The sequence below is a fragment of the Pimephales promelas genome, chromosome 19, assembly GCF_988280905.1.
Source record: "Pimephales promelas chromosome 19, fPimPro1.hap1.1, whole genome shotgun sequence".
Taxonomy (NCBI): Eukaryota; Metazoa; Chordata; class Actinopteri; order Cypriniformes; family Leuciscidae; genus Pimephales; species Pimephales promelas.
Genome location: NC_142787.1, coordinates 17,468,298 through 17,612,476, shown reverse-complemented (window position 1 = coordinate 17,612,476; position 144,179 = coordinate 17,468,298). Strand labels below are relative to the sequence as shown.

At 37.8% G+C, this 144,179-nt stretch overlaps 5 protein-coding genes and 2 long non-coding RNA genes across 31 annotated transcripts in view; 3 read left to right on the top strand and 4 right to left on the bottom strand.

Annotated features, from left to right (window-relative positions):
- rhobtb3 (Rho related BTB domain containing 3) overlaps nt 1-24,601 on the top strand; it is a 25,629-nt gene extending 1,028 nt beyond the window's left edge. Inside the window, exons 2-12 of the mRNA XM_039688197.2 lie at nt 153-393; nt 616-808; nt 4,700-4,857; nt 6,397-6,505; nt 12,633-13,022; nt 17,187-17,296; nt 18,868-18,970; nt 19,329-19,502; nt 21,046-21,212; nt 23,132-23,228; nt 23,814-24,601. Coding sequence (XP_039544131.2) covers nt 153-393; nt 616-808; nt 4,700-4,857; nt 6,397-6,505; nt 12,633-13,022; nt 17,187-17,296; nt 18,868-18,970; nt 19,329-19,502; nt 21,046-21,212; nt 23,132-23,228; nt 23,814-23,932 — 1,861 coding nt within the window. The 3' untranslated portion in view covers nt 23,933-24,601. The remainder of the gene's footprint in view (nt 1-152; nt 394-615; nt 809-4,699; nt 4,858-6,396; nt 6,506-12,632; nt 13,023-17,186; nt 17,297-18,867; nt 18,971-19,328; nt 19,503-21,045; nt 21,213-23,131; nt 23,229-23,813) is intronic.
- On the bottom strand, nt 23,560-25,598 carry glrx (glutaredoxin (thioltransferase)). The gene is made up of 3 exons (XM_039688196.2): nt 25,395-25,598; nt 25,012-25,127; nt 23,560-23,947 (listed from the first exon to the last, which is right to left on the bottom strand). The coding sequence occupies exons 1-2, from the start codon at nt 25,596-25,598 to the stop codon at nt 25,014-25,016; spliced, it is 318 nt and encodes a 105-aa protein (XP_039544130.2). The 3' UTR covers nt 23,560-23,947; nt 25,012-25,013.
- Nucleotides 25,599-26,331: 733 nt separating this feature from the next.
- Nucleotides 26,332-44,536, bottom strand: ell2 (elongation factor for RNA polymerase II 2). Its single transcript, XM_039688161.2, has 12 exons — nt 44,347-44,536; nt 40,052-40,099; nt 38,670-38,791; nt 38,423-38,586; nt 36,017-36,276; nt 32,615-32,739; nt 32,407-32,473; nt 31,110-31,770; nt 29,365-29,428; nt 28,951-29,122; nt 28,786-28,830; nt 26,332-28,684 (listed from the first exon to the last, which is right to left on the bottom strand). The coding sequence occupies exons 1-12, from the start codon at nt 44,476-44,478 to the stop codon at nt 28,568-28,570; spliced, it is 1,977 nt and encodes a 658-aa protein (XP_039544095.2). The 5' UTR covers nt 44,479-44,536; the 3' UTR covers nt 26,332-28,567.
- A 17,008-nt stretch (nt 44,537-61,544) lies between these two features.
- LOC148970790 (uncharacterized) lies at nt 61,545-62,459 on the top strand. The gene is made up of 2 exons (XR_016147605.1): nt 61,545-61,727; nt 61,776-62,459. It is a non-coding gene; the product is annotated as an uncharacterized LOC148970790 (long non-coding RNA).
- Nucleotides 62,460-63,113: 654 nt separating this feature from the next.
- pcsk1 (proprotein convertase subtilisin/kexin type 1) lies at nt 63,114-80,966 on the bottom strand. Of its 2 annotated transcripts, none has more exons than XM_039688236.2 (14): nt 80,524-80,966; nt 79,768-79,872; nt 79,404-79,529; nt 74,303-74,449; nt 72,696-72,772; nt 69,809-69,897; nt 69,358-69,530; nt 68,953-69,165; nt 68,527-68,627; nt 67,927-68,160; nt 66,611-66,768; nt 66,396-66,529; nt 66,137-66,298; nt 63,114-64,698 (listed from the first exon to the last, which is right to left on the bottom strand). In XM_039688236.2, the coding sequence occupies exons 1-14, from the start codon at nt 80,695-80,697 to the stop codon at nt 64,291-64,293; spliced, it is 2,301 nt and encodes a 766-aa protein (XP_039544170.2). In that variant the 5' UTR covers nt 80,698-80,966; the 3' UTR covers nt 63,114-64,290. The 2 variants fall into 2 exon arrangements, with proteins under 2 accessions (XP_039544170.2, XP_039544171.2); XM_039688237.2 differs by having other exon boundaries at nt 63,114-64,695; nt 80,524-80,962.
- A 7,233-nt stretch (nt 80,967-88,199) lies between these two features.
- On the bottom strand, nt 88,200-97,492 carry LOC120490616 (uncharacterized). Its single transcript, XR_005625098.2, has 3 exons — nt 97,384-97,492; nt 97,043-97,245; nt 88,200-88,379 (listed from the first exon to the last, which is right to left on the bottom strand). It is a non-coding gene; the product is annotated as an uncharacterized LOC120490616 (long non-coding RNA).
- A 1,758-nt stretch (nt 97,493-99,250) lies between these two features.
- On the top strand, nt 99,251-139,946 carry cast (calpastatin). Of its 24 annotated transcripts, none has more exons than XM_089123486.1 (33): nt 99,356-99,482; nt 103,169-103,225; nt 120,922-120,984; nt 122,571-122,720; nt 123,085-123,204; nt 123,582-123,686; nt 124,743-124,787; nt 124,894-124,989; nt 125,860-125,940; nt 127,571-127,621; nt 128,530-128,613; nt 129,237-129,314; nt 129,391-129,504; nt 129,635-129,742; nt 130,138-130,254; nt 130,430-130,528; nt 130,623-130,673; nt 131,122-131,172; nt 131,326-131,376; nt 131,772-131,843; nt 132,466-132,522; nt 132,686-132,772; nt 132,870-132,986; nt 133,118-133,231; nt 133,825-133,938; nt 134,029-134,133; nt 134,683-134,775; nt 134,860-134,913; nt 135,665-135,790; nt 135,886-135,969; nt 136,579-136,611; nt 136,985-137,090; nt 138,905-139,946. In XM_089123486.1, exons 1-32 carry the CDS (start codon nt 99,438-99,440, stop codon nt 137,081-137,083), a joined length of 2,721 nt encoding a protein of 906 aa, XP_088979612.1. In that variant the 5' UTR covers nt 99,356-99,437; the 3' UTR covers nt 137,084-137,090; nt 138,905-139,946. The 24 variants fall into 24 exon arrangements, with proteins under 24 accessions (XP_088979627.1, XP_088979612.1, XP_088979618.1 ...); XM_089123485.1 differs by having other exon boundaries at nt 99,357-99,482; nt 131,769-131,843; XM_089123488.1 differs by lacking the exon at nt 99,356-99,482 and adding an exon at nt 102,008-102,052 and having other exon boundaries at nt 131,769-131,843.
- Nucleotides 139,947-144,179: the final 4,233 nt, after the last annotated feature.

Genomic DNA, 144,179 nt, shown 5'->3' with positions numbered 1-144,179 from the left:
TAAAAACCTGTTAACTGTAAACAATGTAGCATTTTTAGTCTTTCTACTGTAAAAATCGCAAACATTTTTAGTTAGTGAATACCTGTGTGAATGCCACGCTTTGTCTGCTTATATAAAGACACACGTTTATATTGTGATTTAAACCACCGTAGGTCTATTCACATAGTGGCCCTTGGTAGTGAGTGTCCTGGGGGCGTCGGCCCTGGGGATGAGACTGCCGGCCCGGGACAGGTCCAAAGTGGTTTGTTGTGGAGTTACCTGGGCCACGGAGCTCGGGAATTGGATCCAAACTCCATGACGCCATCAAGACATCCCCTAAACCCTGCGTTTATAGAGTACCAGTCAAGAGTATTTGGTGATGTCAGAGTGATGGTGCGGGATTGTCCCAGCTGGGTGAGTAACAGAGTGAATGAGCGAGGGATGATGGGATTCAAAAGCAGGATTAGGGTTTCTGCAGACTCTGGAAAGGGAGTTGTTTTCACAATGATTGGAGGACTAAGAGGAATTTAGCTACAGCAGTGATATCCATAAGTTGATTGGTGGAACAGATGCTGAGCTACTGAGATATGCCCTTTAAAACATCCCAGGTCATTTTATCCTTCGCTTTAATCGCAGGACCTTTTGGACAGTGACTGGGCAAGCGTGCGGAGCGTTCTGGAGCAGGCCGACATCGTGGTCATTAAGTACTCGGTCAATGACAAACTGGCCTTTCAGCAGGTCAGAAACGGCTATGCTCCAAGACTTCGCCCTCTTCTTCGACACTGGGGTCTTCCTGTGATTCTGGTAGCCATTGGGGCAAGACTAAATGGTGAGACGTGATTTGCTGTTTCTATTTTGCATTTGTTTAGTGTCCATTTAATATTATGAAGTTCAAAGGAAACTAAAAGATAGTCAGCCTTTGCAGTGCAGATGTGGAAGATAATGGACTTAATGGAAACAATTTGTCTAAACTGGTTTAAAATTGGCATATGGTTTTGCTTATGGAATGTGAGCTTAAGCAGAGCAAATAATGTCGAGCAGTAATGATGGTATGCAGTTGAGCCTAATTACGTCATGTCAATCAAGGTATTAGACACTTAAATTGACTTAAACATTCCTAAAATGACAAAATGCAACATTCAATTCATTTAAATGGATAAAACGTAGAAACTCTATGGTACTGTGATGTTGAACTGGTTATGCCTGCAACAGACTGTCCGATTTTGGCAATCCTATAAGATCATTACAAATCACACTGTACGGCAGGATCTAAGAAACTTGGGTGCGACGTGCAAGTCAGTAGGCGTAGGTCACAGCAGCAAACACTGTGAAGTGAGCATGCTAGATTTATGACACTGTCAGATAATTATCACAGGCCATCTTTGATTGCAAGGCCATCTTTTAACCTTTCTCACTCTACGACCACCATTTAGGAGCCACCACGACCACAGAAATCAACACAAATCTTTCGTCTAGGACAGGCCAAAATTGTACAACTGAGCAAAACTTATCTTTAAAAGCAGCACAGCAGCAAATGAGAAGCTTCTGACTTCAAAGAACAGGAAAAAGTCTGATCGAGCTGAGATTTGGCACTCTTTTGATGTGCTGAGCATGGTTGCTCCATGAGCGTTTGTTGAATATGCTCATAGCATAGGTAAACATTTATAGACTCATAGACTCAAAGCACTTAGACACAGATTTGGCTCCAGTCACTGTAGAAGTGGCGGCTCTCTGCTCACTGCATGACCTTTGTATAATGTATAATTCAAGATGTGATTCCATCCCGCTACAACATTTATCCCGGAAGGATAATGGAGAAGGAACGAACACATTGAAAAAAGAGCCTGCAGCACAGGCTTTCTTAAACTGGGGTTCGCGAGTTGATGAAAAGCTAACAATAAAGTAATAAAAGATTTAAAATTAAAATAAATCATTTTAAAATACAGTGATGTGAATAAGTTTGGACACCCAGATAGAGATCGCCTAGAGATTGGCATGGTTTTACTTCAGTTAGCCTAATAGCTGGTTTGATATGCATTGAAAGATGATCTTATGGAAAGTACCCCATGCCAATCTCTAGGCATGGTGAATGGTGTGTGATGATGTGGGGATATTTTAATTCCAAAGGCCAAGGGAACTTTATCAGGATGCATATTATCCTGGATCCATGAAATAACTGGCTTTTAAAAATAAAAATCTGCCTGACTCTATGGGAATTTAACATAGGGGTGTCCTGACTTATGCACCCTGTATTTTAAGGAAAAACATTTATTTATTTATGATAAATTATTCATTCAAAAAGAAAATTTGTGTCCTTAAAGGTTGGAGTTTTCCTCATTTTTCTAATTAAGGCATTAAGATCAATATCCAAAAGATGATTTTTTATTCCTCTTTTTAGGCAACTTAGCATGGGTGTCCAAACTTATTCACATCACTGTAAATATGAAAACACTTACTAAAATAGATTGTATACATGTATATATATATATATATTTAGTTTACCTGCATGTCATGTGATTATTAACCAACATTCGAACTGAAATTTACAGTTCCGAACTGAGCTCAGCTGACAAAACTGCTGTAAAGTTTTGCTTGTCAACTATTTTTTTATACTGTGAAGATAATGTGTGTTGCTTGCCCACGCAAAGCTCAGTTTGATGCTAGGGTGTTGTCAGGTTGTTGATATGCAATTGCTAGGTTGTTTCTTACAGGTGGGGATCACAAGAAAAGCAACAAGCATGTACAAACAGTGCAAAAAGTTTAAAGGGATAGTTCACCCAAAAATGAAAGTTCTGTCATCATTTACTCACCACCATGTCATTCTAAACCTCTATGACTTTTCCCCCCCTGTAGCTACGTTTACAGGCACCCAAATAATCAGATATAGCTCAGATATAATCAGAATAAGCAAATAATAGCTCAATCGGAACTCAGTATGAAGGAAATTTCTATGAGTGGTGTAGACCTGAAATCATCTGATCAACAGGGAAACAATTAAGCATTTAAACGCATGAATTCACAGTAACTATTTTCTTGATCAAATTCAAAAATAACTTATATTTACATATGTTTTGTCAGACATATGTTCATATTTATTTATATCTAATGTCTTACGAATTGGGCAGTGGATAACTGTAAAAAAATATATATTTTTTCTTTTGTCAAATCAACTTAAATAATTTATTTAGTTGAGATAACTTATTATTTTGAGTTTCTGATGATTAAATTAAGTTCCTTCATTGTATTAACTTACTTTTCCACTTGAATCAACTTAAAATTTTAAGGCAAAAAGGTTACTTATTATTTTTAAGTTAAACCAACAATATATTTTTTTACAGTGTGTATAACTAAATATTTGTTAAAAAGACATTTTTCTTTTTAGATATGTCTTCAAGGCAAAAATCACAATTACTGTAGCTCACAGCAGCAATGGTGATATTCTCACGGTTCTGAACGTAGTGCCTGCACATGTGCTGAAGTTTTGTTCTAAATACATCTAATTGAATGCGAATTTGCACTGTTCACTGTAAAAAATGTTTTAAGTACAATCAACTTGGACGTTTAAGTCATTTCAACTTAAATTACATGAAATTGACTTAAAAGATTAGTTGAATCTTGTATAACTTATAAAACAAGTTTACTTCAAATAAACTTATTTTGATGAGATAAAGCTATGTAAAAACGTATGTTGTCTTGACTTATTGATCATATCATATATTTTTTTTTCAGTAAATAAGTGAATCAGATTGCAAAAATTGGGTTCATAACAGAACTTGGGTTGGATTTATTCTGATTTATGAAAATCAGTGCTGTAAACATACTAACCAAAAAGGAGATAACTGGAAAAAAATGACAACGAGACAGTTGGGTCCAATGTTATTCAGAACCCAATGACTTTCAAAATACCTCCTTTTGAGTTCCACAGAAGAAATAAAGCCATGCGGGTTTGGAACGACATGAGTTGAGTAAATAATGTCAGAATTTACATTTTTGGGTGAACTATACCTTTAGGACTTACACTTAGTGGTTTGTTTATTTCTAACATAAGTATGAGCAATAGTAATGTTGATGCTAATGAATTCATGTCATGATAATCGTGCTGTATTTCCTTTTGCTCGGTTCTGGAGAGACCCAGGGCAAAATGAAACTGTAAACATGGTCAAAACATGCTCACACATACTCGCATCTTTTTCCATTTCTCTGACGGGGGTTTATTAGCTACAGTGATTCATAACTCCTTCCTGTTCCCTGCTCACGTCTTTTTCTTCCACTCTTCCATTCTCACTCAATCTATCTCTCTCTCTCCATTTAGCTGTCTTTTCTTGCTATCATTTTACTGGCTCTTCTTTTCCCTGAGGCACTCACCCTACTGGCCGGCCAACTCCTCCTAACACACACACACATACACACACACACACTTAATCCAGCTATCCTGCTCTCTCATTCTATCACTGCCACTCTCTCTCTCCACCCGTCCCCACAAACACATGATGTTTAAATTTACGCTGGTATAAACTTGAGCTGGCATGCATTGTTACGTAATAAAGACTCTGATTCCATCGCTTCATATGTCTGCCAGTAGACATGGCTCTAAATGTTATGTAGTCTCTGTCAGTATGAGAGATTCGGCCCCTTGCTCTACAAATGTCATTTGTGCTGTGCCTCAGTAATGCGTTTGCATATGCATATATCACATTTTTATTGTGTATATGTTCCACAGATGAAGGCCCGCCGTGCACATGTCCTCTGTGTGCGTCCGACTGGAGCAGCTGTGTGCCCCACAGTGAAGGGCTCCAGCTGTCCAGGGACCTGGGGGCCACTTACCTGGAGCTGCCCTCTCTAAACAACTTTTTTGTGGGTCGTTATTTTGGCAGTGTGGTAAGTGTCTCTTTCTCTCTTAATCATTGTTAAAAAGTCTCATTAGTATGCAGAGGAACTACTTGAGGTTTAGTGGTTCCGGGCGAGTAACCATAAGGTTGGACGTTCAAACCAAGTAAGGAGTAATTTAAGTCCATAAGTCCATGCCTGGGGTGAAACATAAAACCCATCCATCTCCACAAAGACCTTGAGGCCCGGTTACTCCAGGGGGACTGTAATAAGTCATTTTGGATAAAAGCTTCTGCTAAATGGCTAATTAGAATTTATATTTAGAGAGCGTTTAAGGTTTCTTGTCAGTATCTATCACGTGCAATAAGGAGGCAATCGTTTTCTCATGTAAACCCAAGCAAAACATGTTGATAGAATTGTTCTTACAATGGAAGTCTAAAGGGCAAGACATTCTGGAAAGAACCCTTAAAGGCACAGTATGCACGATTTTTGGATTAAAATATCCAAAAACCACTTGAATAACATTACGTATTTTGTTAAATTGTTACTCGAACAATGTTTAAATCCAGAGAAATCGGCAATTTCAACCAGTGTAATGCCCGTGTCATTGTGTCGCTTGTCAATAACAAAACTGTAGTAACAGTAATACAGTATTTTTTTTCTGACATACGATATATTTTTAAATGAACTGTACGCCGTTTAGAAACACATCATCCAGCTTTTATTAATATGATATTCTAATATCAATCTAGCTTACTGCTATGTGCAACAAGTGTCTCACACTTGAATTTAAGTGATCAAACGAAGTGAATGGAAGGAGGCAGTTAAACGTAACTTTATTCGAAAACTGCAAATTGAAATTGAAACATTTTTTATTGAAAAATGCAACTCATGCAAATGCAAAACAATGCGACTGTAAAAGGTTTTTTTTTTTTTTTTTTAAAAACCATAGACTGTAAAAAGGGTCTTAACATAGCAAAAAGTTGGTTTTAGACTTCCTCTGTAAGTGCAAAATAGTAATTGTGATTTTTGTTCATTTTTATATATTGAGCGTTGAAAAATATTTTTTGTGTTGGTAATTAAGAGACAGTTGTTGTATTGAACATCATTTTTTTGAAAAAAAAATTGAAATCCACATTTTTTTATTGATCTTCTGTGCAATTAAAATATATATTATATTGCATTCATGTAAAATGAGCAATATCTATGTACACTGCAAACTCCATTGAACCATTTTTCAGATAATTTACCCACAATGCACATATCACTCCTATTTAACATCTATCTTTAGTGTAAAAAAATCTATTTGTTGCTATTTAAATTTGATGCAAACTGTATCTACCACTATTCATACTCAATCAATTCACAAAGCATCTAACAAAAAGTACTAATATTCACCTTTTATGGGTAGATAAGGTACAAAGTTGTGCTTTTAAGGGTACTGCCTCATCGACAAGCTGTTTATACCTCTAAAGTTAAAATTTTTGGACTTTTTTTGACAGTCCACTTAATCTAAATAGCCACAAATACAGTCTGTGTGATTGTGATATATTTAGATGTTATTTACCTGACCTTTGAATCTTCACACAGCTGGAATACTTCATGATTCAGTGTCTGAAGCAGAAAGCCAAAGAGCGGCCAGACAAACGGCGAGGTCACAGGTTCAACGAGCCCCGCCCCCCTCATTTGGACCAGCCAGGTTAGTGGCTGCTGAGATTTTTCCTCATTATTATGTACATTATGTGTCTAGTGTTTGTACTTAAAGTCGACCTCCCATTTTACTTAAGGATATTTAGGCATCCTGCATAACTTTGGCTAATCTCACTATTGACGACTTGCAATTTGCTGGGCATTTTTATCTTAATCTCTGCAAACCACTCAGCCAGCACAATATGCACAAAATGGCAATATTCATCAGTAGCTGAGTCAATGTACTCGTCTGCCATTTAGATATAGGTTTGTTTGCTAAAGGCTAGTAGCATTCTGCACAAAATGAGCATTGCTACCAGCACTGACACTTAGAAAGAGAAGCCAAGGCTTTCTGTAGTGTTCTGGTGTGGCTCCAGCACCACTTAGGCTCTTTTTATAGAGCACAGCACATAAAATATGAAGGGTATTGAATGCTGGGAGACCATTGGTGTGCTCTCAAATGAATGGTTATGGACAAGTGCATAAAAGTATAGAGGCAATATATCAAAAATGTGCCTATAATACAGACATGATGAATAAACAACATCTGATTGTTATACTTGTTCTGTTTCTTTTTAATGCCTGGTGTTAATGTGCCCTTCTTCATTTTGGGATTTGCTTTCACGTTACTTTTCCTGTCGCTCCCGTCTTATTACAGTTTCCCTTACTCATCCCGTCTTCTCCCCTTTGCTTGTCTCATCATTCTTTTTCTCCACCTTGTTTCCATCACACTAAAAAATTCCTTACCCATCGTCCTCCTCTGCTTAGCTCACCTTGTTTCTCCCTCTCTTTCAGCTATTCCTTTTATCTTAATCTAGCTCACATTCTTTTGTGCTTCCAACAGTTCCCTACAGGAAACAATTATCACAAATTAGATCTTTTTAATATCTGAGTTCATTCTCCTAGACGGAATTCAAATTAATTTGAGCAGCTGTGAGCAATGAACACATGCAAGGATGCATACTTTGAACATGTATTGGAAATAGAGGTTTAGCATACTTGTTTCAACATACTATGATTTGGAATTTAAAGGAGTAGTTCACTTTTAAAAAAAAAAACTTTGCTGATAATTTACTCACCCCCATGTCATCCAAGATGTCCATGACTTTCTTTCTTCAGTCGAAAAGAAATTAAGGTTTTTGATGAAAACATTACAGGATTTTTCTCCATATAATGGACTTCAATGGACTCCAACAGTTTCAAAGTACAAATGACAGTTTCATTGCAGCTCCAAAGGGCTTTAAACGGTACCAGACAATAAATAAGGCTCTTACCTAGCGAAACGATCGGTCATTTAAAAAATAAATGAAAAAGTTTAAGTTTTATAAGCACAAATGCTCACCTTGCACTGTGATGCACGTTCGTGACTCTCCTGTTCGAACTCGTTCATCAAAATGAAATAATGAAAAAAGATTTGTTCATTTTGATGAACAAGTTCGAACAGGAGAGTCACGAAAGCGAATTCTTGAGCAGCAAATCAGCATAGTAGAATGATTTCTGAAGAATCATGTGACACTGAAGACTGGAGTAATGCACACAGTGGTTTAAAGTGCATTTTAAAAGGTATTCAAATGAATCCAACTAACATTTAGGGCCCTATTATACCGTCAAGCGCGAAGCACAAGTAACTTGGTGGGTGGATCTTGGCGCTGATGCTATTGAACTGGCGGGATAAATTACTCTTGCGCTTGACGCAAATCGAAAAGAGATTGGACTGAAATAGCTTCATTATTCATAGGTGTGATTTGGCCGTAACGGGAAACAAACCAATAAGAGAGTCAAATCACATTCCCTTTAACGCCCTGTCCCAAATGGAGCACTTCATGCAGACTTTTGGTCTCGTGGACTTAAAGGAACACTCCGACTTTTTGGGACTTTAGCCTATTCACCTTACCCCCCAGAGTTAGACAAGTCCATACATACCTTTTTCATCTCCGTGCGTGCTATAAGTCTGTTTGACGCACCCACCGCTAGCCTAGCTTAGCACAAAGACTGGATGTGAATGGTTGCAGCTTTCATACTAATCCAAATGAGTGACAAAATAACGCAAACGTTTTCCTATTTACATGTTGTGGTTTGTATAGTCACAGAGTGTGCAAATATCAAGGCCATATGAGACACAGACATCTTTTAACCGTATATACTATATTTTCTGAAGGGGAAGCACTGCTACTTGGGCAGAGTGATAACAATCACCTGAGACGCACCGTGACGAGGAGCAGAGAGTTCGCTTCGCTCAGCGTTGGAATAAAGAGTCAGCAATTACTAACGTTAGATAGAAAAGCATAGTTTATCATGGGTGTTTGCTTTATTGTATGAGCTGTGACAATAAACAGGGGAGACCAGGTACCATGTTTCATTGATTTCCAACCAAAAACGCACCCAGATTTATAAATATCATGAATAAATAATTATTATTACAGGAATCAATATATTTTAAATGCAATTTATTAGCTGAACCAAATGTATTCAACAGTAGCCTATACAATATACAGTATTGCATTACTATAGGATAGAATAAGGGGAAAGTAATAGCACAAATTGTTTTTGCACAATGAACTCACAGCCTATCCTACCCTTTTGCACGCTCAAGTTCGTTATTTCCAAGGTTATTTCAAATTTAGGCTACTATAGGCGCGCCGCGCGCAGGGTGCAAGTTCAACGCGCTCGTTTTTTTTCCCCAAGCGCGTCTGCACCGCATCAAGATAAAAACATATTCATACCCTAATCATATAATAGTGTCACTAACGTTACATTAGATCTGGCTAAAGGCACTGTTACAGTAGGTCATCTAAAAACATAACGGAACACTTACCTCAGCCGCAGGTGATCCACTTGTCCTGTCTGTGCTATCGATGGGATGGCCGTATCCTTCAGCACATTATGGTCCGTGTGGCAAATTCCATTTTTTCAAAATAGTCGTCCTCAATGAAATGTACCGAGCAAACATAATGTCAGTTACTCCCCTCGAGTTTTAATAAAGGCTCAAGTCATTCCTGGATTTTCACGGGCATTTATTCCATGACGGACATGTCCTTTACATGTTCACTTGTTGCATTTCAAATTGCCGTCAGAACTGGTATATAAATAAAACACAGAAAACGTAAATTAACCTTAAATTCTTGACATATTTGCAGACAATACTAAACAGAAATCACAAACTACAAAATAAAGTATACATTTATGCAATGTAAAATAATTGGCTTTGTTACAAACACAGTCACGTAACACAAATACATGACAAAGAAAGAGAAAATATATAAGTTACCTCATTGGCCACATGAACTCGAGAGGGTAAACTTAGAAGGGTGTTCGTCTTCAATCCTCAACAACAAAACTTATGAATAATCTTTACAGTCTTCCATGGCCTTTTAGAAAACCGCAGCACATTTCTCTCATCTAGATCTCTACTCTTTAAAATCTCGAGTTTACCCATAAAGCGTCCCTATAGCAACAAATTATGATTTCCGCACGGAACAAAAAATAAGTTCCACCCTTTTCCTCACAGTTTTTAACAAAAGAAATAATCATGAAATTATTATTTATTGACCATGAAACATTTCAATCATATGATTTTTAACCTCATATATTTATATTTTAATTGTGAACCATATTTAACAGAAATGCATAAGTTGCCTTTGATTGCAGCTACAATGTCCCTTGATAATCTTAGGTGTGTTTGGATAAATATCCAGAGTAAGTTAGCCATTTCTTCATCCAGTCAGCGTTTTTAGTTGGAATTCTGTGAAACATGGTTACCTCCCCTGTTTACAGTCGCAGCTATATTTACAATAGAGCGAAAACCCATGACTCTAAACTACGCTTTTACTATTTATAAATTGCTGACTCTATTACCCAAACACCGAGCGAACTCTCCGCTCCTCACCACGGCGTGTCTCCGGTGATGCGGTTATTACGCCGTCAAAGTAGCAGTGCTTCGCCTTCAGAGAATAGTTCCCAGGTTTTATACGGTTAAAAGATGTCTGTGTCTCATTTGACTTTGTTATTTGTACATTATGTGACTATACAAATCACAACATGTAAATAGGAAAACGTTTGCGTTATTTTGCCACTCATTTGGATCAGTATGAAAGCTGCAACCAGTCACATCGAGTCTTTGTGCTAAGCTAGGCTAGCGGTGGGTGCGTCAAACAGACTTATAGCACGCACGGAGATGAAAAAGGTATACTGGACTTATCTAACTCTGGGGGGTAAGGTGAATAGGCTAAAGTCCCAAAAAGTCGGAGTGTTCCTTTAAATTGCACGTGCTCGCCGAGTCTACGAGTCCGTAGTAGGCCATCCCATTTAGCATTTTGACGCTCTGAAGTGTGCTCAACAGCGCCCCCTTTGTACCCTTGAAGCGGTCTTCCGCAAAGCCTGCATAGATGAAGGCTCCACACACTTTAACTACCCAGGAATTAGTGTGAAATGCCAATCAGAAAACGGATGGGCTCACGGACTGTAAACATGGTTGAGAAGAGAATATTTAAGTATCATTATGGTTTTTATGACATAGGCGTACATTTTACCAGTTGTTACTTACAGTTTATTCAAACATTATCGACCAGTGGTTGATATCTCAAACATAATAATAGCGTGTTAAATAATACGATCGCATTATGATTCATTACATAAATAGAACTGAATGTCATATAAACATATTATGAATATTGAAACCTATACATTTTTCTTAAACTCATTTTCATTTTGTGTTAAAATTGAACATTATGTATTATGTACAACTGTATTTATCATTTACGTAACCATGCCATCTATTCTAAATGCCCTGGTGGCATATACAATTATAGAACTGTAAAAGCAGCCTGTGTAGTTCACATGGACATAAGATTTGGGGAAATAAAATAAATCCCGTTTTCGATGCCAAAGACTGTAATTTTTTAAAATGATATTTGTGACATTTTTTTAATAAAGGGACTGATGAGATGACCTTTAAGTTTATTCAGCTCCATATGGAGAGGGATATGGTTTTCGTAGGCATGAGGAACGATTTCTCCACATGAAAAGACATCTTGCAAAAACAATAGTAAAAACAACAACAATCGGCAGCGTATCGACCCGATCTTCTTTCTGTTTCCGGCGTGACGATCGAGTCTGTCCCAAAAATACCTACGCTAAGGGCCCTATATGTTTGCACTACATGACGTCACCAAAGCTGTGGACTCTGAGGAAGGAGTGTGCCATTTGGGACAGGGCCTAAGAACATGATGAACGAGGTGCGCTTGTTCCATGGCGCAATCCTATCATAACGGCGCATTTACCAGGCGCGCTTCACGATCGGTTCACAGCCGAGGAGATCGATGTTCTCGTCAGGGCCAAAAAAGAAAGAGAAGGGACTTTGAGGATGGTGCAAACCCACCAAAAATAAGCTTCGGTGTAAGCTCTATGCCTATTTTTTCCATCGTCATGGACACAACAATGATTTCTCTGTGTTTCAACACACAGTCTCATCCCAAATCGTCATATAACTGATGTCTTGGGATGTCTTTTGACCATACGTCAATATCCGTCTTTTTAGGGCCTCCTTAAACGTCGGTAGATGGCGATCCCAGGCCGTCATACAACTGACGCTTTACCTTTAACGTCAGTTAGGTGACGGGGTAGGTTTAGGGTTAGGTTTAGGTCTGGGGTAGAGTTAGGATCCGATAACCTCATCTACCAACGTTTAAGGGGGCCCTAAAAAGGCGGATATTGACGTATGGTCAAAAGACGTCCCAAAACGTCAGTTATATGACGTCTTGGGATGAGACTGTGCTGGTTTTAATAGTTTTCCTTATAATAATGTGTCATTTGCAAAAAGTAAAATGCATCTGTGTAGATGGGAGAATCATCTACAGTGTATGTGTTGTTCACACTCTGTATTATAGCCAAGCATGAGTGCTTAAAATAGCCGCGCGAAACATCTCCTTTTTTGCACTGAACCGCCCAGGGAGTGCAAGTTCATTCCCTAGTTTGCCGGTGTGCGTCTGTAGAGGAAAAAGTCCGCTTTGCACAGGTGCAAAATATAAATGATACATGCGTCAGTGTACAAAGTCAATTGCGCCGGGTAGGGCCTATAATCCCCAGAGCTATGAAAGAGCAACATCTGTGCAATAAAGCTGTTTTATAATGTCTTCCAGCACGTCTTCCCCCAGTGAGAGTGGAGGAGTCCAGCTTCTCTCAGGACCTGCAGTGGCTGCTGGAACGCGGCGTTCAGTTCGCAGACGTGGCCTTCTACTCTGGGGATGCTGGGAAGGAGCTGGGCTGGGCGCACGCGTCTGTTCTGTGTGCCATCAGCCCATATTTCAGACAGCTGTTGGTGGGACGGCAAGCCTGGGAAAGGCCCATCTCGCGCTGCACATGTAGGGAAAGAGATGGACCCCCCCACTCGCTTTTGTCCACCTGGGATGGAGGCGTAGATGATCTACCCAGAGCTGACGGGCACCCTCCTGGACACCTCTCACGGCTGGTTGTGAAGGACCCGCTGCTGTGTTTATGCCTGTGGGAGACGTTAATGTTTCTTTACAGAGGTGAGAGAGAACATGCACTGCTTGCAATATTACGGCTGGTGTTGTTCAAGGCAACTGCTGTTAGATAAAGGTTGCAAATATTGACGTTTAGACACTCAAAAAAAGGTTTAACCCTTTTTTTTTGTTGCAAGATTTACATATTTTAATTAAGTATAAAATTCCATCAAATTGAATCAAATCATTATTACATATTCATATTATGAATGAACAATTTAAAAAATATATGTTTTTCTCCACTGACTTTCTAAGATGTTTAAAGCATTTCTAAGGATGCTGATTTCCTGAAGGCAATGAGATAACTCTGAGATGGCGAATCATGTAATATTAGTAACACATTATTAGCTGTTTGATAACATAATTACTGTTATGTGTCCGGCGCTGTAGAGAGCGATACATAAAACGCATTTCCATTCTGATACATCGACTTGTAGACAAGCTTTTATGGGTGAGTGGAGGCGGGGCTCATTTGCATATTCGTGAATTCACGTGTACAAAATGAAGCAAGGGTGTAGACTCACATTCACAGGAAAAATATGAGTTTTATGGGATAAAATTATTGAGGTCAGGGGGACTTTAATCTTAAAAAAACAAAAAAAAAAACAAGTTCTGCATAAATTTAATAAAATAAATGGTCCAATCCCTTGTTCCATTAAGATTTAAACAAAATGTTTTAAGCTTTAGTTTTTTTACTCGTTTAATTCTTAATTCATAATATGAATACTTATGGAAAGATTATTCAATTCAGTTTGATGTCATTTTACTTTTAGATGGAATGCCTAAATCTTGAAAAAAAAAATCATATTCATAAGAAAAAAACAGATTTTTTTCTCAGTTCTCAGTTTCTGTTAGACAAAAATTGAGAAAAAATGGAGAGCTTTGCACAAGTCTTCTGCTTCTCAGATTGACACTAGTAATAATCAATATGAATGTGAATATTTTAAATCAATTTTAAATATATATTTTTTTAGAGAACCTAGTTCTCTTGAACTATAAAAAAACACTAATAATCATATATATAAAGGTATATATATATATATATATATATATATATATATATATATATGTGTGTGTGTTTAGGTATACATATATGAACCTATTCTCCTGAACTATGAAAGGGCTCATTTCCTCTGGGAATAGCTTTTATTGCTGGTGTGCCGATGGCATTTCTTTTTCCATGTTCAATCCTGTCACAACTGTAAATATGAAGCGAGATTAGCATTATTGAAGGAAACAGTTTGAAAATGCTTCCTCGGTTCTGCTGGTTTAGGCGACATAATTGAGTTACGGTTGGAATTTTCTCTCCCTTTCTCTGGCTTATCTTTTCAGCTCTGCAATTGTGTTTTCTTTTGTGTTTGAAAAAGAATGATTTTTATAGGATTGTTTCAATATTAAAATGGCTTTAGTTTGGAGGCTGTCTGTTTGTGTCTAAAGCCTGTCTGATTTATAGTTCTCTACGCGTGCCTGTATGAAGGCAGTCCGCTCTATGAGACCCTGGAGCTGTGGGGCTGATTATTATGGTTGGGAGGACAGAGAGATCTGTGTTTGTGTGTGTGCGCTTGTTTTTCTGCCTATGTGTGTGTGTGTGTGTGTGTGACTGTACATGCAGATGAGGAAAATGAAAGAGAGAAACCATAAGATGATCATATGTACACTCAGTAAAAAAAGAAATGTCTTCTCACATTTAACTGCTTTTGTATGAACATAAAAAGATTCAACAGCTGAGACAGTTCTCATGCCTCCTGCAGGTGAGGTTCACACAGGTGACCAGGGATCCTGGGTTGCATCTTTCTCCTGGTGTTTTTCAGAGTCAGTGGAAAGGGATCTAGTGTCCTAAGTTATTGTTACTGCCTTTTATTGTCTTCCGCCTGTAAACTGTTGCATGTGCAATAAATGTTTAAGGTTCATTTAAAAAAAAAAAAAAAAACATTGTTTAAACCCTTTCCATTAAAGATATTTAAAGTTTATTTGGATTTTACATAATTATAATTATAATTAATTACATAATTAATTTCGCAATATTGCGAAAAAAGGGACCATAGTTTATGGTTATGGTAAAAAATATTGCTGAGAACAGGCGCGCTTAACTTCCAACCCGTTTATGGGTGCAAGTTATAAAGAAGTTATCAAATAAAGATGAAAAACCGCACTCTCTAGTTATATCTCATATATTTATTAATTCCATGTCCACACAGACATGGAATTAATAAATCGTTTGAGCCTAAGCCATCGTCAGTGTGTGTCAAAAATATGCCAAATTTTATTCCATAATTAAAAATTCGGACTGTTTTTGTTCCATTAAGTCGTGTTGCTTTGTGACATTATTTGCTTGACAATTAAGTATATTTTTCTCACAAATTCCCATTACATACAATAAATCAAAATAAACAAATTTCATATAACCCAACATTAAAATAAATAATAAAAATTAGTTTTGTTTAAATAAAATTTAGACTGTTTTTGGAACATTACGATTTTTACCATTGTGACAGTGTTTCAAGACAGTTGAGCACATTTTCATCCCAAATTCTCATTACCATAATGCAAAAAATAAATAAATAAATAAATAAATAAAATAACGCCTTTATTTCACTCCAAAATCAACAGAAAATGTTTAGCATTGACATTTTTTTATGATAATTAAGTAAATTTTACTACGAAATTCTCCTCGCCAATGCAATAAGTAATTCAATAACAAAATTTACAAAATTGTAAAAATGTATATTCCTGCCTTAATTTATTAAATTATATTTATGTAATTGTACAGTACAAAATCGAACGACTTATCACTCAGAATAGTGGAAATAACACAACAATTACAAAAATAAAGGTCATTAGTCGACCATTTTGCAAGATGTAAACAACACAGGAAGTGTTTCTATCTGGACCAGTGTTTACATCTTGCAAAATGGTCTATACGTCAATGTATGATGTAGCCTATACTGTATATTTATTACTGACACCTAGTGGTGTAATTACAGCATCACGCAAAAGCAAACGTTTTCACTTACTGTTGCTGTTGTAGAAATGTGCTTTTCAGAGTCAGCCATGTTTAATTTATTCTGTGAGCTGGACTGTCTGAAAATAAAAAGATTACCAAGATAAAGCAAGTAGAATCCAGCTGGTCATGTGATCTCAACATGGCTGCCTCCAAGAGGCGATGCACTCAGTGAAAACAGCTTTTTTTTTTTTGGCCTTCTCATGTAATTTTAAACTAACACTGTTTATTTTTCTACATTTAAAACTTTTGAATGAGGGGGAATCACTTTTAAATGTCATGAAAATATATTTTTTTTCTTTTGATTTTGAGCTGAAGTGAGTTCTGGAGTGGACATGTCTGAGGTGTGTTCTTGACATTCACCCAAATACACAATTATGATTCTATGCTCGTATAAGCCCGCCACAAAAATGCATTCCTCATAAGCCGGGAATATTACCTCCTGTTCACCGTTCTTTGGAACCTTTGATGCAAAATGGAGGCTGCATGATGGACATGCATCTCAATCAGGAGGCTTTAACAGTTCAGGAAACAGGAATGGATATTTTAAACTCATTTATCAGAGTGAGGCCATGCTTAGAAGGTGAGAAGGTGATGCCCATACTGATGAGACCATCTCACCCCGCTAATATATCGTGTGATTTTATAGAGGCCACTTTCATCCCTTGAGCCAAGGACGGCAATGATGCACAGAAATTCATTGTGCATGGTTTATTTCAGACCAAATCCCGCTCAGTCTGTCTAGACAGATTTACGAACCAGGCTGGGTTAATATTACCTGAGCTGTGATGGATGAATATTTGTATGTGATAGAACCGTGGTCTTCACTGTGAAATAACAGTTACTATAACAAGTTAAATATTGGTTTCATTTTCTTAGCTGTCACCAAGAAGAAGAAAAAAATATCTTTCACAATTTAATTATTATGCAAAACAGCCGAGAAGAGAATGCTGACTCTTAGAGAAGGCTCTTACAGCCTTGTTTTTAAAGTTGTGACTGAATTCACCAGCTCTGAGTGGTTGAACTATTAGTGAAAGTCCAGCAGATCTGAGCAGCCAGTGTAAAAGGTCGAGATTTACTCCACGGTCAGCCGGACAGCCAGTTAAATGCACGTGCGAGCAGGATGCGTTCATGGGTCAGTGCGTGTTGGTGATGTTTATTCTTCGCAGGGGCCTGGGAATGGGAATACCTGGAGGAAGCCATCGCTGAAAAACTGAAGAACCCTTTGGCCGTGGCCCAGCTGATGGACAGGATGCGCTCATTTGTTGGGAGAGAAAAGGTATCACTCTGACAGACAGGAGGCTGATTGGATCTATAGAGCTGAGGCTGCATCCGAAATCACATACTCTCTTGAGTAGGTAATTATTTTAAATAAGTACTTACTTTGCAAGCACTAAAAACATATGTTCTATGTAGTGTGAATGCGTTTAGTATGAATGAGATTCGGACCGACTACATGTTGTCATTATCATGTGACCTACAGTGTCAGTTATGTCGCTTCACTGCCATTTACAAATTCTCTCGCGAAAAAAAGTCGGGGTAGGTCATCCGCATACTTTTTATCCGGGTACTGTGAATTTGGACATTTGTGACATTGTTTTTCGCCTACTACATAGAAGGAAGTATATGATTTCGGATGCAGTCTGAGTTTTTGTTTCACTGGCTGACACAAGACTCAAGACTTTATACTGACATCTTTTGGTGTGGTTGCAGCACTGAGTTTCTACCAATGCATGTTCTGGCATTTAATTAATTAATTAATTAATTATTATTCACATATGAATTTATTCTGTAACCAAAAGTGTCCAAAAATAAGTGCTTTACTGAGATAAATTAGCATTTGTTAGTCTAAGTTAATACATTATAAATAATAATCATATTCAAATATAATGTATATTATTAGAGGTAGGTACACTGGATAGTTTTCATTGCATAAATTAATAAAATATACATTTATTATTTTTTTAAAGCTACTGAAGTTATTCAGTCAAGGTCAATGTGCAATTTTCTTTTTCTTTAGTTGTTTGATTAACATTACATTTCTAATTATTTTTGTTAATTTGTGTTTTATTTATGCATCCATAAAACGTTAAAGAACTGCATTTATTAAAAATAGAAATCTTTACTAACAATATATCAAACTTAACTATCAGTTTTTATCAATTGACACATCTTTGATGAATAAAAGTATTAATTTCTTTCAAAAAAGGACAAGAAAAAAATACTGACTCCAAACTTTTGAACGGTATAGTGTACAAAAGAAAGCAGCATAATTGTTTCCAAAAGTGATAACAAATCAGCATATTAAAATGATTTCTGAAGCATCATGTGACACTGAAGACTGGAATATGATGCTGAAAATTCAGCTTTGATCACAGGAATAAATTATATTTTAAAGTATTTTCAAATAGAAGAGCCTTATTTTAAATTGTAATAATATTACACAATATTACATTTTTTGTTGTTGTTCTATCAAATAAATGCAGGCTTGATGAGCAAAGAGACTTCTTTCAAAAACATTAAAAATAGTCATGTTTCCAAACTTTTGACCACTACTACTGCAGGTATGATTTATTAATTTGTTTAATCTTCATTGCTACTTGCTCATTTACAGCATTTGTATAAAATCTACAATTACAAATGCCCTAAATGTAATAGTAGGAAGATTATTTATTATTACGGTTTTCCATTTTTAAAATATCACACCTGCAGTTGGTGTTACTACAGTAAATCCATTGTGAATTTTTCCAAGGATTTGCATGGCTAACCTGGTCTCTCAATTATAAATGGTACTAACAGTATTCATCGCCTCAAACTGTGCACTGCAGTGTTGATTCGTTCTGTTTGCAGGCCCCCAGGGACACACCCACATCCCGCTCTCAACAAGGTCCTTTGACATTGGGAAGCCTCTTCAATTCCCCTCTGTACTCTGATGTCATCTTCATGGTCCAAGGCAAGAGTCAATGCTAACCCTGCATGTGCATGGACATGTACACACACCAGTATAATTGTTTTGCTATGTATATACTACAATAGTAGTTAGGAATATTTTTGAAATGGCTTTTATATTTTTATTTTAGTTTGAGTAATTTTAGTACTTGCTAAGACAACATTTCTAATGATTTTTTTTTTATAGTTTTAGTTAACAAAAACAACCCTGAAACACAAACACAGGCACACACAATGGCACATTGATTCTGAGTTAAAAGTGGTTCTGAAAGTACAAGAGAAGGGCTTGTGTGTGTGTGTGTGTGTGTGTGTGTGTCAGAGTGCCTCTGTAATGCTGTAAGTGTGCTTCTGTGTGTTTTTAGGAAGCGTACTGCCAGCGCACAGAGCCGTGCTTGTGGCCCGCTGCGATGTTATGGCTGCCATGTTTAGTGGGAAGTACGCAGAAGCACGAAGTCGCGTGGTGCCAATCCACGGAGTTTCATCTGATACCTTTCTAGCTTTCCTGGAGTACCTCTACACTGACACCTGCTGTCCAGGTAAGGATGTGCTTTTCAAGACTTCTAAAAGAGATAACAATGCAAATAGACCTTATTCAGAGCAGCGCCATGACGGGTATGAAAGCGAGGCTATGAGGAAAAGACTTGCCGTGTTTTCAAAAAGCTGTAGAAAGCTCCCGGATCACTTATTTTACACAGCTCATATTGTCGGGAGTTTTTTGTCTTCTGAAATGTCTTAGAAATATATTTTTAAAGTGTTTCGTAAGCAGAACAATCCAACAACCCACAGAAGACACGCATGTCCATCCCTCACAGCCTCGCTTTCATTAATGTTGAAAATCAAAGTTGACTGTTACGATCTCTTCTGAACCGCAACAAAATAAGGGAGTCACGGCACACACCATAGACTTCCATTATATGACTGACAGAAAACAACGATTTGACCTAAAAATATCAAAATTGAAAATACTGTGGAAACAAAGACACCTTCATCTTGGATGACCTTGAGGTAAGCTAAAACATACCAAAATTTTATTTCAAAGTGAACTATCCCTTTAAAGGAGCTGTATGCAATAAATGTATTTCAATTAATCATAAATTTTCCCTGATATGTCACTAGACATTAAGAAATCATGTTCATTTCAAATACTTATATCACTGACAACAGTAGTCCGGCCAGGATATTGTCATTTAAAAAGTGAAGTTGCAGCCCTCAACTGATGTTGATAACGTTGCGAAACCAATATGTGACCGAAATACTTCGTCCGAAATAAATAATTAACAGAAGCTTCTTGTAGCAGCCTATGTTCCTGCTGGATCCTGCAGTATATCTGGCAACCTCGAGTCAAAGGGGAAAGGGGGTGGAGATACACCGCTCTACAGTAATTTAAAAGTGATTGCAGTACCAGTTTTGGCCACAATCTTGCATACGGCTCCTTTAATGAGTTAATTTATCCGTAAAAGACAAAACAACATTAAAGATGGTAATCAGTGTGTCAGCAGATGTGTGCATAGGTGTACTTATAAAAGACAGCAGTCCATGAAACCTCCAGAGATGACAACCATCCCAAATGAGATGGATCAGGCAGTGGTGATCTCCCATATTTTGAACATCTCAACGAGTCCTCCCCATAGCCAAGGTACAGCGCAAACAAAGCAGCACAAGCTCAACCCCGGTCTCCTGATCTTGGTCCCAGTCTTTTATTGAGCAGCATGATTACATTCAGGTGTATGACCACTCCCTTCAGCCAATCACCTGCAACTCAGAAATGACTAATTACTCAATGAAACCGCCACAATGACGCTGCTGTGAATAAGGTCAGTTGCCATCAATTAGTCACCCTAATGTGCTTCTTCTAAACCTGTATGACTTACTTTTTCTGTTAAACACAAAATATCTTACGAAGAATGTTTCTGCTTTTGTACACAAAATGAAAGTCAGTGGAGTCCAGAACAATACTGGGCCCCATTGACTTACATTGTATGGACATTAAACAACACTTACAAACAAAGACTGAGTTTGATTGACATGGGCGAATATGAGCCGAGGTTGATGGATGGATGGTGGTGTGTGTGTGTTCAGCCAGTGTGTTGCAGGCTATGGCCGTGCTCGTGTGCGCAGAGATGTACCAGGTGAAACGACTGCAGCACTTGTGTGAGGTATGCGTCTGCGCGTATCTTCAGAACATGCCCAGTCGAGAGCTGGCGTCTACGGGCATCAGTGTGATTCGCTTACTGAAGAAAGCAAAGGTGGGTCAAGGGGGTGTGTTTGAGCACTTTGGATCCATAATATCATTATAAAAATACAAATATGTATGGAAGAAAAATGAACTGGGATGTTATAAAGGCCACGTTCACACAGTAGCAGAATACAATAGTATTTGAGTCCTCAGTTATTTACGGTAGGCCATAGTGACAACCGCATTCTATAACGAAACTCACACAAGTACATTTCCAGGACTCGCAACCGAATTCTTGGAAAATACCTGCGCTGTGTGAACTGAACTGAATACTGGACAACTGGTAGTCTGTCACATCATACAATGCGAGAGAGCTGCGCTGGGCTGCACAAATGGGTGTCAACCATGTGTTGTTGGTTTGGATCGACAATTTACAACACTCAAATTAATAAATAATAATAAATAAAAATATCGTTTTTTTTGTCTGGTTTTGAAAACTCTTCGCGATTGACTTAAAATGCTTCCAAGATCGTGATTGATGCGTTGGTGACTCCTGTAACGTTAACGTTACTATTTTACGGTCAATAGTCCTAATCAGATGACTGTCAAAGCCATAACGCAGCGAGGGAGAAAAACTAAGTTAGATGAAACAATCCAATATTTTACACCACTGACAAGGGAAAAGTCACTACTCACAGGGTCTATGGATAGCTTCTAGATTTCTGCCGCTTCTCTTTCAAGGTAGTGACGAAACACGCTGTTTGTTCGCTGTCGGCTACAGTAGAAACATGACGTCACAATATGTGGACCTTCATAGAAGGGGGTGTCCGCGGTTATGTAGATATAAATGTCTCATTCTAAGGTAATAAAAACATAACGGTTCATTGAGTAAGGTCATTAAACACCACTGAACACATAGTTATGGATGTCATATTGCAATTTTTGTCAATAGAAACTCAAAAATATTACACATTGCACCTTTAAGTACTGAAAATGACTACATATTTGCAGTTAAGTATGTAAACTATACATTTTATCACCTGTATTAGGTTGTTCATTTGGTTTTGCTTACAAATTTGCAAAAAATATCTATTTTTATGGTAGTTTGCCATTTGAAAAATACCTTCGGTGATACTTCCAGCTTGTTTGTTAGTTAAAGGAGTTGTTCACTTTAAAAAAAAAAAACAACTTTTGCTGATAATTTACTCACCCCCGTGTCATCCGAGATGTTTATGTCATTCTTTCTTCAGTCGAAAAGGAATTAAGGTTTTTGATGAAAATATTCCAGGATTTTTCTCCATATAATGCACTTTACTTACTTTATATAATGCACTTTAAGTCCAAAAGACAGTTTCAGTGCAAATTGCAAACTGTTCAAAGGGCTTTAAACGATTCCAGACAATGAACAAGGGTCTTATCAAGCGAAACGATCGCTCATTTAAAAAAAAAAAGTTTAAGTTTTATAAGCTCAAATGCTCGCATTGCTGTTCTGTTATGTGCGTTCGTGATTCTCCTGTTCGAAATCTTTTTCCGAGTCAATCCGTTCATTGAATGAACCAAATGACATGAAAAAAGATTTGCTCATTTTGATAAATGAGTTTGAACAGGAGAGTCACAAAGGTGCATCACAGAACAGAGCGCGGCGAGCATTTGAGCTTATAAAACTTAAACTTTATTTATTTATTAAATGAGCGATCGTTTCGCTTCATAAGACCCTTATTCATCGGAATCGTTTAAAGCCCTTTGAACAGTTTGCACTGAAACTGTCTTTTGGACCTTGAACCGTTTGGTGCCCTGTAAAGTGCATTATATGGAGAAAAATGCTAGAATGTTTTCATCAAAAACCTTAATTTCTTTTCGACTGAAGAAAGAAATGACATGGACATCTTGGATGACATGGGGTGAGTAAATTATCAGCAAAAGTTTATTTAAAAGTGAACTACTCCTTTAACATTCTATCTGATCTTTTGCCACTCTCTGTCATCACAGTGTCACAACGCTGACCAACTATATGTCTGGCTCCTCCATTTCATCGCTAATAACTACCTGATCTTCAGCCACAAGCCTGACTTCCTGGAGCTATCAGGTGAGCCGTCCGCTCGACCACCTGGAAAGGATGTTTCAGTGCATTAGAACACAAGCACACACAATTATCTCTGACAGCTACAAAAACCAGTTACCAACGCCCCGAACAGCTGGTGCTGCAGACAAGCCCATGCAAATCACGACCGGCTTATGTCAAAAGCTTTGTTAAGAAACACTAAGAGCAAATGTAAGGTCACTTTTAAAATGAATGAATCATTTTCACACCCTATTAGTACATCCTGCCCTTCCACATGCACTTGGCAAATAAATAAAACAAGTGTCACCTCATGAATGGTGTATAGATTTGTGAGTCAATGAATACAACAAGCAAGCAGTGACAGGAAAAGTTTTATTTTCGTCACGCTCCCTTTAGGTTTTTAAAGCAACCTTATAATTTCTTCATGCATTATCTAATGAGAAACACATATGGACATTTTAGAGACAATTACATTTTCAGTCTACATTACAATTGAAGTGAAAGATGAAGAGAAATCTGGTGGACGGATATAACGCAACGTTTAAATGCTTGCAGCCAGGAGATGTTGTCGCAATATTTTCTTAGTCCCGATGATGCTTTTTTTGCCAGATGAGGAGCGTGAGCAGGTGGAACGTCTGCGCTGGCCCTCCAGAGGTTACCTACAGGAGCTCAGCGAGTACCAGCAACGCAGGCGGCAGATCCGCAAGTCTCGCTGCAGCATCATGTGACCCTTTCTTGACGCCCTACGGACCGGAAGGGAGGGCGAAAAACAGAGGATGCAAGATTCATGTACGTGCAGGATAAAAGAGACCTATGTTTGACCTCTGGTGGATTCTGATATACTGTATTTACACCTGAACTTTGACCACTGAGCCTGTGATATAAAGTGGACAGCTGTGAACTCTCACGGGATTTGAGTGGATCCTGTGTGACGATGTCATATAGAGCCCTTCTATGTGGATACTGTATCTTCTGTACAAAGATTACACCTGATTGGTGCAATAAACTTCCTCTGCGATGGATTAAACCCCAACGTATTAAACAGGGTAGGGTCAACCTCACAGTCTCTCCAGAGATTGATATTTCACTCTCATGGTCAGCCATGTTTTGTCATGGTGAGATTTCTTTCTTTATGAATTCAGTGGTTACTCCGGCAATATAAATCATCCCCCCCCCCCCCCCCCCATGAGATTGATTTAAATTTGATGCAACTATTTTTGTAACATGTACATCTGAGATTTTTATTTCAACTAATAACATACGAAGTACGCATCCAGCATGTGGATCGCCTGTTAGTGCAGTTGGTGTGGTCAACGTAGAGCCGATTCTGGCTGTCTTTAGTCTAGTCCAGTTTTGTTGACCATCATCTCATGCTGAATAAAGACATTTTAGAAGGATGCGTGTTTGTTTTGACTGAGGGTCTGTGACTTAAACGGATGGGTTGCGACCCAAAAATGGGTCAGTCTGTTCTGATATGGTTGGTGATGATGGGAAAAACAATGCTACTGTAGATGAAAGCTATGTATGCATGGTAAAGACAATAATAACTATAATCTCAATGATATTACAATAACACTGGAGCCAAATTGCTTTTAAATTTGAGGACAAATATGTTTTGTATTGACTGTGATATGTTTTGTTAAATGAAATTACTTGACGCGCCGCTGAGAGAAAAAACAACAACATTTTTGTGTGTAGGCTACAATCCACAAATGCACTGTGGCCACTTAGCAAACCAGTTGAGAACCACTGGTGTAATTGTGCTGTATATTATTAATATTTCATAAAGAAGAACTGTGAAGTATACCCTCACTGCAGAGATCCGATTGCTTGCAACATGCCTTTCAGTTCTCCAGAACGGTCAAGACTTTCGACATCACTTCCTCCTCCAATGCACTTCTCCCCTATGAAGACTCGAGGAACCTACATATTGTACATAAATAAACGTAATAAATGACAATGGAAATTAATCAAACATATAAATACTCATAAAGCATATTAAATATCGACAATTATCATGATTCATGGCCACGTGTGCAGGTCATGCTCTTTGGTGACGCGGCAAAAAATTCGCTAATAAAAAAATTGTATTTAAAGTTACAAGATTACCCGTCGCACATTACACTTTTTAGTCAATATAATGTGGGGTGTTTCGGTCTTATCGAAAATGTTCCATAGTAGCCTACTCACCGTGCGCGCCCCCGTAATCTGTTGCAGATAGTCTTGTATGCTGCCCATGTCACTGCGTCCGCTGATATCGATCAACTCCAAATGTCCACTCTTGAATTTATACTTTGACAAAACATCCTTCGCGAGTACGCAGTAAGGACAGGACGGCTTCAAAAACACAACTACTTTGTCACCCTTAATTTGCGCTTTAACAAATTCTGCCATTGTTCTTGACGTAACTAGCTCAACTTTTCATCACGAGTAAAACAGAAACGAATCTTCCTTTGTTTACACCCTTAAAGGATAGGGCGGGGTTTAAGTTAACCACTCCTTGATAAAAATAAATATATACATAATACATAAATTTAAAAAAAAATGCCAATTTGTTGGAGGGAGCCACTATGGTGTTTGTTAACGAACCCTTTAGAAAACGAATAGTCTTATTTAACTTTTGTTCACGGATGTTTCTTTGAACTGTGTGACCGCATGGGGAGTCCTATTCCTCTTGGACTATTGCACTTTTTTGTGGAGAAATATATTTATTTCTTATTCAGACTGAAGAGATGAAAAGAAAAAATATTAATAGGAACATTTTAGCATGATTTCGCATGAACGAGTCATTGAATGAGAAAAGATTCATACGATTCAAGTCAGGAGGAATCAAAATGTCTACCAAAACATTTTTCAATTACATCACAAAATGTTCAATAGTTTGAACAAAATTGAATAAAAAGCTAAAAAAAATATGGATATATCTATACACTTGAATTATGCTGATCTGGTCCTGTTAATACCAGGTAGATGATCGCAAAACATACACATTTATCACCAAACAATTAGTTAGTTCGATCTTTGACGCACAGGTGTTTTAATAAGCAACTGTTCAAAACCATTGCAGTGGAAATACGCTGTCATATGCATTCGTGGGTGAAAAATAAAATAAAATCAAGGCAGCAGATATGTTGTCAAGTTCACATTTTATTGAACTGATTTAATATATTTTAGGTGGACAGGTCAGGAACTCTTACAGTCTGAAACAACCCCCATCCACTTTTAAAACTAGAGATGACAGTGTTATGAGATTCTTGGCTTATTATTCAACATTAACATCTCTCTTTAGTGGTGTCAGAGGCACAGTCTCTTCCAAAGGGAAAAAATACAAGTGTTGGTCACACACACACACCAAATAGTTCCCCATCCAACCCAAATTACAATGATACCAGGTTGTGTGTAAATGCACATTCTTCCTTCCAAGCAACACTTTTTAGTGTCATCCCGAAATCTTTAGGGTTCAGTGTGGAGGCTATTTGAAAGCTGAGGAAATAAGCATCTGTGAAGTAAAGTGCTGCTGAATTTCTGTTAAATAGCGACGACATGGATTTGTTTGTAATCAGACATTGCGATCGGTCTATAAATGGGGACTAAAATGAACAGAAGCTCACACAAAAACATCTTGGCGAGTCTGAGAACAAATGAAGTCCCTGAACAAATCAGATAAGATGCCATCTGCCAACCCAAATACTAAAAACCAACATTTGTCGATGGTTAATTTGAGAATGGCTCACCCGGGTTTTTAAATTTCAATTAACAACACTGGAAAACAAAGGGAACAACACCCCGCTTTTAACAATGGAATAATTATGATTCTAAGACGAGAGAGATCACTTGTTTTCAGATCTCAAAACGACATCCCAAAATGTGCAAATACAATGCAGCAAGCCTCAAGAATCAACGAGCCAATCAGAATCCACGCTGGAGTTATTTGATCCAGTGAGAATTTGCATAATTGCAAGCAATGGTATTTTCAAGGCTGATTCACACAGCTGCATTCAGGATATTTTCCCTAAACAAAGATCAAAGAAAATAAATATTACCAAGACACCACAAGTGTTCGACCACCATCTTCTTTTAAATACCAAAGTGTCGCTCAGAGAAACGCGTCTTATTCCAGACTATCAACATAAGACTATTACTTTTTTTTGGCAAAACTTCCTACCACACAGGTTTTGTAAACATAATGTTTCCCTTAATCTTTAAGAAGTTTATCACTCACGATACCGTCAAATAAAGACTTCTATTTTTACGTAAATTTGAGAAGTTTTTTTTTAATACTCAAAATTCCAGCAATTCCTTTTAATTCAAAAAAACATAATATATATATTGCTATTCATATTTCATAAATAACTCTGAGACTTGCAATAATTAATGAATACATTTGAAATGGATATACAGGTCTGCCTCTGCTCGATGCATTTCCTCATAAATCAGTAGCACCTTCGCCATTAAGATGGTTGGATCATTTTCTTAAACAGAGCAGGCCCAAATTAAGAACATGTAACATGAGCCAGGTTGATCCCGAATGCTCTGGCTGTTCAAAGAAAAAAAAAAAATAGCAGCTTTTTTTTTTTTGGATTTTCGTTTTCCGTTTTTTCCTCTTTTAGTATATATATATCAAACCCTTTTCCTAGAGCCTCTGTCTTCCTGTATTTTCTGACCCACAACAATCCTTCCCAAGAATGAACAAAAACACTGAATATTTTTCACTCTCTCTCACTCACTCTCTCTCTCTCTCTCACTATCTCACTCACTCTCCATGAATGTGCGGTGGACCTGCGACCAGGTCATAACTTCTCCCCACTGCCCCGGGTGCTTGTCTCACTGATGCCACATAGTTATGTGTCTGTATTAATACCTTAAGGCATCATTTGCACTGTGGGCGTGAATACTGATGCTGTAAAAAAAAAAAAAAAAAAAAAAAAATACAGGGCCACTGGGAGAAAGGAAGTCTCAAGGCTCTTGGAAACACCCTCTTCTATGGCCACTTTTTCACATGTACTGGCTCGATCACCCCTGTGCAAAAGGCTTCAAGAAATAAGCGTTGTAAGGCCCGCGGTTTTGCATTGCGTAACTTTTCTTTTTGCATTCAAGAATGTTTAATTTTTCTTTGTCTTTTTTCTTTCAAAAAAAGTCCTTCAAAAAGAAAGAGAATGAAGAATAAAAGAAAAAAAAAAGAATGAACAAAGAAAGAAAATCAGAAAAAGAGTGATAAAAGGCGGCCAGGTATGGGAAACAGGCGAGTGGGGGATCTGTAAATAGAATAAATAAGGAGCTGTTTGATCCCCACACTCCCCTAAACATGGTACTCCGGCTGAGGAGCGCTCTGATTGGCCGAGGTGTTTGCTTGGTCCCGTGCCCTACAGCCAGGACTGCGCCCTCCGCTGGTCGAAGTCAGCGATCAGCCTTTTGATGTGGGCCAGTTTGTTGTGCAGGTACTCACAGCGCTGTTTTTCTTCATAGTAGTTTGGGCTATGCTGTAAAACAAAGTGTCTCAATATATATATATATTTTCATTTAACAGTATATTTGTTTACTAAAGGACCCAGATGGGCAAGACATGCTCAGTTACACTTACTTGTTTAATTTTTTTGTATTCTTGCAGCACCTGTTCATGTACTTCCTGGAAGGAAAAGACAGACACTTATTGCCTGCATAAATGTATACATAAATTATAGTTCTTCATATAAAGAAAATGTCACACATTAAGAGCATTAAAGCAAAAAAAGTATTGTTCTTTTACCTGATACTCTTTAGTTCCTGGAGCTAGACGCCTACACCTGCTGTCCAGTTTTGTAAAACGACGTGTAACGCTCTCAACACGGGCATGAAGGATACGATACTCATCATATTCTGCATTGAAGTCATCCTTATAGTGCTGCCTCTGATCCATAGATATCACTGCAGTGTACTTACTGGAATAAAACAGCAAAAAACACAATGAGACTCAAGATTTTGTTCATTTCTTATATATAGTTTGTCCATTGAAAGAAAAAAATAATAAAATTAAATAAAAAGTGTACATATGTTAATATATACACACACATCCAATTAAAATTATATGCAGAGGGTTTATGCGGAAACACAATATACACAAGTCAAAGTTCACTTACACTATGCAGAAGCATGCACTACAAAGTAGTCAAAGTTCACTCACACTATGTAATCAGGCTTCGTTGGGATTGGCATTTCAGTGCTTTTGACAGGCTTGTCTTTACCAGCTGTAAAGAGACACACCAGTCACGTACAAACATGAATTACCATTTACCATACTGCCATTTCACAAGAACACGTAATACATGAGCTTTGGGTCTTTAGGAACTGAATAACCTATATGATGTTGTGAACTAAAGTTCATGTTTCTAAGCCAAATGTAGCATAAATCTATCAATCAGGCCTGACAATGTGCTTCATTCACAATTCCAGACATCCAGCTAATCAATTGAAATTTGGCCGTTATTTGCAAGAGGTCCTCGCTGCAGTCTGTAGCACGATGACGTAGCTGGACGGTCCAATACGTAGTGGATGGATGTGTGTTTTGGTGACGTCATTTACGCATGCGCAGTGCCGATCTCTGATTATAATTCGAATGCATTGGTTTTAAGTGATATGTAAGCTGAATATTGTACGGAGATGATGTTCAAACTGTGTAGTATAATACTGTTAAATAATAATAAGTAATTATTGATGAATAAGTAAGGAAAATGCTAAAATAATAACAGCATGGGGAAAATAAATCTTGTAATAATAAACTCGCATTTATGTTATACATTCAGAATTGCGAGAAAAAAGGTCAGAATTCTGACTTTATAGCACACAATTGCGACTTTATTTCACGCAATTCTGTCTTTATAACATGCGATTGAGGCTTTATTTCACCTAATTCTGTCCTTACATGCGATTGAGGCTTTATTTCACCTAATTCTTTCTCTATAACATGCGATTAAGGCTTTATTTTACCTAATTCTGTCTTTATAACATGCGATTGAGGCTTTATTTCACCTAATTCGGTCTTTATAACATGCGATTGAGGCTTTAGTTTATTTCACGCAATTATTATAACATGCGATTGAGGCTTTATTTCAAGCAATTATGTCTTTATGACATGCGATTGAGGCTTTATTTCAAGCAATTATGTCTTTATAACACGATTGAGGCTTTATTTCACGCAATTCTGACTTTATATCTCACAATTCTGAGAAATAAAGTCAGTATGTGAAAAGTATACTCGCAATTGTAAGGAAAAAGTCGCAATTATTAAAAAAAAAGTTTTATTCTGAAAGCTCTGAAAATAAGAGCGTCGCTCGTGATGTATTCTTGGAAGATCAACGATTGTTCACCAACTCTCTACACTAACTAGGCCTATGAATTATTAATGTGTATGTGCCATCAGCGTTTATCACAGGATCGCGTTTAAAGTCTGTTTAGAGAGAACAGTGTCATCCCCTAATTTAATAACAAATTATCATTTCGACAGAATCAAAACTAACTAGCTGTAAAATAACATTATTCATGAACAATCTGTTACATTAAATTAAAGCTGCTTTGAAACAATCTAAATTGTTAAAAGCGATATATAAATCAAGATGACTTGACTTGACTAGTGCGCATGCGCGCGTTACAGGGTCCAACACGTATTGGACCATCCAGCTACGTCATCGTGCTAGAGGCTGCAGCGAGGGGTGTCTCGTTATTTGACTTACTGGTACGGTTTACAATTCCTTAGTTAACAGACATTGGTGGCATTCGGTAAATCGCATGTTTTCTGTCAAATCATTTGATTCAATGATTTATTAATTCAGTGACTTGTTGTCATTAAAATGAACGATCAATTAATCATTGATGCAAATGCCACAAAATGCATGTGGAGGACGCAAATACAACATGAAGTGCAAAACAAACCTTCTTTGTCCGATTCGTGGCTGATGTTGGCAGGAATGTGTTTATGTTCTGCCTCACTCCGGTGTTTCTTTCTGGGCTGTGCTTCCTTGTCACAGTGATCCTCCTTGCGATGCGCTCTATCCCTCTTCCGATCCTTTTCTTTGTCCATCTCTCGTTCTCCATCTCGCTTCTCTTTATCTTTGTGCTTCTTGGACTTCTTGGGCTTTTTGCTGCCATTGCCGTCACGGCTGGCTGTAGGAGACGCGGCAGAGGAAACGTGGGGGCCACTGCTGGTGGTAGTGGTGGAGGTGATGGTGGTTGTCGAGACAGTACAGGTAGAGAAGGATGAGGGGGAGGTCGTGGAAACCGGCTGGCTGGGAGGGCTAGGCGTGTGGTTGCGGGGCGCGTAGCTCTCCGAGGAGTTCCCACATATAGAGCTCTGGTCCAGGGGCAGATCCTGAGACCCCCGGCCCTCCGGCGTGCTGGGGGAATTTGAACTAGAGCCTGTGACAGGTGGAGGGTGAAAAGCAGGTCCGGGGCAGGCTGCCGTGGGTGCAGGTTTTTTGTCCCCAGTTTCCGAAGGATGACGACCAGACGAGGGAGGTCCTCGGTTACTGAGATGGGAGATTCGAGGCTTCTTAGACATCAGAGGATCGATGAAGTCGGCCTCAGGTTGCTGTTTCTGAATAGAACAAAAACATTATTCTTGTTTCTGGAAATTTCATGGAAATGCAAAGAGTGACTATTTTTGTATGAAGCTAAACATATAGAAAAATAGTTTATATTATGTAAAAAAAAGTAATTTTATATTAATATAAAATAAAGTATATGTTGTTTATGCTGCCTTCAGAGGGCGCAGACTGTTAGGTCCTTTACATCCAATCTGCAAGAAATGACATCACTGCTGCATGGTACAAACTCTGCTGATCCTGCAGCCAATGTGGCCACTTGCTTAATATTTAAATAGTCTGGTTCAGTGTTTGCTGAAGGGTAGTACTCTGAAACCCTCCACCTCCCCCAGTTCCACCTACGGGATTTATGTACATCTATTCATGCAGCAGCAGCAGCATATCTTACATGCTCAAGAGGCGTGTCACTGTCTCTATTAGCAGTCGCAAAAATCAGCAGCAGCATAGCAGATTTAGTCATCTAAGACCAAATACATTAACATTGCCATATTCCAAACACAAGCTAAAACTATTTTGACAGTTGCCATGATTGAATATACAAATATGTGTGTGTGTGTGTGTGAATATGCATATATGAATAATTAACATATAATAAGATATATAGAAATATGTTTATGTATGTGGCATACCAGTGGGGATGTTGGCTCTTTGGTTGGGCTGCTGGATGAGACAGACTCTAAATTCAAGCCCAATTTACTGTTGGAGGGAGACAAAATTAAACTAATTCAAGCTTTGCAAAAAAAACTATTTAGATCTCTTGTACTGGATCTCAAAAACGATTCATGTTCAATTACAAAGTCATTCTTCTTTTAATTGCAAGTGACCCGCAAATCTTACCGTGCCAGGATCCTGTCAACCTGAACCCGTTCATCCTCCGTATAGCCCGGCCAATCCCTCTGGACCTCACGGAAAATAAAGTCTTTCAGCGAATATGAGTTATCCTTAGGGTTTAGATTGGCCACCTATTGGAATGGAAAATATTGCGTTAATTGCTTTTCCTTTGATTAATATACAAGACATAGAAAGTTTTTTTAAAAGGACCAGTTTTATTTTTTTTTAAATGAAAAAAAAAAATCATTTAATTTGTGCCATATTTCATTTAATTAGTGGTGCTTTCTAAAGCAAGCTTGATTTTTAAACAAGCACTGAATAAAATATGAACCTAGCTCGTCTTAAACTGTAAAAATGTAGTAAATTCTCATTTAATGTAAAAATATAAAATGACCAATACTGTTTTAACTACTTGTACACATTTGATAGACAGGAGAATTAACACTTTGCATCCTTGTTTAAGTCGGCATACTTAAGAGCGACAGATACACACACACACACACACACACACACACACACACACACGCACTATAAATAGTAATGCAAATGGACAGTAAGGCAAAGGGATATAGTGTTACTTCTTACATTACAACCCAACAAGGGGGACCGTTTCAGATTCTCAGTCTTTCCTTCATTTCTAAAGAAGGAGAGAAGCTGTTTTCATACTTCCTTATTCAAAGACTGAATAAATTCCTTCTATACGTGATAGAAAGTGATGAGAACCGTGATATTTCTCTTTAGAAACTAGTGGGGAGAACCAAAATTTCTCTTTTTACCCTTTTTGATGACAAAAGCCATTCAAATATGACTTCTGTCAACAGCAAGACCTTGTATCAACTGAAATGAACTATGCAGGTCTCTTCGGCATGTGAGCTGTTTAAGCATGCATGTGCATAATTACACTAATAAGGTTAATTTATGGTTGCCTAATTTCCCACGTGCTATACATTCAGCTGTGGTGAATGCAAGTCTTTGTGTTTGGGCTGTTAAATGAGGACATGCATTATGCGACACTGTACTTCTGCAAAAGTGCCATGAGTCAGTAGCCTATTAGATCACAGCTGTGATTTGATACTAACTATGCTTCAAGTCTCTGTCACCTATCCTGAACTGATATGAATGATTATGACAGTCCTCGAGCTGCATTCAAAGAACTTGCACAGCAATTTAAGTGCAATTAATGCCTTTCTAGTAGGGCTGAACGATTATGGAAAATAATCTAATTGCGATTTCTTTTTTTAACCAATATTGCGTTTGCGATTTAATATGCAAGTACTTTAAGTTCTTTACCTTCTGATCTAATTTTTTTCTTATTAATTAATCTTAACACTTAAAATATGTATTTAATTACATATGTAAAAATACATATATATATATATATATATATATATATATATAAACATTTAATTAAACCAATTACATGTTTAGAATTTTAAATAGGCTATATAAACTAATATCGCTTCAAAATATAAACGCTAGTAAATAAAGAGGAACAAAAAAGCATTACAAGCAATAAACAAAGAGTGCTTTCAGTATTTAAAAGTACGCTGTCTGAATGTTTTTCATTCAAGAGCTGGAGTGATTCCCCCCCCTCAGTTTAAATACGATAAGCTGCATTCACACAAATTAACATATCTCTTTTGAAATTGTAAATGTGGTTTGTCCTGTTGGTTTAAGATATAACTGACCATGTTTATATTCATTTCTCGTCATAAAAGCATTTTGAGATGCAAGTAAATTTAACCAACGAGTCACTCACAGCCGCATGCACGAGCGCTCTTCAAAAAAAGTGCACGCAAGTATTTTAAAATGAAAGCAGCCTTCTCAGTGATTTTCATATTTTTAATATATAAGCCAACTGCATTCCAAAAGACATAAATAATGCCTTTGTGGAGCATTTGTAAGGAAAGTCCCGGCGGCCAAGAGTAACGTTATAACATCAAGTAAAGCGGCAAAACCTGTGCAATGAAGCCTGCGAATGTCCTTGTAATTCGGTTAAATCCCAAACTTTCGAGCAGTGTCTTGTATGTGAGAGAGAGGAATTAGAAGCAAGCAAAATTGTTTCTAAAGCATGCGCAGCGTCATCACGCATCTGTGTTTAAAAACTACGCTCAGACTCGATTCTGAAATTCTTTGAATCGATCCAGAATTGTTGGAGAGGGGATAAATAACACAATGTGACATACATTAAAAATAAACTGTTCTTTCCTGTATGCCAGACCTATATGCATATCGTGCCAAGTTGACTGCTTTTCTCTCGCGCATCACGTGACCAGTTTAATCACCATGGTAATCGCAGCTTTTGCGATTACAAAATTGCGTTTCATCATATCGCGATATAATCGCAAATGCAATCAATTGTTCAGCCCTACTTTCTAGTCAGGCATCTTGCTCTATAAACATATTAAAGAATATGGGGGTTGAATAAAAAAATTTGATTAAAGATTACGAAGCCAAAAATTTTTTTTGTGTGGATTGACTTGCATGTATGAATTGTTCACCACAAAACGATCAATTTAGGCAAACAAAGTACTGAATATGGTCAATTTTGATTTCATGGGGACTTTAAAATGTAATCAACAGCACTTTCAGCATAATGTTGATTATTTTGACTCATCACTTGTCTCCTTTAAAAAAAAAAGAGGCAAAGTGAGGTACTTACAATGGAAGTGAATGGGGACAATTTGAGGATTTAAACCATTTTGTAAAAACAAAACAAAAAAACATGTGTCAAAACTACTGTTAAGTTTAACTTCATTAAACTCCTTTTTACAGCCATTTTAAGGTTTTACTACTTTACTAGGTTGGTACACTACCATTCAAAAGTTTATTAAAATTTAAAAGTTTAATAAACTTTTAAATATTAACTTTAATAATAAACATTTAAAAAAATCAAAAGTTAATAACAATTAATATTTATATTCATTTATATTCAGTAAAGATGCATTAAATTGATCAAAAGTGACTAAAGTAAAAAAAACCTTTTAAATAACTACTATTCTTTTGAAAAAAAAAATGTATCAAGGTTTACGCCATATTAACCCGCACAACTGTTTTCAACATTGATAAATGTTTTATTGAGCAGCAAATCAGCACATTAGAATGATTTCTGAAGGAGCATGCGACACTGAAGACTGGATAAATTATGCTGAAAATTCAGATTTCCCATGACAGATATAAATTACATTAAATATATTATAGACTGTCATTTTAAACTAATAATATTTCACAGTTTTACTGTATTTTAAGTCATAAATGCAGTCTTGGTGAGCATAGGATCTAAAATCTCAAAGGAAAGTGGAAATGAATTGCGTGTTGAATTAACATTAAACCAGCTGTCAATTGAGCTTAACTTTTTGCTTTAATCCAGAGAACTAAACTGGTTCCACTCCCCAATCCCTCTCTCACCTGGTGTAGTGTTGTGCCCATAGAGTTGCGATCTTTCTGGCTGATGCCATCTCTTTGGAGTCTGGCGAGCACCTCTAGCTTCTTGTAGGAGCGCAGGGCCAGGAGGTGAATGACGCGGTCCCGGTACGGACGTTGTGATACGGGGTTGTTGGTAAGGCACTTGCGGATGGTATTGGCTGGGTTAAGGGGGGTGGTCTGCTTCCTCTCTGGAGCCGGGTCGGGGGCTGAAGGGGCCGGTTTTCGATGCTGGATTTTTTTGTCTATAAAAAAAAAAACATTCACAGAGAGATGGCCAATCAGAGAAGTAGTTAAAACAGCTAAATTTATTATAAGGATTTCTGTCAAAGTCTCTTAGCACTGCTTTACTAACACTGGAATATTATGTGTGGAAATATGTAGGATTAGTGCTAAACCAAGTGTCTAGATGGTATATCATTTCCATTGGTGGGTAATACTGTCTAAGGTGCCAGAATATGTTTTTACCATTCCAATGTGCTACTTTTCCATTTATTTTCTATGTAAAAAAAAAAAAAAAAAAAAAAAAAAAAAAAATCGCAATACACGGACGTCTTTAACCGTTGCAGCATCTCACGCATGACATGGCATTCTAAAAACCGTGGCGCTCATTTCTGTGTGAAACGGCCATAATACCGCTCAATTTCTCTACTGTGAAAAGGTCAAAAGATAACCAAGGAATACAAGTCAGAAACTGCACATTCAATTTTAATTGAGCACAATTAATTTTGCAACATTCATGTCAATTAATTATATCTCATGTTTTTTTTTTTATTAGCGTTTAGACAATTGATTCGAGTTTTGAAATTAACCATGGGAACATTTTAAAGGAGCCGCTTGTTACTCAGACAGCACATTGATAACATACCGAGTAGTGTTTATTTTAGTATTGTACCAAAATATAGTACCAATGCTTCTGACACTCTCCAAACAATACTGAAGTACCTATATGAGCCTCAGAAAAGTTTCATCAAAAAGTAATTTTAAAGATTAAGAGTAGCGACTCTTTAACCATCCTACTCTCCCTCGGTTTGCCCGAACATGTGCCGATGACTAGATGACATCCAGATACAAACTTTCACTGTCTCACCTCCTGCCAGTCAGGTGAAACTCTTGCGTCAGTGGATAATAAGCTTTGGCAGTCACATATGTAGCAGTGTACAGCAGACTGGGAGGAATCGAGGAAGGGAGGATCTTTTCAACTTAGAATAATACAGCAAATCTGCACAATTTTGAACTCTTGCATGTTTCTCTCAGATTAACCACACAAACAAAAGAGTGTGACTAGGCTTCCTGAGCACCAGCTGCTGCAAAGCCTTTCTTTTCTTGTTCTTCCTTTTGCTGTGAAAAATGTGCAAGCACCCGATCAGTCCTCTCCTGCGGCTCAGTGCCGAGGGAGGGGAGTGAAACTAACTTTTCCAGTTTTGCCAGCTGTGGTGCGGAGCTCAGGGGCTCCCAGAGGGGAGTGACAGCTGAACAGGTGCTGAGAGACAGGTTGTGCCTAGATGGGGTGAAATATAATGAGCTGCATTTGAGTGTTAGTTAAAGACACTTTAAAAACCCTCAAGGGTTCTCTTTTTTTTCCTAAATTGTGATACCTGTTTTAAAACATGAGTTAAAGCGGGTCTCTAGGGTTGCAGCAATGTCTTTCCCCTGCAGTTTTTAAAAAGCAAGAATGGCTGCTTTCATTTAACAACCTAAGCAGGTGTCATTGCAGGTGACAATACCCATATAAGATTTGAATGATTCAGTATGTTACTTTTCACTTCACAATAAATTCTGGGGCACACTGGTAATCTCAGAGGCATGGGTGGACCACGACTTAGCCAGTGAGATAAATAGGATCAACTTTTACTTGCTTTTTTCTCTTGACCCTAATCCATACATCACTCTCTCTAAAGCTCCCAATTGGTTTAACGCACATGGTTACGTGCTCAGGGACAATTGAACTGGGCAAATGTTAGAGGTCTATGTGACCTGATTGATGGGAGATCACAAAATTATTATTTTGTATAAATCCATTCCAATGTAAAAAAAAATGAGCAAACTCATGTAACGTTGTACTACACGCAGATCCAAAATGGAAATGAAAACAGAAACCGAAAAGAAAACCACATCCTGTGTAGATAATCTTGAAACAGAAACATCTCGGCTGAAACTAGGCTGAAATTAAAATAGAAATGCTTGAAATGCTAAATTAACTGGAACAAGAACAAACAAAAAAAATCCAGTGAGATTCCTTTGTGGGCTTTTTACATGTTCAATTGTTAACATAGGGTTTTTTTTAATTTAGGATTAATGGAATACTGGGTACTCCCCTTATCTACATGACCAGAATGTGTTTGTATGTGCATGTTACAGGAGATAAAATGCCTTGGATTAATATCAAACCTCTGAACGGTCCTCCGGGTTTGATGAATTTGGTGCTGTTCTTGACTTTATCCTCCTCTGCTTTGGTCACGCGCTCTTTGGTCACCTGGTAGGAGTCATTGGTGGCACATACTGTCATTTTGTCCTGAATCGTTCCCAAGGAGGACAGATTGGGGACCCCAGAGCTAACAGGCACAGAACAGTTAAAAATGAAATACAACAGCAAAATGAGCAGTAGTTTTTGACAAGAAATTCACTGTACCCTTACCTAGATATGTACTGGTGGATACACTCAAAGCTTCCTTGAGGATTGTCTTTTCCGTAGTTGGACAGATAAAAATCGAAGTTTTGAGAGCCATCGGAAGCATCTGTTGTTGGGATTTTAATGCGCTGAAGGGGTGGAGATAAAAACAAGTTTAATTATTTGAATGCTTAAAGGTAATCGTCATAATCATCATCATCATCATTCAAAAAATTTATAATAATCTACAACTAATATTAGATTGCTACTGTACCTAGACAGTAATTTAAGGCATCTTAGGTTTTTATTTTTTGGCTGTTTCAAAAAGCAGTCATTATGCTGCCTTATACCTAGTTTTGGACACATTTTAAGGTATCATTGCATTTCTCCTTCATTAAGTAGTCAATCCCACAATGACAATATGTCAGAGTTGAGAGAAATCACAGTTATAAATGCTTTTATTTCACAAATTCACTAAATACTGATAACTATTGTTAAAAACAGTCCTGTCTGACTACTAATCACCAATATTTCAAACCTAAGCTTAAAAAAATAACAAATTAGAACTGTTGCCTAAATAACTTAGATAAAATGTTTAAGTTGAGGTACAAAAAAATAAAATGGATCTAAATAGAAATGAACAAAGTAACAAAAAATTATATATAAAAAAGCCATAACCACCATAAGAGACGTAAACTAAAACTAAAATGAAAACATAAAAAAATCAAGATATTAACAAATACTATATATATATATTATAAACTATAATAGTATATAAATAATACTAAAACAACACTGCCAATCACTTTGTAATTTCTTGTATTTATTTTCTGTGTTGAGGGCTATTAGCATAGCAACATGCTAATGCAAAACTATTGGAATCAACAGTCAGCATGAGTCAAGTCTTTTGACCATTTCTCATTAAGATGTGTTTGACTGACAGTTAAAGGAACTGGCACCCATGTAGAGCGTTATAAATAATTCACCTACGAGGATCCGTCACTGTTGATGGATCTCGTCTAAGATGAGCTACAAGGCAGTTTTAAAACAGACTCATTGTGACAGAACAGTCAGACACTAGTTATTTAAGTAGACTATGTATTTAGAGAGAGTATTCATGGGCGTAAAACCGGAACCGTACTCGCCGACCCAGTATTTATAGTAACACAGTGTCTGAAGTAAACTACAGCATGTTGTCAGCAGGGTCAGATGTTAAACGGGTGCTTTCAGTGTAAAAGTGAGATACCTCCCAATTAAACTACAGAAGGCTCAGGGCTCTCTATAAAGACAAAAGGTCCAGAAGGGTGCTTTGAGTAATTCACACCCTTCAGCAGGTGATGATACTCATTCAGACACTGTAAAACTCATATCAATGGGTCTATTCCACAAGTAATGGAAAGTCAACTTACCCCTTGAAGACCCTGAAAACGTATCGTCGCCTGTGGGAATGGTGCATTCTGGAAAAGATGAGAATATTCATGTCAACTAATTCATAAATGAAACCTGCCGCTAAAAAGTAATTTAAAGCTACACTGTGTAACTCTTTTAGTTTATTCTTAGCTAAAAACACTTAGTTCTTTTAAAAATATATGTGCTCATTAATGTATATTTACTTCGTTCAAGTAATAAAGTATTCTCGTGAGTGTATAATATGCCATTGAAAATATATACGGGTAAGGGGTTCTAATGTCAGTCGCCATGTTGCCCCACCATCTTGAAAGTACATTAGCCAAAGAGGGACATCCCCGTTAATTCAAGCTTCGCCTTTCGCGTTTGAACACTCATGGACGAGGTCGAACTGGAAGCCATGTTAATCTTGGACTACATTGGCCACCATAGGATTTAAAACGAAATCGGAATTGAGAGGTACACAAACTAATATTCACTGGATGGTCATATACCTTTTCACCGCTAGATGGGGGTAAAAATCACACAGTGTAGCTTTAATCTAGCAAAACATTCAAATACAAGTGACCACATGGGTATCTGCTAATTTAATTAAAAAAAACTATGAAATGCAGCAAGATTAATGTGCTCAATAGTGTGTATAGTGTGCACAGTTAGAGTATGTGCATTTTCTGCATGGTTACCAGCAAGACTTACTACTTCTCTAAAAATGTGCAGTTTACAACTAGATTACACAGCAAAAAATACCATATCCCTCAATTCAACACACTCGACTTGAACTTTCAATTCCACTTGATTTTATTTTACAGTACATACCATGTTTAGAGTACATTCTGTGCAGAATTCATTAAATTGTTAAAGGAACAGATGCATGTACATACACCAAACTCTTTACTTCCTAGCAACCACACACCTTTAGTTATATTCAAATACTTCCCAAAGCCTCCTCCATCTCTAAAGGCTTGTTTAACCAGATCACAACCCCCCACCCCCCAAGCACACTTGCACACAGACTAGATCAGATCACATTACACAGGAGTAGGAAGAAGTGCGATTAAACACTCATGATTTGGAAACCTAAACCAGTGGTTCTCAACTCTTAAAACAGGGTTGCACATCTGTGCTGAGTCAGGGTCACGGACACAATGCTATATGCAAATAATAAAGCACCACTTTCCATTTAATCGTGCATAATTAAGATAGTAAAATTCATCTATGACACACATTTGCATATTTCTGGGCTATGCGGTCCAGTGTCATTTTAATACATTTCAATATCTGACTTTAACAACTTTATGGTGCTGCTTCGTCAAGTCACACGTTTCGAAACTTGATGTCCAACATAAATTTCGCAGGAAAACCACAAGTGACGGAAACAGGCAATGTAGTTAAAATGGCTTCCTTAGTAAATCAAACACTACAAATAAATACAGACATGCTTTTGCAACTTGAGATCTATTTTCAAAATTTACAGCGATGAAAGAGATAAGGCACGGCTCCAGGATCATCACTGAGGTTCACGCATTCCCTGTCTTTGGCCCAACTGTATTGTCCCATTACCGAGAGACGAATAATGATTAACCACGAGCTCAGCTAAAAACGGTAGCTGAAAGACAAACAGATCTGGAACATAACAACATGTGCCAAGACACTGTAAATACCCAATTCTGGTCAGTGAATCAAGCTAGCTGAAGACACAAAGCATATTGAGCATTCTTGCCTATATTGCAGCATAATGCCAAAGCTAGAGCAGGTATGGTAAGGATGAACTAAAGTAATCCCTGACTATTATCTGATTAATATAGGAGAACACTAAGCCCTGCATGATATGATCACTACAGTACATTCTTTACATTAGCTCACATTTCATACACAAGATTGTTATGCAACCTTCTGTAGTGCTTTAATATTTCGTCATAGCATTTTTTGAACACGTAAGATATTTTCAACTGAACGGCAAGTACTTTGCTCAAACTAAAATATTCATAAATCACCTTTGTTGACAGAAATAGTAACATGCCTAATATAAATATTAGATGAAAATCTTAAACTTAAGTTAAATGAACATTGAAACCTTGGCGACTGACACAAATAAGCACTAAAACTGATATGAGAATAAATTAGAGATGAATACAAATATTTACCAAAAAGACAAAAATGTCCTACTTAAACTGAAGGTAAAAAAAAAACAAGATCTATTTATATAAAAAAAATTCTCATTTAGAATATTAATAAACACAATAGTCCTAGATTAAATCAAAGGAATTGTATGCGTCTTTTGGTGAGCACTGAGCTTAAAAGGATAGGCTAGTTCACCCAAAAATTAAAGTTCTGTCATCATTTACTCACCCTCAAGTTGTTTCAAAGTCAAACCTGTATGAATAAAGGTATTTTAAAGAATGTCGGTTACCAACCAGTTTATGCGCACCATTGACTTCCATAGTATGGAAACAAAATACTTTGGAAGCCCCAAAACTGTTTGGTTACCAACATTCTTCAAAATATCTTCTTTTGTGTTCAGCAGAAGAAATAACGTCATACAGGTTTGGAACAATTTGAGGGAGAGTAAATAATTTTTGGGTGTACTATCCCTTTAAGACTCATTCAGCTGGCCTCGCCGATGGTGTGTTGTAACATTTTGAGTATCAACCAAACTGCAAGTCCTAATCAACAAAGACAAACAGAAACATTGCCAGTCTAAAGCAGCCAGGAACTTGATGGATTATGAAGCTAAATTTAGTCCCAAACAAGCTTCAAGGTTCAACTTAACTCTTTTTAGAGGAATTCCAAACTAAATGGGTTGACTAACTTTATATGTGGCCTGGACATTCACCTGCATTGGTGGTTAGGTCCAATCATTCCAACCTAAAGCAAATCTTGGGCCTAAACGTTTAGCTGGATTTGGCCTTCCAGGATTGAACGAACCATCTCTATGAACCCAGCGCACAGTTTTTTTCCCCTTCTTTTTTACAACGGGCCAGCTATAGCTTTAAGTCAAACACTGCCTCGTAAGCACTTTGAGCAGTGTAGAGCTTTAAAAAAAAATCCAGACAATGCAGCTCTTCATTGAAGCTGCCTGATTTCTCCTAGTAAGCCAGTAGAAACTCTTTCAGGCTTTTGAAATGATAGAAATGCCCAGAAGGTCTTTTTTGTTTTTATCAATTTCCTTATCTTAGTGACATAGGCTAGGCCTATTCATTACAGTTTTACACATCTAACTCATGCATTGTACTACTACTCACTTGAAGGACCCAAATGGAAAGAATCATACATCGTTTGTGGGCAGGAGTAGTTTAGGAGATTTTATCAAAATTACATGAAAGATAATTTGTGCACTATTAAAAATGTACAAGCCAGAGTAATGGGTTTCCCCACTTTGTCACACATCAAAAGCAAAAAGACTAATTTCTAGTGAAAAATAACTTATCTGCTGTGTTTTTTAAGATAAATATGGATGCCTAGCACATGATAAACGACGGTTATGTAATAAAACAACAATTTATCTTGATAAATCAAACTCCTCAGGTGTGTATAACTATTCCAAGCTAACTAGCTAGCTCAGCAACAATATTTAGTGTTTCATTGTGTCTCTAACCCATGTTTATTTGGACTAAGTGTCGTGAATGTAAAACAAACAACAAAAATATCGCCACATTTATGAACTTAATCATTGTTGGAGGACTGCCAGCTAACGTTAGAAACATTAGCCATGCTATCAGCTAGCTCACCAAACTTTAATTTTTGTCTAACCCAAATACTTTTTCGTATGTAACACGAAATAATTACGTTACAGAGTCTGTAAACCAACTAAAATGATCAAGATGTCGAAATGACAGACAGCTGAATCGACGTTATTCGTTTGTATAGAAAGTTTTATCTAACCGTTAGCATTGTAGCTCACATTTCGAGGATAAAATACAATAAAACACACAACCTACACAACATCATCGCTTTATCCAGTTTAAATAAGCTCTAGCAATTACTGAGACTTCAAACATGTATACAAATTCATTAAATGTGGTTTTTAGTGTTCAAATTACATACAGAGAGTTCATAGCAGGTAATGGTGTGTTGGCATAATGCTCACTCCCTAGAGTCTTTTTTCTTTATTAAAAAACATTTTCCAATCAATTCTGCAAGGACATTAACCGACTGAAAACAATTATCAACTTTTAAGAGATGTTCTACTGTTTAGAGAGAAATAAAACATGATTATTTGACACTAAGGCTTTTTGTGGGCGAGCAAGCTCTCGCTGCTCTTTTCTCTCTATAAAACTGTAAGTTTTCCAGCACTCACCTTACAGTTTTGGTAATTTTCTAGCGCTTTAAAGGCTGATTCTGTCAGTTTGACATGTAAAACTGATACTCTGTCGCTCTTGCGACCACAATTGAGTCCATATGTGCCATCCTCGCAGAGAGCTGCCATCATCTTCACCAGCCCTCCACCATAGTCCCTCTGACATACGTGCAAACTCTCTCTCTAATGCGGACACAGAGGGAGGGACCTTCTCAAAACTAAGTTCCTTTCTGCTCTATAGCCTACTGTTAGAAAGATAGGAGACTGGTTGGGTCCTTTTTCTCTGTGTGGTACTTTGTTAGAGAGTTTTACTTGCTATTTTTTCCTCTATGATTCTTATCCAGTTCCACAAGTATCCTATAGTATTTGTATGATGATAAGATTTATGCTTGTTATTTTCACTATGCTTTTTTTATTTGATAAATTATAAATTTCTTGAAATGTTTCAATTATTGAAAAATTAATTCATCTGCTGATATTTGAAAATGTTGAGTCTAATTATAAGCATTAGCTGATTAAGAATCAACATTTTCTATTTTTATTAAGTATTAATGAAGTATGGCATTGCATTTAAAATGTATAATATAAAAATGTATTAATTGTCATTTTAATCCAGATATTTTAATTTGGTGTTATTAAATTGTGTAGGCTATGTATACTATGCATATGTATGCTTATTTCTTCTGTTGTTATTTGATAAATAGAAACATTTTAAAAATAGCAGACCTTGAAATGTCCTAATTATTTGTAGACCATTTGATTTATTTTGAGTTGAATTATTGGTCAATAACCATGTCCAGTTGGCTGATTAATGAGAGTAAATCATTAAATTCATCTGAAAACCGCATACTCTTACCATTTCTGCCAAAGAAAGATGGTAAACGTAGTACGAGTATGAAAGCGGTTCCGAATTCAGCACGTGTTATGTTTCAAAATCAGCCCAGGCAATTAATAATTACCATTTTATTTTCAGAATTCTTTTTGTTGTGAATTTAAATCTTACAATAAATATTCTGTAATGAGTTAATTAAACGTCACAGATTTTTTTAAAGATAATAATTGTTTTATTTCTTTGCTTGTTCTGTGCCCTTGCAGTAATTAAAAGGATTATCAAACACAAAAACAAACTTACTACAGCAATTATGGTATCCAGTTTTACTTTGGTGAAAAGGTGTGTTTTCTCTACCGCTGTTAAGATTGGAGTCAGATTTGGTTTGCTGTACTTACCGCTCCCTGTCTTTATGGTATTCCTGAAAACACTGCTACATGCATGTCAATCAATTTGACTGGTTGGGTCCAGCCTGCAGGTGTTATTGCACATGTCTCAGTGTTTTTAAGTAGTACCAGACTGCAACCATTTACAGTAATCTGCAGGAACAAGTTGAACAAGGAACAACAGTTTCCAGAAATATTTTTACAACTAGGTGTGCATGACAAATGCTGTATTATTCATAATACAGCAAACAAATCAAGCCTAAACAGGTCAATCAAGGATGAATTAAGTCTGAAGGTATAAATCATCTAGACTGGATTCGGCCAAAGTGTCCGCTGAGAAGGTCATCCGAGAGCCAGCCTCGTTGTAAAACTCGTTTGGCAGCTTCTGGCTATTTTGCCCTAGCATGCACACCTGCTGTGTCTTACAGAGTCACATTCTGGGATTGTAGTGAAGATAATAGGTAGACACTCAGTCTATGTGCTAGTTCTGGATTTATCACCAAGTTCACTCAGGTGTGTCGGCCAGAACACCTCTTAAGGCCAAATGTTCCAGAGTATGAAATAAATAGTGGAGAAATAATTCTTATTCTGTTTCTTTATTCCTCTTTCTTGCAATTCTGAGAGTATTGGTGTGTGTGTGTGTGTGGTCTCTATAAAGAGAGAAACAAATTACAAATGAATAAATCAAACATAGCTATGCATGCACTCATTCCTCTCTATGCACTAATATACATTACTAAACAAAGCAAACAATAATCAGCATATAACTATACAGTATATCTCTTAAACTCTAATACTGTAAGAATAATGTAAAGATTCAAACACTTATAAAGGATCCTCAGATTTTCCATTATAAGTAAAATTCTAACATCACTTACTTCTTATAATACTCAACCACAAAGTACTGATCAATCCTAACAACAAATATAAAGTATTACACATCTAAACACGATATTACTATCTTTAACCTGACGTACTAAATCAGATGAGTCGAAGCTCTAACGTGAAATGTACTAACGCGAATATAATTAGCACCTCAGTCTCAAATCGACTCCTTAAACTCCTAACTCTTATCTACATCAAATAACAGAAATAACTACTTATATAATACCACAGTTTTACTTACTTTTTTCATTTACGCACACTCTGAGGGAAAGTGCAGCTCACACAACCGACTGACCAACCGACTATCTCTATCGTACTGCATACTAAGTATGTGATGTCAGATAGTATACAAACCAGCGCGCGCCTCAGCCACCGTTATAAGCGCTGAATCAACGGAAGTCAATGTGAAACATAAACCCTAATATGGTCAACTACACTAAATAATAGCAACACTAAAATAACTTTGGGGCCTTTTCTACAGCCGCCCCCGAATGTATGTAATACATTCGCTCATCAATAAAGGCAACAAAGTTCTATGGCTGGGGTGTAGTTGCAGGAGTGGAACCGTCACCATCTTCTCCAGAAGGAAGTGCAGGGAGGACAACCAGCCTGGCAACTGGCCGTGTGTAGATCCTTTCCTTAACCTTTACATCAGCGGACCTGATGTGCCCGTCAGGGCTGGGATGAGTCTTGACCACTTTCCCAATGGGCCAGAGGGCCCTCGGAAGATGAGGATCAGCGATCATCACTACACAGTCCCCTGTAATATCAGGTGGTGTAGCCTGCCACTTCTGGCGAGCTTGCAGACTTGGCACATATAGCCGGATGAAACGGGCCCAAAAGTGGTCGGCCAAAACTTGGGAGTGTCTCCAACGGCGGCGACAGATGAGCTCACTTTCAGGGTAGACTACCTGAGGTAACGAACCACCAAGCCGCCCCATCAGAAGAACACTGGGAGTCACTGGATCTGGGTCGCTGGCATCTGAAGACACATATCCCAAGGGCTTACTGTTAAGGATCCCTTCAACCTCAGTAAGTACGGTGCGAAGCACTTCTTCCGGAACAGGTTGAGCACCGACTGTGGCATAGAGTGCACTCTTAACTGAGCGTATCTCCCTCTCCCATACCCCTCCGAAGTGAGGAGCGGCTGGGGGGTTAAAACGGAAGGAGATCTTCTGTGGAGCAAGGAGATGTTGTAGTTCATTAGACATTCCAGCGAAGGTCTCACGTAGTTCTCGCTCACCTCCCTTGAAATTTGTTCCTTGATCGGAAAACAGCTCAGCAGGTGTTCCCCTACGGGAAATGAACCGACGAAGGGACATCAGAAAGGCATCCGTATCAATGGAGGTAAGGAGGTCCAAGTGCACCGCCCTCGTGGTGAGGCACTTGAAAATGATCCCCCATCTCTTCTCTCGGCGCCGGCCAACTTTGACCTCAAATGGCCCAAAGCAGTCCATCCCTGTAGAGTAGAAAGCCGGCTTGTAAAGACGCAGACGGGCTGATGGCAGGTCTGCCATTTTCGGCACTGCAGGTCTTCCCCTCCATCGCCGACAGTCAGCACAGCTATACTGGTAGCGCCGGACAGCCTCACGCCCTCGCAGGATCCAGAAGGAGCGTCGAAGCTCTGCGAATACCCGCTCTGGGCCTGGGTGGATGAGGCGATTGTCGAAGTCTTGGATCAAGAGCGTAGTTACTCGATGACCTGGGTCTAAGATGACTGGATGAAGAGTGGTCAGCTCTAGGCCTTCTGCTCGACGGAGTCGTCCTCCAACACGAATGAGCTCTCCCCTTTCATCCAGCTCTGGAGACAGCGTGCGGAGTCGACTGCTGCTAGGTACTGGTTTACCAGCTTTCAGGAGGCTGTACTCTTGCTGAAAGCTATCCCTTTGAGCCCTCTGAAGTATTAACTGTTCAGCCTGTCGGTAGTCTTCAGCTGTAGGCTTATAATTAGAGTTGGCCGCCCCATGCAGCTCCTGCACTGTCTCTTCGAGCAGCTCCTTCCACGAGCCGTACTGACTCACGTCTGAAGTCGACTGGCTTGATGCAACTGCGGCGACCCCACAGAAGGTAGACTTGCGCAGCTCTGAGGTATCTTCTGCTTGTTCTACAGCAGGGTCCTCTGGCCATGAGTTCGGACTGGTCAGGAGGAAGGCAGGTCCACACTTGATGACATAGCCCGCCTTTATAAGTTTCTCCATCTCCACTCTGTAGGCTTCTGCCGGTGCAGGATCTTCCAGTCGCCTCTCGACACTTCGTAGACTGGGCATGACGTCTTCTTTAGTTGCCTGAAAGAGCGGCATGTCTCTCTTGCGGAGCAGCGGGGTAGCGTAACGTAGAATGCCATCTACCTCTACCCTGATGGTTTTGGTCTCCAGGATGGGGATGGCCTCTTGGTCCGGTCTTGAGCGAGTAACTAGTTTCTCACTTCTGAATGGAACATCGTCGACCTGCCATAATCTCTCAACATGTTTCATCAGCTCGCTCTGGTGGGGTGCTACTGTTGTAAATAGACACTGCCGTGGTTGGGTGAGGTGACAGACTACACTCGCTGGGCCCTGCAGTGTCCAGCCCAGCCTTGTGCAGATGGCAGCAGGCCCTCCTGGAGGTCCTAATCTGACCGGTTCAATGGGAGTGACGAGATGGGGGTGGTCACTCCCAATTAGAAGCAAGGGCTTAACATCCATAAGGGTCTGTATGGGAAGGCCAATGAGGTGCTTGTACGTGTTCCTGAGTTGTTCCATGGGGTAAGTATGTGCAGCTAGTCCAATACAAGCACTGGTGAATGCACCTCTAATCTTGAACTTAGACTTTGGCTTTGACGGCGAAGAAATGGAGAACGACACTGATGCACCACGGAGGGTCCGCACTTCATCTCTGATTGTGCGTAATGGAAGGTCCTCTTGAATCCCCTGCACACCTAGCTTCTCCGCAGCATCTGGCAACAGCATAGTTCTCTCTGAACCGTCGTCAAGTATGGCATAGGTGTTGATTGATTGGTCACCATGGTGAATGCGGACTTTGACAACTTTCAGAAGAACCCGACTGCCTTCAGTGGGTCTATCCAAATACAGAACTTCTGTTGTGCCCCTTAAGCCTGGGCTATCCGCTGCCGGTGTTGACGATGCCTCCTTAGGTGACCTCATATTCACCTCATGCAGAACTTGGAGGTGTTTCCCTTGGCAGAGGCTGCATGTCTTTTTTAAGTTGCACTGAGCCGCCTGGTGTGGCCGTGCACATCGCCAACACCTCTTGTTCCTTTTTATCCATTCAATCAGCTGATCCTTAGTTAGCCTGGATACCTCTGTACACTGGCTGAGGTAGTGTTCCTCGTTATTGCAGAATGGACAGTATGGCTTGCTCTTGTTCGCTTTGAAGGAGCTGCGTGGCACTGGCACCTCAGGTTTCTTAGCTGTGTCCTTCACACCATGGAGGACAGAGGTAGGTTGCTTACCCTTCCTACCCTCTTGACGGAACACTGGCTTCTCCCGCACTCCTCTCACAGCTAACTGTCCTTCAAAGTCCTGGCACCAAGACTCGTACTTCAACCAATCTGAAAGATTAGTTAAGGTGTGGGTTCTTGTTCCCTGATGATACATGCATCGGCGAAACTCTGCTCTTTGCTCAGATGGCAGCTTGCTCAGCAGACGAGAAACATGTGAGCCACATTGTAGTTCCACTTCACCCTCGTGGCCTAGTGTTCTCAGCATTCCCACGAGTGACTGTATTTGGAGTGCAAACTTCTCAAATGCAGCAAAGTCTCCCCGCTTTATGTCCGGTGAGTCCAGCACAGCAGCAATACGCCTCAGCGCTATCTGATGTGGTTGGCCAAACTTGTCATTCAGGGCAACCATTGTGTCGGAGAAGGGTGTCAGAGAGTTAAGGTAAGCATCTGCTATTAACCTAGCTTCTTCTAGTTGCAGATGATCGACCAACACTTGGTATTTAAACAGCTCAGATGCGTCATGTGGTAGGAGGTTCTCCAATGAGATCTTGAGCCGTGCGAACTCACTTGGGTCCCGACTGGCGAAGTTGGGAATTGTTGGGCGTGGCCCACGATAACTTGGCTCTGGGATGTTGGAGTTATAACCCTGCGGTGATTTAGAGGGCTGTGCCCATGCCATGCTTGAATGTCGCTGTTGGGGCGTTGGGTTGCAGCCAAGGTCACTCCGTTGACCACCATAAGCTGTAGGGTACTTGGGCTCCGCTGGATGTGGCTGCGGCAGAAACTGAACGGGCTTGAACCAGGGCGGTGGATAACGGGCAGTGTCATCCCATGGCTTTACAGTAGGAAGGGCCTCATGTGCTGAGTGATAAACTTGTGACTGGCCCACAAACATGCCAAGAGCTGGGGGTGGCAGTGCTTCTTCCTTAGTTCTTGGAACCTCATCTATTCTCCTAATAAGTGAATGTAGCATAGGTCGGTCACCTGGTATAAGTTCGTCAATTACTGGGTCTGGCCATGGTGGTGGTGCAGGCCAATCATCCTCTTCTTCAGCGTTGAGTTCACTTTCTACAAGTGGCTGTGATGACATCACTGTTAACTCTGGCTTTCTGATATGAAGAGAGGTTGGAGACTGCATGTTGCGAACAGAATCCACTAACTGTCTCATGTCTGCTCGCAGAGCTCTAAGCTCAACTAAGTCTGATGCCATGTGGCGCTGTGTCTGCTGCAGGAGGTGTCTTTCATGACGAATGTCATCTAACTCAACTCGGCTGTCATTCTGCGGATGTACTGTATGCAGTGCTGAAGGTAAGGGAGTAGAGTAATTTCGTAGCTGTTCCCTAAACTCTCTCTCTGGAAACCGCTGGGCCTGGGGGGCTAGCTGCTTCTTCTGGCTGTGCTGATGGCTCTCAGCCCTATAGCCCAGGTCCATTTCCTGAAGAATAGCATCCCGCCTCTGGCGTCGCAGGGGAGAGTCTGGTGGGGAGGTGAGGGACGTCATCCTGGCATTTCCCTCCTGGTGAGAACTCTCTGATTCCTCTCTGTACCTCTGACCGATGTAGCCTCTATAATCAACCTCATAATCTGCATAGCGCACAGGTAGGTGGATATGCCGTCTGGGACGTGCACCAATAGCATCATACTCTGGATGTCGTTCCATCTCTGATGTGAACCCAGTGTATCCGGCTCGAAGGACCATCAATGTAGTGAAGATAATAGGTAGACACTCAGTCTATGTGCTAGTTCTGGATTTATCACCAAGTTCACTCAGGTGTGTCGGCCAGAACACCTCTTAAGGCCAAATGTTCCAGAGTATGAAATAAATAGTGGAGAAATAATTCTTATTCTGTTTCTTTATTCCTCTTTCTTGCAATTCTGAGAGTATTGGTGTGTGTGTGTGTGTGGTCTCTATAAAGAGAGAAACAAATTACAAATGAATAAATCAAACATAGCTATGCATGCACTCATTCCTCTCTATGCACTAATATACATTACTAAACAAAGCAAACAATAATCAGCATATAACTATACAGTATATCTCTTAAACTCTAATACTGTAAGAATAATGTAAAGATTCAAACACTTATAAAGGATCCTCAGATTTTCCATTATAAGTAAAATTCTAACATCACTTACTTCTTATAATACTCAACCACAAAGTACTGATCAATCCTAACAACAAATATAAAGTATTACACATCTAAACACGATATTACTATCTTTAACCTGACGTACTAAATCAGATGAGTCGAAGCTCTAACGTGAAATGTACTAACGCGAATATAATTAGCACCTCAGTCTCAAATCGACTCCTTAAACTCCTAACTCTTATCTACATCAAATAACAGAAATAACTACTTATATAATACCACAGTTTTACTTACTTTTTTCATTTACGCACACTCTGAGGGAAAGTGCAGCTCACACAACCGACTGACCAACCGACTATCTCTATCGTACTGCATACTAAGTATGTGATGTCAGATAGTATACAAACCAGCGCGCGCCTCAGCCACCGTTATAAGCGCTGAATCAACGGAAGTCAATGTGAAACATAAACCCTAATATGGTCAACTACACTAAATAATAGCAACACTAAAATAACTTTGGGGCCTTTTCTACAGGGATGGAGTGATTATGCAGAGTGTTTTGGTGAGGTGCAGTAGTTTTTGGTTGGGTGCAGGGAAGCCACTGTGAATCCTTGAGATTAGGCCTGGATAAAAAAAGCCTGCCACACCCTTGATTTAAAAACTAGTTTATTTAGTGTTTTTAAAACACCCCTGCAATGCATGCTGGTCCAGAATGCTACACAGACAGAGTAATGGGATTATATACGATGTGTTTGTAAAGGGACATTCGTAAAGTGTTGAACAGAATGAGTGTTAATGAGTTCCTCATCAAGCTGATGCATCAGTGCCACAATGACTAAAGAGTTGAAACATTCAAGGACATTAAAGTCACTGAATCTGATTACATTTCCTCTGATTTCCAAGGCATTGTTGACACATTGTTGTCATTGTTGAATCCTGCATGTCTGGACTGATTTTTCATAAACCCTCTTGCCGCTCTGGAACACAACCGGCAGGATTGAAGCAATTATTTTGATCACCTTTATTTATTTTATTTATTTATTTGGATTCCCATTAGCTTCCACAATGTGGTTGCTAGTCTTCCTGGGGCCCATAAAAGTAGTATGTACAATTAAAATACACAAATATAACATACATAAATATAACATTCATATGAACATTACCACATGTATACATTTATCCATAATACACACAGCCTTTGATTAATAGGAGAATAACACGCGTTAGTTCCAATCCTTGATTCTGATTGGTCAGCTGTGCTTACACGACCATGACCGCATCACCCAACGGTTCTTTTTGTTTATATTTAAGCTTTCATGCATATTACACAACGTTGTTGCTGTTTACGGTCAGGGACTATTTTTTTTTCTATCGGAAGGAAGGCTTTTATAGATTTTACTTCACGAAAGTTGCATTAATATTTTTTTTTTTACTTTAATAGGCTATTATTATTGTGTGGTAACCGTTTTATGAAAACAATAACGAGGCAAGTGCTGTATCGTGAATAATTAACTTTAACGGCTGAAGGGCGTTGTTAGGCACGACGCGAAGTGGTCAACAACGCCCTTCAGCCTATACAGCACAGCTTTTCGTACCTTATTGCTTTTATACAATAAAAGCTACATAAAGCTTCAACTTTAAGTCAAGGCGAGATAACACATAGCAAATAGGGACTTCTTCTCAGATAATAGTCTCCAAACAGATGTCAACAGTGTAATTTTGTCTGTTTTATTCATCCAAATAATTTTTACATGAAACATCTGGGACAAAGTTGATTAAATTAAACATGACTAAAACAACTAAGCTTTGTAAGCGCAAACATAATGTACTGTCTTCCTCAAGGAAGTCTATGGTTGTGTTTTCAACAGATATTTAACATTGTTCAACTGGGTGTGAGTCTGTGTGTGTGCAGTCACCTCAGCACTTTCTGCTTACTTTAGCTGCCTGCATTAGATTACAGAGTTCGATTGTGGATCTTTTGGCTGTAGTACTCCATGTGGGACCGAGACACATGTCTGTGCCCACAGAGACCAAGAAATGTGAGAGAAACCTACCTGGCCTTGTAAATGTAGAGAGTTGAAGAGAGTGGGAAAATGAATAAACAAGATAGCACAAGATAATGCCAATGCAGTTTAAAAGAATGAAAACAGTGTCAATATTTTAGAAACAACAACAACAAAAATATTAAATAAATGCATTTTCCAGGTTATATTGATATAAAACTCTGTATTAAAATCATTTTAGGCCTATAATGTATTAGCATTAGTCATCTCATTTAATGAGTTTTACTACTGCAAGGGTGCATTAGAGCAAATTTACCCCACGGAAACACATCAGTGACACATGAACAAGAAGGTCATTATTTTAGAAATGTAAGTTTCATCTCAAATGGTCCAAGATGACTTCAAAGATTAAACGGTCCATTTAGATGACTTCAAAGATTAAATGAATCCCCCCCCCCCCTTTTTTTTTTTTTTTACAAAAATCAATTTAGTGCATATAAGTCTGGCATGCAACCTGGCATATGTCTGCAAAATGTCAAAGAATTTGATTGGATACAAGACCTTTAACTTACTCAGGCTTGGACAGACACAATGACCAGAACTAAGGTAAAACTCAAATTTGCATCTGTAGGCTATGTGAGGAAAACAATTCATAGACGATACTTGAGCTCATTAGCAGATGATATAGAGACTTCTATTGTTGAGTCCTTAATAGTTGGAACACACACACACACACACACACATTGAATGAACGTTCTGTTAAAGCAGGGGTTCTCAAACATGTTGGAGCTTGGTACCCATTACAGGGGAAAAAAATGTCTGAGGACCCCCTTCATATTTATAACAGTGACTAGCACAAAGTTAACGTGTGAGCGGCTAATTACATATTTTTGCACAAATGGTCTCCACTCAGGGTCTTATGCAGGAATTTCTAAATAGGCTACTGAAGTAGGCTACTAAAAGTGATCTTGCTATAGGGATCACTTAGGATCCCACCCTCGAGGAATTGTTGATGTTCTTGATCTGTGCATTTTAAGGTGTTTTTAAGGCCCCAAAATTGGATAACTATAGCTTTAAAAGCATGCCAGTGCATGTGGCGTACATTTTTTGTCAAGATGACAGTTTAACCCTCTGATTATCTTCAGGGTCTTTTTAGCTCGCAAATGACTTTTACTCAAATAAAAATATATATATTGGAATGATAACTGTTTTTATGTTAGCATGAAAAAATAGTGACAGTAGTTGTCTTTGGGGTCCCTGGAGACCACGGATAGTAAATATACAACATTCATCCTCAAAATCAGAAACAACGCAGAACACAGACAGAAATAAAGTGGCACACTTCCAACAATGCAAAAAACATCCATAATGCGCACACAAACATGCAGACACACACACAGGAATACATTTGCATATACCATGCATACTGCATACTATACCATGCATACTGTCTGCAGTGCACTGATGCATTAAACTCCAGCATTGCACTGTAAACAAGACTGTATGAGATGAGACCACCAATTATTGTTCCTAGTTACTCGATTTGTTTCCCCCATTCACTGTTTTTTTACTATTTTTTTTACTGCTCTATTTGATCATTTGTTATTGCTGTTAAGTTCATTATTGAAAAAACTTTGTAGGCTACTTTGTATTATTTGAGTTTAAATGCATTATATAAATCACTTTGGAATAAATAACATGTTTTCAGATGATAAAGAAAACACGATTTATAGTTGTGTAGGCTGTTATAAATTATTTGGCGGACCCCGCTACAGTTCACGGACCACTAGGGGACCGAGTAACTTTGAGATAACCTTGCCAGAACAATCGCCAATGTTCCCCGTTAGCTGGTGTTGTGTTTCTGTAGGACTCAATAACCACACCGTGTACTGTAGCTCCGTTCATGCTGCGTTAACTGAACTGCCAGACCAACTCTTGGCCTGGGCTGCCAACCTAAAGCCACTGCTGGGGACAGAGGTGATACAGGTTCTGTGTGGGCTGCGACTCTGTGCAGGCGGTTTGAATGCTAGCAAGTCCCATTTTCCAGTCTGTAAGTGTGACTAGTGTGCTCCGGCTCTGACTAGTGTGACTGCAGCTTATTTTGGCAGTCGAGGTGATTGATCCTGACCCAAACCCCTGTAGAAAGTGGTTGGTTTTGCACTCTGTGCGTGGCATTAAACCTTGCTTTCATCCGAGCCTGCAAACCTTTCACCTGAGCTCTGGCTTTTTGGAGCCCTGGGCTTCCCTGTGTAGGAGCTGGCTCAGCTCTCAAACAGTCCAGTGGTTGTTTTAGTTTGCGCCCAATCAAGAAGGAATACAGGTGACACTCCAGTAGTGGAATGTTGCATGCCTGGACGGTCAGGTTTGGTCGAGTGCATTTCTGAAGGTTCACCCCCTCTTGAATCTGTGAGCACAGCGCCTAGCAGCACCCCGGAGGCGTCGCAGGTGACCATAGTGGGTGCGCGCCGCGGTCAGGCTGAAATGGGACAGTGTGGGTGGGGATGTGAGCTGCCGTTTGATAATGCACACGGGTTCATGTAACATCCTTCCTGAGAAGCTGTCGGAAGGGGGCCGAAGAGTCAGAGTAGTGTGGCGTGAATCTTAGGTAGTAAGCGGCCATCCCCAGGAAAGAAGACAGCTGGGATGGTAAACACGGATCTGGCCGCAGTGTGGGACATTATCGGGTCTATGCCCTCCTTCGAGAGCCTGAAGCCCAGGAACTCGACCTCCTCAATCCCGAACAAGCATTTCTCAGAGTTCAGTGTGACCCAATCCTGCTCGAAACACTGAAAGACCTGCTCCAGGCGATCGTCATGCAGTGTGGTGGAGGACACATTCACCACCACATCATCCAGGTAGATGGAAACCCCTGGATACCAGCCAGTATGAGTGACATTATCTTCTGAAAACAGCTCGGGGCTGATGAAAGTCCAAATGCCATGCGTTTAAACCTGAAAACCCCCATGTGCGTGACAAACGCTGTAAGATCCATGCTGGCCGGTGCCAGAGGGACCTGGAGGTAGCCGTTCCATAAGTCAATCTTACTTAAAACAGTGGAGCCATGGAAATGGCTAGTGAGCTCCTCAGCCGTATAGGTAGGGGGTACTTATCGATGGCTTTGTTGACATCTGTGAGGTCGACACAGAGCCGCAGTCCGCCCCCCCTTTTCTTCGCTATCACCAGGTTAGACACCCACGGCAAGGCTTCGACGGGCTCTATGCCGTCCACCTCCACCAGGCGATGCAGTTCGGCCTCCACCACGTCACGGAGGGCCAGGGGAATGCGTCGTAGGGGCTGGATAACAGGACGGACTGACAGGTCCACAGTGGGCTGGTGTACAAAACCAGTCATGCGGACCAGCCTGAACTGTTGTGGGTAGCGGTCAGGCCAGGAGGCTGCAACCTCCAGGACATGCAAGCCCCTAGCATCACTCACAGTAAAACCCAGGGCAAGAAACAAGCCCACTCTCCCAGGACCCCCTGTCCACTCTCTGTACATCCAAACAGTCACTCACCCCGTCAGCTGCCTCTGCAGTCTCTGTGTGCTGAACTGATGGTGGTGATGATGATGGTGATGATGATGATGATGTCACAGGCTCGTGCACAGCGCGACCGAACTTGTGCGCCTCCATTAAGGCCATTTCCAACTGCTTTCCAATTACTAAAGCATCTGCTAGTGTCGTGGAGCCTGGCTCTAGTAAAAGTCTCTCCCTCAGTTGGTTACATGACGTTTTCTCTATTAACTGGTCAACTATGAGTCCATCCTCCAAATCTCCAAAATCACAAAGTCTAGCCAGCTCACGTAATGCTGAAACATAGTGGACAACGGTCTCACCCGGCTTTTGCGTTCTCTGATGAAACTCAAAACGATGCATCTGCCGGCTTCTTCCGGAGCTGAAGTGGGCCTTCAAAGCGGCCGTGGCTGTGACGTACTTATCATTTGATAAGGTGAGCGTGGCGAAGATTCACTGTTCCTCCTGCCCGAGACAATGGCGCAGGAGCGCGCACTTCCTCGCCTCCACTAGGTCTGAGTGTCCCAAAGCTAGCAAATAATATTCAAACGACGTCACCCAGCGATCCCAAGGAACAGCTGGATCGCCAGGAACAGGTAGGAAAGGTGGCGGTGGTGGTAAGACAAGTTCAGACATCGTCGTTCGCCAAATGTTGTGTTTGTGTACTATAGGACTCAATAACCACACCATGTAGCTCCGTTCATGCTGCGTTTACTGAACTGACGCAAACCTTTATACATTTGTTCACCCTTGCCATAAAACCACTGTCGTTAGCCTTAAAGGTACTGTAACTACAACAGGAGTCCAACAGGAAACAATACTGCACGTTTTCAGACATAACAGCTGGTATTTATTTTGATCTAGTAATGTGAACCAATTTTTTTGAGAAAAAAGTTGAAAAGCACAGCTGGTTGAAAGCGAAATGTGAAACTTACGTTTCCGGTCTCCAGCATTCGTGTGCATGAATGGACGACAACAATGGAACGAAAAGTTTAGTGTGACCGCCTTTTAAACCGTCTAGCAACCGTAAAAATTCGCACTTTGCGCTCTGTAGATGTTGACAAAGCAATGAATTAGTGTAGAGTGTACAATGCACACCAAATGCCATGCGAGGGCACACATAGTAGACCTGCTCTTTTCAGAACAGGCCGTCTCTCAGGGAGGACAAGAGGAGTTAAGTACAGGTGATGCCGTTGTCCCGCTTGTCAGTTCCTGTTCAGTCATTTCCGGTGTTTTAGAGGCCTTGAAACGGCAAGCCCTGTTAATGTTTGACCATCATCTGGGAATACAAGTGGCAGCTGCAATGGTTCTTATCACATGAAAACACTTAATGTATGAGCCTTATCTCCCTACAGACACAGATGGCGTGGTCGGTCTCGTGTTTCAAAACAGACGCACGTTTAAGCTTTTTTATAAAATAAAATATTGGCCCATCTGTATAATATGGTGGTACATTCTTCAGTTAACGTCTATGCATATTTTTCAGTCATTAAATTGTCCAAAAGCACACCCCTCCACACGATTTGAGATATTCTTCACATAGCATGGTAATCGTTTTAGCTGCCTCAAGTGCTAACAAAATTGTTCTTGAATTTTTGGTGAAAGTCCACAGGTTATTGGAATATCCAGTGTTTGTCTGTGTGAGGCTATAATCTCCCCCCATTCTGTTGTTGTTGAGCTGCATAAGTAACAAGCATAAGCTTGCAAAGCCAATCTCAGCACATTTTCATAACTTCCAAACACCTTTCACGTCACCTCAGGCCGGATGGAATACCACAAAATTCTGATGATTCCAGAAAAATGCAAAATGCTTCCTCGTGAATGCAAAGCAGAAGATGAGATTTAAAGTGAAGGAGAGAGAGAGAGAGAGAGAGAGAGAGAGAGAGACCCTCCCTCCTTCATTCCCTTTTATTTCTCACCCCCACCAGTCTCTACCATTTATACCTGTTCCATCAATTTTATCCTAATGTTTTCTTTTCATTTTCTGCTTCTTAACTCTACATTTCCTGTTCTTTATTTTGGGTCCTCTCTGCTGGTTCTCTCACAAAATATCTCTGCTCCTTTCTCATCATCTGACTGGTGGAATCTGTTTCACTGGCTCTCATCCAAAGCAGCTAGATTTGAGATGAATCCAGGCAGAATAAACTCTTGGAGGACAGTTGATTCTAGCAAGGAGCAAAAGAAAATGAGAGCAATCAAGAAAGTCTAAAAGACACAAAATTGTAATCTGTTTCTTAATAGAATCTTTAAAATGTACAACATGCTAATGCTAACTATATGTAATATATAGTTTCACAAATCATGTTTCATAGGCACAAATTGAGCTTGTTAAATGTAAAGTATGTCATTTGGAGCGCAATTGCATACATTCAAAAAGGAGGTCCAGAATGCGTGAAGGTAGAGCTATTTTACATTATTCACCTTCCAAAAACTCGAAAAATTTCTCAATAGCAAAACTAGTAGGCCTAAAATCTACTAATACAACTGAACTATTTAGAATTTATACATTGCAATATGATGAAATATTTGGGATTTATATGTTGCTTACAAAAAATATTCAGTCAGAATACACAACTGTTTTGAATGGCTGTGAATAGATCTTAGTCAGATTAGATTCCATATTGAATTTAAAGTCCCCATGAAATCAAAATTGAAGTTTTTTTTATTTTATTTTAGTATGAATAACCTATTATCTATAAGCTAGTGTGCTCCAAAACAATGACAAAAAAATTTAATCTCTCACTTCTGCCAATATGGATTAATGATTTTAATGATATCACTCTGCACTTCTTCTCATCGGATTTTCTGTCAAATCAAATGCTCTCTAGAATCTAAAGTGCCCCGCCCACTACATTATAAATAGACACTGAAGCTGCGGCTGAAATTGGTCACTTGTTTACACGTTTGCCATTTTCAACATGGTGAATGGCTCATGGTACACTAGGTGATAGGGAATGATTCAGACATGTAGTGTAAATTTGATTTTCCATTGGGGAGAATAAGTCTGGTTTAACTCCATTGTCATTCGAACTGCCGGATTTGGACCTATTAGAATTCTACACAGAATGCCATATTTTAAAGCGGTTAGAGATAGAAGGAAACTGGGACTTTACCGACCTCAGCGGCTCTGGCCGAGCCGGGAGAGGAACTGTTCGATATGTTCTGCCCTGTCTTCCTGTTTCAGTGGAAATTACGCAGTGAATAAAGCAGCACATTTCAAGGGACATCAGTGGGCCTTTAAAGGGAGTTCACCCAAAAATGAAAATTTTGACATCATTTACTCACCCTCATGTCGTTCCAAACCTGTATGAGTTTCTTTCTTCTGTTGAACAGAAAATAAGATCTTTTTTAAGAATGTTGGAAACCAGAGAGTTGGTAGCCATTGATTTCCATAGTATTTTTCCTACTATGGAAGTCAATGGGTGCCTTTTAACGCAGATGAAAATGAGGCTGTGGGGGATAGACGTTGGGCTAAGTACAGTCTACTCTTCACAATGACACACAGCCCTGACCTTTGCTGTTTTAGTGTGCATTTTGTGTCACAAGATGGCGCTATGTTTCTTTATGAAATCTCAAACATGTAAATCTTTATTTAAACATGCAGTGGGAATATTAAATCAAAAACTAAACCAATTCTGACAGCCCATCAAAGCAAAAAGCTTGCTTGATTAAGCAAGTGTCCGTTTGATTCATTTGACGTCTTAATCTGTGATCACAAGAACAGATCAGGTTTTGACTCGCTAATTTACTGATTTTATGCATGTTGTTGCATGTCCTTCAGGAAGAATATATTGGCCAGTTTACAGTTTATTGAGGTATGTTTCGAACATGCATGAGGAATAGCTGTTAAAGCTCTCACAAACCAAAGATGTTTGAATTATTAATGAAGTGAAGCAGGAAATTAAGTATTTAGCCTACTTTCATTCTCAACATGTGTGAAAGAAAGCTCTTCCTCAATTCATACAAATGCATCTTGGTATTTGAACTTTAAAAATTAAAAATGATTATTGAGTGAGTCTAACACAATGCATATACAAGATTTTTGCTTGCAATATTAATGTTCAGTTTATTAAGATAAAAGTCATTTCATATCGATATACATTAAACTATATATTTTGTAAACAACTTTGGACCAAATTGGTATAAACACCAACCAAAAAGGTGTGTGTGTGTGTGTAAACGGTCACTTTTTTTTTGTTGTCACCTTGATACATTCTATTGGATCAGAAGATCAGGCTACAGTTACAGCCACCAAACCTGGCCTGGCTCTTTTTAAATATAAGGCTACAGTAAAAATGGATAATTTCCAACACTCTGAAAAATAAAATAATAAAAATTATGTGCTGAACCATGACAAACATTTATTAAATTATTTCTTTTTGGCAAAATGGCATTTCCAACAATTTCAGATTATATCTTTAAAAAATAAAAACAGAACATATGAATTACTTTTGCATTTAACTTAAAAGGTAACTTAACATAGTTAACTTAAAAGGATAAACATTTGCACTAGGTTGTGCGAAAATAGAATAGAGCAAGAACATTCAAGCCTGTTTTACAAATGCAAATCACAGACAATCCCTTTCAGAGCATCATCACAACAGCTGGATAAAGTTTATTGGAAATAATTCCAGAGACATTCAGGCTAAAGGTACAACAACATATACTCATAAGAGATAATAGGAATTGCGATTTAGGCTTATGAGGTAAATAGTGATTTAATATATTAGGGTTATATATAGATATTACTTTGTGTACTCATAAACTACTATGAACTCTTAGAAAAATAAAACTTTATCTTTGTTTTATGAATTTTAAAATACAAAACCAGTTGATACGTACTCAGTTGCTTGGGATGTACTCATGTGTAACACTTTCACATGAGTTCTAAAACCATAATTTAACTATTAAGAGGTAATTTATAAAGCAGATGTTTCTAGAGAGAGCAAGGGAGAGGAACATGGTAACATTTTTGCAAAAAAAGGGCAGAGAAATTTAGGCTTTAAGGTGTCCCACGGGTACATGTTCTCGGTACTGTACAGTTTACTGAATGATAGTTCTCTATAAATGCTGTCATCCTAAGTGTTACAGTGATCTATAAACACTCAGTGGTAGAACCAGGTGTTACTGATGTCTTTTAGTCTAAAACAAGGTTTCCCAAACTTTTCTGTCTGCTAAACCACATATGACCTCAATTATAGTTATTATATATTACAAATAGTTATAGTTTTTGTTAATGTTTTGTATTACATTTTCTTTTTTTTTTCACTTTAAATTTTCTTAAAGTTTTAGTCATTTTGTAGTTTTTATTTGTTTTTCTAAATGTTTATTTATAATTTTAGTTTATTTAGTTGATCAAATGTTTATTTTTCAAATCGTTTTTTTAAGTTTTAGATAACAATAATAATTTAATTATAATAATAATAATTGATAATAATAATAAATTAATAATATTTTTTTTTAAATTTTAGTATTTTAGACACAGATTCCCTTCAATACATAATTATTAGCTTTAATTAAGAATTTAATCATTCTGAATGGTCACGATGCTTCTATCATCCACCCAATTTAGAATAAAAGAGTGAGTATCTTTGTAAGTACAATTTTGTTTACAGATAAAATATTTTTACACCTTTTATTTGGCATTGGGATTTCTATCACAATCTCACAGACTCCCTGTAGTTTCCATTATTAATCACCCAAGCGGTCCATACACCCAGGTTGAGAAACCCTGCTCTAGAAAACAGTATTTAAATAATATAAGCTATCAATCTGACCTGTGAAAAGTGGGTGTTATATTTCAGAAAAGAGCCAGGGACGGATTGAAAGAGAAATTTGTGACATCAGTCAAAAAAATTTAAATTAAGACAACCATTTATGTACTTGGAATAGCTTGCACTCACAAACCTTGCACAAGAACGTGCATTGAGTACATCGGGTCAGTTTTGATTTCATGTTAACTTTAAGGACTGATTCTGCGAAGAATGAGAATTTCCCAAATCTTTACAATTTACAATCATCTTTATAGTAGAATATTCTCATAAGATTCTAATGTAAACGTTTTAATAGCATGCAAAAGTTGGTGGCAGTGAAGGCAACATGAGAAAAATCATCAAGAGGGCAAAGGTCAAGAGACAACATGATTGGTCCTGTCATATCATAGCAACCTGGTTCAAAACTGAGAGATAAATACAGCTGGCTGTTCACCACAGATATACAAACACTCACACTGACAGACACAGGCCTTAGAATGCTTATACTTGATAACTACATGTGCAGATAAAAACAAGCTTGTCTGGAAGAGAACAATATGCCATGTTCCTCTCTGTATCTCATTTCATCACCCTTAAGTCCCTCTATGTACCATTTTACTTCCCATCTTGCCCATTCGCCCTGCTGAAAAGACTAGGTTGTCAGGTTCACCAGCTGCATTTTAGAAGTTGCGATGCATAACTTGCTCAACTTAAATACCAAGACCAGTTTAACATGCTGTTTCACAAACAAAACCTTCACGATCCAATTTTTGCTGGTGAACAAGCAGTCCTAAAGGCCCTGATATACTTCAAGCCGAATGAAGAACGAACTGCTGCGATGTCATTTCAAATAAAATCATGTCAGTTCAAAACTTCCTGGTGTCGGGATGTTTGCTAATAGTATAGTGCCGCAAAGCAAAGGTGTTACGAACTTCCTTTTACCCCCACAGCGAAGAATGAAAAAGTATATTGGGGCCTTAAGCTGGTCTTTTCAGCAGGGCATCTGGCTTCTTTTACCTACTCTTCCTGTCCTATCCCGTTGGTCTCATTGCTGGTCGTCTCCGAGCATGTCAAACAGCGCCTGAAGCAGCCGGTCGTCTCTGTGCCTGTATGGTTGGGCTCTATAGAAGTTGTCGCTGTAGTCACTGAACAGGCCGTTTTCGGAGCCCCTGTAGCGGTTCAGCTGGTCGAGGGCTTGGTACAGCTTCTGCGGTGGGATCCTTTCGCGCTGAAAGCTCTTGGGAGGAGCCGCCGGAACCTGCGGAGGAACCGCCGGCATCTGCCTGTTGAAGGCCGACTGGAGGAGACGCAGCAGGGCGAGATTGGCAGAGGAGGGGCCTAGAGCAACAGCTGGATTTTCCTCTGGGACACTGAAGGAGGCAGTGGAAGGAAGTGAGTCTGGATCCACCGGACTTGAAATTTCAGGTTTTTGAGGTGGAGTTGGAGGTTCCTGCTGGTCAGAGAGATAGGAGATTGAGTTAAGACTGGAGGAATTGCATACCACTTCTTTCCAACAGGTCCATCAGACGCATGCACATAACAGGACAGAAGACAACAAAAGCATGCAACCACAACTAATACCATTTTTTTGAAGTTCAATGTTTGGCCAGAGAGTTAACACTCCCCTAGTGAAAAATAAATATATAATATGCTATGTACACTACAAATACATTTACATATTATGTACTTAAATGGATATACTCCACTTTTTTTTGGAAATAGGCTCATTTTACAACACCCCCAGAGTTAAACTGTTGAGTTTTACCTTTTTTGAATCCATCCAGCCGATCTCCGGTTCTGGCGGTACCACTTTTAGCATAGCTTAGCATACATCATTGAAGTGCACAAGACCATTAGCATTTCTCCCAAAAAAATTACCAAAGTGTTTCGATATTTTTCCTATTTAAAACTTGACTCTTCTATAGTTACATCGTGCACTAAGACAGATGGAAAATGTAAAGCTGATATGACTAGGAACTATACTCTCATTCCTGCGTAATAATCAAGAAACTACTACGCGATGACTACATAAACTTAGTCCCCGTCACGTTGGAAGCTGGGCATTATTTTCAGGCGCTGCGTCATAACATTACGCCTGCTGCACTCATGGTACGGCAGTGAAGTTTCTTGATTATTACGCAGGAATGAGAGTATAGTTCCTAGTCATATATCAGCCTAGAAAATCGCAACTTTACATTTTCCGTCTGTCTCAGTGCACAATGTAACTATAGAAGAGTCAAGTTTTAAATAGGAAAAATATTGAAATGCTAATGGTCTTGTGCACTTCAATGATGTATGCTAAGCTATGCTAAAATTGGTACCGCCAGAACCGGAGATCGGCTGAATGGAATCAAAAAAAGGTAAAACTCAACAGTTTAACTCTGGGGGAGTTGTAAAATGAGCGTATTTCCAAAAAAAGTGGAGTATCCCTTTAATATAAATACCCTACATTTGGTGTACTAAACAGATATACTTAAAATCTGCTAAATTGGAACAATTAATTTTGTACTTAATGCACTTTAGTTACCTGGAAATGGTGCTGAAGTTCAACTAAAGATGTACTATTGTATATTTGATTGATTGTGCTAAAGTGGATCTATTGCAAATATACTTTTAATATCTTGAATTTAAAGGTTGACCTTATAATATTAAGAATTGTGCATTGTGCAAATACAGAGGTACTCCAAATAAAGTTTAATTATAATATTTATATCAGTAACCCTCAAGCATTATGTCAGTAAATATGTTTTTGTAGTATACTTAGAATGAAATAAATATATTTTGATTTAGGTTTTTTTCACAAGGGTCAGTATAGAAACTGTAGATTTAATGTTAACAAGTCAAATAACCTAAATTTCAATAAACATTCTTCTCTGCATCCTCTTTCTGACCTTGATCATGTCTTCCATCGGTTCCACTCCTCTGCGATCGTTTTGTACAGCGTTGTAGGGCAGGTACACCCTCGCCATCTTCATGTGGTCAGGCTTCTCAGATGTCCCGTGCAAAATCAACTTCCAGCTAATAATCTGACCCTCGTTCTCCATCCGTCCTGACTGTTAGCAAGAGAGAGAGAGAGAGAGGGAAATGGATTATGATTAGCAGACACTCCATGTGCATTTGATATGTGTTTGCGGAGATGCTAAAATGTACCGTATCAGTAATCTTCAGGGTCCAAGTGCCGGTGGGATTCTCTCCCCAGGAGTGCACGGACATGAAGGCCCAGTTTCGGAAACCATTGGATGATGTGTCCCTCTCTCTCTCCGCCAGCAGGACTGTGGTAGTACCTAATGGGACGAACCTAACAATCAGTGTTCTCGCTCCCAAATGTGCACATGCTAGTGTTTAATTTTGTATATATATCTCACCTGACGGAGATGTCAATGTGATGTGGAGGTCTCCTCTCCGTGTGTACTCAATGCTGACCTCAACCTGCACATGCTCCAAGGACACCACAGAATTCGCCTGTCCTGCACAGGACTTAGTAGGGATCTCAATGGATATCTCTCCTGCAGCCTTCAATGGTCTGTATACACAAAAAGTGTTAACAGTTAAAATAGAGTTTTTTTTTTTTGCAAATAGTGATTCATGTAGCTCGATAGGCAAAGCATGGCGTTAGCATCGACAAGATTCACAGGGAATCCTATTGTACTTTGAGTGGCTGAAGACACTGAAGACTGGAGTAATGATGCAGAAATATTAGCTTAACCCTAACAGGAATAAAATACATTTTAAAATATTTTTTTAAGAATAAAATGTCACAACAATGCTGTTTTTTTTAATCAAATACATGCAGTCTCAGTTAGCATAAAACTTATTTCAAAAACATTTGAATTTTATTTTTGTGTATTATGTCTCTATCTAGCCAGTAGCCAGTTTTTTCACATGATGAATTCAGAAAAGATGCTCAAACATGCTTTTATCATCAGTTTTTATCATCGAGTTTGAAAATTATTGAAGGGATTTTTCTGCCCACTGTGATATGAACTATAATCCCAACAGATTACATTGAAAAGCACAGAATTTGCATCCAAGAACAGCCATGGTGATAATGCGCACCAAATGGTGAAACAACGGATGGATAGGGATGGGTGGATGGACGGACTCTCATTCTACAGTGTTTTAAAAAAATGTGTAGAAAATATCAAAAATGGCAACTGGCAGCTTGTGCTGTGTGTGATTGTGTGGCATTCTATAAACTACATTATGTGTGTCGTGACATTTGCATTAGGACATCCGGTTGTAGGGAAATTCAGTTCCAGGAAAATGAAACATCTGTTCAGGTGCAGTTTTTTCTAGCTGAGCTTTGTCTGAACACTAAAGCTTCACAATCTTTAGAGTTTTTATGACGTAAATGTAGGAGGACAAACAACGCCCTGGTTATCGAGTAAAAACTGGAACGGATTCCAGTTCTAAGTTCTCAAAATATATCTTCCTATTAAATCCTTCTGTAAATAACCAACAGATGGGCGTTAATGCACACACACACACACACACACACACGGAATCTATTGCATTAATGTGTCTATTAATGAATTTCCATAGCTGAGTGCAGTAGCAGATGGCAGGAGATCAGGCTGGCTTTGTCTTCCATACGTGAGGTGCAAAACCACCGGCCTGTCTCTGCTGAAAAATGCAGAATTTTCTGCACCTAACATCTGGAAGCAAACTCAATAAACTCTACCTTGGTTGGAACGTCTCATCTCTGACGATGCACTGTTTCTTCTCCGGAACATGCTTCCAGACCTTGGGATCAGCCAGGTCCACCAGAGCCTTGGCGTTCAGGAGGCCAAACCCAAACCGACTGTTGACCATCAATCCAGCTCCGTTTCTTTTCCAGCCTGGGTTATTGGCCAGGGGATCAAACTCAGAGGTCCAAACCACCAAATGCTGAAGGTCTCTCCAGGTCAGATCAGGACTAGGGTGGGCGGCAAGAGATTTTATTGAAATGCACACTCCTAAATTTAAGATTAAATATTTCCATTTTATCAATTTTATGCTTAATCTCATCAATTGCAATGATTATTTAAATAAAATAAAATATGCAAATAGTGAGTAATAAACGATGACATGATTTTTTTGAGTGCAGAAATCTTATCCATTTTCTTAAACTTTTTATTCATGCATGACTGATAAATATACATGACGTTAAATTTATTTAAAATGTTTCTTAATGTGAAATCCAAATGGGTGGAAATTGTATATGCTATTCGACTCTAATTGATGTAATCCAATGAAACCCTACAAACAATATAACATACAAAATGCAAGATGTTTGACATACTTTTGCTCCAGAGCCAGTGCAAATATCCCAGCAGCCAATGGGGCAGATGCAGAAGTGCCAGTGTGTGTCTCTGTGCATTCATTGTGCAAATCGGCACTAGTCTGCAAGACAACCAGATAAAAGATTAAATGCCAACATAACAAAACCCAACAGAAAACAAGCAAACACACCAACCAAAAAAGACCCAAAACTGTCACAGAATCTATTTTTACTAGTGTCTTAAAATGTATTAATCGTGATTAATCGATTGTAACATAGCCTATATAATATATACTAATATACATACATACATAAACACACACATTTTACAAACCTTTATGAAAGCAGCACTAATTGATTGCAATGTATTAATCCCCAAAGAGAAATCCAGTAATTTGATACAAGGGAAATAAATATAATAATTGAGATCATAAGAGCAAGACTCACTATTCTCTGGTCCGTGTAGTCTCCGCTGCTGTAGGCTGTGGCAAGCGTAGAGGAGCATTTCTCAGCGTACCACGGGGACAAACCCTGCTGAGACGCACTGCTGATGGAGATGGTGTAGAGACTGTCTGTGTATCCATCACAATCGCAGTTGTCGCCCTGACGCCCACCGTTACCAGATGCCCAGACGAAAATAGAGCCCTTCCCACCACGCCCCTGGAGTAAAAACAATTGTTTAGAGATTAGTAGATTATGACAGGTTTGTGCTCCAAGCGATCCATGCCATAAGCACAATGCATTAGCTGTGTGGTTGCTAGGGTGTTCTGAATCGTTGTTAGGTGGTTGCTAGGGTGTTCTGGATGGTAGTTTAAGATTTGGTCCAGTAAAACCAATTCCCACGCTTCTCACCTTCTGGATACCATACTCAAAAGCTTTCTGGGCCAGACGCCCAGGCCCCTCCACTGTCTTCCCGTCATCGTTAGGGCCCCAGCTTGCACTATAGATGTCCACGTGGTCAGGGTTAAAACCAATCGAACTGGCTTCAATAGCATCTGTTACGATTCCATCCAGCATTCGTATTCCTGCAGATGGAAAGCCCAAAAGATTAACCTTCATGGAGAGGTCAAAACAATCCACTGTACAATCGTTCATTGTGTTTGAATTGTGACGATTAAATGTTATGACTCACTAACGCTTATATGTGCAAGTGGACATGGACAGGTGGGTTTTGTATTCGTGTGATTGGTTGTACAGGTCAGTGCTGTTATATAATCATGCTGTCATCTCATTGTTGTTGAACACAAACCTGACTGGTTAAAAAAAGATACAGAAAGTGGACAAACACTTTTTGACAACACACCTCCCACTTTCGAGTTAAAGGCCACTCCGACGCCACACTTTTTGTTGTCTGCTTGCATGGCAATCTCTCCGGCACATCTGGTACCATGCCTGAGGGGAAACAACAGAGAATAGGGTGAAAATTCAGTAACAGCTGGCATGTTCAAAACCCATTATATCTAAATGTGTGGACCAACACAGATTTGCAAACATGGTTACATCATACTGGTGTGTGGTTGCTAAGGTCTTAGTGTGTTTTAGGGCATTACTACACGCTTTGGTGTTTTGTACAGTTGCTCTGTGGTTTCTAGGGTGTTTTGTGTGGTTTCTACATGGTTGTTTTTGTGTTCTGGGTGGTTGCATGACAATAGTGTGTTTTGGTGGTTGATGAATGGTTGCTAGGTAGTTGTTAGGGGGTTCTGGCTGGTTGCTAGGTGGTTTCTAGGTTATTCTGGATGGTTGCTAGATATGGTTGCTAAGTTGTTAGGGGGTTCTGGCTGGTTGCTAGGTGGTTTCTAGGATATTCTGGGGGTTGCTAGATGGTTGCTACATTTGGTCTGACTATCAGCTTGAAGAAAACTGAAGTTATGTACCAGAAGCCTACAAAAGACACGTATAATCTACCCAAGATCAACATCAGTGGCCATTCTCTGAACACAGTGGACCAATTCACCTATTTGGGATGCATCATTTCAAATGATTTAACAATATTCAAGGACTTGGACCACAGGCTCGCCAAAGCCTGCTCCTTTGGCCACCTCCAAAAATGTGCCTGGCAGAACCACTCATTGCGCCTGCTGTGCACTCTGCTGTGTGGTTCTGAATCATGGGTCCTGTACAGGTCCCATCCCCCTTTCGCTGTTTCATTATGCCAGTGACAAGACTTCAAGATAAATACAGAAGTTCTGGAAGAAGCGGGTTTACCAAGCTTTGAGAATATGCTGCTACTGTGTCAGGTTCGCTGGGCAGGACATGTGTTACGCATGGATGATGAGAGGCTGCCAAAAGTGGTTTTCTTTGAGGAACTTTGCCAGGGCAAGTGAAATCGAGGAGCAGCTGAAGCACCAGTTGATACAAACTGATGTTAACCCCCAAGACTGGGAGATACTGGCAGATCCAAGTGGAGAAACATCACATGGAAGGCTGCCAGGGAATTTGAAGAACTCAGAGTGAAAACTGCCCAAGCGAAGTGTAAATGAAAGATAGAATTGGCTGCCCAAGTACCCAACGACAGCAACCTGAACTTTCTCTGTCCCATCTGCTCTAAAGTCTGTAAGTCTTTGTAGCCAATTGAGAGCTTGCTGCCTTAGACAAAATCCTTCTCATTGATCTTCGGACACAAGGAATACGCCAAGAGATGGTTGCTAGTGTTTTGGATAGTTGCTAGGTGGTTGCTAAGGTGTTCCGGGAGGTTGCTAGTGTTTGGTAGTTGGTAGGTATTTTGGGTGGTTGCTAAAGGGGTTGCTTACTTGTCCAAAACACAGGATATATTTTATGAGATGTTTCTAACCATTTAATTGTCTTCCAAGTGAAAACCAAAAGACCAGTCTCTTGTAAACGCAATCTTTTCTTAAGAAGCCATATGATTTGAGACATCATATCATGCACTATAGGTACTAATATGGTTATCAATAATAATGATGATGCTAGTTTTAGAAAATGTGAAAATGTTTCCTCTTGAAAACTGTTAATGATTTTTTGTTTCCCTCCTTTGTAATAACCATCCTCTGAAACACTAATGAGCTGTTGATGCATTTAACACGGTACAGACAATCATAGCAAAGCACCTTGAGCACAGTTGACAAAATAATATATTGATATGGGCGGGCGAGAGGTTGAACGAGCTTGCAATGTGCCTTTATAAGTGTTATGAGTGTGTGTGTGTGTGTGTGTGTGTGTGTGTATCAGCAAAACAAAAACTAGCTGCACAGTATGAGTCATTCACTGGCCTAGACACACAATCACATGGATGAAGAATAATGAGTGTTTATATTTTCATGACCACTTATTTTTCTGTTTCAAAGCTTCACTTTGACTAGGACCGTCAATTTATCGTGTTGATTTAATTATTAAATAACACATCACAAAATTACTGCAATTAAATATGCTCTCTGACCTGTATGCAAATGTAAAATACTTCAATTTGACATGTTTCCTGAGGCACTAATGATGTGACACACTAATCTGCATTTGTACATAAAGCAAAAAACAGTGTGTGTGTGTGTGTGTGTGTGTGTGTATATGGGTGTGTGCGTATGTGTGAGTGTGCTTGTGTGTGTGTATAACAATACAATACATTTTTGTAATCTATTTATGCTTTCCTCTGGCACAGATATCTATAGTATTGATACTGTATATGGGATTAATGTGATAAATTAAACAATAAATAATAATTATATATATATATTTATTTATTTTTATTTTTTTTCATTTTGATTATGCATGTATGCACGTAATAGATGTGCATGGATTCTGATCCTCTTATGTAAGGGTATGTAAGAGTTAGGTACCATTGGAATGGATTACACTCATTCCCTGATGGAGAGCAGACCTTCTTGGATCAGACCTACTGACACTGTCAGTTCTCTTTCATAGCAGCTTAAAGATGGAAAGCAATGCCAGCTTGGTCTAATTCTCCCTGAACAGATTTAGTATGATGTTAAATAAATCTGCAAATCTCTTTAAAGAGGTCAGAAAATAACTATGACAGTCCAAGGCTTGTAACATTTCCCAGTCACTAATCAGTTTCCTTATCGCTGTATGAGGTGCTAAAGATAATTGGAAGGCTAAAACCTTTGGAAAATCTGTCCTTGTGTTTTTTAAGTTTGGATCAGCAATTATGATCCTAGGATCTCTTGAGATTTTCTGCCCATTCATTTGGAGATGAGTATAGAGATTCATTCACTCACTTGTTTTCATTGGTGGAGTCGTATCTGGGGAAGGGATCAGGATCGTTGTCGTTAAAATCATAGCTAGCAGCAGGATCCTACATTGAGGAAAGCAGATTATTATTAATTAGATTCTAGCACAAACAGAACAAATAGGCTATAAGTAGAGTAGGAAGTGTAGTGTATCAAGAAAGAGAGAAGGATTTGCAGTGCGCTACTGTTTCTAATTACACTGAATTGCAAAGAGTTTTATTTACCAGTACGTAGTGCTGTCAAATCGATTAATCGCTTCTAACAAAATTTCATAAATATGCAGTAAATTTATTGTATTTATGTATATATACAAACACACATACGTATATTTATAAACTTTTATGTTGGATGTAATTAATTGCAATTAATCAATTGGAAAGCACTAATTTTATGGCAAATTGTATAAAAATATGTTAGGCCCTATATCCTAAGATGATAACTAAATGCCGAATTATGCTGTGTTCCCATAGTCGGAATTACCGTAACTTTACAACTAAGATTATACTCAAGGTGGTTCATACACATGTCCCATAAGAAAATTATTTGTTTCTAGGAAAATGCTCAAAATGTACAAATCCAATTAAGCTTTTATAAAAAGTTTAATAACCAAAAAAGTCATTCCACACGTTTTTGTAGGCCACGGCGCTGTTTCTCCATTGTTTTTAATTCGCTACAATGGACGTCTTTGCCTCTTTTACAGCATCTCGTGTATGACACAATGTTCTAAAAACACGGCGTTCAAGTTAGATAAGTTCAATTAAAAAAAAAAACATGTCTGAAGACCTTTTTTTTACTCTGTTCTGAATTTCATGCTTTTAAAAGCAAAAAAACATGTTTTGTGTGAACTGGCCCAAAATGTGAATATTAGTTTGGGATAAATACTGCTGATAAATACATTGTCAGAAAACTTCACAATTATGGAAATTTCAGCATAGCGTGAATGCAGAAACCTATAAGTTCATGTGACAGTATTTACAGATGCATACATAAACTTACATAAAACTTACTGTGTTGGTTGTTACTACCTACCTTATTTTTTTGTTTATTATATTTATATGCTTTTTTTAAGTCACCTGTCAAACACTTTGAATTTAATGTGTAAGTTTATGCAAATAAAACAAATTTTCTAAGTATATTTTTATTTAGTGTGAGTGTGTGCACACACATTGCCACACTTGCCAGCATCAGCCACATACGAGTCTCTTTTAAAGGTTTCTTTTTGACTGCTGTTTGTAAACAAGCCAACAGCAGAGCGACGACCGATGCTACTATGTACTCAAATCCTAATAGGAAACAGATGTTTGATATTATCCTGTGATTTATGAGTCGTCTCTATTGCAAAAAAAAAGGATGCTGGGCTCACTGCAGTCTTATGTAATTGGTACTCATTCAGACTGAATTTTTAAATAGCTCTGAATGAGCGAGTGAGATTTTTGGTTTGTGGCCTTCTACATTGGAAGTCTTTGCTCGTGTTGTGGTAGGTGTCACTATGGATAATCCTCTGCACGGTTGAAGGGGTAGCCGTTGGCATGGAAACTACAGCGCAGAGGTTTACGGATGGTAGTCCAGTAGGCGTTGCATGACGACACACTTACGTAGTTAGGGTATATGTCGGTGTGATTCCACTCCAGACCGTCATCTAGCACGGTGATGACCACTCCTTTGCCTGTGATGCCCTTCTTCCACACCGGGATCACGTGTAGATCCAATTTGGGGAGGGATGAAGACGTCCGGGTGTCTTGCTGATAGGGGAGGAAGAGGAAAGACAGTTTAAGTGTGCTGAGTAATTCACCGTCATATACCTGAGTACCACTCAACATTCTGAGGTACTCTCAACCTTTTCATAAAGACAAAAGCCTCTTCGTATGACACATCCACTGACCCTTCCAACAAAAGCTGTTTGCTTGAAAATGAAAGCCGGCGATAGAATCGCCCAAGCTGACCTTTTAGTTTGTGGAGAGTATTTTCAGTCCATACTAGACCATGAGGGGATTTTTCTTATTGACCGATAATTAAATATCAGAGAGCTTCTTCGCAGTGTTGGGAAATACAGTCTGCAGCTAGTATATAAAATGTAGTTAACCAGAGTAGTGTCAAATGTATTAGCAGATTTTGCCATCCAGTCGGATTTTGATTCATTTTAGTGAATTGAATCTTTTGATTCTATTCAACAAAATAAATCACATTAGTTCATTGATTCACTTAGTGACTCTTTCTGTAGATCACGTTAGCGTTCGAAATCGCACCCTATAGCCTCATTCAGTATTCCCTTCCCTACATTACTCCACTAAAATAGTTCACTTGTAGGAGTGAATTAAAAAGAGTGAGTGAATTCACCGGAAGGACTAGTTTGTGCTTGCCATTTAATAATCATTTGAAACTTAGCAAACTCAAAGCTCCAGTAGTAAGATGAAAAGATTTATCTTGAACTCTGTCATGGAAACTAGCATGTATAAACCTTAATTAATCAAGTAATTTAACAATCAAGTAAAAAGGAATTTATACCTGTATGATATTACGCTGTAGCCAGTATGATATTACGCTGTAGCCACATTGGACCAGCCGTTTGAAGCCGTTTCAGCAGCGCATAGATTTATATATACATAAATATATATATATGCAACCCGGTCTCATCCCAAATCGTCATATAACTAACGTTTTGGGACGTCTTTTGACCATACGTCAATATTCGCCTTTTTAGGGCCCCCTTAAACGTCGGTAGATGAGGTTATGGGATCCTAACTCTACCCCATACCTAAACTTAACCCTAAACCTAACCCGTCACCTAACTGACGTTAAAGGTAAAGCGTCAGTTGTATGACGGCCCGGGATCGCCATCTACCGACGTTTAAGGGGGCCCTAAAAAGGCGGATATTGACGTATGGTCAAAATACGTCCCAAAATGTCAGTTATATGACGATTTGGGATGAGACTGTGTTACTATATGAGTGTACATTGGTTGTACACTCGCTATTGCGGTGCATAGTGGGAACGAATGAGTGCACTTGATAACGTACATTGTGGTTTCTAAAACTACAAATGGCTGTGCCCTCAAATAGTGCCCCATTTAAGGGTATTGGGGCGATTTCAGACACAGCCCACGACATATAGAAAATGGTCACAAATTTGGTCTTTTTGAGTATTGAGTTATTCATACAAGTTATAAGAATAAAATTAATGCTTTCATGTCATAACTATCCCATTTCCGAATTTGAGATAAGGTTGAAATTATGAAATACAAAGTTAAAATGATGACATAAAAAGTCAGAAAGTCGAAATTATGAGGTCACACGGCAAATATCATAATTACGACAAAGAAATTCAGCTTTTTCATGTCAATGACTTTTCTCTTAATTTTTTATGTGAAAAAAGGCTTCCATCACTTGCTAAACTAAAGGGGGCCTATACAAAAATGGCCTAAACAAGCTTCAATAATGTTCCAATCTATTCTGTTTGCTCACAATGCAGATATCCAGTTAAATTGCAGATCTAAAACACCTACTCCATTAGAGAAGGGGCGTATTCACTCTATGCTTGTCCCACACAGCCTAGGCTATTTTCCTAAAATTGATCGATGGAGGCTGGAGGAAGCTATTAAAAGTGCTTCACAAAACACCAAAAAAAAATTCGATCATTAAAAAAAATCTTGTCACTTAATTCAAAACACAGCTATATAGTATATATACATATTTATGTACCAAAGCATAATAGTGATGGAATAAAGGACAGAGAGGAACAAATAGTTCTATGATCTGCTCACGAATTATGCATAGACGCTGCAGTAACACTACCATGAAGCATGACTCATAGCCGAGGTCTCACTCTGGAAAGACAGGAGGGGGAAGGGGGAGAGAAAGAAACGACCCGCCACACATGACGGCTCTGCCACATAGCACAATCACAACCAGCGTGACCTCAGGAGGGCTGTAAACCCCACATTACTCATCTACCACCGCCATAGCACCTTTAAGTGAGTCAAGAAACTTCACTATGGGTAGGTGTATAAACACTCTAGCTTGATCATTGCCTCAAAAGAGATGCAGTCAAACACAGTGGTACGTCTAAAAATGTTCCATGTACACAGTGTTTTCAATACAGAGAAAGAAAGATATGATATGAGTCATCTCTTTAATTGAATTATCAGCAGTCTTCTCTGGTGAAATGTAATCTATTCACTGAGCCGTCTTTCTCCTCCGTAAATCCATATCCCTCTTTTCTATCTACCCTTTCATCTCCTAAGGATGAACGTCATTGTTTCTGTCCCTATTTAACCACCTGCCTTCACTGCATCATCACTCAAATTGACCAATGGAGCACAAGGAGGCTGCCCACTTTTAAGAAGCCTTGGGCTTTTTTTGTTCATTTTCTCCATTCTGCATTAAAAAGGGTTAGAATCCAAACCAAACCAACCTCTGAGATGAATAAAAGCATTGCAAACTTTAATTTCAAACAAGGACTAGCTAAAACTATTGGCTAATATACTATGCATTCATGTAAATATATGACTAGTCAAGAAAATTACATTCAAATAAATTCAAAATAATTCAAATTATCGAATTATTCACAAACAGCTATGTCAATGCTTTATGGGAGTGAGAGATCACTTCTAAGCACTTTGGGCACAATTTACGTGTATCGGTTAATAGTAAAAATTACAGAGTTGTGGTTTTTACAGTAGCTAAAACCATCACTTCACAACCTTTGAGCCCATGGTAGGTCTGCTTCAAGAGGTTCATGCATTACTATTAGAAATCAAATGAATGGGATTTTTAGTTGTACTCTATTTTTCACTTTGGATCACTTTCATCTGGGTTGATTCCGAAAAAATGGAGAGGTTTACATCAGCTAATGAGCTAAATTCAGTGACAGGCACTGTTTAAAATAAACTGGACAGGAACTTCATGAGCAATTAGGTTAAGAGGTGGCGGCGCTCACACAAACATGCTCAACACAGGAATGAACAAATGTTCTCTGCCGGTTCATGCCACCGCTAAATTGCGTTTTAGAGTAAAATGTTTGTCCAAAAAATTAATCCCTCAGTCGGAAATGCAAATGGATGTTTTCAATTTTATTAGAGTGACTTGCTATATAAACCATGAGCTGTGATCCATATTAGAGCCAGCTGAATCCTTCCCATCTGTGACTGTGCGGAAGCCATTCTCTGGCATTAAGAGCTTGGCTTCCATAAGATAAACCCATCAATCCATTGTGTTTCAGTAAATTGGTACTAATGTGTGATTGACTCTTCTGTTGTTTGGGATTAAGAAGCGTTCTCCTTTATCTAATGTTTTGTTTAGCCATACTATGAGCTCTGAAAGCTTAAAAACACTGGGCTTCAACCACACATCGGGTCCAGAGGGACAACTGACCCCGTACTGAAAGCCAAGAGACAGGAAATGTAATTCACCAAAAAGGATTGTTACAACAAAGCTGTTGATAACATTAATGGGTTCCGCATTTGAGCACACAAGTCCATCGGTTCTAGTATTAGAAATTGTTATTTTTTATCGAGAACACATTAAGTTTTCAAGTCAAACTGGGATCTGAGGTTTTTAAGCAATGATATATAAGACAAGTAGACAAGTAGTGTGATTTCAACTTCTACCGAATGACTAACATGCTGTTACCATGGAAATGTGAATTAGAGAAAACACCTTAGGACTGGCCACCCACTCCTATCGAGTGAGTTTCCCAATACCTTCTAAAACTAGTTATACAAAATAATATACATTAGTGCTGTCAAAACGATTATTCGTGATTAATCGGACCTAATATCAAAGTTTCAAACATACAAACTAACAAAGCATACATTATACATTACACACACACACACACACATATATATATATATATATATATATATATATATATAGGCTGTCAAAAGATTAATTGAGATTAATCGCATCCAAAATAAAAGTTTGTGTTTATATAATATATGTGGTTGCACTGTGTAGAATTATTTTATATATATAAATACACACACATGCTTGTATATATTTAAGAAATATTTTCATGTATATTATGTATATAGATTTATATATAATTTATATTATATATAAATATAAATATTTTATATATAAATTTTTTTCTTAAATATACATTCATGTGTGTGTGTATATATATATATATATATATATATATATATATATATATATATATATAAAATAATTATACACAGTGCACCCACATATATTATATAAACACAAACTTTTATTTTGGATGCGATTAATCGCGATTAATCGTTTGACAGCCCTAATATATATACATACTTTTATTGGATGCAATTAATTGCAAATAATCGATTTGAAAGCACTAATAATTATAATTTATATACAGTAAACTACACACACACACACACACACACACACACACATTGCTTTTTCCAAGTTGTAAATTAAAGAGTACAGTCCGTTTTACAGAAAGAAAATACTTTGTCATTTTACCTCCTTTAATTAAATGGATATTTACCATTTTTTGTACATCTTTGTGAAATTTAGCAACTTATGAGTAGAAAAATTATTTCAAAATAAATCCTACACCAAATTATTTTAGTGAAGTACATCAAGGTTTAGAACAACAATTATGAAAACGAATGAGAAAAAAATACCTCTGGAATCATTGCCTGAAAATTCTTGCAGAGCAAAAGAAATTCAAACAGCACTTTTGACAAAGGAAAATTAAGATGTCGAGACTCACTAGATACCACTGTTGGTTCCACATGGGGTCGTCGAAGAGTTTGTCCACCGAACAGTCCTTACATTCTGTCCCCAGCGGGGCACGTTTGGCCCTTCGTTTCTCATACTGCTGTTCGGCCCAGGACACCTAAAGGAGAAGCCACAGGTGCCATTCAGAACCATCTCCTACATCAAAATCACATTCAAACTGTTGCTAATAGGAATGATTTATTCTTTGTGAATATCAAACTATGAAAATGCATGACATAAGCCTACATACATCATTTTTATTGATATCTCAGATGAGTTTTTGAATAAATGCCCATCTTCTTATAATGTACTACACAGAAAGACAGCAGTGCAAGGGCTTTGGAAAAGTCTCATACCCTGTCATCTTCCGATAGACGTTTGGTGATATGATCCGCACTTCTTTTGGTCCTGCTAGGGTGACTGTGTCGCTTGAATAAATAATGGTTTTCCAGCGCCCCAATCTGCAGATGAACAAAAAAAGAGAATTGACTGAAGAGAACGGTTCATATTTGGAGCTAAATTAAGCCTGGCCATAATGACGCAGTTCCCATCTGTCTGGTCTAGTCGGCCTGAAGCTACTTCACAAAAAAAAAAAAAAAAGATTTATTATAGATCTACAAATGCATAGCAGCTTACTTGGGTTTTCTTGAGTTTCTTGAGACACAACAGGTGATTTTTTAACTAGCTGACTGTGGCATGTCTGAATTATAGCAAATGTAGAAATTGCATTAAATATTTTATTTGCTATCTACATTTTGCATTGTTGTGTTAACAAAAAAATCTATATAAAATGTCAGATCTAACTAACTATCTAGATTATACAAAAATAATAAGCATCCTAGTTGCAAAGCACATTCAACCATCACCCAGCAGATGCTTCAGTGTTTATAATGGTTAAGCAGTTCTGGCAACTGATTAAACACGTTTTTCTAATGCACCTTCATATCGACATAACAGATCAAATATGATCCGGCAAGCAACAGTGTTGCTATGAATAAATGCATTACACAACATATTGGGAACATACAATAGCATGCAACACTGATACAGGTACAGATGTGTATGAGGCAAGTGGTTTACCCCTGAAAAACACAGTGTTTGGTGTGACTTACCTGTCGGACTAATTTGTATCCGAGCTCGTCGGCGATGGCTCGCGCATTTTGGGCTCCTCCTGGAATCTCCACCGCCCATTCGTTCAGATACTGTCTGTCCACAGCGGAGGACACCAGCGCACAGAACAGAGCAAGAACACTGCACAGCAACATTGGACGACATCTTTCTTCCATTTCAAATCAATTACAACCACTTAAAAATGATCTGGGTGATCACGACGAATACAAAACTATTAAATAGAAATAAGTTAACAAATAAATAGAGACTATGTAAACACAAACAAATATCAATCCAGCTCTAAAAGCCTTCCTTGGATGAAGCTAGATTCTCCTCTTAATTCTGATGCAGTGTGAGCGAGTAATTGAACGCGCATGGAAAGCCACCAATGAGAGAGTTGTGGAAGGGGAAGGGATGTTTACTCGTCAAATTACGAACCGCTCTGACGTCGTCGATTTCTACCTGGGGTAGGATGCTCCGGTCCCGGGGGAGTCGGGCGGGGTGAGTTGCGCATGGAAGCGGAGGGGAATGCTTCTCTATAAATAGCCGACGACCATTATAACGCTTAGAAATTGAGCAGGAATTGAAGCTTTTGTTAGAAACATTACACGGACAAAACTGCTCAAATGTTCGCGAACCACTCGGAGGTCATGAGCTAGATTTTATAATCTCGTTGAATAGTTTACATCGGTTCAAATTAATATCTCGTTCTTTAGCCAAATCGACTAGAAGTTATATCCCAATCTAAGGATATAACTTATAATGATAAATAAGAAGGGAACGGCTGTTCAGTAGGATAATTGTTAAATAGTTGACGTAACCGTCTGCGTCATGATGAGGTTTCAGCACCGCAGCGCTGAACAGCTCCACAAGAGCTGCGTGTGGAAAGCATATCCATATTAAACACCAATGATATGCATTCCCACACTCACAACCTCTATCTATCTATCTATCTATCTATCTATCTATCTATCTATCTATCTATCTATCTATCTATCTATCTATCTATCTATCTATCTATCTATCTATCTATCTATCTATCTATCTATCTATCTATCTATCTATCTATCTATCTATCTATCTATCTATCTATCTATCTATCTATCTATCTATCTATCTATACACAGACAGACGGACAGATAGATATGCACAAATGCATTAAAAGATTCCTAGATTTTTCAAAAGCATTTATACCATCTAAACAACAACTTATGACATTATATTTTGATGAGTTTACAAATCTTAACAAGGATTAAAACAACAACAATTAAATAATGATTATCAAGGGTTACTCGTTTGACCTGAACAATGCTTTTTCATAAGAAATTCCAAATATGTAATATTTAACACTTACTGACCTTGAGACTGTTATATGCCATGCATAAACACTGCTAGTGAGTAATTCGGGCTCTAGAAATTAATTTTTGATATGTTTTAGCTTACCTCAAGGGCATCCAAGATGTAGGTGTCTTTGTTTCCACAGTATTTTCAATTTTGATATTTTTAGGTCAAACCGTTCTTGTCTGTCAGTCATATAATGCAGGTCTATGGTCACCACCTCAAAGACCATCCACAGAGAAGTCCAAATTAAAGATGATTTAATGACTCGTAAATGTAAGTGCACATTGATGGCCCAAGACACGAAATGAGCGGTTTGTGTGGGAAAACAAACAGTATTTAAATCATTTTTACCTCTTGTAACCACAGCCACGTCCAAGTGATCTGCGAAGGCACGGGCGCTTCGGTCTGCGCAAGCGCACTGGAAAGTGCCGGAAGTGATCTCTTGCATTACTATATTACTGACAGACAAGAACGGTTTGACCTAAAAATATGAAAATTGAAAATACTGTGGAAACAAACACACCTATATCTCGGATGCCCTTGAGGTAAGCTAAAACATATCAAAAAATTATTTCAAAGAGAACTATCCCTTTAAAAACTTTGATTTTTAATGATTCGTTAAAGGCCTTTGTATAAATACCAAGAAGACCGTGAAGAGGAAGGCAACAAACCCTCATGAATAATCTCACAGATGTATTCAGTCATTGTCACAATGACCCAGACGATCTATCAAAGCTCAGTCCACTCTAGATGAACACGAGGCGCAGTGTCGTGCCAAAATAAGTGTTTGTATTAAAGAGAGAGAGGCTGGAAGCGAGTTGAGACAGACACCGGTCTCTTTTGATGTCAGCATCTTTTGTTTTGTGCCACGTTTATAAAGCTGTGCATGTCACAAGAGTGCTCACACCCACACTTTAGCTCTTGGTATCTCTGAATAGACGGTGTTATCCAGGTCTATCGGTGGCTTGAGTTTAGTTGCCTTGAATTCTGTGCAATTGCCTGTGAATTTGAAATAAACAAACAGAACAAGGCAACTTTAAAATAGCCATTAAAGGAGTATTTCACTTTTTTTTTTTTTACTTTTGCTGATAATTTGCACCCCCATGTCATCCAAGATGTCCATTTCATTCTTTCTTCAGTCAAAAAGAAATTAAGTTTTTTGATGAAAACATTCCAGGATTTTTCTCCATATAATGGACTACAATGGGAACCAAACAGTTCAAGGTCCAAAAGACAGTTTTGTGCATTACGAGCACACGAATGACTAGGAAATGTTTTCAAATGGAAAACTTGCAGTTGTTGGTGTGGTGATGGCCAAAACACAGAGTTGTGACGCTGGAATGAGCCTGTTGATGTGCAATATGGCGGCAACAAGGGATTCCTTTTTTTTTTAGCAGCTTTAGAAATAGGCCCATGTCACAAAACTAAGAGCCACTTTAACAAATAATTTGTGTTAGCTTATTACTTACCTATAATCAAAATACTATTGAATAAAACTACAATCTCTTTGTTTTACATAAAAACAGCTATTATGTGTGTGGTAAATATTATGAGTTTGGGTTTTGTGTTGGTTTGGTTTGTGATCCTCATGGAACACATACTTCTAAAATCTCCCAATAAATGTGTTTTCTTTTGGTCTACTGAGGCTTGGGACTGTGCACGTTCTTAGTGTCATTCAGCAACCAAGCAACGTCATTGAGATGAATGAGAATGCTAACAAACAGCCAGACATTGTATGAAAAATAAATCAGCAGGTCTGTTCTCGTAGGCCTATCAGATGCACCGTTGAGCAAACAGTCCATTTGCTGAAGCAGCTTCACTCATCCACATCCACCTAGCAACACCTGTTTGCATTAAACACCAAACACGTTAGACTTTGCACCTGGAAATAGATGAGGAAGAGAATAGAAAGGTTCATGAGTGAACAGTGAAGTGCATGATTTTATTCTTTAAAAAGGGTTTGGAAAGTTGGACAGAAAGTAAGACCACTACACCATTACTGTATCAACTTTGGCGGGCTGCCACTGCGCAAACCACAGACTCGAACTCAAAGATTTTCTTATAGTGTCGGAAGTACTCGGTCATGCAAAACGCTCCTTTTTGCTGGTCATTTACTGTGTAATTAAAAAGGCTTCACTGATCAAACATGGACACTAACACGTCAAATGTGGAAAAACCAGATCAGCCAATTGAGATAATCTCTCACATCTGATTACTGCCACCTCATCTAAACTGCACCGTAACAGCTGGGAGTTTGTCATTAAGAGACTCGGTAATGTCAAATGGTGGATGAACAATAAGCATATAGTGGGATAAAACCAAGACCTGCGGAGGGGGATGGGGTGAAACAACAGGAAATGAAAGGTCTGATGGAATAATGGACACTCTGAATCAGACCAGAAGACGTCATGGAGGCCATGATGGCTGTGTAAACAGTGTGTGTGAGTGTTTAAACTGCTGCAGATGAATTAAGTGTAAAACTCATTGATGAAAGAGCGAAAGAGCGATGGATTGTGCAGTGCGCTTGACCTATCGGTAATCATTTTTTGATTGGAAGGTTTTACGGCAATAAGCCTTAATGCCCACAGAAAGGAAAACCAGTAATGGGATGGCTACTCAAAACATTTAGCTTTAGATTAAATAAAGCATACTGTACTACAAACCATAAAAACAGTAAAATATATAAAGCTGCTACATGGGAAATGTAAGAGCCAATTTAATGTGGCCAATTTGTATTATTATTATTGTCATATTATTTCTGTTTTATGCAGTACAGTATCTTTGTATTATTTACTTAAAGTTAGCTTGAAAGCCACTCACCCTTATATGTTTATACAATCATATGCTGTTTCAGAGGGATTCGGGATAGGAAGGAGGAGAAGGAGAAACAGTTATCTTACCGTCTGGCTGTCAAAAATTAGGAAATTGTCTAAATCGAAATACAAGAAATATATTACATGGATTTAAGACATGTTAGATTCCAAAGGTATTGGCTGAAAGAATTAATTGTAAATAAATGTGCGACTGGCCGTGTATTGTTGACGCATAAGACACTTCAGCTCCTAATAAGCAAGAAAAGGTGGCTTTGGTCCTTGTTTCTGGAAATGAAACTTAAAGTTTAAAGTAAATAAGCAAATACTTATGGGTCTCTGATTAGATAATTATTGCAGGGATTATTATGTTTCTAGTATGTTATATATTGGGCAACAGTTCTTCTAATCCTAATTGATGGAGATTGTGTAGCTTTTCATTTCTTAAAGGGATACTCCACCGTTTTTTCATGTCCGCCGAGTCGAAGTGCTCCCAAGCACTTGCTGTGGTATTCCGCCATACAACTTACAGTAGTTATCCATTTTCATGCATAGAAAAGCGCAACGTTTTATTTTGTGTCACCGTCCTAGGTTGAGTTACACTGCTTGAGTAACTGTATTATAGGGAAAATGTGGAGATGTTTGGTCGCTTCTTTGCTTGGCCCATATTGAATGAACTGGGCTAGTTCAGTGCTATCAAAGTGTCTCACGCGCCAGAGCAATTGAGTGCATGCACTGAGATGACAGAGGTATGTATCAACTCGTCTTAGTTAAGGGAATAACAGTTTAATATGAAAAAACAGTGGAGTATCCCTTTAAACAACCATGTAGGATCATGGCCATATCCCAGGATGACAATGTCAAGATTCATCAGGATTGAATAGTTCTGAAATAGCATGAAGAATCATTTTCACACATGAATTAGCCAGATCTTAAATGAAGTCCAGATCTTAAATGTATTGAAAGTCTTTGGGATGTGCTGAAGGAGACTTTACAGAGTGCTGGACTCTTGCATTGTCAATACAAGATCTTGACCAAAACCTGATACACCTCTTGATGGAAATCAATTAATGTTATGACGTCCTTTCCATCAAGAGGTGCATCAATTTTTGTTTTCTTTTAAATGAATTGTTCATATATTATATTCAGATGTTTTTAAGATAATATTTTGTTGATGGACCCCATTGACTTCCATAGTATGGAGGGGAGAAAAAAAACCATGGAAGTCAATGGGGTCCATCAACTGTTTGGTTACCAACAAAATATTATCTTAAAAACATTTTTTTTGTGTTAAGGAGAAGAAAGAAATCCATACAATTAAGGGTGAGTAAATGACAGCAGAATTTTTATACTTTGATGTAATGACTAATCGTATACAATGGTTCATAAAACAGCAGTTCTTGCCAGGAGTCAATGATAATCTGACTCAGACCAGGTATTCTAATCTTCGCTCTCTCGTTCTCTTTCTTCATCACATGCATGCACACATTCTTTTCTTATCGCCTACTCTTGTCCTCAAACTGTGTAATTTGTCAAGGATGTGTAGTTGTCATGGAAACCTTTCTCTCCTTTTTCGCCATCTCTCTTCTCTATCTTGCTGTCAGTGCTCAGTGTCATATCAGTGACACAAATATTGAAGGAAATTAATCTGACCATATGGCCATCTGCAGCCGGATTTATCGCACACGATGACAGCATCTATTTTGCATGCAACATGAAGGAGAAAAACTGCACAATTTACCTGTAAAGCCCAGAGCTTGGGACACATTATCAACATGTCACTTGTTGCCGATATGGACTTCACACTTTATTGTATATGAGCATAATGATGCTTTTTGCTGTAAAGTCTGTTGAGTCAACATCCTAAAAAAACAGTTTCACAACATCCCCCATTGCTGATATATCTGTAATAGCCTGATGTGTCCTGTGCCGGTAATTGGGTTTCTGTGTAGTAGCCTGAGAGAGAGATACAGCAGCTCCCAAAGGCACAAGACTGTAGAGAAGAACTGCTCAACTGCTCAACCTGCTTAGGGTCTTTAGCGACACGGATCTATTTTTATCACGGATGGACCTCTACCTGTTGTGATGATATAAAACTCTTCGAGTAACAATTACAGAAGAAGAATAAAAATCATATTTTGGAGCTTGGAAGGGATTAGTTTGAGCATATGCTTTATACCGTCATCATCACTGTTCTCGTCAGAGCTCATTTCACATTCAGCATCTGGCTCATATTTGCGATCTCAAACATATTAAAACTATCAGTTTCAACATCTTCAAAAATATATATATTTAGATCGCTGGCAGCTTCTTCACCAGATCCACCATCAAGTGAAAGTATATTTGATTGCATTGAGTACTTGCTCTGCACTAAAGGTGCATTATGCAACATTTCATGTTAAAAATAGCCGTTTTTCTAACCCATACATACTTAAACAATTGCCTGATTATTGCCCAATTATCCTGTACAGTAAAATAAAAAAGAGGGATTCGTGCTTGAATTTGAGATCGGGTGTGAAGTCATGGGCGTTCATGCTCGCATTTCTGGCATGTTTGTGAATTCGCCGCCATTCTCCGTATCAGAGAAGACAACTCGAGCGACAAAACTTTAGTCAACTTACGACAAAAGTAGAAGATGGATTCAAAGAGTCCGCCTTGTAGTTCACTCCAAACCCCAACTCAAACTTCATGTAAGACAAAGAAAATAAAACTTCTGTCTAGTGCTAGGCGTCGGAATAAGACGAAAGTCAACATTACATATATTTTATATTACTTGCAGATTTATAACTTTATTACCTCATTATGACTGTAACAAAAGATGTGTGCCGCACAGTGTGCGGCTGATGCTCCTTTGGTTATGAACAGCTCGTGAAAACATCCGTGTGTGTGTGTGTTCCATGAGCGCGCACACCTCTAGTTGCAGTTTCGATTGTCACCAGTGGGGGCGTAGTTCTGCAACAACTCAGATACTTGTGCACAGATAAATATAAAAATTATTTGATTTCATGGTGACTTTGAAAACTAAAACTAAAATTAAATTACATTTTTTATCCACATTTTTACATTGTACACTGTAAAAAAAATATTGTTGTTTTAACTTAAAAAAGTAAGAAACCTGGTTGCCTTAAAAGTTTAAGTTGATTGAACTGGAAAAAGTGAGTTAATACAATGTAGGAGATTAATTTAATCATCAGAAACTCAAAATAATTAGTTATCTGAACTAAATAAATTGTTTAAGTTGATTTGACAAAAGAAAAAATGTTGTGATAACAAATCTTGAAAATATTTTTTACAGTGTATACAAGTTCCTGCCACATTGAACATGCAGTTGCTAGCATTGTTACAAAGACATTGCTATCACTGCAGGATGAGCTGTGCACTAAAATGTTGGCGTTTTAAGAATTGAGCTGCTTATTTTGACAGACCGTCTGAAAAATGTGGTGTTCATTATGCTGGAAAAAGTATGTTGCCACTGTGAAAAAAAATGGCATTATCTCATTTCCTCTCAGAAAAAAATGGTGCTAGTTTTTCCAGTTTTTGTGAGGGTTCTTCTTATCTGCTGTGCTGACAGAAGGTCACCTGAACATCTGAGATATTTCTATATCTCAAACCATCACACGAGTCTGTTAACCTAAAGGCTAATTGCTCCTGCAGCCGAAAACAGTGACATCCGTGAGCTCGTCACATCTCTGAACGTCATCCATGACCTTTCAAAACAAGGAGAGAGGAAAGTGACACTCTTCCCATGAGCATGACAATAAAAGTAGGGAAAATGTTTACATATACTCTCCACTAACCTATTTTGCAAAATTATAGTACAAACACATATTTTAGTAAAAGAAACTTTGAAAAGTCAATCAAATATTTTACAATAACTTTTATTGGGAGACGTTTAGTTTGGCTTTTAAACCTGTGATTCTTTCAGGAATGAAAATACCATTTGGTCTCTTGATTTTAATATTGGAAAATGACAAGCAGATTTTAACGATGAGCGAATGTTTTTCCTGTAACGTCTACACAAAGACTCACTTACACCACAATCACTAATCTAAACTGTATGATCATTTGTACTCTTCCTGACAACCAGTGCCTAAAAAACACGACATTAATAATTTACTTTCCATTGCACTTCATGCTAATTGCCTTAAAATGCCAGGAGAATAAACCTAGGATACCCCAACATTATTTTAGCTTTATTTATTTCGCATTAACTAAGATTTTTAATTAGCGTTTATTTTATTTTCAGTGTTCATATATATATATATATATATACACTCACCGGCCACTTTATTAGGTACCCCATGCTAGAAACGGGTTGCCTTCAGAACTGCCTCAATTCTTCGTGGCATAGATTCAACAAGGTGCTGAGTTTGGTCCATATTGACATGATGGCATCACACAGTTGCCGCAGATTTGTCGGCTGCACATCCATGATGCGAATCTCCCGTTCCACCACATCCCAAAGATGCTCTATTGGATTGAGATCTGGTGACTGTGGAGGCCATTTGAGTACAGCGAACTCATTGTCATGTTCAAGAAACCAGTCTGAGATGATTCCAGCTTTATGACATGGCGCATTATCCTGCTGAAAGTAGCCATCAGAAGTTGGGTAAATTGTGGTCATAAAGGGATGGACATGGTCAGCAACAATACTCAGGTAGGCTGTGGCGTTGCAACGATGCTCAATTGGTACCAAGGGGCCCAAAGAGTGCCAAGAAAATATTCCCCACACCATGACACCACCACCACCAGCCTGAACCGTTGATACAAGGCAGGATGGATCCATGCTTTCATGTTGTAGACGCCAAATTCTGACCCTACCATCCGAATGTCGCAGCAGAAATCGAGACTCGTCAGACCAGGCAATGTTTTTCCAATCTTCTATTGTCCAATTTCGATGAGCTTGTGCAAACTGTAGCCTCAGTTTCCTGTTCTTAGCTGAAAGGAGTGGCACCCGGTGTGGTCTTCTGCTGCTGTAGCCCATCTGCCTCAAAGTTCGACGTACTGTGCGTTCAGAGATGCTCTTCTGCCCACCTTGGTTGTAACGGGTGGTTATTTGAGTCACTGTTGCCCTTCTATCAGCTCGAACCAGTCTGGCCATTCTCCTCTGACCTCTGGCATCAACAAGGCATTTCCGCCCACAGAACTGCCGCTCACTGGATGTTTTTTCTTTTTCGGACCATTCTCTGTAAACTTAGAGATGGTTGTGCGTGAAAATCCCAGTAGATTAGCAGTTTCTGAAATACTCAGACCAGCCCTTCTGGCACCAACAATCATGCCACATTCAAAGTCACTCAAATCACCTTTCTTCCCCATACTGATGCTCGGTTTGAACTGCAGGAGATTGTCTTGACCATGTCTACATGCCTAAATGCACTGAGTTGCCGCCATGTGATTGGCTGCTTAGAAATTAAGTGTTAACGAGCAGTTGGACAGGTGTACCTAATAAAGTGGCCGGTGAGTGTATATACACACAATAAAAAGGACAAAAGTATATATGATTTCTATTTCAGTTTTAGTTTTGGTCATTTTAGAAATTTCAAGGCAGCATTTCTAAAGTTTGTTTAAGTGTTTTAGTTGTTCGTTAAATTATTTTTTTTATTTGTTCCTTTATATATAATTTATTTTAACAACATAATATTACATATGAAGAGCTCTTTTCCAAAACGCGTTAAACGACATTTTTAAAAAAAATGAGTTTGTCGTGTCATTCTGCTGCGGACAGAACCCTTTCACTGCTCTATCAACGTTTCATGCCGAATCGCTATATTTCCTTGTTTAAAATGTACTGCAAGATACAGTTTCTTTCCAAACCACGATAAGCGCCAGCCCTGTTTTTAGCCTAAACACCATAAATCCTCAAATTCAATGAGCGCTCTACACAATCCAGCACGGCGGCACTCTGAACAGAGGTTTATTATGTTCATTCATTCCTCAAAATGAGTCCTAGTTTTCTAGTCGATTAGTAGTAGATCATTTAAGCCATTTGTATTATCAGTAATCACATATTGATTTAATTAAATGGGAGAGAAACCATATGAGCGTTTTTAATTGCATATTCCGCATCTTAACGTATGCATAAAGCTTGCCACAAAGAACCGGCAAAAGTAATGATTATGCATGAAACATTTGAATTGTTTATTAATAAACTAGTGTTTTCTGTCAGTGTCAGCAACAAAGATAAAGTTGATGATGCTTACTCGCCATCTTCGCAGTGAACGCGCATAGAGAAACGCATACTTCGAATTAGCCTACATACGCAGAGAGTTGCCAATTTATTTTAGTTTTTAATTGTTTTGTTTAAAAGTAGATATTTAAAGCTTTCTGTAGCTTAGTTCTCAGGCCTGTGTGAGGCAAGCATTGCGGTGTTTCGGTTCATATTATGAGACGCGCTCCGGTTCACCTGCGCGCCTCTGTGTCCTGATTATATTGTCTGATATTTACTTCTAATGTATTAATCCAGTCAATTTGTCGATGAAACATTTATTAAAATGAAGATACAATTTATATGAAACGAAATTTACAAGCTTTCTACAAAACAAAACTTAATAAGTGGTCAAAATCATGTCTGACGCACTCCAAATATTTTCCGATATTGGGCAGCTTTTGAATTTTGATCCTATCTTACTCATCTCATGCGGTTCCCTTTTCATAGCCTACTCAACATAGATGAAATAATAAAAATAAGTAATGTAATATTATTAAAAACAAATGTGAAATGTTTATTTTGTTTTTTTGTTTTTTTTAAACTTATATTTAAGCGTCATGCTGCTCCGCTTTGCTCACATGTTATGTAGCCTGTGTGTGTGTGTGTGCATGTGCTGGAGGGGTGCCCATCCCTTTTTTGAATATCGTTATCATATATTGATCATTTTTAATAATTCGTTTTTTTCATGCATATGTTGAAATTGGTATTAATAATTTGTTTTTTTCATGCATATGTTGAAATTGGTACTATTTGTTTGAGGTTTATTTCGATTTATAGCGTTTTGGAAAAAAATAAAATTAACTTTTAAATTATCATTAACAATATTGTTGTTTGATTTAATAATTATTGTTCAAAATGTTCAGACTGAACCAATAAAACATTTAAACAGGATAATTTGAATATTCACAAAATGTGTGGGTCTAGGTAAAAAATGTAGTTTTCCTGAAAACTATTTAAATGGATTTATAGCGTTTTGGAAAAGAGCTCTTCATATATTTTAACAAACAAAGGTTTAACAATAACCACACTTGTAAATTACATGTAAATTACAGATTGCTATTAATAAAATAGCTCAACGTTGAACGTTCCTTGTCATTTAAATAAATGAAATAGCATTTTCCTGGTTGTGATTGTGAAGACATTTACACGTACATGTAAGTCACTTAAATGCTATTGGTAAAGACAAGCTGCTACAGGATTCTGCAGAATGAAAGACTTGTTCTTCTAATTGGCTTTAGTAAATCAATACTCCCAGCCACTAGCATGGACACAAAACAAACAGCTGATTTCATGAACTAGAGGTCAATAGATACTACAGTGGTGCCTCGAGAACTGAACGATTTAAGGAGAGACGAGCCAGTGGCCCCATTTAAATGACTGTGTCCCTTCTATCTTATCTGAGGTGGAGGACCTTTATCCACACACAGATAAAGACACACACTCATCCAAACGGGTGGCGGTTAGGTCGCTAGTGCCTTTGTGTGGTTGAATGTTATCACTGTCACAGGGTGCCTGTAATTATCAAGCATTTAAAGGTTCCTGCAAACATGATGACTCCACTCTGGACACTTCCTGTATAGCATATCTGAGTGTGGATGTGCTTCACTTCTCTACTCCAGGGTGTTCTGTGCCGAATGAGTCACACTGCCTTCCTGGCTGCTGCCGTTACTAATTACTTAGACTGCTGGGAAATGAAAACCGATAGAGGATGATGATGTAAATAAAAAGGTGGCAGAAGTGGACAAAATAATTGATCATGACACAACCTGTCTAGACAGATGGCCTCTTTATAGAAATTATTTGTCCAGTAAACAATATTTTTGTACGCAATTAGCTACTATGTTTGTATACTATGACTATATTTTTAACAAAATAGTACAATTTTGTTTAAAAATATAGTCATAGTATAGGCTACAGACATAGTCCATACAAATTGTCTAAATCATGCATAATATATTTTTGAATATATATTTTCAATTATTGATCATTTGATTATTTATTTATTTTAATTGTATTATTATTATTATTATTAGGGAATTTGCAATAAATTAACGATCTGATCTCTGTGCAGGCTCACACTGAGCTTGATGACAGTCTGACAGTTGTAAATCTTCTAGTAGCTGTGCCAAGACAAATCTGAATCACCTAATTCCTCAAAAACATTGTTGAAATATTTTATCCCATTGCTTTTGTGGACTCTCTATCCATGGGTTTCTCCCTTGACTTTCAGCGTGAATTCCACTAAAAACACAGCTACAGAAAACTACAGAAAAGAGAAGCGAATCCAGCCAGCTAACGTGGATTTGCAGTATCTGTTTGTGTCAATGAATTTTGAGGGAAAATCATACCCTGCATTGTTTTTAAATAAACACAAACAAAAACTATACAAGTTTGAAAGCTGGACGATATGACGATAGGCTATATAACATTGAAGTGATCACCCAGATTTAGACCTACCTAGGCTATATTGTATTTAACGTTATATAAAGCGTTCAGAGGCAAGTTTGCTTTATGAATTTCCCCGGCGTCGAAATCAGGCACATATAAATGTCAGGAAACACAATTTCTGCCAGCATGTCAATATCCATGCATCACTGGATCTTTGGTAAGGAACACTATCAAGTCCAACCTTTATTGATAATCATTTGTTTTACTTGCATTTTCGCTATTTACCCAATTAAATCCAGTCAGGCTGCAGCTCTTTTGCCAGTTCAGTCCAGTAGCACCTCATTTCATTTATTTGTTCCTTTATATATAATTTATTTTAACAACATAATATTACATATGAAGAGCTCTTTTCCAAAACGCGTTAAACGACATTTTTAAAAAAAATGAGTTTGTCGTGTCATTCTGCTGCGGACAGAACCCTTTCACTGCTCTATCAACGTTTCATGCCGAATCGCTATATTTCCTTGTTTAAAATGTACTGCAAGATACAGTTTCTTTCCAAACCACGATAAGCGCCAGCCCTGTTTTTAGCCTAAACACCATAAATCCTCAAATTCAATGAGCGCTCTACACAATCCAGCACGGCGGCACTCTGAACAGAGGTTTATTATGTTCATTCATTCCTCAAAATGAGTCCTAGTTTTCTAGTCGATTAGTAGTAGATCATTTAAGCCATTTGTATTATCAGTAATCACATATTGATTTAATTAAATGGGAGAGAAACCATATGAGCGTTTTTAATTGCATATTCCGCATCTTAACGTATGCATAAAGCTTGCCACAAAGAACCGGCAAAAGTAATGATTATGCATGAAACATTTGAATTGTTTATTAATAAACTAGTGTTTTCTGTCAGTGTCAGCAACAAAGATAAAGTTGATGATGCTTACTCGCCATCTTCGCAGTGAACGCGCATAGAGAAACGCATACTTCGAATTAGCCTACATACGCAGAGAGTTGCCAATTTATTTTAGTTTTTAATTGTTTTGTTTAAAAGTAGATATTTAAAGCTTTCTGTAGCTTAGTTCTCAGGCCTGTGTGAGGCAAGCATTGCGGTGTTTCGGTTCATATTATGAGACGCGCTCCGGTTCACCTGCGCGCCTCTGTGTCCTGATTATATTGTCTGATATTTACTTCTAATGTATTAATCCAGTCAATTTGTCGATGAAACATTTATTAAAATGAAGATACAATTTATATGAAACGAAATTTACAAGCTTTCTACAAAACAAAACTTAATAAGTGGTCAAAATCATGTCTGACGCACTCCAAATATTTTCCGATATTGGGCAGCTTTTGAATTTTGATCCTATCTTACTCATCTCATGCGGTTCCCTTTTCATAGCCTACTCAACATAGATGAAATAATAAAAATAAGTAATGTAATATTATTAAAAACAAATGTGAAATGTTTATTTTGTTTTTTTGTTTTTTTTAAACTTATATTTAAGCGTCATGCTGCTCCGCTTTGCTCACATGTTATGTAGCCTGTGTGTGTGTGTGTGCATGTGCTGGAGGGGTGCCCATCCCTTTTTTGAATATCGTTATCATATATTGATCATTTTTAATAATTCGTTTTTTTCATGCATATGTTGAAATTGGTATTAATAATTTGTTTTTTTCATGCATATGTTGAAATTGGTACTATTTGTTTGAGGTTTATTTCGATTTATAGCGTTTTGGAAAAAAATAAAATTAACTTTTAAATTATCATTAACAATATTGTTGTTTGATTTAATAATTATTGTTCAAAATGTTCAGACTGAACCAATAAAACATTTAAACAGGATAATTTGAATATTCACAAAATGTGTGGGTCTAGGTAAAAAATGTAGTTTTCCTGAAAACTATTTAAATGGATTTATAGCGTTTTGGAAAAGAGCTCTTCATATATTTTAACAAACAAAGGTTTAACAATAACCACACTTGTAAATTACATGTAAATTACAGATTGCTATTAATAAAATAGCTCAACGTTGAACGTTCCTTGTCATTTAAATAAATGAAATAGCATTTTCCTGGTTGTGATTGTGAAGACATTTACACGTACATGTAAGTCACTTAAATGCTATTGGTAAAGACAAGCTGCTACAGGATTCTGCAGAATGAAAGACTTGTTCTTCTAATTGGCTTTAGTAAATCAATACTCCCAGCCACTAGCATGGACACAAAACAAACAGCTGATTTCATGAACTAGAGGTCAATAGATACTACAGTGGTGCCTCGAGAACTGAACGATTTAAGGAGAGACGAGCCAGTGGCCCCATTTAAATGACTGTGTCCCTTCTATCTTATCTGAGGTGGAGGACCTTTATCCACACACAGATAAAGACACACACTCATCCAAACGGGTGGCGGTTAGGTCGCTAGTGCCTTTGTGTGGTTGAATGTTATCACTGTCACAGGGTGCCTGTAATTATCAAGCATTTAAAGGTTCCTGCAAACATGATGACTCCACTCTGGACACTTCCTGTATAGCATATCTGAGTGTGGATGTGCTTCACTTCTCTACTCCAGGGTGTTCTGTGCCGAATGAGTCACACTGCCTTCCTGGCTGCTGCCGTTACTAATTACTTAGACTGCTGGGAAATGAAAACCGATAGAGGATGATGATGTAAATAAAAAGGTGGCAGAAGTGGACAAAATAATTGATCATGACACAACCTGTCTAGACAGATGGCCTCTTTATAGAAATTATTTGTCCAGTAAACAATATTTTTGTACGCAATTAGCTACTATGTTTGTATACTATGACTATATTTTTAACAAAATAGTACAATTTTGTTTAAAAATATAGTCATAGTATAGGCTACAGACATAGTCCATACAAATTGTCTAAATCATGCATAATATATTTTTGAATATATATTTTCAATTATTGATCATTTGATTATTTATTTATTTTAATTGTATTATTATTATTATTATTAGGGAATTTGCAATAAATTAACGATCTGATCACTATAAATAGTAAATGTCAGTGGTAGTGTCGATTTTATGATACCAGTTTGCAAGGTAGAAAATTTCTGAGAAGTAAAAAAAGCATGCCACCTGCTGGATTTTCATGGCAACTGCTCTTCATTATGTGGTCTAAAGTCCCCCTGTGGTAAACATCAAGATTTTAATGTTGTTTAAAAGTCTATGTGGTGTTTCTAATATGCTTTAAGACAAACCATGAGCAAATTCATAAGTCAGCACCATTGCTGAGTATTTTCTCCTTAAAACAGTGAACCAAAGACGGTCTTAAAATCGCGGTTTAAAATCACTGGTGTTTCTGACGTCGCAAACTGCCTTGTAACCAATCACATGATCAACATGTGATCATCAAGGAGTGGATCTCTGAGCTGGTGTGAGTGAATGGAGGCTGGGCTAATTTGCATAATCATAGAACCGTGTTTACTAAATACATAAACAAGTAGTTGATGAATAGCTTTCGTTCAAATCATAATTAAAGGTACACTATGTAAATTTCAGCGGTCTAGCGGTTAATTAACAAAACTGTCTTGCGAAAGAACATGTACATGAGTCAATATGCCTCACCACGCCTTTTACTGATAGATAGCTTTGAGTAACAATCTATTGTTGTCACTCTATTGTTGTCACTTTAAGCTTGTAGATAAAGAAGATTAAATTGTAGCATGGATCAGTCAGGAACTGAACTGAAGCGGGGGAAACTATTTTAAGTGAAAAACAAGAGAAAAAATTGTGTCACACCTGTGTGAATCACCAGCAGCTTTCTTTCAGCTCCGAGCAAGATATAAGGAGTGCCGACATCAAACGGTACTGCTCAAGAATGCTGGCAGGAGATCCTTCAAGTGAATTTCCTGCAATATCTGTTGTTTTTCGGGCGAAAAACACAGAGCCTCTTTCACGCAGGAGGGTATGATGGCTGGGTTTCTCTTTTTTCTTGTGTGTGTCTAAGGAAAGCAATAACCAGAAAGAAAGACAAACAGAGAAAACATGTCATTCCAAAAACTTTCGAAATAGGGCCGTGTTCCTCACATAAAGCTATTATCTCGTGTCAGAATATAGAGAAAGCGTATTTAAAGTATTACCTCACATTCATGCTTTCCAGAAGTGGGCGGGGCCTTTACAGCTCCTGCTTTGGATCCAAAAAAAAAAAAAACACGCAGACAAAATGTCAGAAATTCTAAGTAGTGGTGCTCAGCCTTACTATTTCAAATCGGAGTCGGACAGTGATGAAGAGACTCGGGAACAACTTTTGGAATGCAACTGGATGTTTCCGAATGGTTAGTGGATAAATGTATTTAGTTGTTATGGAGTTGATTCAACTCATCGACTACCATCACCTCGTTTGTAAAGCAGCAGGTTAGCAGCTCTCTTCGGCACATTTCTCTCAGAAATTAAATTAAACCACGGTGTCCTCAGTGGATCAGTGCTGGGAGACTATGGAGACTCTTGCTCACTGGAACATCCAATAGCGAAACATTTGTAATGTTTTATTTGTGGCTCAGACACTGTATATCTTCAGCAAGGAAACAAAAATGGCGGACTGCAGTGGTTCACTCATAGACAGTAAAAGAAATGGACACAACGACCCCATTGATTTGAACGGAGAAGACTGAAGCCCGATTGTTGCACTTCTTGCCTGATGTCTGTGGGACTGTGCAGGCTCAAACTGAGCTTGATGACAGTCTGACAGTTGTAAATCTTCTAGTAGCTGTGCCAAGACAAATCTGAATCACCTAATTCCTCAAAAACATTGTTGAAATATTTTATCCCATTGCTTTTGTGGACTCTCTATCCATGGGTTTCTCCCTTGACTTTCAGCGTGAATTCCACTAAAAACACAGCTACAGAAAACTACAGAAAAGAGAAGCGAATCCAGCCAGCTAACGTGGATTTGCAGTATCTGTTTGTGTCAATGAATTTTGAGGGAAAATCATACCCTGCATTGTTTTTAAATAAACACAAACAAAAACTATACAAGTTTGAAAGCTGGACGATATGACGATAGGCTATATAACATTGAAGTGATCACCCAGATTTAGACCTACCTAGGCTATATTGTATTTAACGTTATATAAAGCGTTCAGAGGCAAGTTTGCTTTATGAATTTCCCCGGCGTCGAAATCAGGCACATATAAATGTCAGGAAACACAATTTCTGCCAGCATGTCAATATCCATGCATCACTGGATCTTTGGTAAGGAACACTATCAAGTCCAACCTTTATTGATAATCATTTGTTTTACTTGCATTTTCGCTATTTACCCAATTAAATCCAGTCAGGCTGCAGCTCTTTTGCCAGTTCAGTCCAGTAGCACCTCATTTCAGTACATGAGATCCAGGGGGCGGAATTGGATCCAGATCTGAGGGGTGTAGTTGGGTAGGTTTAGGGATCAGGGGGTGGGGCTGGGAAGGTTTAGGGGTGGGTTTAGGGATCTGGATCCAACTCCTCCCCGTGGATTTCATGTTCTGCAGTGAGGACCATCTCACTCAGATTAGCTGAGGGGGGTGTTCCGGTGGGAAGGTGTGACGTCAATGCATTGGGCATTACCATGGGCGGGGGTTCTGGAATCTCTAGTTTGAAGACTGTTTATGATTTGGGGATTATAAAAGAAGGAGTGGGCAGATTTCTACCATTATAGGCTGGTTGTTTACATGCACTGTGGACACATATGATATATCTATGTTTAAACACCTAAAGTGATTTTTTTTTTTTTGCATAATAGGTCCCCTTTAAGAAAGGAAGGAAAAGAGAAAAGAAGCGTTTGAGGGGGCGTGGCACTGTTTGTCTCAGCAAAACATGCATAGCCTACAACATACGCAGCACATTTAAATAAATAAATAAATAAATAAATAAATAAATAAATAAATAAATAAAGTAATTATTTAAGTTCAAAGAAAGCCAGATATTGATTGAAGAAAGGGCATGCATGCACACACAAAAGCCACGCAATATAGCCTCAAAACAAAAGCAAATTCATGCTGACACTCACACATACTGTGCTTTGATTTATTAACTCATGCCTCCTTTAAGCCTCTGGCACAGGTTGATGCAGTCCACAGGAGGAGCAAACACTGCCACAAGTGCATCTCTGGTGAAAACAAAACTGTTGTGTTTTTAGTGATCTTATTCCTTAAACATGCCGCGCAGAAAGAGAACTCATGGTCGTAAGAAAAATGACAAGGTATGTTTTTTTTCTTCTCCACACAATTTACACTGCCTCTGTTCTATAACGTTAAACGAAAGTTAAAATGTGCGCATTGGGTTACGTACCTTTCTTGGTGTAGCTTAATCTAATATAATCAGACTGATTTAGCCATGTTAAATACATATTAATAATTTTTTTTTTGACCTGAAGTTAAATTGTTTAGGTTTGGGAACTGCTCTTCTTCTTAACAGATTACCCTTTAAAAACATTAAAAAATTATTAATCGATCTCCAGCGTGCATTCACCAACAACCGAACTACTGTTTGATTAATTGCTATTCTGTTTACACTTTTCTACAGCACTAAAAAAATAAATACAGCTGCGCAGACCGATTTCAGAACGGATGACGAACGATTTAAGGAGGAGCCGGTTCTCTTTAGTGAATCAATTAATTCAGCGTAACGTAACCAATGTAATCTGACTCCGAACAAATGATTCCTATGAGCCGATTCTTTTAGTGCATCAAAACAGAGGGTCCTATGCTGCCTCCGGAGGCTGCATTCCAATTGCCACTGTCTCATGGTACCGTTTGGTCGATTTTTGAAGACAGAATAGATGTATGCTTTGCTCATTTCGTTGCCTTTGATATTCCGCTATCCTGTGCTTTCCATTATTGTGTGAGAGACAGTTGAGTTAAAAAAAAAATATATGAAAGTTGCGGTTAGTGGTCAAGTTGCGTGTAAAAATGTAGCCTACATTTTTGACCTTTTCCACGTTTGATGTAATTTATAGCGAGACATGTACCGATGACATTTTTGCTATTCGTTACCCTGACGTTACCCCGAAATCAGTTTGGTGAGGTAAGTTAACTTAACGTTACCTTCGTGAGCACCAGTCAGGCAGCAGCAAAATAAAAGACGACCGCTAAAAAGTAAATATGTAATATGTTCGAACTAACGTTGAATTCGCCATGTTATCATTATCACGTGACCAACCAGCCTGAGTTGCATGCTTCACGGCCATTCACAAATCCTCTCCCAATAAAACAAAAACAAATCGGCTCTGTCCCAATATCCACACTACGCCCTAAGGTCTTCCTCGAAGTGGACACTTGTTGAAAGTGCACTTAGCGGAGTAATAGCCTAGTCTAGATGGGATGTACCTAAAAAGTGAAAGGAGCATTTATGGGTACAAGTCGGAACCGGCCTACCTTACATAGCCCATTTCAAGGGTGCTGAGTCAAAAAAAATAAAAAATAAATGGTTCCCAAGCGAAATTTAGAGTTTTTTACCTTCTAATTTGCATATCAAAATGGTTAGCAAATTGCCTATCTTGCTCAGTCGTTGGACCATTTTCTCCTAGTTTTTTTGTAGGCAATAAAGATGAGGAAATTAAGTTTCTAGATAGATCAACGGTCAAAGATATATTGGAGGCTCACTGCCTTTTTTATGTAAATAGCTATATTTGCAAAATACTTTATACTTTACAATACTTTACAAAATACAAAAAACTTTTAAGGTGAGACACTAGGTGAATAGGGTAAAAATTTTGAATAATAGATATCACCATGAAACTTCCTCAGTTGATTACTTACACAAGTATATAAAAAAATGTATTATAAGTTTTTGAAATTTGTATTTTTAATTATGCAAATTAGGCATTATCTCATTAAACATGCACAATTTTGCATATATTTTCAGTAGATAGAGCTGAACATGTGATAAAGCCAGGTGCAACATTTTTCATTTTGTTTACACAAGATGAAAAAAAAGTTCAGAGGTATTTCAGGATATATGCTTTTACTACCTAGGGAATTTAAATATACTGTCAATACCCTTAAAAAACTGATTTTCACCATATTTGTTTGATTAAAATGTCCCATATCTTCAGAATAAAGTTAAGTGTATAATTGAAAAGTTTGTTACAGGCTCTGGGGGCACAAGGGCGAAAGTGGATATTGTGGATATTGGGACATCCTCCCCCGTGGCCTCATGGGATAGTAAAGTATCCATCTTATGCTCACTTTAAGAAGTAGGCAAAGTCATCCAGATACTTTTTGCCTACTGTTTTATGAGCACTATGAATTTCGGACATACTTTGGTTTTTCACCTACGATACAGTAGGGAAGTATGCAATTTCGGAAGTATGCGACCATTGAACGCTCTGATTCTCATCTCTGACTCATTTGTACAACAAAGTTGGCTAAGCACGGTCAAATGTGTTTTTGAGAGCGCTTTGTTTTTAAAAACATAAAATTGCATGAACTCAGAATGAACTTGAAATTAAAAACTTCAAATAGAGCCCGATACGTTTTCTGGTCTGCGTCGACTCACATATGATCCGCTCTGTGCTATCGTTTCTCTGTATGTGATTTCTGATGTGAAATCAGACTTCATTCACCCTAATGATGGAAAGCATATTAACACTGTCTGAATTGTTCCCTATCCCCTAGGCTAATGCACTATATGTGCCGTTCATTCACCATGTAGAAAATAATAATGTTGAACAAGTGACCGATTTCAGCTGCTATTTAGACTCTAGAGAGCATAAAATCTGATGAGAAGAAGAGAAGAGTGATGTCATCAAAATCATCCACATTGGCAGAAGTGAGAGACTTTAAGTTTTAGATGCTTTATCTTCTAAATGCAAAATTTGTCTTTATTTTGGAGCACACTTGGAGCTTATAGATTACAGCCAAAAACCTTCCATTTTGATTTCATGGGGACTTTAAGCAATTATTTGTCTGACTCTATCTAACCAGAGTTGCACAATAGAAAGGAATGCTTGTTCTTAGACTATCTGCATTTTTTTTAAATGAGCTATGCAAATTAAGCTTCAACTTTCACTTCGCAAAATAAAATGCAAAAGATTACACCACATCTTGAAACGAAGTAAAACCGCCCCGTTCATTATTTGCTGTAATTATCAGTAGTGTTCGGGTACCCACAAACATTCACGGGAGTGGCTTTTATCTGAGAGCGAGACAGGACTCAGACAGGAGCACATACCTCACTTGAATGAAAGAAGCTGGCGGACGTTACTAGAGGACGACATTAGGAGACCTTTTTTTTTTTTTTTAAACATTTTCAGCGACGCGAATTGAGCCATGGCGTACGCTGCGTATTGGGCGAGCATCGTAAGTAGATCCGCGTTGTGCTTTGAACCGCAGAGAAAACTTTATCAACTAATATAAAACAACTCGGGTGGTCAAAGGAGTTTCCTTTTCAGACTTGACAAATGTAAACACATCGGGATTAGGTTGACCGTTGTACTTTCACACACAGGCTCACTTACAAAAAACACAACAACAATGGGTTACTATAAGAAGTAGGGCGTCGTCTGACAGCATCCAACTGTAATTAGATTTTAAAGTGTTTGCATGGATTATAAAGTTTCCTGTTATGGAGTAGTCGCATTGCAATTGTAAAAAGTTCCTCAAAGAATGCCATGCCGTACTGTGAAAAAATAAACCTACCTGTAGAATCAAAGTGTAACCTTATAATAAAATTAATTCATTTATGTTATAATGTAACATAAGTATAAATGTTATAATTAACATTTTCTCAGTTGATGCTTTTGACTGTTCTGTAGGGTTATATTTGTCAGATAGATTGTTGGTTATTCATCATATTGGGTGTAGTGACATGTTAAACCCTTAGGTTATTGTAATTTTTGACAGGGCGCTAAATCACTTTTCTTTGTGTGTCTTTATTTCTTTCTAGAAAGGTGAAACTCCGTTGCAAACACAAGCCGGTGTTCCTCAGACCTCAAGATTCCAGGTAAGCCATCATTTACAGTTTTATGTTCAATGTGTTGTTTTGAAATTATAATTCACATTAAAATATGCTAATATCAGATGCTACAAGGTTCCCACTGGCATGAAAACCTGGAAATGTCAGATTTCTGGCCATATGCTTGAAAGTACAGGCAATGAAAGTCATGCAAATTAGCAAAATCAAGAAAGTCAAGTTAATTTATATAGTAATAGGTATCCTCATTGTATAATATTTCATTGGTTTTGTATCTGTATCCAGTAACAATGAATGACTGGAAAAGTCATGGAGTGTGAGTCTTTAGTGTTTGGAACGACATGAGGGTGAGTAATTAATGCCAGAATGTTCATTTTTGGGTGAATTATACCTTTAAGACACCTGTATAGTTCATTGATCAAGTATATATTTTTCATGCTTTTGCTTCTAACGGAGCATTGACACCCTCTTGTGGACTGTAAAAGTCCTTGCGAGTCAAAACCTTGCAGTCCAGTTGAGTTATTGATTATATCTGTGTATTGTGTCACAGATATAAACTGTAATTCTCCAAAGCCGTGAATGTTTTATAACCCAGCTCTGCCATGTTTGCACATCCAGCCCTGTAAAAATAAAACAGCATTCCTTTATGACACAATACTCCATCTACTTCAGAGAGCCGTACCCACTGAAACAACAGTGGAATGCATTCATAAATGTGCAGTGCATTAAATATATTGATTTTGTATAGCTAGAATGCACTTGTTTATTACACCCCTGGCTGGGCTGCAATGTGTCAGAGTCCTGTGACAGTGTCGTGAAATGTTCTCAGGGACATTTTGTTACTATATATATATATATATATATATCCTTAAACTCATCAGGAGCTCCAGTTACAGTGACATGCACCGGGCACTGGACTGGCAACGCCAGGGCCCACTAAACTCAGTACAAGGCCTAATGTAAGCTAGTATATTAGCTAAGAAATTTTAGGAGGATAAATTAAAAAAAGCTTGAACATGTCACTGAGTTTTCTCAAGATAACACAGCTGGTTTAACTCGCTCGGTTAGCCCGCAGAAGAAATGCTCAGGTGTGTCTGCAAAGTCTCTGACTGATAATCTCATGCATAAACATGTCTGTGGTTCAGAGATTTTTATTTTTTTTAACAGCTTAAACCATTAATGATAATTACTCATCTTCTGCCTTCAGGTGTAAATGTCGGTTAATATTAACAATTTTACAAAGCTTGAGCCTTAGTGCTTCTGAATGTTACAGGAAGGTATGTGGGTGTTGTCGAACCTTTTGTTTTACAAAAATTGTGTGTTTGCGTGTGTGCACAAATGCAGGATGTTCCTCTGCGAAAGGTTGAGACTGGCTTGTTCCTTTATGTATTGAGTTGTTCAAGTGTGGACATCGTTGCTTTAGTTTCTAGGTTTCTCTTTTTAAATGTACACTGCCATTCAAAAGTTTTCTGCTCACCAAGGCAGCATTTATTTTATTATTTAGCATTTCAATTTTTCAATTGAATATTGAAAAATATTCAATGAAAATAATAATGTTGTGAAACATTATTCCAATTTAAAAGAACTGTTTTCTACTTTATTGTATTTTAAAATGTAATTTATTCCTGTGATGCAAAGCTGAATTTTCAACATCATTACTCCAGTTTTCAGTGTCACATGATCCTTCAGAAATCATTCTAATATGCTGATTTGATGCGTAAAGGGTTAGTTCACCCAAAAATGAAAATTATATCATTAATGACTCACCCTCATGTCGTTCCAAGCTCGTAAGACCTCCGTTCATCTTCGGAACACAGTTTAATATATTTTAGATTTTGGCTCAATCCCAATTCACCCCTTGGCCCTACACCCCCGTTTTGCATGTTCACGTCTAGGGGTGTCCTGAAAACTCAATCTAAACTAAAACTCAATCCTTGGGATTGAGTTTTAGTCCGAGAGTTTTCTGTCCCTCCATTGATAATGTATGTACGGTATATTGTCCTTGTCCAGAAAGGAAATAAAGACATCATCAAACTAGTTATCATGTGATATCAGTGGTAAATGGTAAATGGACTGCATTTATATAGCGCTTTCATAGACCTAATGGCCACCAAAGCGCTTTACATTTGCCTCACATTCACCCATTCATAAACTCATTCATACACCGACGGGTTAGTTAGAATTTTTTGAAGCATTGAAAATACATTTTGGTCCAAAAATAACAAAAACTACGACTTTATTCAGCATTGTATTGTCTTCCGGTTCTGTTGTCGAGCCGCGTTCAGTGACGCTGCTGACGTGTTATCTGGTGCGCCCGAGCTTCGTTTACAGTCTGAGGGAGACTCACACTGTAAACAAAACAATCTTCGCAAACATAAGGATTTCAACACAGAGGAAGACTTGCATTTTTTTGCGCAGCCATATTTATTTGAACTTGAATACACGGACGCACCAGATACACGTCAGCAGCGTCACTGAACGCGAGTGACAACAGAACCGGAAGAGAATACAATGCTGAATAAAGTCATATTTTTTTTATAATTTTTGGACCAAAATGTATTTTCGATGCTTCAAAAAAATTCTAACTAACCCACTGATGTCACATGGACTACTTTGATGATGTCTTTATTTCCTTTCAGGACAAGGACAGTATACCGTACATGCATTTTCAATGGAGGGACAGAAAACTCTCTGACTAAATCTAAGATATCTGTAACTGTGATTCAAAGATGACCGGAGGTCTTACGAGTTTGGAACGACATGACATAATTTTTATTTTTGGGTGAAACAACCCTTTAAGAAGCATTTCTTGTTGTTCTTTATTCTGCCTGTTCTCCTGGGGATTATGCATGTCACAGCATTTCTCCCATCTCTGGCTGTTCGCATTCAGGTTTTGGGGAATCTGAGCTTTGAGTTGGTAGGCGTTCGAGTGGTCGATGGCACTTTCAGCGTCTATCAGTCATCCTCTATTCAAACGACATGCACATCCCATCTGTGCTTTTTTTTTGCTCCATGATCACATCTTTCAAGCTTGACATGGATTTTTGATCTTATCTCTTTGCATTAATTTTAGCATTCATCGCTCCATTGCTCTTTCAGTGACAGTAAGTTTCTGTACATTTTTTGTTGTTGTGAGAGAACATGTCTCATTCCTATACAGTAATGCTGGTAGTATGGTGGTATTGAAGAGATGGGCTTGCAGGGTTGGGTTACTGATAGTGATAACATCGCTTGGAAATCTTTTGAAGCATTATAAATGTTACGAGTATTCATTTCTTTAAAAAAACAACTTGTATATATTTAAAAGCTTTATATTTCAGGCTCTGTCAATACCTATGAATAGGAAAGAGATTATCCTACTTTAGTTTTCATGTTTAAACAAATTGACTTTTTAAATTTAGATTTGAATTTAGTATATTTTGCCCTCTGTTTGGACTGTTATCTATTGCAGCGTTTTTGTATTTCTAAGAAGTTCTCTGGAAATAATGAGCCACGCGAGTTTATAATATCAGGTTCCTTTGGACTTTCTCAATCGGACATCATGCTGCGGATTGTTGCTAAGCGTTTCAGTTGAGGGGCTGCTGTTGATTAAGGCATCAAATGTTGAAATGAAGCCGCCAGGAATGCAAGTCAGCATTTCCAGTCAGGTGGTGAGAATTGAGAGGATTGATTTCTCGTAAAATTAAGCAATACTTGATATGACATTATTCTCAGATCATATAATATAATACACATAAAATGGAAGATTGGGATTTGCTTCTTTCATTGAAGCAACATTAAAACCGTGTTTTATGACAGCCTATTTTCAACTGGGAACTAAAAAAAATCACCTGCCTAATCTCAGTAATGCTACAAAAATGAAGTTTTGTTGTTTTTAGCCAATTCAATTGAAATTATTAAGTGAAAATAACACTTTTCACTTTTTTTTTAAACAACATTTTAACATGGCAAATCTGAGTCTACTTTGCTATACTTGGCATTGATTGCACAAGTTTCTGAAAGATTATTTAATGACTTTCTGGCAATGAATTAACTCCAAATAGAGTTTGTAGGTAAGCCAATTTCTGGTATAAATGAACTTTAAAGCTCTTTGACACAGATTGGCTGTCTTCAGTTGTCTAACACGCATAACTGCATATCCACATCTGATTGAACATGAGATGTCGGTTGGACATTTTGTATGTTCACATTCACACCCAGTCCCAACTCACTGAACAGGCATGCTTTGTTCTTATCATTTGGGGTGGATAGCAGCATACTGTGTTTTGGCAATTTAGGTGAATATTTCATAAGTGCAGGTTCCTGATTTCAGGTCTGCACATTTGAAACATTATTCAGTGAACTGAAGATTGAGAAGCTCTTGCTAGACACTCAATGTAAAGATATCATGCGTCCTTCCCTTGAAATGGGACTTCTTGCTGGTTACTCATGCTGATAATGAGTATTTTCAGGGAATTGTTTGGCTTGAATGCTTCAGCTTAGTTTCACTTGGCAGCAGACCCACTAAAGCACAGGAAGTCTTGCCCTGGTGGTCTTTGCCTAAAAATCACTCACTTTTTTGTTACATATAGTCCCTGCTATTCAGTCAGAGCACCTCTGTTCCAATTAGTTTGTACTTTGTTTCATTTGTTGGTTCAGGTAATTTAGAGTCTGTATGTATGCACATCTTTCAAGTGCACCATAAAAATAGCCATAAACATTTACCTTTGGATCATACCGTGTAAAAATGCAAACATACGCCCTGGATATCACTGCTTTAAGGCAAGTCACTACAGGTAAAAACATTTATTTTTTGTTTTTTGTGCTCTGGTCAATTTTGAGATTTTGTGGTATTTGGCTTTTCAGACTAGAAGACAAATAACATTTTCATGCACTTTATCTATTTGCGTGTGTAGACTTTAATTACAATACAAACCTTTAAAAGCCTTTTTTTTCATACTGGGCCAGAAATCAGTAGCACTTATATACACCATTTGCCTGATTTTATACATTTCATTCTTAACCCTAAAACTTTTTAGGGTTTAGTTTTGATTTATTTATAAAAATACTTCCCTTGATCTGAGCGGTACAAGACTTGGCTACTTTTCCTAAGTTTGCCTCCTGAACACACACAATTTTTTTTGACTCAATTCTACATGTTAAGTGGGTGAAAAAAAACCTCCTTAATCTTGTATTTGGGTCAAAAATGGGCACCCATAGAAATGAATGGGTAAAACTGTAATTTAGAGCATTCTAAAATAAGCCAAAATAAGACACCAGGTGACAGCAAAGTCACTAAATCTTAAGGTTTTAGCTCGAAGAACTTATTGGAATGATATTTTAATGTAGTTAAAAAAAAACTACATAGTAATTAATTTACAGTGAAATAATTTACATAGAAAATATGGTACTTTTTGAAGTAAATAAATTCAAAAATACCCCCAAAATACAAAAAAACACCATAAATGGATAGACAAAACTTTATCGAATACAGTGATATAATATTTATAATAAATAAAAATTAGTATCACACCTGAGTCCTCTGTGCCCAGATTTGTCCACAATTACAGGATTAAGGGCTATAAAGTGAATACGGTTTGAGGGCTACAAAACATGTTGATTTTTTTGTTGTTGTTGTGCTGTTGACACTTGTTTTGTTTGTTTTTTTTTAGATTTATGAAGTGACAAAAAGAGATTCAAAAATCCCCTGTAAAATATTTGCATTTCAGAAAGCTTGTTATACAAAAAAATGTCTGCAATTCTTAATGGAATCAATCAGCCGGGGAAGAATGGTGATATGTATTAGTACATTTTTTACCCTATTCCTATTCAGCCTTAAAAGTGTATCTGACATCTCAGTCAGGCGGTATACATTCCATGTGCTTCCATATTTAGCCATTCCTCCTTCCCTCCCTACTTTTGAGCCTGCCTCCAGTAAGTGCCCTAGCCATGCCCCCTTTGACCCTGACCACTCCCCCTAGTCCCTCCCCCTGCTCCCTGTGCCTGGAACATGCTGTAGCTCAGACAGCACAGCAGACAGCAGAGCCACAGAGACGCCGCCACACACTCAGCACCGGTAGACATGGGCCAGATCATCAGCTGGATCCGCGGGACACAGGACCAAGCGGGCCTGCAGGATGTCGCCGTAGAGCAACAGGTGCCGCTTACTGGATGTTGCCTTATTAAGTAAAAACTATTTTGCCTGATATTGCCGTTTTTGGTTCTGACCTTTGCATCTGATATTTTAGCCTATTCATATTCCTTCTATGTCAGTTATGACACTAATATCACTTGTTTGCTTCCTGCAACCTAAAACTGGTGTCATGCAGACGTCATGGGCAGCTGTGTTGTTTTGAGCATGAGCAGAGCTCTCTGATATGGCTGATGTTAGCCAATAGGCTCGGATCCAAGTGCTGCACATTCCCACAGTGCAACATGCCTGCCCGGTTCAGCATCAGCTACTGAGGTTAATGGCCCGAAGGAACACACTCGCTCACTTTCACTGTGAAAAATGGGCATTGTTAATTTACATACAGATTGTTTTTTTTTAATTGAACAAAAAAGTTAAACAGTTATGTTTCAGTTTTTTTTGATGGTCCGTAGTAATGCACGACATATCGGCCACCATATCGGTATCGGACGATATTTGTTAATTTTTATTTTGTCGTTATCGGCCCGATAACAAAATTTGGCTGATATATTAAAGCTGATAAATAATGAATTATTTCCTTCAACACTTGAACACTTGAGACACTTAAGATGCGCACTGTTCAAAAGGATTGATCTCAATTGAACTATGATCGGAATCAAAAAGGAAAATATAGTTTCTTATAAAGTGCAAGTGCAAAATGTCCTGTCATATCGGCTTCATGAAATTATAATGAGAACATTATAATTGTGTGATTGGGAAATGGATTTTAATTGTGAGACTTTTGTTTTTGCAATCAGGCTCTCAAAAATTATATTAAAAAAAATGCATTTAGATTTATTGGCCGATATATCGGTTATCGGCTTTCAAATATAAAGAATTATCGGTTATCGGTATAGGCCAAAATGTTCATATCGGTGCATCCCTACTTTAACACATTCTGTTGACTATAAGTAACGTTGCACCTACATGCCTACTAACTCTCATTAGAGTGTTTAGTAGACTGGTAGGGTTAGAATATGTTGTTGACATGTAGTTGCAAAGTTACTTTTAGTCAACAGAATGTTCAAAAGGGACCACCAAAGTAAAGTCTTAATAGTTGTGTAGTGCAGTTGTGTATTTATTTAAACCTCATTTTGTCATATCTATTGATTTTAGTGAACTATAATAAAACACATTTATTTTTGATTGATTTGAATATTGACAGAACATAGTTCTTATCATTATTTTGAAAGTCTCACAACTTGTAATAATGATAATAATAAAGTTTTTTTTTTAATTTGAAAAGACTTATATAAGCTAATATCTAACATGTAATGATCAACTGAAATAAAGCATTAAAGATTTAAGAATTTGACAAAGATACTGTTAAACAATTGGGAATGATGTCACACTAATTGGAGCAGGGGGTCAGTTAGTGGCACACTATTGATCTGAACAGCTAGAGGAACGTGTTCCAACTGCATGTGTTTCCAGTAGCTCACAACTATTTCTATACCTTTATGTTTGGGTGCACAGTGCACACATGCTATGCAGACTCGGTTTATTTGCAGACTCACCAGCTAATATTGAGTATTTAAAGCATGAGATGGTATTTTTGTACCCCAGGTTGTGGACTGTCAGATTTGTCAGCTGTTGACCTAACACTGCCTGAATTCAAACAAGTTTCCTAGCATTGCCTGCACTTCAACTTTAATGCAAACATTATATTTATGTTGTGTTTTTCTGTCGATTTTGCAAAGGTTAGAAATCGTGCCTTGGAAGGGTTCAATGTTTGAATGCCCTTGAGTCCAAATGGGGATCGCACACGTTCTGAGCATGATCAGATGCTGAATAAAAAAAAAAAAAACACTGATGTCATTATGAGTTATGCACACTTGTGCAACAAGAGCTCTGTTTTTGACCTTTCACCAAATCCTCCCTATGCAAAATTTTTTGAAAGTGAAAAATGTTAGCCTTATAAAATTTTGGCTAAATTCTGAGGCATCATTGCATGTGTCATTTGTGGAGAATTAGCAAACCCTAACAAAGCAAATCTCAGTATATAGTACAATAGAGAAAACATGTTAATGACAGTAAAGGGAAATAACAACATTTTCTCTAGTTGTGTATTTTTTGTTAAGTATATGCAACATACCGGTAGTAATGTCAACTCAATCTCTGTCAATCATTACTCTATTTGTTGCTTCCAAAGTATCAGATAGCTGCCTCTCTAGGTCGTAGACAAAGCAGCTCAGCTCACTAGTTTTTGGAACAGAACCTTTATTCATGAAGCCAAACAGCAAACTGGCTTACGATGCCCACTGACTCAATTGAAACTCGGTCAACTTGTTGACTACGTTGAACAAACTACTAAATATAGACACTGTTGCAGCACAGAACGTCAGGACTCAGGATTTCCTTCAGCTGGTTTTAAAGTCAGTAATACTTTTTGCTTTTTAATAGAAGGGGAGTGTGTGAAAAGCTGAAAAAGACAGCTTCAGCTATATTTGTAGGATTTTGTGTTTTACAATGATTTTTGGGTATATTCGCCTAATAGCCTGAAAGTGGCCCTCACAGGCCATTTGGCTAACTAAGTGAGATTTGGATGTTATGTTTTATTTTATTATTTTGTTTGTTACGGGCAAACCATGTGTAATAATATGCTGACTCTATCATATCACACCTGAGGGTTATTTCCTCATCGGTGCCACACCTTGTGTTTATATGCGTGTGGATGCATGCTTGTGAGATGATGCAATTTGCTGATCACGATTATGACGTTAAACTTCTCTGTGTACATTTGAGGCTGTGTCTTTTCTCAGACCACAAAAGGAAATGCATGTATCTTTGGGAGTTGTGTGGTCAGGTTTATAGCTTTTTTTATTTGCTAGTATTCACATGACAAAATTAACTATTATGCCGATACATGCATATGATTCCATTTTCCTGGGAAAACAAACCAAAAAGTGGTCTTTTGATGTAAACTAAAGGCTATTTTTCAGGGGTATAAAACGAGAAAGCCCTCCCACCACCCTGTTTCAATCGAAAACGTCGTCACAGGACAGAAAAACACTCTAACATCTATAATTTGGTTCTTCAGGCTCTGAAGTCTGAATGAAAGCACAGGGATTAAAATGGAAATAATGTTTACATTTCCGTTGAGATGAATGGGAATGCTAATGGATAACTTTCTTCAGCTATAGATGTAGCTGTATATTAGAACTCAAGGACTGCTCAAACAAACAGAGCAGTCTTTTATTAGAGCGCCCTCGAGTTGTGTACAGCGTTTACAGGGCCTGCTTTGTTTTCGAATGTTTTCCAGACAGATTGTCAGTTTTGAGCCCATAGAACTTGACTTGCATTTACATAGACACTGAGAGTCATTCTTTGGCCTTCTGAGATTCATTATCACGTCACCTCTCGACCTCTAAATGTGGGTGGGGATCCATTCGGATGACAGACTCATTGACAGATAAGATTTATTAACAGATAAGACTTGCTATGCAACACTCCTTGTTTAGTCACTCTCTTGTTCTGCTAAGGCCGGTTTTGTGCTTTATTATTTCAGATCATTCACTTGGGAATCATTATTTATGGAAGTAAAGTGAGTTTGAAATGACAATTTGTGTTGACTTTAATCAGAAGGACGGTAACGAAATCCGACTTGGTTGGTTGTTTTAGTTGTTTTGTCAGGGTTAGTATATCTGTTGCATCTGGTTGGTCCTTTCCTGTTTTCCTTATTTGGCTTCATTCAAAGTTTCCTCCCTCAGAAGTGGGTCTGTGGAATGCAAGTACATTCCAGCATGCACATGACAACAAATATAGAAATTTAGGTGTATGTCGGAGTTTGTTGTGTTTTGTGAGAAGTGCGATGTGCATCTCAAAATCCCCACCCAGCTGCACCCAATGTGACTGATTTTGCTGTCACCGATGTGTGAGCTTTTTCACATGGATACAAGCTTTATGAGAGATTGTGCAAGCAGGTTGTGCAAAATGTACTTACAAAGGACAAACCATAGTAATTCTGTGATTTTGGGGCAGGACTGTTGTACTGCATACAAATGCACATGGGCATGGCACATCTTTTGTACCGCTGGAAATGCAATTTCAAGACTGTCCTTTTCATTTCCTGTCTAGCTGTATCTTCCCTGCATCTGGATGTTATGTTTTTATGTTAGCTGTTTGTGTGTGTGTATACAATATATATATATTTGGCAATATACACAACCATTCAAAAGTTTAGGTTCAGAAATTAATACTTTTATTTAGAAAGGACACCTCGATGAAAAGTAAAAGTAAAGACATTTACAATTTCCATTTGAAAAAAACCCCTGCTCTTTTAAAATATTTCTATTTGTCAAAGAATCCTGAAAAGTATTTATCACAATCCCCCCCCCCCCCCCCAAAAAAAAAAGAAATATCTCAACAATATTCAACATTGATAATAATAATAAATAACAGTAATTCAGCATATAAGAATTTCTGAAGGATCATGTGATGCTGAAAATCCAGCTTTGGCATAATAGGATTAAATTACATTACAAAATAAGTTAAAACCTACAACCGTTATTTTAAATTGTAATATTATTTTACAATGTACCATTTTTATAGTTTTTCAAAAAATTATAAAAATGGTATGTTGTAAAATATTAGTACAATTTAAAATAATGGTAGGCTATATATATATATATATATATATATATAAAATAAAATGTAATAATAATGTAAATATTGAAATTAAAAAGTTTATATGTATATAAAAGTATGTATTTAAATAAATACATTATTATTATTACATTATTTATTTTATATTACATGATTTTAACTGTACTTCCTATCTAGTAAAATGACACTCAAAACAAGCAACATACTCTAGCTTAATTAGCTTAATTAAGAATAATTATTTGATTTTGCATACAGTATTAAATGATTGAAGTGATGTAAGTGTAAGTGTGTGTACTTGCATTGTCCAATTATTTTGTTATTATCAATTCTCTTTATCACTTATGTTGATTGCTCAGCCAAATGTCTGTGTGCTTTTTTTAACTTCAGCCCTGAGGAATAAATTAGATTTTTTGAGTTTCAATAAATTTTTGATTTTTGATGTTTCAAAGTATCACAGTGATCAACTTGTTGAGGTTTAACTTTGCTTGATATGTGCACCAGAGGGCACTCTTCCTCCATAAATGTAGTAGCTGAGTTATGTTCTGTTAGGCGTTTGTAATCAAAATGGCATCCTGTCTGAACAAACAAACCAAAATTGCCTTTTGTTTTACCAGTAGGTGTATTTGAGGCCGCACAGTGGCTACGTAACTAAGCTATGTTCCTCTTGCATAAGCACTGGCACCGATTCTGCACCAAGTCCGAGCTTCCGTTTAAAGCAGGACTCATGACTCACCCAGTTGTTTTCCGTTCTCTGTCTTTGCTTCTTTCTGCTGTGCATTATTTCATTTTCTCTCTTTCTCTCTCTCTCTCTCTCTCTCTCTCTCTCTCTCTCTTCTTGTTCTGGGTGTGGCGGATTGACGTGCATGTGATGCCTTTCTCTCTTTCTCTGGGCTGATGGTAGGTTGTGCTGTTGAGATTCCTGAGCAATGAGTGTACTGGACAGACACACCCTGCCTGACAGGCATGGACTGGGAGGTTTGTGCCTGCAGCCCCGCACTGTGTCTTTTTCTTCACCGGCCTCTACAGAAAACTGCTTATCAGTCCAAACTGAGCCAGCAGTCGGCCTATCTTTGAAACCCATAACCACCACCCCCAACTCCAACTTCCTTAGTTGCATGGAAACAGTTTTGTTTATTTTTCCTGGCTTGCTGTGCATATGGGCGGAACTCTTCCTCTCTCGACCAATCAGAGCGCTTCTACAGCGCATTATGAGTTAGAGGGAGTGGCTTCAGCTGTTGAAATGCTGGAGTAGGAGGAGTTTGAGTCTTCTGGATTCACTGCTGGGCGTGCTTCTGTTAGTATATGCGTGTATGTATGCATGAAGGAATATATTTGGTATGTCTACATAGACATCAGACTGAGTAAATTGGAAGTTACTCTCTTTTAGACTGGATTACAGACGAAAGTGAAACAGGACACCCTCTTGGTTTTGTTACAGATGGTACGTATCTACAGCTCTTGCATTTGTGTCAGTGGTTTCCTGCCACTGTACCTGCCTATAGCTGAAGATTGTGCCAACTGCGCTGCAGTTCTTGGAAACTATTACCATTCTTTTGGCACGAAAGTGACTGCGCTTGTTTCATTGTCGTCTGATAGATTTAAAAGGTTTTTTTTCTTGCTAAATATCTGAACAGATTTTACTTTATCCAAACTAGAAGGAAATTGTATAAAACGCTGGTTTGGTTTGTTTATTAAGTTTGGTTTCGTTTACTGCGTTGGTTTATAGTTTAGAAGGTTTCAAGTTTGTGATAAGCAAGCTGCACACGTCAGACCGACAATGCTTACATTTTTTAGATGTGTATTACATCAATATGGCATTTTCATATTTTGTAACCTTCCATTTTGACTAGTGCTCATGGCAAGAAGTAAGATTTCATGTCTGGAAGCATTGCTGGATAAATAATGAATTTCATAATAGGCCTACAACAAGCGTGCTACACCCTGTCTGATTGGTTACAGATTTTGGTTGAAGGTGACAGCCAGATCAAATCTAGCATTGACAATCTAGCAAGTTTACTCTGGTCAGGGTTGCCAGGTCATCCCAAAAAAAAAAGTAGCCGAATGGCCAGGCGCAAGAACACAGTTACGCCATCTAAAAACAGGTTAAACCAACCATTTGCGTAGATTTTTTCTTCAGTTTTGCTGTAGTATACCATTCATAAATATGTATAGCCTATACATTGCAACTGGCCATTTAGTACATACTTGACTGCTTACAGGTAGCAACTTGTAGCCAGATTTACTAACAGCTTGTGTCAGAGACCATCTTTTGGAGCTACTGTCAAGATTTACTGAAGAAATGCAGTAAAAATTTGGCTTAGTTTTGTGGCGGCTGACCTTATTTCATATGCATTTGCTGCAGTTTCCCTTTCATATGCAAAATTTATGTGGAGAGTATTTAAATTGATAATGCGAGTTGATTTACTAAGGTTTGCACTAGTCAATTTGCAGGTATTTGCGCCATTATTTAACACCCAAAAAAAGCAGCTCTTGGTAGATTGCGTTGGTTATTATGGAAATGATCCGGCTGCGTCGCATCCTTTAATTTTTATGTCGTCAGTAGATCAAGCTCAGAACTTTCCACTCCCATTTCCATCTTTTTGGAATTACATTGAAACGCTAAGTAATTTGCCATGTTTAGTAAATCTGGCCCTGAAGACTTTTTCCAAAATGAACCTCATAATAATGTTATGCCAGTTGTAACATTTTAAAAAGCTAACATTTCAGTCATTAGCAGTCCCAAGTCTTGCATAATTCATCATATTTATCACTTCTTAAGTCCCAGAATTGACTGCAGTCACTTTACTAGTTAGTCTTGAAATACAATCTGCCCTGTGTGCTAGCAGCGCTACTGAACCTCTCATTATACCAGTGAAACCTGCCTATTCTTAAAAAAACAAAATAAAGCAAACATATCACCATTACCTCTTTTTTTTTTGTCAAAATACAGAAATGTTGTCATCATAGCAGTGATTACCTAATAGCAGGTCATTTTGACTGAGAAACAAAGCAGATATGTCATACAATGGATTGACTTCCTGAAATCACAGAGGGTACATATAAATGTATTATTGTGGTAATATGGGTGGAGACATGCATTAATCGTGAGTTTTGTTAAAGGATACAATCATTTCATGGGGAAACAACTGAAAAAGACCTAAAAACAGAAGGTTTTTCCTGTTCAAAAGTCCGGTTGGGGGAGTTATTGGGACGTAAGAAATATCAATGCTTGTAGTTTACTTACTATTTACAAATCAACTGTTGTTATGCTCTAAGGGTGTGTCTACAGATTCAATGTGTGACTCCACCAAATATGCTTCTTCAAAAGGATTGTATTGGGAGAGGGCAGTGGCTCGGAGGCTAAAACAGGTTGGAGAGGACCAACCGTTGCGTAGTTTGTACCTAACCCATCTTGCTTTCTTTGCCACATTCTCTAACACCTGCAAACGTGCTGTGGTTTCTGGGAGTTGTCAGATTTGGAGTGTGCTACTGGATGCGCATAGACATTGTAATGTGATGGACCCATGTGTGAAAGTTAGATTGTCCATCATGATATTGAGATGACAATGTGAGCTCATCATTTGACTGGACTGGACTCATGAGTCATGTGTGTGTGTTTTTGGGGGTGTTGGCATTGTCTATGACAATGACATCAGCTAAACCTACCGTAGACAATTTGAATCGTCATAGATTAGCATTTAAAAGAAAAATTATTTTGCATCGCTGATGTCATTATCATTTTGTGGTTGCATTAAGATCTGTGCTATATTTAGTTCTGTTTTTAAGTGCAGTGAGTCAGCATCGAATTTATTTTGGATCCTCTGCACACACAGTGTCCTATTAAATAGTACCTTCCTTGTGTTTACCCATATGTTTACCCATAATGCTTTTGTGTTTTTTATTGCGGAGCAAGCATAGTGTTTACCTGACTAAAAGCCACGTATCTAGGTGGCTTCTTGCACGCAATGTTTAGCTCTACACCCATGCTCATTTAAAACTGTACTCACACAATAGTTATCTTATGGGTTTCCACCTGTTTTGTTGTATTGTTGTTAAATGGGTTGGGTTATTAGGTTATCAGCCAAGTTTTTCCAAATGTGCTCTGCTATGCTTTGAAGAGTTTTGTCCATGTGATAAGAAAGAATTAGTGCTTTTTGGTGTTGTTGCTCAAGTATCTTTATTTAGTGGCACAGGGAAAGAACACTGAGGCTGCATTTACACTGCTCAATTCTGATTTGTTGCCTACATTTCATTTTAAAAGTGACTCTTATCTGATATCTGCATTTATACGCTTGGCAAAATGACTAACGGTAGACGTGGAGACCGGGAAAAGTTTAAAAGCATAAAAATGGCATGATTTGCAATGGATGCAGATGAAATGGATTTTTTCTTTGCACACCATCTTTAAATGTCAGTAAAACAAGGGGTTGAGCCTTCGTCCTCTATTCTGCCATTGAAAAAAGAGTCATGTGATCTTGGTTGGTGTCCACCTGAGTGGATGTCATTCACAACTCGCATTGTCTGGGGAATATCCGATCTGTACGCTTACATGGCAGATGCGCATATCCGATTCATATCAGGTTTATTTCCACATATGAGTGAGGCCTGTGCATGTGCTTTTTTCCTCCTTACTCATTCGTGGGTCATATCCGATCTGTGCCACATGGCAGGACAAATTGAAATTGGGTGACACTTGAACCATATCTAAATATAGCCTGAGTTGTGATGTACACTAAAGACATATCTTATTTGGGAGCAAATTTTTGACAGTCAAATTTCAGGACAATGGCTCTAACTTTTGCTTCAAAACTCCCTGTTAGCAGCTCATGGGACTGTCAGGGAGTTTTGAAGCAAAAACTGTGCTGCTGTTCTGGTTGAGATTTTGTGTCCGGCTCGTTTCATTTTCTTATTCGTCTTCCTATTCTCTTTTGCCATCATTTTCTGTCCTCCTTCTTGCCTGTCAGGGTTAAATAAAACATTATTTATTATAGTAATTAATATAATAATTATGAAAATATTATTGTTGTTGTTATTATAATTATATAACAGTAATAATATTTAGCATTGCAATTATAATAAGTATAATTATTAGGACTGTTCAAAGATTAATTGTGATTAATCGCATCCAAAATAAATAAAAGTTTGTGTTTAAATAATATATGTGTGTGTGCTGTGTATAATTGTTTTGTTTATATAAATACATATTCATGCATGTATATATTTGAGAATTATTTCCACATAAATACTGTATGTGTATATATATATATATATATATATATATATATATATATACAGTATATAAATAAATGCAAATATTATATTTATATATTAAATATAATATACTGTGAATATATATATATATATATATATATATATATATATATATACATATATATATATATATATACACACACAGTATATATATATGCTTTATATATGAATAACACATTTTCTTAAATATATACATGTATGTGTATGTGTGTGTATTTATATATACAAAATAATTATACACAGCACACACGCATATATTATGTAAACACAAACCTTTATTTTGGATGTGATTAATTAATCTTTGCACAGCTCAAATATATATATATATATATATATAGTTTGATTTTTACATCTAATAAATTGAACTTAATAAAAACTGTATAATGCTTGACTCTTTTTTATTATTATTATTTAAAATTATTTTATTAATAAGTATAAAGATTTAAATAATAGAAAAAGGAATTGGATTTAATTAAGCATTAGCAACATGAATAATAATAATTATTATTATTATTTGATATTATTATTTTAAAAATATATTATTATTCCTTAACAAATATATCCAATAAATTAAACAACTTTAAAAAATAAGAAAGAAGTGATCTTTGAAAATGTTTTTAAAAGGTTCCTCTGACCTGCCTTGACATCCATGGATCATGTTTTCTGTGAGTCAAAGGTCAAGTAGGTCAATGTGACACTATCATGAGATATGTTCACTGTAGAGTTATGTGGAACTGGATTTTGGACCAGAGTTATTTGGTGCAACATTCTATAAAAAGAAGTTTAGCGATAGACGAAATGTCCTGTCACTAATCACTTGCCGAGGTCACTGAGGAACGAAAACCTCAAATTTACATGGAAGAGCTTTAATCACATGAATAATGCTAATGTTTGACTGTAACGTCTCTGGTTCTTTCTATTTCATCATCAACAATCCTCCCTCTTTCAGTACATAACCTAAAACCTGCTGAGCTTGTTAGAAGACTTTAAGGCACATCGAAGCAGTAAATCTACATGCTGGGTGCTCCTTTTATTTCTCTTCCACCTAGAAGGTTTGTGGACAGAGAAACTGTAAAGGCCAAAAGAAAAGCAATCCATGAGCTGTCACCATTTTACCCCCAAGCAACTGTCACTATAATAAATAAATGGCACATCTGTGTTTAAAGGTTAATTTAAAGGTTTAGAGGACCACAAACAATAAATGGCTAGAAGTGGTTGCTGTGGATGGTGGTTTGGTGGTTAATAGTCTTCTTGTCTAGTACAAAAAAGCCCTTGTTCAAGATGCAATCTGTGAACTGGTAGAACTACTTAGTGCTTACTGTACATTAAAGATCAGTTAGGATTGTTATTGCTTCAGAGTTTCTCGTATTGCATCTGATTAGAAATGCACCTAAGCTACTTTTTTTGCTCGCACTTGAAATAATGCACACATATTTAAGTGTGTTTGACAATGTGTTCACTGGGTTTCTCTTCTCTCTGATTTAGCATGACCTTATGCTTTGCACTAGACTCATGATTTGCATGTGATTCTGGCAGTTTTTAATATAGCGAGGTCAGGGCAAGTCAGTTAATAGTGCAGTGCACTTATGCATGCAGCAATAATGCTATTTGTAATAGTGTAAATGCATTTCCTTCTCTCAGACACTCAACCGTCCTCTTTCTGTCTCTCTTCTCATTGCAGTCTCAGCACGTCACACCCACCTCAACATCTCAGGTCTCCTCAGCGAAACCTGCACAATTTGAGGTAAAAACCTTCATCCTTTTCAGGCATTTACTCCATTTATTCACATTAGCTCAATCATTTGTCTGACGCAAAGACTACACTCCACTCTACAACTTCATCAACCCATGACATCTACACTGGATATTGGTAGTCGTCTGCTTTTTACTCATTTGAAGTATGCAGGTATCTGTACTGTTCTGTTAGGGACGCTACTGTGTTTTTAAGAGGTGTGGTGTCGAGCTGGGAAAAGTCTTCCACCTATTCAGATAAACTGTTTATTGCTACTCACTATGTGTAACAAGCTTCTCTTTTTTTTGATGATCAAATGAAGGCTACTTGCCAGTACAAAAGTCCTCACCACAAAACTAGGGTGTTTTGGGTGGCTGTTGCTAGGTTGCTATGTGCTTGATTTAACATGCACCAACATTAAAAGCTACAAGAGGGCCTAAAATAGTTACTGCATAGAGATACTAATATAAAGAAGTATTTATACACTCCTTTGTTTGTATGGACCAACTTTGTTGGTTGATTTTGAGACTTTTTGGTTGTTTTAAATGTTTTATTTTTTCTTGTGGTTATTTGTTGCCTTTGGACAGAGCATGTTTCTATTTGGGATATTTGGCTGTGGCTGGACATGCTGTCTCCCTTGAGAGGCATCTGCTCTATGACTCACTTTCCTGAATCTAGTTACAGCTAAAGTTTGCTTTTGATTTACTTGGAATTGCTGTTTGTGTGATTGTTATAGGTATCACTCATTCCCAATATCACCTGGTTAACAAGTAACTCCTTAAGGCCCGTACACACCGGGACGAATATCAGCGCACGTTATTCGTCAGCGTTTTTCAACGCGTTTTTTGTGTTCACACCCAAGCGATTTTCGCTGGCGACGAGCCGAGTGAACATGCAAATTCATTCCCTGACATTAGATGGCGCCGATTTGCTCTGCAATACCACTCCATAACAGTTCTCTTTTCTCGAGACGTTTGTAGTCCCTGTCGCGTTTGTCATATAGTTCTTTATGTTCTAGCACCAACGAGAACAGCAGCTCTACATTCACCTTGCCTTGCATCTCATCTTCCTCGTAGGTGTAGACGGCGACGCGTAGATCTTCTATACCGTTGCATATGGGTGCTCGGCAAACCGTTTTGTGTTTGAGCACCTCCCAAGTTGTATTTTACTGTAACTTCAGAAGCTTTAAACACGTGAGCAAAAGCGCCAATCTCATTGGTCGGATAGTTTTTGACGTGGTGCGCCAAACTAAAAAAACGAACCCGGGGCGTTTTAAAAAAAAAAATGTCGCTTTTACGCGTCGGTGTGAACACTCACATTGGCGCCCTTTGTTTAGTCACGAGGCGTTAAACGTCGGCGAATAACGCGCGCGAAATTCATCCCGGTGTGAACAGGCCTTTAGACTGAAAAAAAAGATTACTAGCAAAACTAGTTGATACCAAGTGGATGCCATCCTGGCACAATTGAGCTGTGGTGCTCAAGCAGGAGGCGTAGGTTTGAATCTGTTCTGATACCATTGCCTCTCTCCCGAATAGTTTCCATCAATAACATGTGGAATAACATGATATATAATTGACATCCTCACATCTGCATTGTAGAAAGGACCTATGCAATCCTCTGCTGCTGTTAAACCCGGCACCAGCCCTGCAACCCCAGCAGCTTCTTCAGTAGCTCCATCTACTATGGGAGCTGCAGGCGTTGGAGGCTCTACCACCACTCAGAAAGCACCTTCTCAAGTCACACCACAGGTAGACACCATCCGTCTACTGGAATTATCGGACTTTGGGCTTGTTCACACCTTCCTCACGCTGGTTTTCATCAGGGTCATACTGTCTTTTTAACACCTAATCCTTTCTATCCTAATCAATCTTGCTTTCATTCTTGGTGAATACTACTAACACACTTTTGGGTTGTTTCTGGAAAACATCTGTAGGACCATTTGTTGCACAAACGCCTCTGTCTAATGGAGATGGTGCTTTTTGTTTGTTCTTTGGGACTCAACGCTGACCACATTCATGACTTTCTGGGTGCCGCCTATTGAAGCGTTATCTCATCTTCATACTTAAATGATATATAATGAATGAGTATCTCACTCCGGCATGCTGATTGCAGGCCACAGTCTCTAAACCCACACCTGCGTCTTCTTCTAAAGTCCCAACTACGAGCTCCGCTACTGGACCGACGGGTGGAACAGGAGTGAAGCCCACAGATCCTGTGAAAGACAAGGCCCAGGTACACCAATGCACATCATTCATTGGAGTCTCCTTATTCTTCTGCAAACATGACTTCATCGACATGCCGCTTATGATGTCCTCTTCTGCACACCATTTATTGCTGCTTTTACTTCAAGAATTCTCTTGAATGGATAATCCCACCTTAGCAATGTCTCATTCTCCTATCACCATGATGTTCATCTTTCAAACACATGTATAAGGAGTCGCATCATTGCACTCTTGAAAAGATATGACAAGAGGTCTTATCTTTCAGTTCTTTCTCTTTTCTTCCCTCTCTGGATTTGCTTTGGCTGCACAATTGCTTTATTTAATTTAGTATCATCATGTGAAAGTTGGTATTAATACTCGAATATGTGGGGCGTATTCTTCTGATAGAGTACAACCGTTCCTTCATCCAAACCGGGACCTGCTAAAGTGGATCCGGCTGTTGGGAAGCCCTCAGCCACTGCTGGTGCCCAAAAGCAAACAAGTGCCCAAAAGGTACTTATGGAATGACAGGATCATCAGGAGTGCATCAAAATTACGTCAACATTCTTATTTTAACCTCCAATTTTAATGCTAAAAGTGCAAAGAGATTTGTGCTCGAAAAGAAGAAACCACTATTTCTTATTGGAATTTAAAAGGGCCATTAGGGGAATCAGTTTTTTTTTCTTCAAATGATTAACAACTACCGTCTAGGTTTAGGCCCATGCATAAACTCATCTTAATGCATTTCAAAGCATCACAGAACATAACTTCGGGATGTAAAGCCACTCACGCTGGTCGAAATAGAACACATGTACACTACTATTTAAAAGTTTGAGGTCAGTAATATATTTTAATTGTCTCACCAGCGCTGCTTTTATTTGAACAAAAATCTCGTAAAATCACTAATATTGTGGAATATTATTCAAATTTAAAATGAGTCCATTAGGAAAACTTAGAAATCATATTAGATATCATTGGAATATGCTGATTTTCTGCTCAAGAAACATTTATTTTCATCAATGTTGAAAGTTGTGCTGCTTAATATTTGAGTGAAAACTATGATGACATTGTCGGGATTCTTTAGTGAATAGAACATTTATTTATTTGAAATAGAGTTCTGTCTCTACTTCAATTTAATGTGACCTGCTTGCTAAAAAACAGATATTACTTATAAAGAAAATTTTACTGACCCAAACCTTTTAACAGTAGCTATATAATGGAAAGATATCTATGAAAATAATTTTTTTCCCCAAGATTTTTGGCTAAAATTGGTATGAGTAGAGAAAGTGTATATTTTAGCTTCTGTGACTGGTCACCATTTCTTTTACTGCAGGTTTTGTAAAAATTGTAATAACTACTTTTTTCCCCATTTTAAATTATCATATACTTTATATATATACCATATACTTTATACCATGATGGAATATACCATACAGTTTGGTGAGAAACATATGGCCATCTTACTGTACATGGATGTGTTGTCAATTTATTGAATAATACCTTGAATGTTTCAGTAATGTAGCCAGTCCAGGTATGATAATAATAGAGTAATTTTGCTTTGTGCTGCAGGTGCAAGTGGAAGTGGGTCCTCCAGGAACTAAAGTCAGTACGGAGGTTAGTATGCATGCTAAGTTTATCTTTGTGGCTTTTTGTTGTGTGGTCATCAGATATTGTGTGTCTTAAAAACTTTCCAATGTGTTTATTTTTTATGTGTGTGTAGGATGTAGATCCGTTTGAGGCCCTGTCTGGCACTTTACCATCATCAAAACCTCTTGCTCCTAAAGTCCCAACATACACTGGACCAGAGGTCACAGAGGTAATGCATGGGTGTAGATATTTGACAGATGTCTATTTAAAACTTAAAAGGAAAGTTCACCTAAAAATGATATTCTGTCATCAGTTACTCTCACTCTCATGTCATTCCAAACCCATAAGAACTTTGTTGATCTTTGGAACACAAATGAAAATATTTTAAATGAAATCTAAGCGATTTCTGGCCCTCCAGTGAAAGTCTATTCACCCAAAATTCTTACTCTTGAAATCATTCATTAAGAGAATGTGAAAGAAATCCAAATAAACCAAGCTTCTGAAGAGACATGATCACTTTATATGATAAACAGATTTAATTTAGGCTTTTATTCACAAATAAATATTGATCAGCGAAGTGAGCAAACTGTTTAACCGAAGTTTAACCGAATTTGCTTGATGCTTGAGAACAATCCTCATTGGTTCTTGCAGAAGCTCAAACTTGCTGCGTAACACGAGAATGAACCTCATTGGTTCTCGCACGTCAAGCAAGCATGTTTGAGCTTCTGTTTACCAAATTTGAATATTATATGTATGTACATTCGCTGATCAATGTTTATATGTAAATAAAAGCCTAAATTAATTAATATGAATTTTTCACAATCTCTTTACAAATGTTTCAAGAGTTTTGAGTGAATACACATGTACTGGAGGCCCAAAAATCACTAAGATTTAATTTAAAATACTTCAAAATGCTTATTTGTGTTCGAAGATTAAAACGAAAGTCTTATGGGTTTAGAAAGGGTGAGTAATTGGGTGACCGAAATTTCATTTTGGGGGGAATTAACCCTTTAAGCAATTATCTTAGCATGTGTTTGTGAATGCTCCTGTATTTTGCTATATGTGTGTGTTTTCTAATGGAGTGTGTTGAATGTCTCAGCCAAATGTAAAACCAGAGACTGGTGTTTTGTGTGGTGTGAGAGATGACACACTTCCGCCCGGATACAGAAAGGAAGACATGGTCAGTTGGTGATCATGAAATATTCTTAACCTCTTTCTTTTTCTATTTCTTTCATCTTAAGCCTGGAACACAACACACCAAGCCGACGGTCGGCCGTCGGGCAGTTTTTGTGCGTCTTCTTGGTGTGTTCCGCACCGCCGGCTGAAATTGGACCTCGTCGTCTTTTTTACGGCCGATTCGACATCTTGAAAGAGTGAAAGAGGGAACTCTGATTGGCTGTTCAGCTTAGGGAATGAGTCAGTACACAAGAACAATAGCAAAACAGCGAGCAAAGAATTCAAAACAGTAAAGATAGAAGGCTGTTCTAATGTTACGTCATCTTACCTGAGTGTTCCTTGGCGAATATTTCAATATTAAAATGAGCGGAGTGGTATAAAAAAAAGCATTTTAGCAGGATTGATATTCAAAACGGTAAGCACTCGCTGCTTTGTTTACAGTACGTGTATCTGCAGCCTGCAGCGTCGGTTTCCCTTTTTGAATGACGAATATAGACTAATATATCTGCAGAAATAGACAGTTGGTTCATTTACACGCAGGCGCAGAATGCACATTATAGCTGACAGTCGCCTGTAGATCTCTCGGTGTGTTCAAGTTCAGCTTTTTACCCCGACGTGAGGCGACAACACAGTCGGCTTTCATTAGCGCTAGTTCGGCGTCGGCTTGGTGTGATTTGTAGTTAAAGGGATAGTTCAACCAAAAATTTAATGCTATTTCAAACCTGGATGATTTTCTTTCTTCCATTGAACACAAAATGAGGATTTAAAAAAAAAAAAAGTAGAAAAAAAAAGAAAAGTTTGGGCATACATTTTCAGACACTTACAATTAATGGGGACTGAGGCTTTCAACCTTCAAAATTGACAGAAAGGCACTAAAAAGAATAATAAAAGAAGCCTAAAGAAGCACTTGTGTGCTATATTCCACGTCTTCTTAAAGGGATAGTTCACTCAATCACTCATTCTCATGTTGTTCCAAACCCATATGACTTTTGTTCATGTTTGGAAGAGATTTCTGTCCCTCTATTGAAAGTCTATTCTCTTGAAACTCTGTCAGTACAAAACATTTTATAAAGAGATTGTTAAATAAATCCATATGAATCCATATGAATAAAGTAATTTAATCCAAGTCTTCTGAATAGACTTGATCGCTTTATCTGATGAACAGATTTAATTTAGGCTTTTATTCACAAAAACATTGATCAAATAAACATTGACACGAATTGACACGATCTCATTGGTTCTTGCGGATACTCGATTGTTTATCACAAATATCTTCATTTGGGTTCCGAAATGAACGAAAGTCTTATAGATTTGGAACATGATGGTGAGTGAATGATGACAGAATTTTCACCTTTGGGTGAACTATCTTTTTAAGCCATTCGATTAGCTTTTTTTGTTTTGTTTTTTGAGTGAACTGTTCCTTTAAAAATCATTCCTTCTCTCTCCCCACATTCCTGATTTGTTTCCCTTTTTATAATGCCTCTATCAGGCTTACTTTTTTATTATATCAATCTCACTGATGTTTAGAGTATGTTTCTGACTGTCTAATCCAAGCATTTGTTTTTAGAGGAGCATGTTTTTCAATCTTTTCTCAGTGGGTTTTGAGTCTAACCGGTGTTAATTTATATATTCAGGAAAAGAAAAAACCTACTGGAGTTCCTGAGAAGCCTAAAGATGTTCCCAAGGTAGGAGAGTTGCGGAGGCCTTTTACTGTCAGTGTATTGTTTTTAGCTTTTTTTCTTATCATGTGATTTTCATTCTTCTAGTTCACACAAGTTTGAAGTCTCCATTGTTTACTTGCCTATTCCCAGCACAACTTGATTGTTACTGTCCCATTCTTTCTGTCTTTGGGCCTAATGCACAATGCAACACATTTTATTGAGAAAATTAGCATAAACATGTTTTGTGTTCTTACCCTCAATATAATGCTGATTAGTTTGTAAAATTAAAAATGACAGTAAGTAATTAGCACAATACACACCCAAACCATGTCCATATAGGGTCTTATACATGTGTATGTATGTATATATTTAGTCTCTGTCTGTTTTTTAGTGCCAAATATTTAGCTTGATCTAAGGGTGTTGGCTAGCAAACAGAACCAAACACAAATTCATCACTCATTCACTTTAAGCACATTGTTGCTCAATCAGCTACAGTATAACACACACACACAACCTGTGCTGCATTTCACTTATTATACCATGACATAATGACATAACTTGGCATATGATATACCATATGCCAAGTTGTTTTGTAAATGACCATCGCCCACCCTTCAGTTCTCCGAATATTATCACATCTCACCATTTTGTACAGCTTTTCCCTCTGATTATTCAGCTGCTGGTTGTTTTATAAGTTAGTGTGTGAAAGCACGCAGTGTGTTGTTAATGTCGAACTCTTGGTATGCAGAGGGTGTGTCTGTACTTTTCCTGCCACGACACATGCTGTTTGTTATTCCCCTAAAATTTAGCTTGGGGTTCCCTCTAGTGGTCTTTTCTAGAATTACACTATTAATAAATTCTTTTTGACATTTTGTGCACAATCCTGTTTTTTATTTTTTATTTATTTACGTGTGCTTGTTTGTTTCTGAAAGCCTATGAGCACAGACGATGCACTGGAGTCCCTCTCGGTTGGGTTTGTGTCTTCAGCTCCAACTGTTCCTAAGAAGACAGATGTGGTGCGTAGCCTATTTTGACAACAGTTTGTTGTGTTTTTGCTTAAGTCAGGGGTTTTCAAAGTTTTTTAATGCCATACATAGACCCTCAGTTATGATAATCACCTTGTGAGGGAATTTTATTTTAATTAAAATATAAAGCCAGTTTTATTTTTATAGTCTTAGTCTTTTAAAAATGAAAGAAATATTATATGGACTATATTAGCAATTTTTTATTTGTAACTTAACTATAATATTTTTTTAATAGCTTAATATGTTGAATAATTTTTTTGGATTATTAATTTTAACATTTGTTTTAATAATAACTAAATACTAAGTTATAATATATCTTCTGCTATTATATTTTATTTGATAATTTTCTGTGTACCCTTGTATCATTTTGAAAATAGTTGCAAATGGAAAATATTTTCTTTTTCTTTTTTTTAACATAGTATTAATTTAAATTATTTTAATAACAACAAAAAAACATAAAAATTATCATTTTAGAATATTAGCATATTATATTATTAAATCATATTATTAAATCCCTGGCTTAAGTCATATCAGATCATTCGGATGTACATGCATAGTATTGACTTTATGCAAATGTTTTAATATTTTTTCGGTATTTACTGGCTGTTTTTCAGAAAACTGAAACAATAGGAGCAGTCGATGTGCAATCAGCTGGCATCTCCAACTTTGCTCCCCCTCCACCCTATCAGCCGGTAACAACATTTAAAACACTACGACAATAACATTAGCATGTCTAAAAGCTAAGCATGTCTCTGTCTCCTTGAGCAGAAACAACAGGCGACGTCTCAACCTGCTACTGTAACCAAGTCCCCCGCTCCACCGGCTGACAAGAAAGCCAAACTAGATATCCACACACAACCCACTAAACCAAAGACAGATGAAGTAAAGTCAAGTTCAACCCAATACTTTAATGAAATAATGGTCATTACATATTTGAAGAATTCAATATTTTAGATAATTCAATGTATTTTTATTCAAAATAAATTGAAATTGTGTCTATTTTCTATTCTAGTCAGACAACTCCATGTCGCTGGACGCTCTCAGCGCTTTGGGCGACACACTGGGCGCTCCAGAACCACCCAAAAAATTGCCTGAACTCAAACCTGGGCAGATTGTTGATGTAACAGTTCTGTTTATTATTTCATAATTCTTATTAGATTATTTAATTGTTTTTTATCAAAGCATTAGTATGGAGTATTTTTGTTTTGTTACTGTTTTATTAATATTTTGTATTAGCTTTTATTATATTATTAGTTTTTGTTTTCCATCTTAATTTTAGATACATTTTTAAACTTTTGTAATTTTATTAGTTTTTGTTTTATTTTTAAAATTTGTAAAAAAAAAGAAAAAAGAAATATATATATATATATATATATATATAATATTATATTTATATATATTTATATTTTTTTCAATGAACAGAATTGTTTTTAATAGTTTTATTAAATGATAGTAACCCTGTATAGAAGTACTCATTTTCTATATGTTTCTAAACATCTGCATATTTTTGAGCAGGAGAAGAAACTGACATCCGAGAAGGGTGTTCGTCTCGGGGAGAGAGACGACACACTCCCACCAGGTTACAGATTCTCAGAGGAAGAGCTCAAGAAATATCCTGCTCCTAAAAAAGAGGTCAGACATAGAATACAATCTACAAAAGATTTCAAATCTGTGTCGTCTCTTATTCTTCTTCAATTCATTGAGAATGTTTACTTATGTGAGGAGAAATGGGTTGTATTAATGGTATGTTGTGATTGGCTGTTGTCACTGGATGCTGTGTTCTGATTGGTGGATCTCTCTCTCTTAGCCCTCACTGAACACAGATGATGCACTGGACATGCTTTCTGAAGGTTTCACGACCCCTGCGGCAGCACCTGTTGTTAAGGCCCCCGTTCCTCCTGCACAGGTAATCATTTATAATCATTTAATTACAACATTACATTATGTAATGCTTATAATGTCCATTTGAGTAGTTAAAAATTATTAATTTGTTTAATCAGGAAAAGAAGAAACCTGATGTGGTTTCTGAGAAGACCAAAGATGTTCCTAAGGTAGGAAGGCTGTTTCTGTGCTGTGTTGTTTTAAGCCATTTATAGTCACATGCAGTGTTGGGGTAATTCATTACAAGTAATGTGAGTTACATTATCAGATTACTTTTTTTTTCCAAGTAACTAAAAACGCAAAGTTACTGCAATCCAGAATGGCAGCACATCTGAAAGGTTTGAGCCGCGCTTTCTAGTGTACAGGAGTGAAGTTGGATTTCCTTCAGCCTGAGGCTTATTCGTTTCACTTTTAGTGTGAAAGGGCCTTTACATTTGCCAAAAATAGAAATTTGTTGTTAAAAAATAATAACGAGTAACACAATATCCCCAACACTGCTCACGTGTTGTTAAAGCCTCCATTCCACAGTTTGTTGCTCCTCAAAAAAGCTGGTATTTTATAAAAACATAACATTAGTTAACATTCAGTTGGTTAACCACTGGTTATCTTTCGAATCAGGAAACAAAGAAGCCTGCTCCGGTTCCTGAGAAGACTAAAGACGTTCCCAAGGTAGGAAAGCTTTCTGTGCTGTTGCTTTTTAGCCTTTTTTTCTTCCTTGTGTGTGATTTATTTTATGTTAACATAACCGTAACAAATATTATTGCATTATATAGGTTTAAGAATTCAAATTGTTCTTTAACCACTGGTATCTTTTTGAATCAGGAAACAAAGAAGCCTGCTCCGGTTCCTGAGAAGACTAAAGACGTTCCCAAGGTAAGCCTTTTATTGTCAGTGTTTATTTTGATATGATGTTGGCTGACTGTACATTATAAAACTTTTTACACTGCTACTTTCCCAAAAAATTGACATGAAATATTGATTTGATTTGAAATTGCTATGCTATTGGATAAGGAATTGACAATTGAGCTGAAAAGACATGAAACTAGCACACCTATGTATGAAATTGGCAGAATTGAGAAAATGGTTAATAGTACAGTAGTACATCGTACATAAATAGAAATACATTTGACGACAGGATGCTGCGATTAAGCAAGTTTTACAGAATGCTTTGTTATAATGCAAATAAGTTGTATTAGTAATAAGTGTTAGTGTTTGTCTTGCACATATTAACCTGCTTGCCTTCTGTCTTTCTAATCTTTTTTTAGCAGAAAGTGGATGAATCATCAGCACTGGATGCTCTGGCTGGTGACTTCGTGGCTCCTCCAAAGTCTGCTTCTAAGGTACCATCAAATGCCAAAAGCTTTGTTTCTGTCCAAAGTTGTATATTTAACTTTAAACATTTAAAACATTTGCGAGTAAAGCCACGTTTTCATCCTATGTGTTCAAGAGAACAAAATCGTCACTTCCTGGGAAGTTGCCTCAAAGTATCTGTTATAAAAATTAATTGTAAATTGTAAAAAATAAATTAATTAATTGTGGGATTTATTCGGTAAATGTCGTCTTATTGGATAAAAGAAATTATTCACCTCAATTGAGCGCATACATTTATGTTACGCTAATTTTTTTTACTTTTTTTTATTTATCCAGATTTTTTAAATTTATTCATTTTTTTTTTATCATTCATATTTTTTTAATGTATCATATAAATTACATTTTATATTTATATATAACATTTTATATAAAATTGTATATTTAATTTTTTTTTATTTATCATATAAATTATAATTTATAATTTTTTTTAATTTATCCAGATTTTTTTAGCATAAAAATAGGTGGATGGAAACATGCTTGATTTAAATCTCAACTATCATTGCACTCTGTCCAGTATTTCCAGTATGTGTTTTCACTCAGAAGATAAATAGTTTTTGGTATTCTATTCAATTCTATTCCTGTATGCCGTAGGTTTCTTCGGCTGCTCCTGTCCCTCCAGGCCCTCCGCAAAAACCAGAGATAGACGAGGTATTTCATATCCTGGAAAAAAAAAAAATCATGAAGTCATGTAAATATATGAAATTGGTCAAATCAGTTGTATATTTTGTTTTAATATTAGAACTGATATTCAGTTTTCTGGACGCTGTAGATTTTTTTTTTTTATGTGACTCTATTTTTCTCATATGCGCAGGACCCTTTCAGTGCTCTGGGTGACACACTGGGTCCATCAGAACCACCAAAAAAACTACCCGAACTCAAACCTGGGGACATTGTTCATGTAAGAGTCATGACTCTTCTTTGATTTTTAATGTCTTTTACAAATTTAGATATCATTGCAACATTTCTTGTTACATAATTGAATGTTTTTTGAGCAGGAGAAGGAACTGACATCCGAAAAGGGTGTTCGTGTCGGGGAGAGAGACGACACACTCCCACCAGATTACAGATTCTCAGAGGAAGAGCTCAAGAAATATCCTGCTCCTGTTAAAGAGGTAATATGCTGTCACAGTTATTAGCATTAAGTGACATTGCTCTTGTTGTTATATGTGTTTTGTCTCATGGATGTGTGATGATTGGTCACCGTTCTTGGGATTTGATTGGTGGATGCTTTCTTTTGTTCAAGCCTTCTCTAGACACTGCTGATGCTCTGGATATTCTGTCTGGTGATTTTACCACCTCAACTGTCCCATCTGCTGCCAAGACCCCTGTTTGTTCTTCCTCCAAGACTCCTGTTCAGGTGAGACTCATGAACATCCACATACAGTAGGAAACAAACAACTGTGGTGTATTTGATGTCTTAATTGTTTCTCATACATATCAATGATGTCTGGGGTTGGTAAGATTGTTAAAATCTTTTTGAAAGTGCTTTGTGCTCACCATGGCTTCATTTATTTGATCAAAAATACAGTAAAAGTAATATTATTACAATTTAAAATAACTGTTTTATTCCTGTGTTGGCAAAGCTGAATTTTCAACATCATTACTATAGTCTTCAGTGTCATATGATCCTTCAGAAATAATTCTAATATGCTGATTTACTGTAAAATGTTTATTATTATTATTAATTTTAAAAGCAGTTGTGCTGCTTAATATTTTTGTGAAAACCATAATACAACCGTGAATAGAACAGCATTTATTTGAAATAGTACATTTTTGTAACATTATAAATGTCTTTACTGTCACCTTTGATCAATTAAATGCAAGTAAAGTATCAATTTAAAAAAAAGAAATATAACTGACCCCAAACTTTTGAATGATTGTGTACTGTATGTTTAATATCAATAGCATCTCAATGTTGATTTAAACCATTCTTCTCATTCTGTTCTTTAGCCTTCAGGTTCAGCTTCAGATGCTTTAGATGCTCTTGCTGGTGATTTTGTCGCTCCTTCTTCTGCATCTAAAGTTCAGTCTGCTGTCTCTGGCCCTCCACAAGCTGCCAGACAGGTACATTTTATAGTTTATCCATGTTTTCACATTTTATACATGTTCATACTTTCCTTTTATACTGATTTTCTCTTCTATTTTTTGGTGCAGTTATCAGAAAGTACCTCATCAGCTTTGGATGCCCTCTCAGACACCCTGGGAGACATAAAAGCAGCCCCTGAGCCTGCCCCTGTCCCGCCTAAAGCCATCGTTAAGGTAACAAACCTTTTAATAACTGTGTCTTTCTACTTTCCACACACACAACTGTGCACCAAGCAGAATCAAGGCCGACTCACACCAAATCAGATGCGAATACATGACCAACACTACTTATTTTTGTAATTAAAAAAATGTTATCACCATAAAACGACAACAACCAATTGTAGGACATTTTGAATTTGTTATAGACATCATCTGCCTTTTTAAATAGTGCATCAAAAAAGTTTTTTTTATTATATGGCCCATGAAAACTAACCATTACAGCACCCCAACTTACTCTTGAGTTCCTAAAAACATGTTTATTTGTTAAAGAGATCAATGTGAGATAGATGATACACCAAACTTTGTGTTTCCTGGAATTGTGTGGTGTCTGCCGCTCTGCATATTCTTCCGTAGTATCCCAGTGTTAGGAAAAACTTGGCTGAAGATTATCTTACTGACCCCAGTCTTTTGAACAATAGTGTATCTTTTCACAGGCAGCTTAAAGGCAAAATATGGTCATGTAAATTGTATTATGACCGTACTTCTTTTCTCTTCCCACCACAGGAAAAGGATATAAAGGAGGAGAAAGTGAGTAAACCAGGTGAGAGAGACGACACCCTTCCACCAGATCATAGGTTCAGAGAGGAAGGCCACAAGGTGACTTTTGCTTCTCCATTATGCATCAAACTACAATACTTATGTATTACTAAAGATGTGACAAATTTTCCACTTGTTCTTCAGTCTTCTCCACAGGCAACTGAAGCAGCAAAGCCGAAAGACGTCAAACCAAAGCAGGTACTTTATGAATCACTGACTGTAAAGGAGATTTATATATATATATATATATATATATATATATATATATACACACACACACACAGTTGTGGTAAGAATTAATGGCACCTCTGGTAAATACGATCAAAAATGGCTGTAAAAAATAAATCTGTGTGGTTTATCCTTTTGATCTTTCATTAAAAAAATGCGCAAAAATCAAAACTTTCACTGAAGTAAATGAATTGAAAGTGGGGGGGGGGAATGGGGCTGGGGGTAAATCACAATATGAAATACATGTTTTTTTCTAAAAAAAAACAAAAAAAAAAAACATTGGCCACAATTATTGGTACCCCTAGAATTTTTTAGACATAAAATATCTCTGAAGTATATTCCCATTAATATTTTTATTTTTAGCTAACCAGGGTGACTAGGAACATGAAATTGTCTTGTGTGTTATATAACACACACACACACACACACATACACGACAATTTCATGTTCCTAGTATAAATATATAATTGAGAATCACTTATTTGTTGTTTAAGAGAATCATGATTTTGCCACGATTCTGAATAAACCACTAAATAAAATTGTGCAATTTTTAGCCGAATCGATTTCATTTAGGAATAAGATCACATGTGTGTTTAATTCGAGATTGTGATCTTTTAACGATTAACCATGCAGCTCTAATACTGTATACAACTTCAATAAATAATAACTAAAAATCTACAAATTTCTGTTTCATTTGACTGTTTGTCTGTCCATCTCTCAGACATCAATCGATGACACAACGGCCCTTGACATGCTGTCTAGTGATTTTTCTACAGTACCGAGCATTAAGCCCTCTGCACCTGAAGCCCAACACTTCACCCCTGAACCAACACCGCCAACCTTTAAGGTACCACAAACAAACCTGCATAAATATCTAAATTATCCCTGTAAATTCTTTACACAAGTACTATATTTGATTATTTCTATTGTCTTTGTTTAAAGGCATCAGGTCCAGTTTTGGATCAGATGGCAAGCAAATTGATTCCCAACCTGACCGACCCCAAAGCCAAAGACAGCAAACCAAAGGTAAGAATCGGGCCACAGGTCAATTGTCATTACGGACACCTTTTACAGACTGTGATCCATTTTCAAATTTTTTTTTGTCACATTTTCATTTTTCATGAATATACATTTATATGAATATACATACAGTGCATCACATCTTGGCAGTAAATTACAAAATCCAAATGAACGCAACTCTGCGAGGTGTTTCTGAGGCAGTGATGGCAAATTTGACTCTATTTGTCCCTCTTTTTGGAAAAGTCATGGATTTTATTTTGCTATTGGAGCACATGGGAACTCAAATATTATAGTTGCTGTCATCTCTTATTCACCACTATAGAAGTTTTTCTAACTATGATGACTTCCGCTTCTGACAACCCCAGAAATGTGAAAAGGGTCCTTTATCTGGATGCTGATCATCACTTTTTTCACATATTCTCTGGACATTCTGTTCTTTCAGAAAAAATAATGTTTTATTTCCCCAATCTACCTCTGTAAAAAAATATGTACCGGGAGAAAATTAAAAGTAGAAAAAATCTGTGCATGCTATTACTGTGTGAGCACCTGGCTTTCCCCCCGACCCTTTATACTGGTTCAAGCCGGTTTATATCAGGGGTCTCTATCTGATTACAGGCAATGGGGTTCAAACCAAAGTCTAAGCCAAAGGTAGGTTCTATATGAATTGAAATGCATGAATTTAGTTCTTACACAGTAGCTTTGGCTCATGAACGGCAGCATGGAGAAACAGAAACTAAAAATCCCATTCGGTCACCATTCCATCAGCTGAAATGCAATAATATGGCTGTATATTTGCATATTCATCCCAAAATCTGGCAGGATTGCATTGTTTGAACACTGAGGCTGGTCTGATACTCAAAGGCTTTGCGTTTACAAACTGCTGAGGATCACCTGACTCTTTTATTTATGCATATATGTAGTGCTCTTATGCCACAAAGCAACCTTCAATTTCACCAACCAAATGCTTGAAATGTTTCCATGCTTGGTTGGCATACTTAAAATTCTGATTTTTGTGTCCCAGAAACAGTCAGTACAAGATTCTTCAGCCATGGATCAGCTGCCCGGTAAAGTGAGCTCAGATGTGGTGCCTTCATCTTCCACGAAGGGTGGAAACAGATAGATTGCAGGTCAGTGTCCTTACAAACCTCTTTGAATTTAATTTCGTTTTTTATATTCTATTTACACTACTGTACAAACGATACTACTATATGGGGTCAGTAAGATGTTGTTGTTTTTTTTAATAAATTAATATTTTTATTTAGCAATGAAGCTTTAAATTGATCAGAAGTCACAGTACATAATGTCAGAAAAGATTCCATTTCAGATAAAGGCTGTTCTTTTTTAACTTCAAATCATCAGATAATCCTGATATATATATATATATATATATATATATACACTCACCGGCCACTTTATTAGGTACCCCATGCTAGTAACGGGTTGGACCCCCTTTTGCCTTCAGAACTGCCTCAATTCTTCGTGGCATAGATTCAACAAGGTGCTGGAAGCATTCCTCAGGGAGTTTGGTCCATATTGACATGATGACATCACACAGTTGCCGCAGATTTGGCGGCTGCACATCCATGATGCGAATCTCCCGTTCCACCACATCCCAAAGACGCTCTATTGGATTGAGATCTGGTGACTGTGGAGGCCATTTGAGTACAGCGAACTCATTGTCATGTTCAAGAAACCAGTCTGAGATGATTCCAGCTTTATGACATGGCGCATTATCCTGCTGAAAGTAGCCATCAGAAGTTGGGTACATTGTGGTCATAAAGGGATGGACATGGTCAGCAACAATACTCAGGTAGGCTGTGGTGTTGCAACGATGCTCAATTGGTACCAAGGGGCCCAAAGAGTGCCAAGAAAATATTCCCCACACCATGACACCACCACCACCAGCCTGAACCGTTGATACAAGGCAGGATGGATCCATGCTTTCATGTTGTAGACGCCAAATTCTGACCCTACCATCCGAATGTCGCAGCAGAAATCGAGACTCATCAGACCAGGCAACGTTTTTCCAATCTTCTATTGTCCAATTTCGATGAGCTTGTGCAAATTGTAGCCTCAGTTTCCTGTTCTTAGCTGAAAGGAGTGGCACCCGGTGTGGTCTTCTGCTGCTGTAGCCCATCTGCCTCAAAGTTCGACGTACTGTGCGTTCAGAGATGCTCTTCTGCCCACCTTGGTTGTAACGGGTGGTTATTTGAGTCACTGTTGCCCTTCTATCAGCTCGAACCAGTCTGGCCATTCTCCTCTGACCTCTGGCATCAACAAGGCATTTCCGCCCACAGAACTGCCGCTCACTGGATGTTTTTTCTTTTTCGGACCATTCTCTGTAAACCCTAGAGATGGAGTGCGTGAAAATCCCAGTAGATTAGCAGTTTCTGAAATACTCAGACCAGCCCTTCTGGCACCAACAATCATGCCACGTTCAAAGTCACTCAAATCACCTTTCTTCCCCATACTGATGCTCGGTTTGAACTGCAGGAGATTGTCTTGACCATGTCTACATGCCTAAATGCACTGAGTTGCCGCCATGTGATTGGCTGCTTAGAAATTAAGTGTTAACGAGCAGTTGGACAGGTGTACCTAATAAAGTGGCCGGTGAGTGTATATATATATATATATATATATTGCGGTTTGGTTTCCTCAAATAATGTTACGCATATAATTGCTTTCAACACTCAGCATATTAGAATGTCTTCTGAAGGATCATGTGACACTGTGTAATGATTTTCCATCACAGGAATAAATTAAGTTTTAAAATATATTAAAGTAGAACACAGTTAATTCAAAGTGTAGTAATATTTCACAATATTACGGTTTTTACAGCACAAATAGATGCAGCCTTGGTTACCAACCCAAAACTTTTGAATTATATTATATGATTATTTTTGACTGTTTTTAACTGCTTTTACTTTGATTTATTTCTCAGATTTCTCTGCGTCTCCTCATCCCTAACACAAGAAACCATTAAAGGGAGCTGCTCGGACAAGAAATATATTTTATGGTGGACACGGAATAAAATGAAAAAAAAAAATATATAACTGCACAGAGACACTTCAACATGTATTTTTTCTCCTAAAGCAAAGCAAAAATAAATATTTTGTCTCCTTGTGACTGATAGAACACGTATTTACGGAAAGCGCATGTATTCTATTTTCCGTCATCCAGTTTTGGTGTGGTGTTGTGATATAATTTTTCCCACAGTAAAAATATTATACCATGTTCTATTTTTTATTTTATCTTTAACTGGGGGTCTCTACAGTCTTCCAGTTCACAGACGTGACCGTCTATTGCTGTTTGAGGATCTAGTGAGACGCTAGCAGGTCATGAATTCATCGTTTACAGTACAGGGATTCCTGTAAGGAATTGCAGATTACGATTATGATGCTGTTTTGAATGCTGTTGTATGTTTGAATGGTTTATGTGGGAGATGTTTTTTTCTTTGTAGTTTGTTTCCTTAAGTGCATTTACAAGGATCCTCTTGAAAATAACTGTACAATTATTTTGCTAACACTAAATGATCCATTGGTCTGTTTATCTTAAAAGCAAGGTTTTAAATGTATTTTTTAGAGCCACTAATAAATTCACAGGTGTTGCATTAGATTAGGTGGAAAAACTTTCTCTCGACTCAGTTGTGTTGGTTTAAGGGCAACCACAACATTGCCATTTTGTTTAACTTCAGGCCTCGCTTTTTGACGCTTTAAAATGCTCAAGTAGCAACAAAAATTTAAACCGAACAGTGTCTTCCATATTTTATTTGCTCATAAAATCTTCAACAGATCGAGACAGGTTTTTTCTAGAGCGTTCAATGATGTTGTGTACTATCGATTGTGGCAGGATGGTATTTTCAAGAAGGGATTTTTACTTAAAAAAATAAATAAAATAAAACTAATAAAAAACGTAAGCCCCTTTTGTTGGTTTTGTTAGTTTGGAAAGTTCTGTTCTGCAATAAAGATGTAATGATGAAGGGGCTGTGTTGTTGACGGTGTTTGCTTTCATTAGAACTGATTTAGTCCATCTAGTTGTATGTTGTGATCAAACCGGCAATGTATTTACACCCTATAGAAGGACAATGTGACGTTTCTGATGGATTACAAAGCATGCAAGGAACCGTCTTGCCAATTCCTGGGGTTCAACAGGGTCACTCGGCTATTTAAGGCAATCATTACATTTTTGGTTTGTTTCTCAAACCATTGTACCTTCAGAATATTTTAAATATATCCTACAGAATGCGTTAAGTTGGTTTATTTTATGACACTTCTGCATCCTCGTAATCTGGCAATAAATGGGCAATCTCGATCAAGCGGGACATTTTTAATCTCTTTTTTTTTTGTGTGTGTGTGCGTGTTCCAAAAACAGAAGTTAGGACGAATGTGAGTTAATTAACCTATATTGAATTTCCATTTTTGTGTGAATTGTGCCAGAGACACTCACAGAAAATGTATTCACCTTCAACATTTCTCGCATTTCCATACGCTATAGTTTAGAAAATGGTAATAAAATATGGCAATAACTTTTATCTTTTTTAAGAATAGTTATCGATATAGTAGAAAAACAGAGAAAAAAACTTTTTTCCATGAAAAATTCTCTTGTAATTCTGAGATGATTAACTCGTTATTTCACTTTTGGCTAAGCCCCGCCCCCCTTAGTTACTGTTGCTACATCCGTCAAACTTCATCTGCGCTCTGCATGCTGTACAGCGTGTAACAGCTCATCCTGCTGAAATGTTATCAAACTTTTATAAAGCAGCAAATAAAGTGTCGGATAGAAGTAGACAAAAGGGGCTGCAATATGCGTTCGAAGGCTATATTCAAGACACAATTACAGGTGAGACGCAAGAAACAAACAATGCATCCAAAATAGAGGCAAAAGCATAACGTTACCGGTGTTGTGCCGAATTCCGACTCCCTGCCAGAATCTGACTCCCCTCGCGAGCACGCGCATGACGTCAATTTGTGCCGCCGCCACTTGCGAAAACAGACAGTAGTCAGACGACGTAAGAAATTACATGATAGAAATTTGTTTGTTGATTTTTGATCATGTATTTATTCTTTTTTTTCCCTCTTTGATCATATATTTGACCAAACTCGTATGATTTACAACTCGTATGATTTACAACTGTCAGATTTTTCGCTTGTAAAGTGTTTTTACTACAGTATTGTAAAACAGTGTTTTTTGGGTTTTTTTTTTAAACACTACAGTGTTTTTTGTCGTAAAACAATTAGTTTCGTAAGGGTACACCTAAACATGAACATCATTACTAAATGGAATGCTGACAAATATGTCATTTGACTTTGCTGCCTGCACACTTTCTATAAAAACTACAGTGCTGCAAAAACATACTTCCCTATGTAAAATAATAATTATTGAACCTCCTCACTTGTGCTTTTAAAATACTTGGTAACACTTTAAAATAAGGTTCATTAGTTAACATTAGTAAATGCATTAACTAAACTAACATGAACTAATGATGAGCAATGCATTAGTTACAGTGTTTATTAATCTTTGTTAATGTTAGTTAATATAAATACAGCTGTTCATTGTGCGTTCATGTTAGTTCACAGTGCATTAACTAATGGTAACTAATACAACCTTTGATTTTAATAATGTATTAGTAAATGTTGGAATTAATATTAACTAAGATTAATAAATGGTGAAGAAGTATTGTTCATTTTTAGTACATGTTAACTAATGACCCTTATTGTAAAGTGTTACCAAATACTTATTATTCAACCTGCACACTTTTTCTGCCAGGTAGTCTACAGTATGAGATGAGTCTCCAGAATGAGTGTCTTGTGTCTCTGACCCAGCTAAAGTGATCCCAGGGTGGGGGGTGTGAATTCGGCAGGGCTGCCAAAATCATACCCCCCTATGTTAAATACTTACTATTGAAACTACACACTTGTGCTTTTCTGCAGGTAGTCTACAGGATGAGATGAGTCTCCAGAATGAGTGTCTTGAGTCTCTGACCAACTAAAGTGATCCCAGAGTGGGGGGTGTGAATTCGGCAGAGTTGCCAAAATCATACCCCCCTATGTAAAATACTTACTATTGAATTTAAATTAATACATTTTTTTACAGGTAGTCTACAGGATGAGATGAGTCCCCATAATGAGTGTCTTGAGTCTCTGACCCAGCTAAAGTGATCCCAGAGTGGGGGGTGTGAATTCGGCAGAGTTGCCAAAATCATACCCCCCTATGTAAAATACTTACTATTGAATTTAGATTAATACAGTTTTTTTAAAGGTAGTCTACAGGATGAGATGAGTCCCCATAATGAGTGTCTTGAGTCTCTGACCCAGCTAAAGTGATCCCAGAGTGGGGGGTGTGAATTCGGCAGGGCTGCCAAAATCATACCCCCCTATGTTAAATACTTACTATTGAATTTAAATTAATACAGTTTTTTTACAGGTAGTCTACAGGATGAGATGAGTCCCCAGAATGAGTGTCTTGAGTCTCTGACCCAGCTAAAGTGATCCCAGGGTGGGGGGTGTGAATTCGGCAGGGCTGCCAAAATCATACCCCCCTATGGTAAATACTTAATATTGAATTTAAATTAATACAGTTTTTTTACAGGTAGTCTACAGGATGAGATGAGTCTCCAGAATGAGTGTCTTGTGTCTCTGACCCAGCTAAAGTGATCCCAGAGTGGGGGGTGTGAATTCGGCAGGGCTGCCAAAATCATACCCCCCTATGTTAAATACTTACTATTGAAACTACACACTTGTGCTTTTCTGCAGGTAGTCTACAGGATGAGATGAGTCCCCATAATGAGTGTCTTGAGTCTCTGACCCAACTAAAGTGATCCCAGAGTGGGGGGTGTGAATTCGGCAGAGTTGCCAAAATCATACCCCCCTATGTAAAATACTTACTATTGAATTTAAATTAATACAGTTTTTTTACAGGTAGTCTACAGGATGAGATGAGTCCCCAGAATGAGTGTCTTGAGTCTCTGACCCAGCTAAAGTGATCCCAGGGTGGGGGGTGTGAATTCGGCAGGGCTGCCAAAATCATACCCCCCTATGGTAAATACTTAATATTGAATTTAAATTAATACAGTTTTTTTACAGGTAGTCTACAGGATGAGATGAGTCTCCAGAATGAGTGTCTTGAGTCTCTGACCCAGCTAAAGTGATCCCAGAGTGGGGGGTGTGAATTCGGCAGAGTTGCCAAAATCATACCCCCCTATGTAAAATACTTACTATTGAATTTAAATTAATACAGTTTTTTTACAGGTAGTCTACAGGATGAGATGAGTCTCCAGAATGAGTGTCTTGTGTCTCTGACCCAACTAAAGTGATCCCAGAGTGGGGGGTGTGAATTCGGCAGGGCTGCCAAAATCATACCCCCCTATGTTAAATACTTACTATTGAAACTACACACTTGTGCTTTTCTGCAGGTAGTCTACAGGATGAGATGAGTCTCCAGAATGAGTGTCTTGAGTCTCTGACCCAACTAAAGTGATCCCAGAGTGGGGGGTGTGAATTCGGCAGAGTTGCCAAAATCATACCCCCCTATGTAAAATACTTACTATTGAATTTAAATTAATACATTTTTTTACAGGTAGTCTACAGGATGAGATGAGTCCCCATAATGAGTGTCTTGAGTCTCTGACCCAGCTAAAGTGATCCCAGAGTGGGGGGTGTGAATTCGGCAGAGTTGCCAAAATCATACCCCCCTATGTTAAATACTTACTATTGAAACTACACACTTGTGCTTTTCTGCAGGTAGTCTACAGGATGAGATGAGTCTCCAGAATGAGTGTCTTGAGTCTCTGACCCAACTAAAGTGATCCCAGAGTGGGGGGTGTGAATTCGGCAGGGCTGCCAAAATCATACCCCCCTATGTTAAATACTTACTATTGAAACTACACACTTGTGCTTTTCTGCAGGTAGTCTACAGGATGAGATGAGTCCCCATAATGAGTGTCTTGAGTCTCTGACCCAACTAAAGTGATCCCAGAGTGGGGGGTGTGAATTCGGCAGGGCTGCCATAATCATACCCCCCTATGTTAAATACTTAATATTGAATTTAAATTAATACAGTTTTTTTACAGGTAGTCTACAGGATGAGATGAGTCCCCATAATGAGTGTCTTGAGTCTCTGACCCAACTAAAGTGATCCCAGAGTGGGGGGTGTGAATTCGGCAGAGTTGCCAAAATCATACCCCCCTATGTAAAATACTTACTATTGAATTTAAATTA

Coding starts and splice junctions, on each gene's coding strand:
- glrx (XM_039688196.2), bottom strand. CDS start 25,598: ATGGCAGAATTTGTTAAAGCGCAAATTAAGGGTGACAAAGTAGTTGTG. Junction 25,128..25,394: donor AGATTACGGGGGCGCGCACG/GTGAGTAGGCTA, acceptor TACAATATGTAG/GTTCCTCGAGTCTTCATAGG.
- ell2 (XM_039688161.2), bottom strand. CDS start 44,478: ATGATGGCAGCTCTCTGCGAGGATGGCACATATGGACTCAATTGTGGT. Junction 38,587..38,669: donor ATCCACCAGTACATATCTAG/GTAAGGGTACAG, acceptor TGTGCCTGTTAG/CTCTGGGGTCCCCAATCTGT. Junction 32,740..36,016: donor TGGGCACAACACTACACCAG/GTGAGAGAGGGA, acceptor CCATTCCAATAG/GTGGCCAATCTAAACCCTAA.
- pcsk1 (XM_039688236.2), bottom strand. CDS start 80,697: ATGGAAGAAAGATGTCGTCCAATGTTGCTGTGCAGTGTTCTTGCTCTG. Junction 69,898..72,695: donor GACTCCACCAATGAAAACAA/GTGAGTGAATGA, acceptor GTTTCCCCTCAG/GCATGGTACCAGATGTGCCG. Junction 68,161..68,526: donor GCACTGGCTCTGGAGCAAAA/GTATGTCAAACA, acceptor CGCCCACCCTAG/TCCTGATCTGACCTGGAGAG.
- cast (XM_089123485.1), top strand. CDS start 99,438: ATGCCGCGCAGAAAGAGAACTCATGGTCGTAAGAAAAATGACAAG. Junction 99,483..103,168: donor GTCGTAAGAAAAATGACAAG/GTATGTTTTTTT, acceptor ATTTCTTTCTAG/AAAGGTGAAACTCCGTTGCA. Junction 130,255..130,429: donor ATCCTGCTCCTAAAAAAGAG/GTCAGACATAGA, acceptor TCTCTCTCTTAG/CCCTCACTGAACACAGATGA.